This window comes from Peromyscus leucopus, chromosome 20 (genome assembly GCF_004664715.2).
Source record: "Peromyscus leucopus breed LL Stock chromosome 20, UCI_PerLeu_2.1, whole genome shotgun sequence".
Lineage (NCBI taxonomy): Eukaryota > Metazoa > Chordata > Mammalia > Rodentia > Cricetidae > Peromyscus > Peromyscus leucopus.
In genome coordinates, this window is record NC_051080.1 from 61,191,049 (window position 1) to 61,335,227 (window position 144,179).

The window sequence follows — 144,179 nt, forward strand, 5'->3', positions numbered from 1 at the left end:
AAAAAAGGTAAGGAGTACAAACTACAACAAATTTACTTTACATACGTTAATTACAAGCTAAAAAGAAAAAGATATAACCTATGAGACAATTCTGAAAAGTAATAAAAGATCAGCTCTAGCATATCAAGACCTATCACAGTAGACACATCCATAAAGTAGACGAGATTTATAAAGAAATTCAGTATGCAATATTTGAAATCCAGAGAACTTTAGTGTTGAATACACTGTGTTGAGTATCATTTGGGAAGCAAAGAGAAACTGGATTGCTATGTATCTTTCACTAGTAAGTTCAAGGTGAATTCTCTCTGGATGAAAGAAAAGTCAAAAACATTTAAAAAAATATTCTAAACAACAAAATGAGAATTCTTCTAGAATCAGAATTATAAACCTTTTTACTATGACATCATTTTGAAACCATAAAATAAATATAAAAATAACCAACTTCTGCAAGAGTGTATCATCTGCTGTCATGAGTTTAAAGAGCTACTCTATGTATACATGTAGGTAAATGTATATGATGAGCCCCAAATAACAAAATACTGTTAAAAACTGCCTCTGGGGAAGGAGACTGAGACACACTCATGTTTATGTTGACCAGGTATGATCAGCAATTCTCAAATCCAGAGACAATTTTTTTATTGTCTACTATGAACCAGCAGCATAAGTAACTTGGAGTCACCATAAAATGTTCTTTCGGGGAAGTTTCTGTTCTGAGTATCTGGCGTATAATTACACAGATGAATCCAAGCCCCTGTCCTGTGCCTTATGTATACAGCGGCTGGCTAATATTACTTTCTTCAGCCCAGGACACAAAAAATTCTTTTGAAATGTCAAAGTTCCAAGTTCTGTCTGCCATGTTATTGCACACCATAATATAAAAATTTCCATTTTTCAAACTAATTGGAATTGACCAACATGTAATTAATCTGAATCAGTAAGGATCATTTAGGCCCTTCAACACCTAACTGTTGAAGGCCTAACTGTGATGGCACATGCCTTTAATCCCAGCTGTTGGAAGGCACAGATGGATCTCTGTAAGTTCAAGCCTAGTCTGCTCTCCAGTGAGTTCCACAGAGCCAGAACTGCAGAGAGAGATCTCAACTCACGCAAACACACACCACTTGGCCACACTTCCTGTGTGCTCACAGTCCAGGTCAAGTTCACTGCTTTCTAGTTCCTGCACACATCCTTGCAGTATCTTAAATACTGTTTCTTCTGCTGAGACCTTACCCTCATCTCAGTCCACAGAAATTACCCTGCTACTGTGGACAGTTCAAATCCCACTCAGTTCAGAGCTCTTCCCAAATGTGCACTGGCACATTATTCACATACACTCAGGAAGGTCACAAAAATGATAGTGATACAAAAGCAGAATATTCAACTTAAAAAGTTATCTATTATTTAAAAGTCAGCATTATTGGATCCCTTTTGAAATATTTATTCTGAGAATAAGATTTTAGTCCAATATTTTAATAACAAGGGAAATGACAAAAATTGGATATGAAAAAAAATTTAACAGAGAACCTGGTAAATCCCAAAAAAACAAAATAACAAAGACAAAACATACAACCATACAAACTGTTAAAAATATAAAACCCAAACACTGCACACGTATTTTTGAACTGTTGTTGTTATACTCCAAGGTGGGCCGAATTATGTCCAAGCCAATAAATAACAAATAAACACACCATCTTAAATTATCCTATTTTGTTATCAATAGTAACTTTTGTTACTTTGCTTTCTTGATACAGATTCTCATGTATCTCAGGCTGGTCTTGAACGATCCTACCTTGACCTCTCAAATACTGAGATTACAGGGATGCAGCACCATGCCTGGCTTATATACACAGTAATTTTAGAAAGAATACGAATCATGTGTGTAAACTGTCCACATTAAGCAACACATATTTTACATATAAACACATCACTTGTACTTAATGGAAGACAAAACAAAATGTAATTTAAACATCTTGATTTGAGAATAATAGTGGATCTGACTGTTTTGATAAATTGCAAGCTCAAAATCACCAAATGTACTATCAAAAGATAGTTACATCAAATGTTTTTAAAAATAATTTCTTTCCAAACCTTTTGTACTTTAGGGTAAAAGGAAATACAAGATTCTTTGCTCATAAATGATGGTACTATTTTCTATGGCTAACACAGAAAGCAGCCAAGAAGGATGAGTCCTACAGAAAAGTCCGTCTTTCCAGCAATTCCAAGTGGTGTTATTCAGCACTTCACGGAAACACTGGGTATCCCAGATCTGGCAGTTACTTCTGCTGAAATGTCCTTCTGCCCATGACACCCATCCAAGGCTTTCAAGCACACCTGACCTTGGCAGTCCACAGGAGATCACTATGTGAATGGATCTGCGGTGGATATGAGGGCTCTTGTTAAAAAGAAGTCACTCTGTGTTTCCAGGAAGAAACAAGGGGTGGGACAGTTCACCCAGAACCAGAAAACCAGTTCCTACTTAGATCCCAGTTATACAGAGAACAGAAACCGAATGCCCAGACCTCAAGCACACTCTGGGTTTCTCTATATCCACAGAGGACCGGGCGTTAGAAGCGCCTTCTGGGCTGGACTCTGGAAGGGCTCCGCTCGGCTTCAGTCCGAGAGGGACGGGGAGCGCACAGACCGGCCGCTGGCGGGGCTGGAGAAGGCAAAGGGCTCCTTGTCCTTGTCCTTGCTGTCGTGCTTGTGCTTATGCTTGTGCTTGTGCTTGTGCTTCTTCTTCTTCTTCTTGTGCTCGTGGTGATGGTGGTGATGGTGCTCGCTGTGCCGAGAGGACGTCGACTCCTTAGCAAACACTGAGAGTGGAGCTGCTACCATGGAGTGCACACCCATCTCCAAAGGCTGCTCTTTACCTTCAAGAGGAAAACACCAATGAATGTCTGTTGATAGTACGGAGGACGGCTATCCTAGGAGGAAGCCGGCGACAGTCTCCTGAAGTACTGAAACACAATTTTAACCAGTTCAACAGAACTGCCACTTGGCCAGAAGTCAACTAACTCAGGTCCATCCAGCCTATAAAAAATTATAACAGATGCTAGTGTATTAGCAAATCATCCTTTGAAGGTTAGTATTTTCTAAGTACTATGATTAAACAATAATGACTACCTGAGTGCTATATACTAAAATCTATACTGGCCAATGAAAATATAACTCCTTCAAATATTGCTCTGCCCTAAACTATTATGGGGGAGGGCAGTACTTTATTGAGTCACTTAGACTTAGAAAATTATTAAAACACAAATACACTATCTTAGTTACTGATAACGGTATCTTGGTGAAAATGAAATACTCCTTTAGTTGCTTAGGTGATTTCTGGGAATATATAGATAAAGGGAAACTCTTCTGAAGATCCAGTACACATGGTAGAGACCCAGGAGAGTGGAGGCTGTGAAGGGAAATGTTCCTAAAGACTAGACTCATGTCAGTAAAAAGACAGGAACTGAAAACGAGAAGACCGTGTTCTAGATGAGTCTGTCTGCTTAGCCTTAGGATGTACTGAATCTCATTGAAAAAGCAACTCAATGTCCTCAAACACCCCCTTCAGTTCTAGTAATCTGCTGACTGAGGAAACTCTAACAGTCATGAAACTGTGCTATCATATGATCTTCATTTCAATCTTAAATGAATTAAGTATGCTCCTCAGGCTACACGTACAGAAAACAGACTCCTGTCTCACAAAGCAGAGCCAGGCAGCAGGGCAAGGGAGCAGTGTTCGAGGCCCACACACAGCTGAGCTCCCTGCTGACTGTTTGCCATTTCCATCAACCACGCGCGGTGACTGCCTAAGCTGACTGTCTGCGCTTCTCGGAGCCTCAGGGCCTGTGCTGCACAGGTTTCATCATCTCCTACACACTGGCCAACCTGCTGGGAATTCAGAGAAGCCAGCGGTTATCCTCGAAGTTGTGCTGCCCAGCAGAGGCAAAGGCCACATGGATGTCTGTGGTTTACTCTGTTCTAGGGAATACCTACAACCACTTCAAAGGTGACTTCATCTTTACCTGCAGGCCTCATAGCTCACATTAAGCTATCTGGACTACAAAGCTTGAACTGTGCTTGACTTCAAGAATCTGGGTGACAGGATCAACGGTTCCTGTGACAAAGCACCGGTTCCAGTCTGAATCAGAATATTTATAAGATGAGCCTGAGGCCCCAGATATAACAGCAAGAAACTTAAAGTTCTGCCCAACTGACTCAGAGTCAACCTCAAAAGCTGTCTAAAGATATATCAAGTTCAATACTAATCCTGGATAATAAGTATTATGAACTGAAAGAGATCAACATTAAAGGATGCTGGTCAATGCACTCACTGTTTTAAAAACTATTGAATGTACAGAGAAAATTAGACGTTTATCTAGACTTTCCCATATGGCTCCTACCACTGAGTAATAATGATGAGGAATTTAGCTTTATAGAAATAAGTCATCCTATAAATAAAAATGGAAAGATTAATTAGAATAACATTACTTTGTAATCCTTAATGAGTTAATACATTTAGATCCTAAATGTACACAATAGTTAACCTCATATAAGAGTCAACCAGATATTGGGTATTTCCAAATGGAAATACACACTACTGACAAACCTAAATCCAATTACATGTCTAGATAGGACTGTAATTACAGAAATTACAAAGAACTCCATTGTGCTAACTTTACCACAAATAAACAGAAAAATTATACACCTGAAAACTATAGACAAAAATATGATTTCTTTAACAAATACATTGCATGGTGGAGAGAGAAAGATATGGACTAGAATATAAATTTAAAAAGATAAATGATAAAAGGATTGCAATGTGGACTTTCTGTGGGCACTGATTTAAACAAATACACTCTAAAAATAAAAAAGAGCCATAGGGATGGTTCAGCATGGCTCAGTAGGATTCACTTTTAAGCTGGCAAAGCCCCCTCAGTGATGTGAAACGCCTTTTCTATTTTAGATAGCGGATATAGCAGTGGAAGAGATAACTATAATTCAAACTACTGTAATTTGTCCATTTTGTGATACAAAAGATATCTGTCAAATGTAAAAGTTTCCCTAAGACCAAATTTGAACAAACAAACAAACAAGCTGTAGGCAACTTAACATATGTAAAACAAACAAAAGTACTTAATAAAAGCCCAACGTGCAAGCTTTGCAGTCCATCTGATAAGAATGCTTAAGAAACAGTGGACAATCTACTATTTTTATTGACTTCTTTTACATTGGGGAGGTATATGTTCATATTTAAGACAAAGCCTGTAGTAGTTTCTATTAGGAAAGATAAGAAGTCTATTCTTTGATTCTTTAGATCAAATTAAAAAAAAATAAGATGTTGAAACACATCATTGTAATTTAAAGTTTGAAAAAAAAAAAAAGTCTGTTTTTCATGTTGAGTTCCAAAAGAAAGATCTCTAGGGAAAGCGTCCAAGCCTTTTAAAACAAATTATTTTAATTTCAAAGTAAGATTTCAAGTGCTAGAATTGTGCTTTCTGAATTATGCAAGAAGGCATTACATAATGCAGCAGTCTGAGGAGGCAGCTGCAGGACTCTCCTCTTCACACAGAAAGCACTAGGGAACTCCTGCTGCTCCACGTCCCCCCTTCCCTCTGCTCTCCATGCCTGCCATCACTCAATGAACCTGGGAGACAGTCCTGTGGGCCCCAACCTCGAAGCGAACACAGAGAGCTCAGTGTTGGGAGGGAGAGGTTCCACGTGACCAATCTGTCAGTCACAGAACCACACAGCCTTTCCTGCCTGTTCTCCTTCCCTCCGGAAAAAGGGGACGGGGTCAGTTTATGAAGGGAAACACTCTTACACCTCTCCTCTGTTATCCCCCAGTTTGACCCATTGCCTCCACAAAATCATACTCTGAAATATCTTCTTTACCCTCATACACAGGGGAGGGAGGAGGGAGGGAGGGAGGGAGGGAGGGAGGGAGGGAGGGAGGAAGGGAGAGAGGGAGGGGGAGAGGGAGGGGGAGAGAGAGGGGGGTAGTGGTGGTAAAAGCACATCATCACTGTCCTCTACCAACAAAATATGCATGTCTTCTCCATCTTACTTAAAGCATCGTGTTTTGTTTTGTTTCTACCCTCCTAGATGAGGTCTGTAACACATTTCCGTTGGTGAATATCATCCTGCTCCTTGGCTCTAAGTCCTTGAGACATGACAAGTCACCTCACCTTGTGAATAAAGGAAGCAAGGGACCCCCACTCAACAGCTCTGAAACCGAGGGGACAACATAAACGAGGAAAGGCACACTGCTCAAAGGAGCGTTCCTTAAATAGTTCATGACAGACAAGTGTAGCTCGGCCAGATTTGTATATGCTGTCTCTCCATGTTTAGGCAACCAGGGCAAAACTTTCTGTGAGTTTTAGCTACCACGAATAAAAGAGAGCTCAGCTAGACCTGGCCCACAAAGCCCACACGTGCTCTTTAATCCAGTCTGGAGACTGAAGGGAGGCTAGACCTTCTCTTACCACTGTGCTCTTTCAGGAACCTAACTCAGCCACAGACTAATCTTGCTCCCACATATTCCCAGCTCCAATAGGAGGCAGGAAGAGAGGAACTGCCCTTTAGGACCAACTTACTTGGTATTTCTTAGTTTAGACTAACACTGAATCTCTGACATCCCAAAAGACGGATCTGTAAATATTGATCCCACAGAAAGATGGTTATACCAGCCAGGCAGGCCCCTTCTAGTCTTCCAGGAGAGCGGAATGGCTCAGCAGCTAAAGATATTTACCACCAAGCCTGACAACCCGAGTTTGATCCCGGACCCCAAGTGGCAGAAGGAGAGAACAGACTCCTGCAAACTCCTCTACAGGCGTACTGTAACAAAAGTGCATCCACACTCACACAAATAAATGTACAAATGAGAAAGGAAGTAGGTTGATACTCCTATTGCTTATTTGTTGTGTTTAGAAAAGCTACTTTATCCAGTGTAATGATGTGCTAGCAAAAAGCTGTATTTGAAATTCAAAATACACACATGCATACACACACACACACACACACACACACACACCTTTAGAATACTACCCTTTGTAAACAAAATCTTCTAAGTAATATTGCCAGTGAATTTTTACCATGTGCTATCAACAGCCTTCAGGAGCTAGCAGCACCAATATACTTAAGGAACACTAAGAACATTATAAACCACAGCTTAAGGACCAGAAAGATGGCTCAGTGGGTCAGGTGCCTCATGCCTAACAACCGGAGTTCCATCCCTGGAACCCATCGCCTCCAAGATGTCCCCAAGCCTCCACACCTAGTCCTACATTTAGCTTTCTCTGATCTTCCAAAATGATGAGACTGGACAATACCACAAAGAAACTAGAAAATAAAAGTGAAAATGTATTCTTAGAAGTAGTACTAGAACAATGATACAAACCATACACGTTAAGTGTTAAAGATCTGCTTTTTACACAGCTCATGTGCCACATCACATCACTAAGAAAAGTTAAACAAATGTATTCAAACTCTTTTTGGAACAGGAACCGACTTGACTCTAGGAAATGCAGAGCTGACTTTGACACAGCTGAGGAGAAGGTCAAAGAGTCATTTCCAAACTAATGTCAATAAGTCTGAAACTCCATAAGCCAAAACTTTAGATGAGCAGAAAACTCCCCGTGTGTAGTAAACATGTAATAGGTATGATGAATTAGCAAAATTGTACCAAACAAAAGCCAAGAGCACAGAAGTTAGGGATGTAGTTTAGAACATGTAGAAGGTTCTGTGTTCAATCTCCAGCGACACACACACACACAAGTTTAGAATGAACACACAGTTTAGAATGAATATACACACACACAGTTTAGAATGAACACACACAGTTTAAAATGAACACACACACAGAGTTTAGAATGAACACACACACACACACACACACAAAGTTTAGAATGAACACACACAGTTTAAAATGAACACACACACAGAGTTTAGAATGAACACACACACACACACACACACACACACACACACACACACACACACATAACACACCTGAGAAGGAGAGAGAAGGAAAAGAACAAGAAAAGAGGCAAGAGGAGTGAGGAAGGAGGAATGAGGGGAGGAGCCAAGGGAAGAATCTTCCAATCCCTTCATTCCTGGAAACACAAGCCAAAGTCCCAGCTAGATTCCTTCTGAAACATAGTGTGTGACTGACTCTATTACCTAAATGTACACACCTCACAAAGGCTCTGGGTCTATGTATGGTCTTAACACTAAAGCATTTTGAGCTGTTGCTTTTGGCTGAAGTCTACTATTAATCACAGTTGGCCCCCAAGTTCCTTTCTCAAATCAATAAACATTACTCTTCTGTTCATATCATACAAAACCATATATAAAACAAGCAAAATCCACCCACTGAAACATAAGCAGAAATCCATAGGTGTTTAAGGTTTCCTAATAACTTTTGGAGAACCACTCGTCAGAAGTGACTTTGCTTAATGGGGTGTTTTTTTCTATTCCTTTTCCTTCAACACTCGAAAATTAATCTTTGTGTCCTGGTAGTTGATAGCATCCGACAGTTGCTATTCATTTGGATTATATTCTTCACTTAAGAAGCAACAAAGAACACAGTAAGCAGAAGACCATGTAAATGAGTGAATACATAGTAAGTATGACTGAGCTGATCAACCTTTCTTAGGAAAGCCTAAATAATTTAAGTGTGTGTGTGTGTGTGTGTGTGTGTGTGTGTGTGTGTGTGTGTAGCTCAGAGAACAACTTCATTTCTCTCCTTCCATCAAACTCAGGTCGTCAGGCTTGGCAGAACCCACCTTTACCATGGAGCCATCTTGCCAGCCCTGAATGGAATACTTTAAATAAAAGTTGTGTATGTCTAGCACTAAGTTTTCATGACTGAAATAGCAATCCTGAGCAATGGGTGAGAAGTAAGTGGTTAATTCGTGGATTATATAAAGGTACAATGATACCGATTCTGAGGTTTGTATAGAAGTTAACATCTGACTGTAAGGCAAAAGCAAGCAGTTATAGTTATTACAATGGGTATGCAACAGCATAATGAAGGGTGATTTTTTTCTCATCTATTTTTCTTCTTGTTATTTATAAATTTTCTATGACAGAAACACAAATTTTTGAAACAGATAAACACTAACCTGAAACACTCTTTAGACTTACAAAATATAAAACTAATATATTACAAGAAAACTAAGTTCTCTATCTTTACAGTATTTTTAATTGATAAATTAACACTGAAAAAAAAAGAAAAAAGTTTAAAAAAAAAAAAAAAAAGAAAAAGAAAAACAAAGCTGGGCAGTGGTAGCACATGGTTTTAATCCCAACACTAGGGAGGCGGAGCCCAGCGGATCTCTGTGAGTTCGAGGCCAGCCTGGTCTACAGAGCGAGTTCTGAAGGACAGACTCCAAAGCTACACAGAGAAATCCTGTCTTGAAAAATAAAAACAAAAACAAAAAAATAACAAAAAAATTAACTCTGAATTTAGATTTGCTTGAGATAAAACAACACAAAACAAAAAACCAGGAAACTGCACCTGTTCCCTTTCGGGACAGTTCCATACTCCACTGGGGTTTTGTGGTTGGTATGATGTCACAGCCTAATGAATGCTGGGGCATCAAGGAAGATCTGGAGCTTGATGGTCGATATTTAGAAAGCCCTAAAAGATCAAACGAAAGGGAAAATATGATATATTTAGCAGAAAAAAAGCTTGACGGGTTTCACATGTAAGCTTTAAAACCAGAAATAGTTTAATCCTAGTAAAACTCTAATCATAAATGAATACGAGAAATATTAAGGCTACTACTAAAGATCACAAGTAATTTAATCCTTTGTTAAATTGCCTCAATCTGAGGAAATTCATATTGGAGTAGCAATAAACTTGAAAGACTTGCTGAATACACAAATTAGACCTTATATTCTGCTGCAGAAGCCATTCACATATTTTATTATTTATTTGGCATTTGCATATAGTTTGTAAAAATTTCTAAAAACATTTCAACTATCAAATTTACTGAACACATCAAAATAATGTAGGGATTACAAATGCATTTAAAGTAAGAATTAGTTTAGTGGTATAACATGAAACAGGATTATAACAGAATCCAGGTCAAATTCTGGTCCCAAACTTATTAAAAAACCAGAATGTGTTCTACAAGGGACCCTGGGACTCTTACATAAGATGAAAACTAAAAACATGCCTAGGCATGACCTGAGAAAGGAAAGTCATAATAATAAAAAATGGGTTCTAAGACAGGAGTGGTGATACATGCCTTTAACCCCAGCACTTGGGAGGCAGAGACAAGCAGATCTCTGTGAGTTCAAAGCCAGCCTGGTCTACAAAGTGAGTTCCAGGACAGTCAGGGAACACAGAGAAACTGTGTGTTTTTTAATTGCTAAATTAACTCTGGGGAAAAAATAAATTAAGTACAAACTACACTGAAGCCACTAAGAATAGACTCAACTAAGCAGGAGACTGAGTATCAGGATGAAGACTAGGCTGGTGGAGGAAAAGGTCCTACTGCAGAGCCTACAAACCTGACTCTAGTTCCCGAGACCCATGTGATAGAAAGAACTGACTTCTACACATTTTTCTATAACTTCCACATGTGTACAGTGGAATGAACACACACACACACACACACACACACACACACACACACACACACACACACACCAAAAGAAAAGAAATACTGAATTCAAATACCAATAAATAAGGAAGAGAAAAACAACATAACCACAATGTCTAAGTACTCTGCATATGATTAAGAGATGAAACCTAAGAAGAACATCTATCCACAGGCTAAAAGGAAGAACTGAGATTAAACACTAAAGACAGAAACAATTCAATGAAAATACAACAGAAAATACCTCAAATCTAGAGAAATAGACATTCAAACACAAGAGGTATTTAGAACCCCAACTAGACATGGGCGGAGAAGAAATCTCTCCATGGTATGTAACAGTGAAAATTTGAAAGAACATTGAAAGTTGCAAAAAGACTGGAGATGTAGGTCAGCTGGCAGCATGCTAGTTTAATATGTATAAAGACCTCAATTCAGTTCCCACCTAGTATAAAACCAGATGTAAAAGCTGGGCATGGTGGCGGTGCTTGGCGGTGGCGCATGCCTTTTAATCCCAGCACTCGGGAGGCAGAGGCAAGTGGATCTCTGTGAATTTGAGGCCAGCCTGGTCTACAGAGTGAATTTCAGAACAGGCGGGGCTGTTACACAGAGAAACCCTGTCTTGAAGAACAACAAAAAAACCAGACACAGGTACTCAACATCTACAATCCCAGTGCTTAGGAGGTAGATGTTGTTGGTTGTTTTTGTTCTTTTGGGCCCACCACCCAGGTCAGAAATAAATCATACAAACAGAAGCTTACTCTTAATTGTAAATGTCCAGCATTAGCTTGGCTCGTTTCTTGCCAGCTTTCCTTAACTTAAATTATCCCATCTACCTTTTGACTCTGGCTTTTCTTTTTCTTACTTGTGTATATCTTACTTTCACTCTTACTCAATGGCTGGCTGGGTGGCTGGCCCCTAGCATCCTCCTCTCCTTGTTCTCTGGTCTTTCTTCTTCTTCCTCCCAGATTTCTCCTTCTACTTATTCTCTCTGCCTGCCAGCCCCACCTATCATTTCTCCTGCCTTGCTATTGGCCTTTCAGCTCTTTATTAGACCATCTGGTGTTTCAGACAGGCAAATAACACAGCTTCATAGAGTGAAACAAATGCAACATATTTTTGCATTATTAAACAAATGTTCCAGAGCATAAACAAATGTAACACACCTTAAAACAATATTCTACAACAGGTAGAAGCAGAAGGATAAGAAATTCACCACTGGTTACACAGCAAGTTCAAGGCTAGCCTGTGATATGTAAGATCTAGCATTAAAAAATTAGTATTTCTAGATCTTAACATATACTACTATATATTAAATTACAACTTTTATATATATTAAAAGTTACAAGGGAAATATAGCCACACATTTACAAAGACAAACACATCAGAATAACAACTGACCTCTCATCAGCAACCCTAAGAGCCAGAAAAACATGGAAAGATACACTAAAGCCCTGAAAGTAAACAGCTGCTAACCACAACTGCTAAAGTCAACACAGATAGTTTTTAATTGGTAAGAGAAATAGACATTTCACAACATGGCAAACTAAGACAACTCATGATGACCAAACAACCACTGCAAAAGATACTTAGAGGACTACCATATACAGATGAGTTTCATGGATAAGTAATGCTCTCCTACACGTCATGGGCTTAAACAAGAACCCCAATGCCAGGTGCAGTATACCTCCCCAGGAGTTGTTTGCCAAGAGGTTGCAGATATCCCCCAAAAGTAAAGGCTATGGGAATGCAGGATGGCCCAGCAGTTAAAAGCATTTGCTGTGCTTCTGAGGGACATGAGTTCAGGTCCAAGCATCCGTGTCAAGAGACTGACAACTTCTGTAAATCCAACTCAAGGGAATCTGACATGCTCTTCTGGCTTCAGAAGGTACTTTTAAACACACACACACACACACACACACACACACACACACACACACACAAATAAAAATAAACCTGAAAAAATATTCAGGCTATTGTCATTGTTCTAGGTTGCCTACCAGAATCAGATGTTAAAAGCCTTTTTACTGAAGATATCATATACTTTGGTTTCAGGAGACAAAGAAATGAGGAAAGGACTGAATTGGAAACTCCCTCCCTGCTTACTAATGTTTATAGTGTAGGAAGGTGCAACGTAGGCTGCTGGGAAGGAAACTCATCCTTAGTCTCACCCAGCTGTAGACCACGTGTGCTACAAAACTGACCTGCCAGGGAATTACGTCTACTGGGCAACAGTGGCATGGCTATCTGTGGGGTACCCAACTGTTCTGTGGTGACAGACACCTGATACTATAAACCTGGTCATGACGAGGAGAACGTGGGCCCACGTGGGGAACACAGCACCACTGCTGAACATGTCAAACTGTCTTCAAAACATTTATGTTTAGTCAAAGACTACTGTGGCCCTCAGTCAGCGCAAAGAAGCTCTTTTTGGAGAGGATGATGGTAAATGTAGATTTATACCTGGCCAAAGTGCTAAGAATAAATGTTCAGTTTAAAATAGAGTATCTCTATCCCTTCATTCCCGAGACCCAGGGCATATCATAGCAAAGAGGGAAGAAAGGACTTAAGATCAAGAGTGTTATGAATCACTGCCGTTGTTAACCATGAACACACAGCAGTTACACACATCTGCACATTTCCTATCATGGACAGAGGTATCGGTAAAGCCCCATTTCTTCCTGTGTTAATTACTGCTAATGACTGCTCGAGGAGGGCTATCATTAGGTAGCGGTACAGCCACTGGAAAACTAGGTAGGAAAAATAAAAGATTCAGAGGGCAAGGAGAGGGGATGCCAAAAGGCAAAGGGGTGAACACAATCACAATACATGAGAAAATGTCAAATCATTTGAAAGAGGGGAAGACTAGAGGACCAGACTAGAAAAGTCAGAGCCAACAACTGTCTCCAGGAAAGACAGCTCACGGCCGGACACTCACAGACCAAGAGTCACAGTGTGGACGTCAACCTATCAAGCCAACAGGCTGTAAACAAGCTGCTATAGCTCTGGGACATCTGATGACGCAGGCTCCCACTAAATGCACTGAGACACAGGGGCCAGGCTCACATGCTAGTAAAGGGAACACAAAGACCATTTAAAAGTACAGACCAGGGTTACGACTTTTTTTTTATTGTTGTGTGTTTGTTGTTCTCAAGACAGGGTTTCGCTGTGCAGCCTTGGAACTCACTGTGTAGACCAGGCTGGTGTTGAACTCATGCATACATCTGTCTCCTGAGTGCTGGGATTAAAGGCTTCTGCCGCTACCAACTGGCATAGGATTTTCAAATAATCAGAAAAAAAATAGAGCAAAAATACTCAAAGGGGTGGGGTGGGATAGGAAGAAAAATCACTCATAATAAGAAAAGAAATGTTAAAAAATAAATCTAAGCTGAGGAGATGACTCAATCAGTAAGATAGTAGCTTCAGAGGCATGAGGACCTGAGTTTGGATCACCAAAACCCACGTTTAAAAAGAAAAAGTGGGCCCACTGGTACATTCTTTTATTCTAGCAATGACTAGATGGGAGGTGAAGGCAGGGAGATCCCTGGAAGCTCACTGCATCAACAAAAGGCAGATAGATGGTGACTGCAGCATGCCACCCAGAGTTGTGATCTCATACACGTGTGTACCCACACGTGAACACACACAGGATGAAACAGACCTAAAGTTGTCATTTTGTAGCTATTACAAAGATAGCATAAGCAACAAAAATATGGTATTTGAAAAATACACCCAAGTCTATGGTATCAAATTATATGGAATGGGCAGACAAAAAAAAAAAAAAAAGGAGCATTATGAAACACACTGCCTGCCTTTAGTAAAAAATAAATAAATAAAAATATTGTAAAGGTAACTATAGTCATATTATAACAAGATACTTTGTTATGATGACTACTACACAAATCCAGAAGTATACCAAATCTTCTAGGGGGAGGGGGAGACAAAGCCTCACCATGTAGCTCTGACTGGTCTGGAGCTCATGAGGTAGAGGACTGATATAATACAACAAACTAAAAGAAACAGCACTTGTTAATTGTATTATTGTGTGTGCATATGTGTGCACATGCGTTCACACATGTAAGCACAAATGCATGCCATAATACACAGATGGAATTCAGAAAACTTTATGAGGTCAGGTCTCGCCTTCAACCTTCACAGGGCCCCCCTAGGGATTTGAACTCAGGGCACCAGGCTTGCACAGCAAGAGCCTTTACCCACTGTGCCATCTGGCCAGACCTCCAAAACGTGCTCTCTACAATTTACTGTTTGTGAGTGTAAATTACACTGATACAGCCTAAGAGTTTTATATTGTCTTCTCAATTTTACACTTATTTAAATAACAACAGACCTTAGAACGGATCTATATCAACAGTCTCCACCTCCCCTGAGACCGTGGTACACTGTCCTTACCTGGAGTAGACGGCCTTTCGAGCATGTTCAGATGATGGGAAATGAAGGCCTGACTATCATGAACAGTGTCCATATCCACCTCCTCCTCGTCTTGAGAACTTGAAAACTAGAGCACACACAACAAAAGAAGAAAGAGCCACGGTATCACTTCATGTTCCGATATTATCTTTCAGCACAATCGGAGGAAAAAGGCCAAAGAATAGACCCATTGTGATTTTAAAAAGAAAAACAAGTCTCTTTTCTTCAAAAAAGGCACTTAAACAAAAACTGGGTGAATCAGTCCCCGAAGCAGCCGATAGGAAATTACTGTGAATGGCAACTAAACCCATGGCTGTCATGTGGGAGAACTAGTGAGCTATGGTGGGATGCACTTTCCCAAACGTTAAGAAATATGCAGTCGGTTAGAAAACTGGATGGAATGTTGTAGGAGACTCGGGTTCTTTTGTGATTCGCTATTTCCGACGTGTTCCTGCTAAGGAAACCCTAAGACCAGTCCTACACAGCTAACACAGTAACCTCTTACGTAGATGATGAGTTTGAGCTCACTGCTAGCCTCCCTCCTCTTCTCCAGTATCTGACCAGGCTCTAGTGGGGCCCCCAGGGGTCCAGCCTTCTCTTTACTCCTGCTCACAATCTTGTACACTTATCACACTATGATCCTATGGCAATACTTAAGACCAAAATTAGATTTCTGGATACAAGCAGCTGGTAGTAGAGCCAAAAACTAAACAGCTGTAACAACCACACAGATTAGAGCATGCCCAGTGACCAAAGTTAACAGGAGTCAATGTAAAATGTGCAGCCCTTTCCTGTCTTTTATGGGGGCAGAAGTGTTGGTCAACTTTTGGAGATTTCTCTCACCCATAAGGACCTTATGGGTTTTTTAATTTTATTTATTTATTTTTATTTCATGTGCACTCGCGTTTTGCCTGCATATATGTCTATGAAAGTGTCGGATCCCCTGAAACTGGAGTTACAGACAATTATGAGTTGCCATGTGCATGCTGGGAATTGAACATGGGTCCTATGGAAGAGCAGCCGGCCAGTGCTCCCAACCACAGCCATCTCTCCAGCCCCTTTATGTGTTTTTGTTTAAGATTTACTTTTATCATTTTAAATTACAATTATGTGTATGTGTCTGTGTGTTTAGGGGAAAGAGTCACAAGTGTGCAGTGACAGGAGGCCAGAAGAGGGTACCGGATCCTGGGGAGCTGGAGTTAGAGGCAGTTGTGAGCAACTGGAAAGGGAACTCAGGACATCTGGAAGAGCAGTAAACAAATGAATGCTCTTGATGGCTTAGCCATGGGTCCAGCCCTAAAGGGCCGCATCTCCTGATGTCGCTTTCTCTGTTACCTGAAGTGCGTATGTGGGAACATCAGTGTGGGGGGTGGGGTGGGAGGAGGACACTGGTTCCCCCCCAAGAGAGCTCTTTACAAGGGACTGCCTTCTTCCATGTACACATTATGATGTGTATTCTCCCCAACCCAAACCTTAGGACACACTTCACATTTACAAGAAACGTGATTATATTCCAGATAACTTAGTCAAGTGTCAAGACACCAGCAGGGAATGGCCACGAGAACAGTCTGGCCTGAGTCCTGCTGAAAACGGAAGGCTGGAGTATGGCAGACACTGTGTCATCAGTATGAAAATCATTTCTGGAAAAAGCCTTTTAGGGTGAAATGATTCACACACATTCTTTTTATAGAGCCTGACAATTTACAATGCAGAGTTGGGGTTTTCTAAAGGCAAAAAACACAAATTTTAAAAATTATCAAATGTAACCTACCCTCTCCTCCCAAGTCATCATATTATCCGTTCATTCATTATTTTCTTTTCAAAACCATTTGCCAGGTGCTCACTCTGTTTAGAACTGCCCAACAATTCTAACTGTGCAGCAATCAACGACTTACAGGCAGGTCTCTAGTTCAACAGTCTGGTACAAGACAGGCTGATGTGGAACAGGCTCTCGGAACTGAGTCTGTCTGCAGTTTTGTCCTGCACTGTGTGTGCAGAGAAGAAATCCGAGGGTCCCAAAGAATCTTACATCACCACACAAGCAGACTGGAGCACATTTGTTCAGTTTAGTCATGTGATGACTGTGATATTTTATGAATTGTAAAATGCTAAGCAAACACAAGCTGGGGGGTTAAAAAGGCAGTGACCTGAGGCTAGAGAGCTGACCGGTTCAAAGAAGACATTGTCCTCCCCAGGTGGTGCTACATAGTGAGACTCTGTCTCCTGTGCTAACGAGACACTCACAGGGTTCTGAAATCCAGCTAGCTGTGCATGACAGCCTGGGTTACTCAAAGATTCCTGGTTGCTTGCTCCAGCTTCTGGAATTATGGTAGGATTCAAGACAGCTTTTTTCTCCTTTAGATTAAGAACAAGCCCGAGCTCTGGCAAGGGTAAACAGGAAGGTCTACTGAGGCCAAACAGGGTGAAGTACAGGTCCACAGCACCACACCGTAACCTCCAGTCATGTGCAGTCCCTAAGAGGCAGACACAGAAAACTTTATTACCACATCATTAATCTTACGAAACCGATTTCAGAAATCAAATACAAATCAACTGGTTAACTGAGTGAGAGCGTGTGTTGAGCATGCATGTGCAGAGGTGCTGTGGTGACGTGTGGAAGTCGGTACAATCTGCAGGAGTCAGTTCTTTCTTTCCACCACACGGACTCCAGGCCAGACTCACACCGCCAGGCTTGGTGGCAAGTGCCCTCCCCTGCCAGGCCATCTTGCCAGCACAAGTGAAAACCTGCTGTGTAAACAACAAATTGTTCCGGCTTTAAATATTTCTTTCCATCCTTCCGCTTCGCAATCACTCCACACGCACTCATTCTCTGCCCACTTGTTAGGACAACAGGAGTCAATTACTAATACAGATACTACTGGAAATGTCCTAATTTGAGGTTTTAAATTCGCTAAGAAAATGAGCTGGGAAGGTAGTTAAGCAGGTAAAGGCACTACCACCAAGCCTGACCACTGGAGGTTGATCTGTGGGACCCACAGAGTGGAAGAGGAGAAACCGACTCCCACAAGTAGGCCTATGACTTCCACACCTGCACATATGTGCACACCACACACATATACAAAATCACAAATTAAATGTAGTACAAAAACTTAAGCACAATATGAAAATGTACAACTTCTTGATATAATTCTAAATGCAGTTTATTATAGAGGAAGAAAATACTTTGCTAAACATCTTCACATTGTTAATTAAAGTTTCTGAAATCATTTAAGCAAATCTTCCTATAGTTATCGCTTATGTATTTTTTCCTCAATGGCTATAATGTTCTCTTCTATATACTTTAAATGAAACCAGTTTTTAAAGTCTCCACTTTCAAACCATTGCCAGCTGGTTTTTTATTTGTTTTTGGTTTTTCAAGACAAGGTTTCTCTGTGTAACAGCCCTAGATGACCTGGCACTCACTTTGTAGACCAGACTGGCCTTGAACTCAGAGATCCCGAGTACTGGAATTACAGGCATGTGTCACCACACCTGGCTGCCAACTGGTATGTTTTGACAGAGCCTCATGCTGCCCAGGCTGGTCTGAGCTCACTAAGCAGTGAGGGATTATCTTGATTTTGATACAGCTCCTGAGTCCTAGGATTAGAAAGGTACCAGGTTTATATGGTGTCAGGGATTAAAAACTAGGGCTGTGTGTATACTGGGCAAGCACTCTATCAACTGAGTCACATTTCTAATCCAGTGTCTTTGTTCTTGATATAAATTTATATGTTGCTCACCAGATAACCCAAGAGACTCAACAAGGCACACAGGATCCAGCAAGACTTAGTGACTTAAAAAATGATTTAACTTCTTTGCTTATAATATACCCGCATTCTTAAAAGAACAACTATTAAGGTGATGGTACATACAGTAGGAAAACCCCTGATGTTGCTTTAAAATGTTTGAGCCTAGGATATAGCTATTATACAGTTTTACATATCACCGGCAAGGTCCTAGGTTTGATCCCCAACACATCACACAGACACAGACACAGACACAGACACAGACACAGACACAGACACAGACACACACACACACACACACACACACACACACACACATTTTTTTCTCCAAAGGCCAAATACACTCAAATCTATATTGATATAATACAATTATGTATTACTTTTCCTAACATGATTATGTAATCATGATCATGAAAAATCTTTGAAAATTAAATATGAAAATGACTTCTTATAAAAGATTCATTCTATCTAGAAGTTTAAATCATCTTCAGTCCAGCTTCGCAATCAAATGTTCAGTGTTTCCCCAAAATCACTTTGTAAATACAAACTTCTCCTGTCACTTCCCTTGTTCACACTGCTTCCAGTCACTTGCAAATTTTAAAGTTGACCAGGAACTTGTTAAGGACCACGGCCTCACTGATCTCCCTGTTCAGTGTAAATTTGTGGCGACATAGAATTTCTAAATAAAGCAGCAACTATACTTTACATTAGATATTATCACAAACATAAGATATCAGTTGGACACTGAATTTGTCTAACTGTAACTTTGTGATGAGATCAAATGTTCAGAGACTGTCCCATTAATCTTAAATACCATTCCTTTTGTCCAAAAATTCTTCTCAAGGGATAATAAAACAATTCTTTATAACTGATTATGCCTCCCTCAATATTTTGAGCTACTATGGTCAGTCACATATTAATAGTTGACATGGCACATTTTGTACCAAAGATTTACTGCTAAATAATTAGTTAAAAGTTTCTGAGGTTCGTGCTCATCCCCTGGATCAAAGTAACAAGTAAAGTATTAAACTCTGTGCACACCTAACAATCTTCCGTGAGGAGGGAAAGCTAACCAAAACCAACTAACAGCATCTTAGTTCAGACTAGATTACACGCTATTTTCTGGTATTTGTTTTCTTTTTTAAAAACAAAGTCCATCCACTTTCATTTTACCAGATTTCTTCAAACTAGCTTTACTGGTATATTTCCCATGGCTACTGCACTGTACGAGGGGATAAATGTTATACAGCTCTTAGTATTTCAGTACTAGTAAACTAAATTAAAGAACTGAAATATTAGAATTCAGTATTTGATTCAGCAAGTTACCAATGGGCTAGCATGGTAAGCAATTTTACATATTCTAGAGAGGAGAAAAAGTATCATACTCAAAAATTTTAAGTATTAGAAAATAAATAATTAAGTATTAGAATAAATACCCACAGGTATCTTTCTACTTGCAAAAACCATTTAAACAAAATAATTTCAGCCTAGTTCTTGACTAAACCTTTCAATCAAAAGCAGTATTACAATTTCAATCTATTAAGAGATATACCAAAAACTGTCGTTAAATATATGACATTTATAAAGTCACAGATTTAATAACCTAATTAAATAAAAGTGACTTACAAATATTCTTGACTACCCAGGCTACTGAAAATATAGCCAACTAATCAAGATCCTGAATTTGATTCCCCAACAGAGAAGGATAGAAACACAAAGCTCAAATACAAGAGAAGTATAACACTGAGTGTTTAATGTGAGGTAGACATTGTGCTTTACAAACGCCAAGTTGTCCATGTCTCAGTTTGCAGAAACCAGTTTTACTATCTGTATTTTTAAACTAGTTATGTGAAGAGTAACAACTGAGATGAGATTTAACCTCAGCAAACCCATCCCAGGGCTAGTGCTCCTATGCACTATGTCCTTCCATTCCCTGATCTCACTCAAAAGGATGGAAACTCACACTACAGTAAGATGCATGCTCTCTGAGATGTAGAACAGTAGCATGCAGTCTTTAAAACTACAGGTTGTCTCTTATTCTACATTCACTCACTGTCCTGGAAAAATAAGAACGAAATTAGTTATCTCTGAATGAGGCAACTGGGAAGCTATAGAAAAGAGGTGGAGCTGGGCAGTGGTGGCGTACTCCTTTAATCCCAGCACTCAGGAGGCAGAGGCAGGTGGATCTCAGTGAGTTTGAGGTCAGCCTGGGCTACAAAGTAAATTGCAGGACAGCCAGGACTGTTACATAGAGAAATCCTGTCTCGAAAAACCAAAAGAGGTAGAAAGACTAAGGTTTATAGCCCTTTAACTACTTAAAAACTTGTAAAATTCACATTTTTTCATTTCTGCAACCACAGTATGAAACAAAGTGAACATATCCTAACACATGTTATAATTTAATGTAAAAATGTGGTATCCTATTTGAAATGGGTGATGAGAGGAGGAGATAGAGAGTGGGTCACACAGTAAAGTACACGCAACTTAAGCACGAGGACTTGGGTTTGATCCTCAGCACCCATGTAAGTCAGGCATGGTGACATGCCCCTGTAAGTCCTGTACTAGCGAGGTGGGAACAAAAGCCTGGCCCATCAGCTAAAGGTTACACACACACACACACACACACACACACACACACACACACACAAACTCTCTCTCTCTCTCTCTCTCTCTCTCTCTCTCTCTCTCTCTCTCTCTCTCTCTCTCTCGTCCTTGAAAATCTGATGTAAAATGAAAACAAGGGACTTTCAAAGTTACTGCTCTCTTACCAGAATTCATCAGTTTCCAGAGCTGATCTACTAGGGCTTCATTGCATAAGGGAGACTCCATGTTCTTTGTAAATGGTGGATTCTTTGTCAACATGTTTAGAATCTTATGCCTGCAAGAATGAAAAATAAATAAATGAATGTCTAAATGACCATTTGGGGACTGGTGCTATGAATAAGAAACACTATAGAAGATAGGAAAACTATTTTTCTCCTTTCCCATTAGGTTTAATTATGTATTTGGTTCCATTTCTATATGCTTTATGTCAAATCCTAAATATTTATCACATGTTTTCTCACTAAACTATCTTGTGGGTTTGCTTTATGATTATCTGAACTGTGTAAACAACGTCTTCTACAATCTGACTTACATAATCTTAACAATCTCATTCTTTTTAGGAGTATTGAAAACAAAAGCAAGCAAACCAACCAACAACCTGGTGGTTAAGTATGAAAATCCTTAAAATAGGACAACAGGACAAAACACTTCCAAGATGGGCCAAAAGTTCAAATTAATAGTAACATAAACTTCCTATCTTAGCACCTTTAGAAAACATGGAAATGTGTAGATCAATTTTAAAGATGGAACACAGAAAAAAAGGGGAAAGTATCTTCAAAATAAGCTGCAATTGAGTAAATCATGGTGGCACATACAGTCCTACCAGGCTGGAAGCTGAGGCAGAAGTACAGTGGCAAGTTCAAGGCCAGGCTATGTTATATAGCAAGACACTACCATGAACAAGCAAACACAAAACCTGTATGGAAAGAGGCAAGTAAGAAAAGTGTTTTCAGGAGTAACTGTAAACTCCATGGCTGAAGTTTTTAATCTAGTTTTTACTGGAGATAAGGCACAACAAAGAAAACAAAGTCTTAATTGGACTCTTGGATATAAACGAGGAGGAAAAGAAATGGGGTGGAACTCACGGAAGACAGCCAAATTTTTGTTTGTTGGTTGGTTGGTTTGTTTTTTGTATGGTTTTGTTTTTGAGACAGGGTTTTTCTGTGTAGTTTTGGTGCCTGTCCTGGATCTTGCTCTGTAGCCCAGGCTGGCCTTGAACTCAGAGAGATCCGCTGGCTCTGCCTCCCGAGTGCAGGGAATAAAGGTGTGCGGCACCACCGTCCGGCTCCAAACTTTGTTTTTACACTTCACTACTAGAGGTAAGAAATCCAGCTGGATTTTCAACGGGAGGAAGTGAAAGGAAAGCTGATGGGCTGGGTGTAGGTTAAGATACTAGACTCTCGGCCCTGCCATTTCCTGTATGTGAAAGTGGAAGGTGTGAACTTTATTGGCACCCTTTTAGATGTGAGATTAAAGACCACACAAAACAAAGACTACAAAAGAAAGGGGGCAATATGTAGCTTTAGATACAACTGAAAATAGATATACAAAAAGTGATATATTCATATACCCACTTTCACATTTATGAATAAACACAATCCTTGTCTTTCAAAATCTTCCTCTATGAGTAGATCAGGATTATGGGTAAATGTCATCTTTAAAAATATGGATGAGTTTCTTTGAGTTTTGAGGAGGTCTCACTGTGTTGCCCAAGCAAGTCTTAAACTCCTAAACTTAAGTGATCCTCCTGCCTCAGCCTCCTGAATGTTAGGAATTTTGTTCTTTAGAGCATATTAATGTTGTCAAGCTTTTAATCTGCAGTAAGTTGAAAAGTAAAGTTTCTGTCCAGCTACTTCTACATATCCAAAATAAAACGTAGAGACCAACCATTAAGGCTTTTGGTATTACAACACTACAAACACATTCTAACATGTCTATGATCTGTTGTTGTTGTTGTTTTTGGTTTTTTCGAGACAGGGTTTCTCTGTGTAGCTTTGTGCCTTTCCTGGAACTCGCTTTGGAGACCAGGCTAGCCTCGAACTCAGAGATTCACCTGCCTCTGCCTCCCGAGTGCTGGGATTAAAGGCGTGCGCCACCACCTCCCGGCACATGTCTATGATCTGTAAAGGACACTCTGAGGACATCTTTGAAATTACCACTAAAATAGCAATGATGATTAATGAATACATATATAACTTGTAGCAAATTTAAATGTTTCTTTAACATTTTTTTGGCATTTAAAATTCACATGTTAGGAACTGGAGACCATGGTTCGATGAATAAGAGGGCTTGTTCTTACAGAAGATGGGAGTCTGGCTCCCAGAACCCATCAGTCAGCTGGCTCACAACTGCCTGTGACTCCAGTTCCAGAGGATCGGTTGCCCTCTTCTGTCTGACCTCCTCTGGTGCCTCAATGCTCATGGTGCACACAACAGATAACATGAACACCAATATACACTTAAGAAGCAAAAAACTCAACTCCAAGGATAAAAACAACAAAACACACATGCACACACCCAAGCACACACCTAATTAAAATAATAATAATAATAATAATAATAATAATAATAAAGTTTACTTGCTAGAAATGTTTTTTAAACAGGAAAATATAAGTGACTAAATACACAAAATGTTCAAAGGAAATAAGAGAAGACAAGTATTCCACGCTTAATTTATCAAAGATTAAATATCAAAGTGTTACAAGTGTATACTTCAGACATCTGAAACAGACTTAAAGCCAATCTCAAAGTCACAAGTTCATGGAACCACAACAGCAAAAGCATCACTCTATTTGCCTGCCATAATTTTCTTCATGAGGCAGTCTACTCCTAAAACCCTATCACTATTTAAAAAAAAAAAAAAAAGCAATAAGCCAAAACTACCACAGACCAAACCAAAAAACAGCAAACCAACCAACCAGTAAAACAAATAAAAACTGAAAATCTGTCAAGACAAAAAGCAGTGACCATAAATGCATCACCTCAAAGAAGAGGTATAGTCGGGTCATGATCATTTTACTTCCAAAACAGGAGTGCTTCCTGCTACCTTTATATTAAGCTTATATAATCTAAACCAAACATAACGATACACATACATAAAACAACTATGAATCAACAAATCAAAATAGCTAAGGACTATCATTTCTGGTTACACTAACTATAAGTACAGTGCATATTTTTCTCTTGGTGGGGTTTTGTTATTTTCCAAAATTTGTATGACTATTTTATTTTATTGCAACAAGGTTGCATTATGTAGCCCAGGCTGGCCTTGAACCTGCAATTCTCCTATTTCAGCTTTCTAACACTAGGATTATAAGCATGTACCAGCCTGGCAATTGTATGAGTAGTTTAGCCACCCACACCCTTTTTTTGAAACTGAATTTTACTATGTAGCCTTGGACAGACTAGGACTTACTACATAGACCAGACTATCCTTGAACTCACATAGATCCACTAGCCTCTGTCTCCTGAGTTAGAGAATTAAAGGCACGTGTGACTACTCCTGGCAAAGGTCATTTTTACTGAAAGGAAACTTCAATTTTGAAAATTTAATTTTAGTATTAAAACAACACATATAAATTAAAATATTTAATTTGGCCTATGCAAATAATTCTTTTTTATTCTAACAGACGCATAAAATTGACAGCAAACTTTAGAGCAAAAAAGATCTCAGTATGTCAAGAGATACATAAGTTACTCAAAATGAATTTGCTTAGTTTTAGTTCATAAACTATCTTAATGAAGAACAGACTTCGGCCTGAAAATGCTCTACCGAGAGAAGACAACACAAGAAAAAGGAAGTCCCTATCAAGACACAAGACATTGAGCTCAGAAGACTCAAAGCTTCCCAAACATTTCAATTACATCTTGGAAGACTTTCTCTACCTACAGTTGTTACAGGAGAAATAAAATCTCTTTAATCCATGAATTACATTAAATATCTACACATACATATGACGGAGGAAAAGGGAAACATACACTCAGCCATTTGTCTAACCTGCATTTAGCTAACTTTATCTTATGTGCCAAGATATGGCAAAGATAGGATCCCGGACTATTCAGAACTACTCAGCAGGAGAGGGAACAAAAATGACCATGTCATCAAACTAGGACAATGAAGTTTACATATGTAACTATTTATGTACTTAAGCACAATAGGACTGTGGGATTTTACGGGAGAATATGACTTGAGGGAAGTGCACCAGTCCAGGGAATCACGGAGTATCTCTGACACCACATTTAATTCTAAAGTGGAAGAGGAACTGCAATTCATGGGAGTTTCCCCTGCTTCTGACTTCTGGGCAACCTCACACCTTTACACAAGCGAATTCTGAAGTATCCTGTGACGAAAACAGGAATGGAAAATCTATACACTTCAAAAGTTTTCATTCTCATCGAGGGCCATTTTAACACAAGTTTTAAAACCCACAAAGCCCATAAGAACAGAATGCTTCCGTTTGGAACAGGACAGGAAAATGCCAATGACATAAACAGAGTTAGACACCTGAGTATCTAGGTCTTACCACTAGTTCTACGGTGCAGGCAGTCACATGATGTTTACTCAAGTAAGTTTTCACAAGTGTGACAGCAATGAGAATGAAAGAGAAGACATACTATAAAAACAAACAAAAACAAACTACAAACAAAATGCTAAGAAACGAAAAGCAATACTTGCAGGGCATCATGGTACACACCTGCAGTCCCAGCACTCATGAGGCAGAGACAGAGGCCAGTCCGGACTACATAGTAAGACTGCCTCAAGCAAAGTAAAACAAAATAAAAATAAATGAATGAAGTTCATTAAAAACACAAAGCATGGTAGTGTATTCGGAAGGTCGAGCCAGGTAGATCTGTGAGTTCAAGGCCAGTCTGGTCTACATGGTAAAATCTGGGACAGCCAAGGTTATATTAAGACCCTATCTAAAACAAAATAGAAAACACCACTGAGAGAGCCATCACTGTGTGGAAACACTTTTATCCTGTGACCATTCATTGCCATAATGACTTTCTAAAAACGAGACTTGAAAAATAAGAACCTTTGCTATCTTTTTGTGTGGTAGTGAGGGTGTGTGTGCGCCATGGCACGTGTGCAGACATCAGCAGACAACTGGCAGGAGTCAGTTCTCGTCTCTAGCACAGCGGAGTCATTTCGCCTGCCCTTAACTGCAAACTCGTGCAACTGTGTGTGATTTAATATAATCTATATGGAGGGTGACGTTAAAGGAGAAGTTTCTCTAATGGGGCATAAGTATGTAAAGTAAGAAGAAAACATGCTAAACATAACTATGAAGCACACCTCTAAATGGATTTTCAGTCCGGACTGCAAATAGTGCTCTTGACATTTGAATGAACCAAAGCAACTCAAAACTACAGTTCAAAAGCACTCAGTGCAGATACAATGTGTAATACAGTAACTTCAGATATCACAAACCCATGACAATCTGCCCGAAGTGCTCTCTGAAACAGTTCTTAAATATTTAGTCTTTAAAACAAGTTCTCAGAAACACAGATGTAAATTTTTTAAGTATGCAAATTGAAAACAAATGGATTCATGGTAAGCTTTGTCTATACTGCATTTATAGCATCTGTTTCCTGTTGCTATCATAGACTTAAGTACATGCACCATTTTAGATAAAGGAATGAGGCTGTACTCTGTGCTCTATACTTCAAAATGGGAAGCTATTAAACTTTTTTTCTCTGCATTTCAACTTTGTATCACTCACAAGAACAGATTATTCAAAATATAGATCACAAATCAAGAACATTAAAATCTTAACAAAATTTCATATGAAATTTTGTGTAAAATGCATTACTTAAAACACTGAAATATACCATTACTAACCAAGAAGTCACTGCTATAAAATGCCCAGGCTCTTGAGCAGACTACTCACACCCAGAGGCATTTCAGATATGAAAAAGCAGAGTTTATGTCATTCTAAAAGAACACTGTGAGCCACGTGATGCAGAAAGTTGAACAAACCATTTAAGGTCTCCCAAAGTCTTTTGTCTCTAGCTCGAATAGCTGTGAGTTGTTCTTCAGCTCTAAAATTCTGTTCTATGAAGTCATAACATGAAATCAAATAAAACCTGTGTCTAGTATGTGCAAAAAAGGAAGACAGAAATGGTTAAATTGAATTCTTACATAAAAACCCCATTGTGTAAAAGAAAACAGCAGGAATAAACGCAGCTACTAGAGGTAAGCACAAATACAAGGGCAGTGCCACATCAAGTCTGCAGTTCTTTTAGTTTCTTAAGATTTTAAAAAATGTCAACTGGAATAAAAATGAAGGCTTTGAATGAAATGAAACAAAGATATAGGAGGCGGTGATGCAGCTCCAGGAGTAAAGACTTGCCCTCTGACCTCCACATGCTGCTGTGATACACATGCATGCACATGGACAAAATAAATAAATGTAATAAAAAAAAATGTTAAATGAGCAAAAATCAGGATGCCTTGAAATAAGCTCCCAAAATGACATAAATAGTGAAATCAATTATAAGTTGGGACACACAAGGCATCATCCCCTATGCATTACAAACTATTAACAATGTATTTTGAAAATGTTTTTCTAAAATCAAATAAGAAAAAGGCTTTAAACTTGATATGCCATGCTTTATTGATAGGTTTGGGAGGCCTGCCCCTTTCTGAACAGAAACAGAGGAAGAGTGGATTGAGGGGAGGGGAGGTAGGCAGAGGGAATGGAAGAAAAGGATTTGGGGAAAACTGTGGAAGAGATGTAAAATAAATAAATAAATTTAGTTAAAGGGGGGGGGGCAGGCGGTGGTGGTGCTTGCCTTTAATCCCAGCACTTGGGAGGCAGAGGCAGTCAGATCTCTGAGTCTACAGCCTGGTCTACAGGGAAACCCTCTCTTTAAAAAGAAAAAGGCTTTAAAAATACAGAACCCTGCTGTGGATATCGCTACAGAACCCATTTCCATATTTTTAAAAATCATAAACATAAATATCTTTCCAGGTACAATCTTTAGAAATGATTCAACCCACTTCAGGATTCATAACCAAGATATTACAATACATAAACTAACCTTACATAAGGTACAGGATCAGTCTGAATCATATTGAGTAGCCACTGAAGTTCTTCATAACTCCGGTCCACTGAAAGTAAAAATGAGTAAATATATGTAGGGTTAATTATAACAAATCAAAGAGCAAGTGATAGTAAGCAGGGACATTAAATAACGAGGCTTCTTAGCTGGACTGTCATGCAGCTGAAGGGTCCAAGGAAGCAATTAGCACTCCTTTTCTTATTTTTAACTGTATGCACTAGGCCAGTAACTTTCATGAGCACCATGCCATGTGTAACCAAGAACAAAAATAGTACCTAGTATGTATTCAGCCAAAGACCAATACAAAATAGTACCCAAAAAAGTGCCCAGTATGCAGTTCATAATAAAATTCAACCAAACACCAACACAAATTTTAACTCACTAAAAGCCATCAACTAGACACAATTAGCTGGACAAAATATGCCTAACTTTTTAGATGCTTAAGTCCCTGAGAGCTTGACATACAATAGCATCATAAATATAACGTTTCTGATCACATGGTTCCTTCCACTAAGACCCAAGCCAGTCAGAAAGGCAATTACAATTATGTGTTATTGTGGTGATATTGTGTTCCCCAAAATATTGTGTACCCTAATAAACTTATCTGGGGTCAGAGAACAGAACAGCCACTAGATATAGAGGCCAGAAAATGGTGGCGCACACGCCTTTAATCCTATCACTTGGGAGGCAAAGATCCATCCGGATCTCTGTGAGTTTAAAACCACACTGGAAACAGCCAGGCATGGTGACTCATGCCTTTAATGCCAAGAAGTGAGCCTTTAATCCCAGGAAGTGAGGGCAGAAAGCAGAAAGGTATATAAGGCATGAAAACCAGCAACTAGGCTGGTTAAGTTTTTAGGCTTTTGAGCAGCACAGTTCAGCTGAGAGGCATCCAGTCTGAGAAAACAGGATCAGCTGAGGAATCGGCAAGTGAGGTAGCTGTGACTTGTTCTGCTTTTCTGATTTTCCAGCATTCACCCCAATACCTGGCTTTGGGTTTGACTTTATTAAGACTCTTTAAGATTCATGCTACATATTATGACTGTAACTGACATAAAATGACATACTACTATTGCCAATCACCTTTTCAACAAATTTTTAAGACTGAAAAGCTCTATTTATAAATTTGTAGGCATAATAGTTTTCCTTCTTTCATCTTCTAATATTTTAAGCTGTAGAATTCATGGTTCATACCTAAGTACCATTCAAATTTTTAAATTATACTTATTAGTTTTGTACTCTTTTGGAGACATTAGTATCCTATTTCATTTTTGGTAGTATTAACTCATGAATTCTTTATATTTCTGAGACATATATCCTTCATCTATTTTAAGAAAGAAGGTTAGGCTACAAATTACATGATTTCAACAAGTCTAGATTTTAAGCTGGCAGAATATCATAACATATATAGAGACACAGAATTATATATGTTTATTGCTTGTCAAATAACTCACTTAACAACAACAGCCAATCATACTTATATCATCTCTTAACGAACGGGTATTCAATGACAGCTCTTTCTGAATCAAGGCAAACATATAAACACAATATAGTTACCACTCTCTCTGCTCTCTGTCTTTAGGCATTTCTGTTGAAATTTATAAAACTGAAAGAATTAATCATACATGTTTCTAGTTCACAAACTCCCTTTGGAACTTCCTGTTTCCTTTTATTCTAATCAGAGCTCAGTACACTTCAGCTTCTTTATTCTCCCAATATTTCCGTTACAAGCTTGACTTTTAGATGGAGATCATATATACATCTGAATACGTCTTCTGGCCCTAGTGGGAATGTGTGTGTGTGTGTGTGTGTACACCACACAGACAGACAGACACACACACACATACATAAACCAAAAACCAAACACCAAAACCAAAAGAATGAAACTTCTTTTTTTTTTTTGAGATAGGACCTCACTATATAACCCTAGTTGGCCTGGAACTTGCTATGCAGACCAGGCTGGTCTCTAACTCCCAGAGATCCTCCAATCTCTACCTCCCAAGCATGAGGACTAAAAGCATGTGCAACTATTCCTGGCCCAAAATAAAATCTTGGGGAAAAAAAAAAAAAGTGACACATGAACTGTATGTATATTCAATTCCCCAATGTAAATGACAATTTGGCAACATATAGTAGAGAATCTAAAACTCACACAGCTGTGTGGTTTACTGTCTTCTGACTCCCTAATCTGAAGCTGGAGACTAGACTATGTTTTTGCAGACTGAATCACGAAGAAAGTAGAATTAGGAAGAGATTTCAGCATAGGAGAAAATCAGAAACAGGTGTAGGCTTCAATAGAGTCCCATATGCGACCTCTATACTCTATACAATACCTTGCTTCTGATTATGTCTAGGAACTTACAATTAAAACTGCAGTAGAGGGGACTGGACCTGCCTGGACTGAGTCTAGCAGGTTGATCGCAGTCCTCGGGGGAGGCTTTGCCCTGGAGGAGGTGGGAATGGGGCATGGGCTTGGGGAAGGGGTGGGAGGGGGGAGAACAGGGGAACCCGTGGCTGATATGTAGAACTGAATGGTATTGTAAAATAAAATAAAAGGAAAAAAAAAATGCAGTAGAGGCTAGCTTATGTCACTTTAATTTTCACTTCTCAGAGAATTCCATTGTTTCCTGCATTATTTTTTCCAGCCTCTATTTTTGTGAAATATTTCTACTATTTTTTTAATCATCCCATTTTCTGAAAATGTTTTAAATATGTACTGTTGCTTTGACTGTCACACTCTTTATTTCTCTCAACTTGAGACCTAACCTAATTTTCCTGCCAAAGTTACTTACTCTCTTGCTTTGTTTGCATAGTTACAAATTTTTACACACTTGTACACTATTTCATTGAATCCTTAGATATTTTCCCCAAATCTCTTATTTTAAAAATATAAATTGAATTTATATAATATGCTGGCTTCTCCCATTGAAGATATCTGTATTTTATTTTTTCCTATCATCACCAAACTAAGTCAGTTAGCCAAGAATTTAACAATAATGGATATGTGTGAAAATATCACAGTGCAATCCACTATGTACACTAAGTCAAAAGTCACAACAACAATGAAAAGTCTGCACTGCATGTGCTATGAGTTTGCAACAGTTTCTCTCTAAGCTGGAACAATACAAAGGATGGTATTACCTTTTGTGTAATCAACAACAGCTTCCAGAGCCGCGATCCTGATGTCCACAAAATGGCCGTACTCCGCATAGGATTTGAAAAGAGATGAATCACTTGGCACATGTCCATTCTTCTGAAGCACCCTTATGGCTCTTAAGCAACTAGTGAGAAAAAAGTAAATTACTTCCTGTGAAGTATCATGAACTAAATTTATTACTTAAGTATTAGAGATTCATTTGTCAGTTAATTAAAATCCTTATTTATGGGGGGCTGGACACATGGCTCAGCAGTTAGGAGCACTGGCTGCTCTTCCAGAGGACTCAGATTGGATTCCCAGCCAGTATCCACATGGCAGTTCATACCTGTCTCTAGGAGATCTGATGCCCACAGATGTTCGTGCAGGCAAAACACTCACACACGTAAAATCAAACAGAAACAATTTTTAAAAAGACTCATGATTTGCTGGGCAGTGGTTGTTGAAAATATACTGAGCTGGGCAGTGGTGATGCACACCTTTAATCCTGGCACTCAGAAGGCAAAGGCAGGCAGATATCTGAGTTTGAGTCTAGCCTCATCTCAAAGTTCCAGGACAGCCAGGGCTATTTAAAAAACAAACAAACAAAAAACAAAACAAAACAAAAAACCTGTCTCAAAAACGAAACAAATAAACAAAAAAATCTTATGATTTGAATGCACATTCAATTCTGTAATGTTCAATTTGTATGATAAAATTTCAATAATATCTAAATAGCATAAAAACAAATTTCAATTATGTTTAGAATCTTAGAGCCATATACATGTCAACAAAACTACACTCCAGAATAAAGTACTTAGCAATAAAAATATAATTTAGATAATTTCTTCAGAAATCTTATTCATTCACCATAAAAATGGAAGGTTAGCTGGGTGTGGTGATGCACGCTTTAATCCCAGCACTTGTACAAGTGGGGGCTGGGGGTGGAATCAGTTGGAGGGGCAGAGACAGGCAGAACTCTGAGTTCGAGGCCAGCCTGGTAGACAGGACAGCAAGAAAGGCATAGTGAGATCCTGTCTCAAAAAAAGAAAAAAATAAATAATAATGAATGGAATAAGGGAGCTAATTTCTTTTTTAATTAGTAATCAACTTTTAGCAAACTCAGACAGAAGCTGACAGAGAAGTGCAGTTCTGAAAAGAAGGCTAACAAGCTAGGTGTGGTACATGTCAGCACTTAGAAGGGAAGGCAAGAGGATCAGGAGTTAGTTACCAAGGTTATCATGGCTACAGCGGCTGGGCTACATGAGACCTGTCTCAAAGACAAATGGGGTTCTTCACACACTAATGATGGTATAAAAAATGATCGTGACAAAATATTTTCTTATGAAGAATTTCTAGGCTGGTGAGACAGCCCAGCAGGTGAAGGCACTTGACAGTGTAAGCTTGGGAACCTGAGTTCCATCGTGAGTCCACACAAAGGTGGAAAGAGAGAATCAAATCCACAAAGTTGTTCTCTGACCAGCACAGATGCCTCACAAACCATGTGCTTGTATGTGTGTATGTGCACATGCATGAAAGGACAAAACAATATATATTTTTAGAAAATTAGAGGATACAGACGATGGAAACTGTTTATAAAACTATACATATAGTATTATAAATTTAAAATTCCATTACAAAGTGAAAAACTTTAAAGAATATTTTCCAAATAGTATCCATTTATCTGGAGAGGATAGTATCAGAAAGTTCAAATTTCTCATTTTTACTTTAATTTTCCCCAAGTTAATCTAATGGACTAATAAGGGCACAGTCATGGAAATAAAATACATCTAAAGAAGCAGCAAAGGGCCGAGCAGCACCTGACAGTGATAGTGTGTCTGTAACTTGGGAGAAGTTTCTCCATATTCAAAAACCGGGTTATTTCTTCAAGAATTAGTCGAACATCAGGATTCAAGTTATCCAAAGTTCTGACTTCATTATTCACACTGACAGCAGGTGTAACAGAATTAGCAAGGGCATCGATCATTTCTGCACGATAATAGTTATCTGAAAACTAAGCCAAAGAACAATTAAGAACAGATACAATTAAGCCTTTTCATGAGACATTAATACAACACATACAACTTTAAGTCATTTCAATTTAGACGTAGAGCACATCTCTAGTATGCACAAAGCCCTGAGTTCATCACTAGCAACACACACACACACACACACACACAGTGAAAACTTGTATTTACCAGCAAGTTTTCTAGTAAGTATCAACTTCTACAGACTTGTGATTTGGAAAAATGTGAAAATGCTGCAAACATCAGTGATCTATTAGTATATTAAGCACTCACTATGTGTAAGATGACCCCTACAGTCTCCTAACCAGATACCAGATCATCTACAGATTACAGTCAAAAAAAAAAAAAAAAAAAGAATGAAAGAAAGAAATTAACTCAGCTTAAAGAAAAGCAACTTGGAAGAACCATGTATTTCAAAGAACAGAAAATCCCAGAAGAGAATCAAAACACAAAAATTCAAAGCTATCAGTAACACCATATTCCTTAAAACAACACTATTTTAAAAAGAAACATTACAGTACAGTCTACATGCACAGAATAATGACAGTTGCTATACATTTACTATACATTCTTTCTCTTCTGTTCTTCAAACTGTAGCTGCCTCAATATTCTAACCTCCTTCAGAAGCTTTTTGAAACACACACACACACACACACACACACAGAGAGAGAGAGAGAGAGAGAGAGAGAGAGAGAGAGAGAGAGGCAGGTACCCACTGGTTATTCCAATAAATCATGTCCTGTTCCTCTAACTCTAGAAAGGTATTGGAGGCTCACAAATGACTCTACAAATAAGTATTTCTTCCTTTCTTTTACTGCAGTTCTGGAGACTGAGGCCCCCATAAATTATCCTAAAACAAGTATCATTGGGTACTTTGTAATATTCATTGAGAAAAACGCTGTACCTTATTTTTCCTGTTGTCATTATACTTGATTAAATCTAAAATAAATGTCAAAACTTCTTTGGGACAAAGATTATGTACATCTCTTAACAAAGCCATGGCAACCGGCATAGTCTACAAAAAAAAAAAAAGAGTTTTAAGCATATATTCCAACTTAATCATTATTATACCAATTTGGGCTATAAAGAGAATTACACTGGGATTAACACAGATATCCAGATGGAGCCTAATACCCCATCTCCCAACACTACAGACACATCTAAAAGCATCACTGCTGAAATGGGTAAGAAATCCAGGGACTATTTTCATGACTGGACATATTCTACAGGCTATGTGCCTTAGCCCTCCCTTGCTGGAAGGAAGTATATATAATGTAAATTGTATCAATCCATTTCTCAGTGATACACTGGAACCAGTATACAATTTCAGCACTGGTTCACATATAACATAAATTGTACCAACCCATTTCTAAATGATACAGTGGAACCAGTATACAATTTCAGCACTGGTTCATTCTGACTCCCACCTTCACTATCCACTACTCTGCATATCTCTGGCTAGTTGCTGCCCCAGAGTCATTTTTAGGGCTTAATGATATACCGGTGAAAGGCATTAAACAAACTACAGCTAACTAGCCCGTGGACCAAGGACAGATAATAATAAGAAATTCAGGGTACCTTTCTTCTTTCTTAAATTTCATAAGCAACTTTCTGCTAACGGCAATCTGACAGACACACAACAGTAAATTCTGGTAGTGAAATAAAGCTAATTAAGCCCTAGACAGAAGAGTAGCTGCACAGAAACTTGGTCCAACTTAGGACATGGAAGAGATCAAGATTTCCCTTGTAAACTAGACAATTAAAAAAAAAAAAAGGCTCGCCGGGCGGTGGTGGCGCACGCCTTTAATCCCAGCACTCTGGAGGCAGAGCCAGGTGGATCTCTGTGAGTTCGAGGCCAGCCTGGGCTACCAAGTGAGCTCCAGGAAAGGCGCAAAGCTACACAGAGAAACCCTGTCTCGAAAAAACCAAAAAAAAAAAAAAAAAAAAGGCTCATTTTCTTGCTTAAAAGAGCAGAAGCAGTGAGAATGGTGGTACATTCTTGCTAATCCCAGCACCCTGGAGGCAGAGGAAGGAAGATGAGGAATTCCAGGCCAGCCTGAGCTACACAGCAAGAAAACCTGTCTCAAGTAAAAAGGGGCACTAATCAGAGGCAATAAATAGAATCAACGGTAGTGTGACAGTGAATCTTCATTGCCAGCGTGACTAGATCTGGAGTCACCTAGGAGACAGACTTCTGGGCATGTCTCTGAGGGCATTTTCGGAGCTTTAGCTGGAGGGTGGGAAGATCCAGCCTATGGGTGGCACTATCCCACAGACTGGGGAACAAGTGAGCTGAGAGCCAGCATTCACATTCAATGCTTCCTGACTGTAGACGCAATGTGACCAAGCACACTGCCCCATGCTTCTCTCTGGATGGACTACATCCTCTCCAGCTGTGAGCCGAACCAAAGCCTGCCTTCCTTTCGCTGCCTCGGGCACAGCAATGAGAACAGGAACTGATGCCGTCAGTGTTGGTTCTGAAAGAGAAACTCAGGGGAAGCTCCTTTCCCCACAGGAATGTATCTGTTCTCTGCCCATTCTGCACCTTGGCGTGGGAAATTTAAGTGTTTGACACAGACATTAAGTTTTCTCTTCTGCCAACTACAAGTGTTATGTAAAAGTCAACTGGACTAAAAGCATTATCTCTCCAAGTTCTTTTACTTCAACCCACAGTAAGAAATGAACTTTAACCGGCAACCTAATATGCACACAAACACATTTTGGAAGCAATACATACAAACAACAAAATAAAACAAACAAACAAAAAAGGCCTTATAATTATCTTTATGACACACATATGTTCTCATCCTGTCCAGTCTATTTCCTTTTACTAGAAAAAAAAGAAAAAAGAAAAAAAGCCCAGCCAGTGGTGATGGTGGCGCACGCCTTCAATCCCAGCACTAGAGAAGCAGAGGCAGGCGATCTCTGTGAGTTTAAGGTCAGCCTGGGCTACAGAGCTAGTTCAAGGACACCTATGGCTACACAGGGAAACCCGTCTCTCAAAAACAAAAACAAACAAACAAAAAATCAAGCAAAATCTCTCCCGTTCATATTACCTTCCTTTGTGCCCTATAACCAAGCCCCACTACCAGCTCCTGCTAATCCTCTTCCTCTCTCCAATCAGGACCCTCCACTGTCATGTCTTCTCTCTTTCTTTACTGTTTCATTTTTGGGTGACCCATTGAGTTGCATTATGGTTGTGTATGGGAACAAGGGCCTCTTACCCATTGCTAGACCACTGAAGAAAGCAACTCTCCCACTCAGTCATTAACGGCCTTTATACCCGAAGGGAGGGCGGGGCCTAGGGAGTGCCCCGCCTCCCGACAGAACACTGAAGGCTATCTTGAGTAGGTCTTGCGCTGATAATCACTCTGCTAAGGGGTCCAAAGTGTAACCAACAGCCATGCCCTGCCCTAAAGAAGGTGTCGCACCACATTCTCTGCGCTCTATTATTGCTTCGGGCCCTCTTCCACAATCTTCGGAGCTACAGAAGGAGTTTCACTTTAAAGAAAATTTCCTTTCTACATGTTTGAGAAAAACAGTGTTCATACCTTTTCTTCCACTTGCCTCTCTTGTCTTTCTGTTCAAAGGCTGACCTGCGTTTTATATTAACTTTCTCCTCTGGCTTCCCTTTCTATCAAACAGGCCTGGAGGCTCCTAATCTTCCACATGGAAGAAAACAAACCGCAGTGATTCTTCTCTCTACTGTGCCTTGTTCTCACAGCTGACCTCTTCTTCAACTAAGATCAAGGCATCCCTTTCATCTCTTTTCTCTTCTAACTCCACACATATCACTAGTTCATCCAGTTCATCTAATCTTGGCCTTCATTCTTTTGACTGCAAATGATTTCCAAACCACTCAACAATTAGTCACCTTCCCATACTTCCATGTAGCCACACTTCCAGTCTCCCTCTAACTTATTTACAGAAAGCTTCCTGTAAGTTTAGCATTAAACACACTCTACAGACTTCGTCTAATTTCTTCTTTCTGAAAATGTGAATGTGGCATCTAGCAGAACAGTGACAGGCACTGCCCTCCCTGTGCAGCACCTTGCAGGCAGCCGAGGCTACATGACATCTGTCTCCAAACAAGCAAGCAAAGCCTTGGCACTCTGAGCTGGGCTGCTTCTGAGTCAGAATGTACTGTCTCCATTCTAAGAGGCCTGCTATCAGAAAGGCGTGCACAGATTCCAAACCTCGGTTCCCTTTTACCAATCAAAGGCCACTCATTTTTTTTTTTCACATTACAAGTAATGTAGATATGATCTGTATAAAATGATAAACCTGAGTAACCACTTAAAACTTTAGAAAAACTTCAGAGCAGAGGCAGATTTGTAAGAAATACACACCCATCAGATGGACAGTTTCCAAGTTAAACAGATACTCAAGAGTTTGTGGATAAAAAAAATCCTACTAGGTGAGCATCAGTAAAGTTTGGTTAGTATAAAGACGTCATTAAGAACAAAGAGAAGTAAGGAGTACCTTCTGTAGAAAATAGCTCTGAAAGCTCATGAAGTTGTTTGTTTTCACGATGTTTGGACATGTTTTACAGCAGAACATTCTAGTGAAGAGAGACTTCATAGCTGGTGGTCCTGTCCATGTGCTCACCATTGAGTTTGCAATCTGTGAACAATCAGAAGATAAAGCACTGTGCATCGCCATGATAAATACACTTTGAAGACGGAATTCTAAAAGCCAGCACTAGGGACGGCTCGTGGAAATTAATGCAACTTGGTCATTTATGACCCATTTCCAAGAAAGTATACAAACTCACTCACCAAAAAATCCAACCAAACAAACAAACGAACAAACCCAAGATAAACCAAAAGCCCACTGCTATGTGACTTACAGTCATTCTGCACAAGTTAATTTCTAATGCCAGCATCCTCTTGTGTTTAAGGAAAATGTGCTTGCAAAGACCTCTGACTGGGTTTGTCCCTGTCCCCTCAGTAGATGTAATTTTAAGCTTTTAAGACTAAAAACATTACTGTGAGTTTTAAATGTTTTTCAGTCTACTCAAGTGAAAATGAAGCCAAATGTGATATATTATTTATTTGGAGAAGAATAGTGAGGCAAGGTTAAGACATGATGAATGTAAGTTCCAGGCCAGCCTAGGGTACACAACAGACTCTATTTCTTTGCCCCTAGCCCAGGTCATGTACAAGGCCTTTAAGAGCTCCCATGCTGGTATCTGTCCCCTACTCAAGAGCAGAAGCCAATGCTGAGTGAATGGCTGTTCTCTCTTATGCAAGTCATGTGCCCTACTCTTGCTGGTAAAAAAAAAAATCACTGACACTCTGCTGGTGACTGCTAACTCCGAGCAAGCTAGTGCAGAGGCTAGAGTCTGCAGGGTCTCTCACTCCAAGGCTGACGAGGCTGCAGGCGTACTGCAAGCCCACCACGCTGAAGCGGCTGCCCGAAAGCAGTGCCACTGGGGTTCCAGCCACTTAAAATTGATCTGGCACATGAAAAGAAACTCATGCTTCACAGATAAGGAATACCTAAATACCTCAAATTTAAGCACAATAAAAAAAATTATAAAATTTTTTTTTTTAATTTAAAGTAAAAGAGACACTGAACTTTATGTACCAAGCAAATGCTATTTAAGTAAGCAAGGCTAGTCCTGGATTACTTGATGCAAAACAACAAATTCATAAATTAATACGCTATAAAAACAAATTAATGTATAAGAGACCCCAGGAAAAGGACTTTCAGCAAAGCTCAAAGTTCAAAGTTCAAAACTTTAAAGCATTTCCTTTCTTTAACTATTTAATTCTTTCCAGGCAGTGGTAGCTAACACTTTTAATTCCAGCACTGGGGAGGCAGAGGCAGGCAGATCTCAGTGAGTTCAAGGAAAAAAAAATTCTTAGTATTGAAATTTTTAGAGCCTATAAAAAGTATCTGAAATAAAGGAAATTATGATTAAATATTTTATCTTGTAGTTTTATGGCTCTGCTATAATTTTAACAAAAATCACAAGACTTCAAAGTGCCAATGAAATGCATCCCTAGCAAATAATGCTATTCTCTGTACTATCTGAGCCCACAAAGCCAGACAAAACAACTACAGAGCATCAGAACCCACTGAAACGAGAGCAAGTCTGCCATGCAGATGCTTTAAGTGCTCGGTACACAGCACGTTTGTTCAGCTTTCTGTCTGCATCCTTCTGTTCAGACTTTTCTTTAATCTAAAGACTGTTTATTGATAAAGTAACTTTTTTTAGAATGTTAAATCATAGAGATAATTACTGTAGATTATTTACCACTAATTTTAATTCCTAAACCAAAATAAAATAACTACCACAATGGAACAATTAAAATGTGTTAATTTTATGTATTCTCACATAAAAACATAAATTACTACAATAATAGAATTTCTTTTCTATTTTTTAAAGATTGATTTATTTATGATCATGAATGTTCTGTCTGCATGCACACCTGCATGCTGGAAGAGGGCACCAGATCCCATTACTGATAGCTGTAAGACACCATGTGGGTGCTGGAAACTGAACTGAGGTCCTCTGGAAGAGCAGCTAGTTCTCTTAACTGCTGAGCCACACTCCAGTCCCCAGTCACACAATTTCTAACCAAAATTATTCTTACCCTTAAAAATATGGTTGGTAGCTGGGTAGTGGTGGTGCCCATTTTTAATCCCAGCACTCGGGAGGCAGAGGCAGGAGGATCTCTGTGGGTTTGAGGCCAGCATGGGCTACCAAGTGAGTTCTAGGATAGCCAAGGCTGTAGTTACACAGAGAAACCCTGTCTCAAAAAAACAAAACAACAACAACAACATATATATATGGTTGGCAATTTAAAAATGGATTTTGTTTTGTTTTGCTTCTTTTTTTCTTTTTTTTCTTTTTTGGTTTTTCGAGACAGGGTTTCTCTGTGTAGCTTTGCGCCTTTCCTGGAACTCACTTGGTAGCCCAGGCTGGCCTCGAACTCACAAAGATCCGCCTGCCTCTGCCTCCTGAGTGCTGGGATTAAAGGCGTGTGCCACCACCCGGCTTTGTTTTGTTTCGAGACAAGGTTTCTCCGTGTAGTTTTGGTGCCTGTCCTGGATCTTGCTCTGTAGACCAGGCTGGCCTTGAACTCACATAGATCCGCTTGGCTCTGCCTCCCGAGTGCTGGGATTAAAGGCATGTGCCACCACAGCCCGGCATATATGCCTATTTTTATATCAAAGTTGTTTTTTTTTTTTTAAATCAGTGCTGTCAGAAGCATCTGGTACAAGCTTTCCAAGGTCCAGTGACCAAGGAAAACTTACAGACTCTGGTGAGTCTGAATTCACTCCCAGAGCGTTTGTGTAAAGTGCACAGCAGCCGTCGGGCAATCTCCTTTCTCCTGTGTCACCTCACCTTTGCAAGACAGAAGCACGCCGACATTCGAACTCGGTAGAAACACTGCTCCTGCTCGAGAATATCAGTGAGTGCAAGACGAGATGCTGGCGTGGGGAATTTTTCCAAGGCCAGGATGGATTCCTGCTGAGCAACAACATCTCTCTCGTAGCGGAGTTCATACTGCCACATGAAATCAGCCTGCTCAAATTCCACCTTCCTCAGGACTGACATGTCTGGGTCTATCCTTATCCACAGCAAAGGGGAATCAGCGCTAAGAGAAAATAAAATTTTAGAACTTTAAACTTACCTATGGAAAACAAAAACAAAGCAGTCACTACTCAGTCTCTCCTCTAGGCACAGGCTTTGCCTGCTGTTGAGTTTTATCATAGTCATACTTTAAAACTTCAACCAGCTTTTCACTGTGTTATGCTAACTTTCTCACAATCTTACTAAAGATCTTTAAAGGTATGAAGAGTTGCCACATAATGAAGAGTTACCACACAGAATACCAAATTCCAAATTTTCCACTGAAAATATTACTCTGGGAAGTTTTACTGCAATTATGAGATATCAAAATGTAAATGATAGGGGCTGGAGAGATGACTCAGAGGTTAAGAACACTGGTTGTTCTTCCAGAGGTCCTGAGTTCAATTCCCAGCACCCACATGGTGGCTCACAATCATCTGTAATGAGATCTGGTGCCCTCTTCTGGCCTGCAGGGATACATGCAAATAGAACACTGTATACATAACAAATAAATCTTTAAAAAAAAATGTAAATGATAAAACTTTCTTTAACTTCCTATAACTGATGATAGCTATAAACATTACCCCTTATTAGAAATATAAAAAAAAAAAAGGAAAGCGTTTGTTTTACTGAATTAATTCTAGTTAACATACAGTATCTTTTAAAATGCTAGACTCACTGGGTGGTAGTGGCACATGCCTTTGATCCTAGCACTCAGGAGGCAGAGGCAAGTGGATCTCTGAGTCTGAAGCCAGCCTGGTTTACAAAACGAGTTCCAGGACAGCCAGAGCTGTTACAAAGAGAAACCCTGCTTCAAAACAAAAAAGAGATCATGACTACATTTCTCAAAAAAGTTCAAATCATATTTTGAAGGCCCATCAATTTATTCTCATGTATTTCTCAAGTAACACACAAAGTGAAAATTAAGTCTGTGTCAATATTTGATCAGAAGAATACCACTTTGCAATACCAGTTCAGTTCAATCCTGGGTGCTTGCGACATACTCAGTATAAAAATATACTTAAGAGAGCCGGGCGGTGGTGGCGCACGCCTTTAATCCCAGCACTCGGGAGGCAGAGGCAGGCGGATCTCTGTGAGTTCGAGGCCAGCCTGGGCTACCAAGTGAGCTCCAGGAAAGGCGCAAAGCTACACAAGAGAAACCCTGTCTCGAAAAACCAAAAAAATATATATATATAATTAAGAAATATCAAACAGTATCACAATCAGCTGTAGAAGCAGGAGCATCAAGAATTCAAGTCCAGAGGCTGGAGAGATGGCTCAGCGGTTAAGAGGACCCAGGTTCAATTAATTCCCAGCACGCACACGGCAACTCACAACTGTCTGCAACTCCAGTGCCAGCAGATCTGGTGCGTTCTCTTTTGACCTCCACAGGCACCAGGCATGCATGTCAAACACAGACTTACATGCAAGCACAACACATTCATGCATGTAAAATAAAGTTAAAACAAAAGCAAAAGGCCAGGCTTAACAAAAACCACCTGGGCTACAAGAGACCTTGTCTCAAGGAACCAAAACTAAACAGGAAAACTTAGAAGCGTGGTATTCAAACAGCACAACCACTGAAGTTGTCTCACCGTGCTCCGGAGCACTGTCCCAAACACAATGACTGTCACCCTGGATTCACTTGAAATCGAAACTTCAGGCCCACAAGTAACACAATGAATCAGAAATGGCATTTTAAGGTTTCTCAAGTGAGTCCCATGCATATCAGTTTGAGAACTACTACTCAAGGAACCACCAAGAGAACAAGAAGGCTGTGTAGCTGAGGCTGGGCCCGGGCCTACACTACTGCATTTCTTCTTTTCAGCCAGTCTGAATATGTCTTGTCCTCAATGAGTCAATTGTTTCCTAACAGTTTTGCTTGACTTTAACTGGTTTTAAAAACATGCATTTCAAAGATAATTACATACTTTTAAGTAACTTACTCCATTGCAGAAAGATCCATGTCAACTTCTTCCCCATTCATCAGTGGGATTTTTTTCTTCTTATTCCTATATTTAAAGAAAAGTAAAATTGAAAACTGTGGGATTTCCAAATTAGAATGGAGCTACTAAGAAGTCAAAGTTCAAATACAGGGTTTCATGAAACATTAAAAGATATGCCAAAGAAGAGTGACTATACAATGAAATGGAATTTAAGAACAACAAAATCTAGCTTGAAGCTAGAGAAAGTGAGTATTGAAAGCAAATCAGCCTGGAATACATGAGACCTGCCCCCCCTCAAAAAAAAAAAAAAAAAAAAGCAAATAAAAAATTTATTTAAAGCCAGACATGATAGCAGAAGCCTATAATCCCTATAATCCCAGCACTTGGGCAGCAGAGGCACACAGATTGCATTTAGTATAGTATAAATAGTGAATTCTAAGCCAGCCTGGACTATAGAGTGATAATATGTCCTAATTAATTTAAATAAATATAAAAAAAAATAATTCCAAAGACAGAGGTGTTTCAACAACAGAAAGCAAGAGCTGGGTGTGTAGGGATGCATGCCTGTGATTCTAATATTCAGGAGGTGGAAATAAGATCAAGGCTAGTAGGGCTACATGAGTTCCTGTCTCAAAAACGTTAACGACATCAGATGCAAAGTATGTGTGGTAATGCTAACACGATGTACAATAGGAGAAAAAGCCAGCAGGTAAGATGCTCTTCCTGCACACATTGGCTGTACAACTGGAGTTTAAGTTAGCCCTTTTTCCAGGTCAGATTTGTAGTTTCAGCTCCGGTTTAGAGTTAGGACTCATTGCCTACCTTCTGCTTTTGGAGTGGCAGGGTATATCATGTTTAAGGCTGTTTTCTTCAATTTGCAAGGTATGGTTGAAGGATCCGTCTAACTCTTGCACTGTCACTTTAAGTGGTCCCTTAAAAGAAAGAACAGCAACAACATACCATTCAGACTTCTAGAAAATGGCCAATGCATAGCCTTACATTTAAAGGCAGGTAAGTCACAATATCAAAGTATACACAGTGACAGGGTGAGACCGCAGCTGGTGCCAAGCACAGGGGAGCAAAAGGATGCATGCTCTGAAATCTCTCTCTGTAGCCTCTTCCCTTCAAGAACTCGCTGCAAAGTCATCAGTCACCCCAGCCTGAAAGCCCTTCCTCTACTGGAACGGGCGTGACAGAGCAACACACTCTTCTAGAAAAACACTTACCACATACTTCTGAGTTCCCGGAGATGTGTAATCTTGTTTTATTTCTAGTTCTAAAACGTTTCGTTTTCTATTAAACGCAAAACTTCCGTAAAATTTTACTACTCCACTCTGGTCTCTGAAGAATTGTAAAGGAAATTTTATATACTAAAATGAAAATGTGCTTTTTAAAAAAGTTTATTATATTAACAATTTTCAAATGTATTCCCACTAGATCAAAGTACACTTCATTATATCCCAGGTGGCAAAATAGTCAAAATTCTTGTGAAAAATGTTACCCAGATTAAACAAAATTTCTGAAACATTGAGAAGCTCATGTTTTTAAAGTAACACCACTCCACTGGATTATTAATAGTACTTTCAAATGAAAAATGCAAAAATTGCCAAGTTCCAAGATACCATTCAAGTCGTGCCAAGCTCCGAGCACATTTAAAAGTCACCAGACCATTTCATCTTACAAGTAATACTATAAGCCTGTCTGCTAGAGTACTTACCTTATCTCCATGGAACCTACCTTCCTGTTCATATGAAACAGCACAAACTATGTCAAATTTTATAAATATAAACATCATGTTTACATATGATTCCAACTCAGTTTTTGGAAGGAGCTTTAGAAGACACAAGTCACAGGTCAGTTATTTCTAATTTTAAAGAAATATCAATGGATCGCCTCCCTCTTTCCCATATTTCCCATAGCTTATTCTCTTCCTGACTTTGCTGAGCTGCTACTGAAAAGGATACACCCACTGCTTTATTAAGGGCTGGATGTCTTTGCCGGAGACGTTGGAAATGGATTTCAAAAACCCATAGGTGGAAACCAGCATCTGGCTCCACATGTGTGACTGGAACTTCTGAGACGAGGCGGTGCTAGCCAGACTTAGTAGTTTATTGAAGACCTGCAAGGACAGAAGCCCACATAACACCGTTTCCAATGGGACACTGCACCTCGGTTGCACTGGATCTTTATGTGAACATTTACAGAAGACAGCAATTATATAACATATAGATTTTTTGAGTTAACTACTAAAAACAAGAAAAACAAATATTTAAACAGAATATAAGAACATTGGCCGGGCGTTGGTGGCGCACGCCTTTAATCCCAGCACTCGGGAGGCAGAGCCAGGCGGATCTCTGTGAGTTCGAGGCCAGCCTGGGCTACCAAGTGAGCTCCAGGAAAGGCGCAAAGCTACACAGAGAAACCCTGTCTCGAAAAACCAAAAAAAAAAAAAAAAAAAAAAAAAAAAGAACATTGTTCATAGAAACATCACTGAATGCTAACGATGCACACACAAAATATCATTTATTAAGGATTAGAAGCACAATATATAATACCTACCAAATTTTACACAGGAATTCAAAACTAGGAATATTTATTAGGAGCCTAATACTCTCATGTTAAGCATGCCATAAATTTCATGTGTTTTTTACTTTTAAAAAAGGAAATATGAAAGGAATGGAGCTGTGGTTAGTGAGATGGTATTTACCTAGCACATGTGAGGGTATCACAGCGACCTAGCATTACAAAAGAAAATTCATATATGAGAATACTAATTAAAATCCAGGGGGCTGGAGAGGTGGCTCAGAGGTTAAGAGCACTGGCTGTTCTTCCAGAGGTCATGAGTTCAACTCCCAGCAACCACATGGTGGCTCACAACCATCTGTAATGAGGTCTGGTGCCCTCTTCTGGTGTTCAGGTACATGCAAGCAAGCAGAACACTGTGTATAGATAATAAATAAATATTAAAAAAAAAATTTTTTTTTTAAATCCATTCCATTCTGAAAAGTATAAATGCCCTTTTTTATGGCACACTTTTCTTATTTAATATTTCTGTTTTTCGATCTTTAGAAAAAATTGTATGTTTTCATTTTTATAACACCAGGAATTAAACCCAGGGCCCCAGTCACATTAAGCAAGCACTCCACTACACTACATCCTCAGCAAAAATGATTTTTTACAAGTTTTTCTTTCAAACTGCCTTTAAGAATGTTATCAATGGGGAAAATTTAGCTGTTATTCTTTAACGCATCTATCTGTTTGAGAACAGCATTTGCCTAATAAGTATAAGACCATATATTTGATCCCCAGCATTTCAAGGAGAAAAAGAGCAATAAAGAAAAAGACAAAAGAAGAATAGAATGGAATGGGGAAGGAGAGAGAGCGGGTCAAAAAAAAGCATATATATTTATACAAGCAATCCATCTACCTTGTTTCTACTATTTCATCTCCTATATTGCAACTACTTGTACTAAAACTTTAGACTATGGCAAAATTTAATGATAGCAACAAAGTAACTGCTGTGGAATCTTCCTCTGGTGTTAAGGAGAGCAGCTGAGGCCAGATGTGTGGCAGATAAGTCCCTGTATGGAGGCCTTCAGAGGCCACTTGGTGAAACCTTAGCTGTGTTGGAGACCCCAAGAGGTTGGGGGTGCTAGAGCCATGGACATCTGTCAAGGAGAGCTACACACAGGGAGGGGAATGAGCTCAGGAGACACAAGTGTGCTGCAGGCAGGAAAGCAGGAAGGGCAGAGCCATCTAAACCCTTTAACACTGGATAGAGAGCTAAGGAAATCAGAGTCTGTCCCACTGTGTTTCAGTCTTGCTTTGGTCCAGCTTTTCTTCACTCTGCCTCAATTCCTCCCTTTCGGAATGGTAATATATTTATACACCATTCTCTGTTAGAATTATGCATTTTTTTTCTTTTTTGTTCTAGACTGTGTTTCTCTGTGTAGCTGTGGCTATCCTGGAATTTGCTCTGTAGACCAGGTTGGCCTCAAACTCAGAGATCCCCCTGCCTCTGCCTCTCCAATGCTGAGATCAAAGGTGTGCACCACCACTGCCCGGTGTAATTTGTTTTTCCTTTTACAGATAATTATAATTAAAGGATTGCCTGGATTCTCAGAAGAAATTTTGGACTTTGAAACAGTGTTTTAACTGTAAAGACTGTGGGGACTTTTGAAGCTGGACTAGATGTATTTTGCATGATGATATGGCCATAAGACTATGAGAGACAGGGAGGAGAATGTGCTGACTTAAATGAACTGTGCCCCATGAGTCTCGGGCATTTGAATACTTGGTCACCAGTTGGCAGCTGTTTGAGAACTAGGAAGGGTGGCCTTTCTAGAGGAGGTGTGTCACAGGGGCAGGCTTTAGGGTTTCAAAGTCTCCATTCTCAATGTGTTCTGACTCCTGTTTGTGGACCAAAATATGCGTCTTCCCTGCTGTCTCAGCTGCCCATCACCCTGCCTTTGCTCCACACCACAGACTCTAGCCCCGGAACTTTAAGCTCAAATAAACACTTTAATAAGCTGCCTTAAGCCGGGTGGTGGTGGTGGTGGTGGTGGTGGTGGTGGTGGTGGTGGTGCACGCCTTTAATCCCAGCACTCAGGAGGCAGAGGCAGGCGGATCTCTGTGATTTCAAGGCCAGCCTGGTCTACAAAGTAAGTTCCAGGAAAGGCGCAAAGCTACACAGAGAAACCCTGTCTCGAAAAGCCAAAAAAAAAAAAAAAAAAAGATTTGGGTTGGGGATTTAGATCAGTGGTAGAGCGCTTGCCTAGGGTTCGGTCCTCAGCTAAAATAAATAAATAAATAAATAAATAAATAAATAAATAAATAAATAAATAAATAAATAAATAAGAAATAAGCTGCCTTAGTCGCCAGGTGGTGGTGACACACACCTTTAATTCCAGTACTTGGAAGGCAAAGGCAGGTGGAGCTCTGAGTTCAAGGCCAGCCTGGTCTACAGAGTTGAGTTCCAGGACAGTCAAGGCTACAAAGAGAAACTCTATCTCAAAAAATAAATAACAAATAAATAATAAGTTGCTTTGGTCATGGTGTTTTATCTCAGCAATAAAAAAGTAACTAACACATACAGACATACAGTTATTTCTTTAATGTTGCTAAGTTCTTTTTTTTTTTTTTTTTTTTTTTTTTTTTTGGTTTTTCGAGACAGGGTTTCTCTGTGTAGCTTTGAGCCTTTCCTGGAGCTCACTTGGTAGCCCAGGCTGGCCTCGAACTCACAGAGATCCGCCTGGCTCTGCCTCCCGGTTGCTAAGTTCTTAATGCTAGTACTTACCTGTAGCATAAACTCCATGCTGATTCTGTTCTCAATCAGTCTCATCACAAGGTGAGCCTTACACTGAAACATAGTGTAGTATTCCCAGGACAGTGTGTGTGGATGCTTTATTGAAAAGTGAAGATGAGATGCAGGGCTGGAAAAAAACAAATTCACTCAATAAAACAAATATGACTATTAAAGAAAAAAATAAGTAGAAGATGGACTTTACATTTAATGTAAACAATTTAAGCTTTTCATAATTTTCCACTCTTCCAAAATGCTACAGTAAATTTTACACAAATACTTTTGCACAGCAAATACCTAAAAGCAGAATTTTTTTATGATCCTATACATATAGCAGAAACGCTGTTACCGTAACACAAGCATCCTAAAACTGATTGGTTCTAACTAATTACCTTTCAAAAGTGTATCAAATTATACTCTCACAATCAATGCCTGTGTGGTGTTCCCTCCAAATTCAGCTTTACCCATATACATAAAATAGAAACAATATAACTGTAAAAACAAGAAAAATCCAAGGACAAGGCTGCAGTGCAGCTCCGCTGCTAATGCATTTGAGAATCCCTGGGACTGACACTGAGTACCAACGATGTATTTGAAAAGTTTGCTGATTTATGACTTTGTTCTGTTAACACAAAACTGCTGCCACACAGGAATATGGGGTTTGGGGAAACCTGCACCTACCTGTGTCCATGGGCCATGGTCACCCTTACCTAGCTCTGGAATAAACTATCTCTTATACTCCCCTTTGAGGTCAGCCTTGTGTTTTTGTGCCAACACTCTCATGATACAATGGCTGAGTAAACATTCTTATTCCTAAGCAGAGGAGAACAGAAGGATAGGTCCAATGCAAACCAAAGCACAGCAGAGTAAAACTTAAGACACCACAGTTCCTTGTCCAGCATCCAGGACTTACTGTAGGAGCCAGGTGTGGGTCCCAAGTTCTTCTGCAGCCTGGCACTTGCTGCTTCGCTTTGATAGTACACACAGTCTGTCTTGGGCTGCACTGGCTGCCTGAAGCTTTTCCTTGCAGGTTTCTCACCACTCTGACTTCCTGGGGTCTGACTCCATCTCTGGCTTCATTCTCATACCCTTATGCACTCAGAGGCTACCCAAGGGGTCCCGACCTCGCCACACACTGCTTAGCCTCCCAGGTCTTCCACTGAAATCTGGGTTCAGGCCTCTATGACCTCGTAACTTGCACACCACATACCTGCAAAGCCATCACACAGCTGATACCAAGGTCAGCTACCTGCTCAATCAGTAGCCAGACCTTCTCGGACTTCAGCTGCATGGCCTGTAGTATCCATATGGCTGAACTCAGGAAAACCTGTCCCTGGAGATCCAGGCACAATCAGGGAGCTCTAGAGCTTTCTTCTCATCTTTTCCCTTATACCCATGACAGGTGAGGTTCAGGCAGTTCCTGAGATGGCCTCAAGGAGCCTTTCCTATTGTCCCAGTGCAAATTCCTTTGCTTCTTTTAATGCTCTTAATCTCTTCGGCTGTCAGCTCCCATGGCCCTGACTTTATTTCTTTTCTGGGCAAACTTAAAAGTTTTCTGCTCACAATTTTCACTGTAAACCTGTCTCAAAGCAGCCAACAAAATTTACACAAAAGCTACCTTGAAATCTCAGGGTAGAAAAGTGGAGACCTGTTCTTTGCTATAATTTGACATGCATGGCCTCTAGCCCAACTCCTGGTAGAGTTCTCAGTTGTATCATAAACTTCCTGAGTCGGTCTTTACTGTCCACATTTCTCTTGGCATTTGGTCTCCTGAGCTCTAAACAGAACTGCCCACTAAACATACTGTTGTACATACTCTTAGAGATACCAAAGCCCACATCTCCAAACTGTTCCAAATTCCTTTCAAAACTCAGCTCCAAAGGATTAAGAACCATAGTTAACTTTAGAGACAGTGCACATTTTCTGTGCTAAACTTTTTGTCTGTATCAAAACCTGATCAAAATGACTGAAAAATGGAAGGATGTACTACAGCTCACTTTTTGTTTTTTTGTTTTGTTTTGTTTTAAACATAGTACTGGCCTGGAACTGATCTAGGATCTTTTATTTCATTTATTTATTTTTGAGACAGGGTCTTTCTGTGTCCTGGCTGTCCTGGAACTCACTATGTAGACCAGGCTGGCTGCCTCTGCCTTCTGAATGCTGGGATTAATGACATGCACCACTGTGCCCAGCTCCAGGATGGTCTTGAGGTTTTGTTATAGTCATATCATCATTCCTCTTGCCTCAGCCAAGTGCTGGAATTATAGAATATATTATATATAATGTTTTGTGATAGGATCACGCTGCTATGTAGATTTGGCTGATTTGAGACTTTGCCTCCTGAGTGCTGGGATTATAGGTGTGTGTCACCATGTCCTATTCAATTATAGCTCAGTTTTAATCTACTTGGTGGGAAGGACATGGCAGAGCACAGATACTGTCTCCTGGAAGCCAGGAAGCAGGGAGAAAATGCTTGTGGGGTTCTTCCTTGACCTCTTTCATTTCAACTAGCCTCATGCCTCCTAAGGCTAGTGCACAGGATAGTGTACCCCCATAAAGCAGCCCTGTGCCTCCTAAGGCTAGTGCACAGGGTAGTGCACCCCCAGTAAAGTAGCTTCTTGTCTGCTCAATCCTCCCTGGAAACATCTTCACACACACTTAGAAGTGTGCTTTACTAATCTTCTGGGCATTTCTCAATTGAATCAGGTTGACAATTAAGATTAACCATCACAACAAGCAAAATCACTACTTCCAAAGATTTTAAGCTTTAACAACAGTATGAGGAAGTTGGGTTAGAAAACTTAGCACTAAGTTTCATTCACCGGCAGGCACCGAGTGACCCAACAGCAGTGAGGGGCACTGACAAACTGTCAGTCTGGGGCGTCACACTACCATTATGGTTCTCAAGAAACACACAAGCGATCCTCTAAGAGGTCGTCTATTAAACGAGGTTCATAACATCATCTCAGAACGATAACATACTTATCCTTTTCTTTTCCACCACCAAATATGGGATGTAATAAAACTCCCCCGGTTTTCAATTCATACGCCACTATTTTATCTAGCTCCTAAAAAAGATACAAAAGTAAGAGTCAGTGAAAACTTCTTCATACAGCAGTCTTTAATACTAGAGCACAAATTTTCTTTGGTGGAATCAGATGTAAATATAAGATAGCAAACTATATCTGGAGAATAGTTCCTATTTTTTAAACAGAGCAAGCTACACAAGCTGACTCAAGGGCAAAATCCAAAAATGTCTCTGTGTTTGTGACTGCAGGGCTCGATAGCAGGTCAGCAACTTTTCCTTATGGCTCTTCTCTGCCTCTCAGAATTGTCTTCTAAACTGACTTAGTCCTCAGTATTTTACATCTGAGGACTAAGGCAGTTAAGAAGAAGGGAGATTGAATTATGTAATAATCTATCAATTTAAAACTCCTCTGTTCTTCTCTAACATATAGTAGCCAGTTTTTAAAAAAGAAAAGTTTAAAAAAGACAACATCAGGACTTGAGAGATGGCTCAGAAATTAAGAACATGGCTGCTCTTCCAGACATCCTGAGTTCAAATCCCAGCAACTACATGGTGGCTCACAACCATCTATGAGATCTAGTGCCCTCTCCTGGCATGCAGATGTATGTGCATAACTAATAAATAAATCTTTAAAAAAAAAAAAGAAGAGGAAAATACAGTCAAGTAATAAATGTTTTTAAAAAAAAGACAACATCATAACTATGCTGGAATTCATGAACGGGTTAATAATATAGACAGCAGAGAAAAGCGGTAAACAGCATCGTAAGATGGTTAAAAGCCAACTGGATCCTGGCAATACAGTTGATTAGCCTATACTTTACTAAACAATTTAAACTCTATGTGTAACATGAAATCTAAATGGTCTTATAGTAAAAAACCTAGAACCAGATACTGGAGTAAATGCTGAAAGATCACAGAGACAAAAGAACAAGCCACAGCTACTTCTCACTTCACCGACTCCACGAATCCTCAGCCGAAAGGGATCCAGCCGAAAAAGGCCTAGTTTCCTGTCTCCTCACGCCTTCTGTATCTTTCTCTGCCCAGACATGTCACTTCCTTCCTAGTCCTGGGATTAAAGGTGTGTGCCACCACTGCCTGGCATCTATGTTTACTCTAGTAGCTTATTCTGTTCTCTGATCTTCAGGCAAACTTTATTAGGCTACACAATACATCACCACATCTATGTGCCTTAGTTTCTTCATATGTAAAGCAGGGAGAGTAAAAGAATTGATAGTACTCTTTTTATTACAAGTACTATTTTTATTACAATACTATTTCATTACACACTGTTAAACGGTCAGTTATTTCCTTCTTCTAAAAGCAAGAATGGGCTCTACCAGTGCTAAGTGTATGACCCCTCTAACAATTCTTTGGATAGAATGTTAATTTAATAATGATATTAAGGTGGGGATTTTTCTACTTGAAAACAATAAATTTAAGGATCTAATCAAATCTAAAGAAATCAATAAAGTATCTATGTGCATAAGAAATAGATATCCAAAATACTCTTTTTATTTTTTGCCTTCATCTTTAAATAACAGAGAAAGACGTGGCAATGACAGAGAACAGGTAGGTAGGTATTGAAGGCTCGCTGATACACAGGTGGCGGCTGTGTGCTTTGCACCATTCCCACTGTACGAGTAAGGTGTCACTCTCCCTCCGAGTGAAGTGGACACCGCCACTCTGCCATCCTTACCCAGCTAAGACTGGGAAACAAACGTAGGAAGCAGAGTTAAATCTTTTCTTGTGATGTAATTTTCACTGTATTTGAAAAGAGCTGTTTCACAATCACTAGAGGACAAGAGGGCTAGCAAGATGGCTCAATGGTTAAAGACTTGGCCAAAAAGCCTGAGAAACTGAGCCTGACTCCAGGACTCACAGTCAGTGCAAGAGAAACAGTTGCAGTAAACTGTCTTCTGTCCACATACACACCCTAGCTGTGCACTGCCCCCAACACACAAAATAAACAAACAGAAAGTGAAGGACAGGGGACCTGGAAATCAGGAAAACACTAGCATACATTACTGACGTACAAGTGGGAGACAAAGCTAGCTCTTGTATACCTCTTTAATCCAATGGCGGTACTCATTAACGCCAAAAGTTTTTTTCATCCAGAGTCCGTAAATATAGCCGGAAATTCCCTTCAGCACCCATTCATCAGACCTAAGGAAAAGTCAATAAAGCTTTTAATCATTAAAACCTGTCCAAGCAGGGTCAAACAGTGTAACAGAGTAAGTGTCCACCCACCCTTCTCCACATCTGACTGGATCTTTAATCTTAAAACCGCTTAAAATCAAATGCTCATTACAAGGCCTGACACACTGTAAGTGGGCAGATGTCTTCTTTGGAAATCAGGAATGGGCTCCACTAGTGCTAAGGGTATGAATCCTGTAACAGAAATTTTTTTGTACAGACTTTGTGTCTGTCTGTATAGGCTGGAATAGTGTAGCTCAGTAGTAGTGGTTTCCCAGCATTCTTGCAGTTCTGGGTTTGATCTATGGTACAGAAAAAGTCAGAAGTCCACAATGCTTTACTGTCTCCTCGGAAGTTGAATTTAGCAATGTATTCACTCTGATAGCGCTACTTTCTCTCAACGCCACTGTTCAGACTGTCTGCCACGAAAGAAGTACTTGCCCGTAATCAGGACTGCTTAATTCAAAAGTTCACATTTGCAAGGTGTGCTGGCATTCTCCACACTTGGAGGATGAGGCAAAATGGTCAAGAGTTCAAGGTTACCCTCAGCTACATAGTTGAATTCAAGGACATCTTAAGCTAGGTAAGATGCTATCTCAAAAGATCAAAACAAAATCCACATTCTTGGACTGAGAATATATCTCAGTGACAGAATGCTTGCCTAGCATGTACAACACCCTGAGTTTAAATCCTCATACAGGAAACTCCAATCCCACATTCTTTACTGTAACATATAGACACAACTTTCACAACCTAGGTTTTACAATATCCTTAAGCAAAACTGTTTAATATTTGTACTTTCTCTAGAGAAAAGGCAACTGGCACCAACCACTTATCTACTCACATATATCCATCTTACACACACAACAACATTAAATCTGTAAAAAGTAAGATAAAAGAGTCCTAGCCGGGCGGTGGTGGCACACGCCTTTAATCCCAGCACTCGGGAGGCAAAGCCAGGCAGATCTCTGAGAGTTCAAGGCCAGCCTGAGCTACCAAGTGAGTCCCAGGAAAGGCGCAAAGCTACACAGAAAAACCCTGTCTCGAAAAACAAAACAAAACAAAACAAAAAAAAGATAAAAGTGAGTCCTACATTATTAAAATATAAAAGAAATTATAATCTCAAGGAATTTTTGTACAGTGCTTTAAATTAACTATAAGTAGCCAAGTGTGGTGACTTCCATCTGTAATCCTAGCACTCACTCAGTAGACAGAGTTTGAGGCCAACCTGGTCTATACTGTAAGCCAGCCAGAGCCACGGTGTTAAGACCCCCTTCTCCCAAAACAGACTAAAATCAATACAAAATTCACCTCAAGTTAAAGAAAATAAAGACTATCTCTGTTTTCAGAGTTGGGGCTCAAACCGAGGGGCTAGCACCTACAGGAAAGCACTGTACCTCTGAGCCGCACTCCAGCCCCAAATACGCTTCTCCTTCCCTTCTCTCAAGAAAACTAGCAAAAATTTAAAAACTAAAAGGCAAATTCTCTCCCATTATCACTACTGTTGAAGATAACTACTTTGCTTTAAGAATCATCTCAAAAATTTTTCCACCTGATTTGAACACTGACATTCGAATTTTAATTAGTTTTCTATATATTAAAATCTCCATTCTATACAGCTAAGATATTATTTTTCAGAGCTCTTATTTTATGGTAAATTATATAAGTAACTCTACTTTTTTTGTTTGTTTTTTTGAAACAGGGTCTCACCATACAGTGGGTGCTTCTCTGAACTTTCTACGTAGATCACACTGGCCTCAAACACACAAAGATGCACCTGCCTCTCTGCTTTTTGAGTGCTGAAGTTAAAGGTGTGTGCCACCATGCCCCACTAATTATAAAGAGGAGAAAGAGCCAGAGAAGGCGGAGGACTCCAGGGGGCAGCCACCCAGCTACACAGCAAGCCACGGAGTAAGATTTACAGAAGTTAGAGAATGGGAAAAGCCCAGAGGCAAAAGGTTGATGGGGTAAGTTAAGGAAAGCTGGCAGGAAAGAAGCCGGGCTAAGGCCAGGCATTCATAAGTACAAATAAGCCTCCATGTGTGATTTATTAGGGAGCTGGGGGGTGGGCCCCCCCGAAAAGAGTAAAATACCACCACCAACAATAAAGTGATTTATAAAGTTGATACAAAAATAATTCAGATAAAATTTTACTAATTGGCTAATTTATTAATTGTCTTTTTTGAGGCAATCTCTCAAAATAACCCCAACATTTATGAATTATGGGCAATAGTCAGCATATAACACAGGAGGGAGAGGCAGGAGCATCAAGTGTCATAGTAAGTTTGGGGACAACATGGACCACAAGACACTGTCAGAGAACAAGAGAAGAGGGGTGGGGGAGACTCAGTCTGCAGCTCTGACGTCACTCACCACGACATTCTGGATATGAAGCATCCGAAGAACTGCTGTGCTAAGGCCTGCGCTAAGCACCGTCTGGTCAGCGGCGTCTCATCTATAATCATGGCACTGTGCAGGAGGTTTGTGCTGAAAGCCAAAGACACGGTAGCCACTTAGGACCAAGGGATGAGCAGTTGGTCAGTCAAAATACAGTAGCTGCACTCCTCAAGCAATTCAGTGTTAGGTTCAAGTTCAATGCAGAAGGAAAAAGTCACGAATAGTCTACCTGAGAGTTTTCCAATCTTTCCAAAATTTATCTGAAATTCACAATCTTTCTAAAGCAAGGAACACAATGAAAATGTTTTCTATTGATTTTACAAAAAAAAAAATAAATCACTATTTTGGGGAGTGAGGAAGAAACTAGTGTGTTAATCAGAAATGAATCCCAATACCATGGAGTTACTTAATTTCACAAATCTTTACCAAGGCTGGATGTAGAGGCACGTTCCAGTAAACCAGTGTTCAGCCTGGTGCACAGACACCCTGAAATACATAGTATGGAGACACTTCTCCCCAAATCAGAAACCCAATTACAAAATTACAACCATTTTTCGAGTGTCCAGTACATTCTGGCACTGTTATTTACTTCCAAATACACTGCTCCATTCAGTTTTTCTAACCATGTTCTGGAGAATGCACAGTATTAGAATCTCATGTGACACATGAGTTAGGGAAGGCCCTGACACCTAAAACTTATAAATTTAGAATACCCACACACAAACCACAACGACAAAAAAGTGCAGAAAAGGAGGACTAAAATAAAGAAAAAGAATCTGCTTTTTTTTTTAACAACAAATGGAGGATACCAGTACTTTTTTTTTTTTTTTTTTTTTTTGGTTTTTCGAGACAGGGTTTCTCTGTGTAGCTGTGCGCCTTTCCTACCAGTACATTTTTATAGTGCTACAAAAAGACATACTAATGACCCATAAATGTGGAAATTAAACATTTACAAACATTAAACACTAAGAATGAAACCAGAAATGGAAATGTGAAGGATAATTCTGGAAAAAGACACTAGGATGTGTTACTTCCTTATGCACGAAGCTACATTCTAACATTCTTTTTTTTTTTTTTTTTTTTAAGAGCTGAGGACCAAACCCAGGGCCTTACACTTGCTAGGCAAGCGCTCAACCACTGAGCTAAATCCTCAACCCCAACATTCTAACATTCTTAAACACACCAGGTTAACTATAAACTCGATCACCTGAAGTTCAAAACCAATCTTAAAACTGATCATACAGTCAGTAGCTTTTCCTTTTATCATTACCCTAATTAGGCATTCCCCATTTGAAGAGACACTAACCTAAAAATACTCATAGAAGCGTAAGCAGCCACTTCAACGTACGCCTCATCAATGAAGACAGTCTTAAAACAGGAGTAAGGATATCGACAAGTCAAAATTTCTTCATAAAATTCAAAAACTTCGTGAAGGTATGATGTGGTATGTTTAAGTAATGGAAGAAGTTGGGGTAAACAAAAATGTGTAACCTGCAAAGTAAAAGGACAATCATCTCAAAGAAAGGACAGATTTAGCTTTTAATACATTTCTTAATGTTGAAAATAGCTGTTGTAAAATTAGTGGGCTTTTCAGATTAGTTTTACAAAATGCTCATTGTACTAAAAATTAAATTTTAAATGGATTATATAAGTTTATTAAAAGCTTACACATAATGAAAATAAAACTGGTTCCAAATTGAATTTTTTCTCTTTTTCATAAACAAGAAAGAATTAAAATTAAAGGCTTAGCATAATCTCTTACTCATGTGTCTAAACCTAGCAAATATTGCATATTTTATAGTAATATTTTAGTAATTTTTGCTAGTAATGTTGAAGATTGAATCTAATGCTTTTCACATGCCAGGCAAGTACCACTAAATCTCAGTCCCTGAATCTGGGAATGAAGAGTTTCTGTTGCCCTGGGTGGTGGCTCAGAAGAGCAAATCTAACTTGGGAGGCTAAAGCCAGCCCGGGCTCCATAGTGAGACCTCAGCATAGAGTTAATGCTGACCAGAACAAGCTGCACCCCTAGAACAATCACCCTCGTCACCCTCTACTGTGTCAGCTACACACAGAAAACTGGGGAGACACACTGGTAGCAAGGAGGTTAAAGAGACCCACGGGAGAAATAGTAGTCATGGTTCTCACACTAAGCTAGATTCAAAACATGTATCATAGACTGTCTCCTGAAACAATTCTATCCGAATGAATGAGGAAGCCAGGAACGGTGGCACAAATCTGAAATCTCAGCTCTTGACACTGTCTGTACACATTCCGAGAATGGAGTTGTGTGAGGAGAATTCTGAGTGCTTGTGAGAAAACGCCAAGAAGCCCACACAAGAGTCATGTGATCTCAGTGTCTTCAAAAACTTGAAACTGTTCTTGGAATGTGCTTTCAAGGCCCTCCCAAGTACAGCGGACAGGAGTGAGTTTACTTCAGATTATTCATTACAACTGGCTATTGTTTATATGTTTTTGCCACGTGTGGCCACAAATGGCTTGTCAGCCACCTGCACCTTGTCCTTGTGAATGTACCCGTTACACCTGTGACTCGACTCTACCATCGGAGTACAGACTGTCTGATGCTCTCAATCAACTTGGCTACTGCATGAGAGAGGCTTTAGTCAGAACCACTTATCAGCTCCATCCTCCCAGGTCCATCATCTCCAGCGCAGTAAACAGAGGATCACAAGTTTAAAGCCAGCCAGAGCTACAGAGTGAGACTGCCTCAAAACAAACAGAAACCTACGGAGGTTTCATCTAGAAGACGGTGTTGTCGACAATCATTGCATGGGAGGCAAAACTTTGACAGATAAAAGCCAGATGCAGTGGTGCATGCCTCAGTACTCAGGAAGTTGAGGCAGGGACACTGTCATGAGTTTGAGGAAAGACTTGGTTATGAAGGAAGACTGTCTCAGAAAAAAACAAAAACAAAATCAAAACAAAACAAAATAAACCTAAAAGTCTGAAAGGTCAAGATTAAAAAAGTAGATACCTCAAAAGGAGTCAAAGCTAACAGGAAATATGTTATGATTAGAGAAATACAAGTATTATAAGTAAACTATTTTAAATATATGAAAACTTTGATCTGTTTTCTAACTCAGTGCTTACCATTATAAAAAAAAAAATGAAGTATACGCTGGCTAGCATGTTAAGTTGGTTGCTAAAATTAACTGTCATTACTAATATCCTTTTTGTCACAGCCCCATGAAGCTGAAAAACTGCAATTTAGAGTTAATTTAGAAAAACTGCAGTACAGAGTACAATGGCCTACATGACTTCAAGGTCAGTCTATGCTGCAGAGAAAGACCTTTCAAAAAAAAAAAAAGTAGTAAGATTTATCTCACGTCGGCATACTGAGGAAGGGTTAGAATCCTGGTAAACAAACTCAAGAAAATGGTTTTCTTTCCAAATAAATGTGATGTGAAACTTTTTCTTTTTAGTGACAATCCTGACAGTTAAAGCTAACACTATTTTATTAGTGCCTCCTTTTCCTAAGGAGAAAAAGTGCAGAGAAGAACAAGATAGGTGAAATGACTTACCTCATGCATATACGGATCTACAAGTATTTCAAAAGGCCCAATGGCCAAGGAGATATTGGATGCTGCTGTCGGAATAGTAAGCATATAATGGAAGGTCTTCTTCCTCATATCATGGGTATATACTGTCTCCACCAAATCTCCATTGGACACGGCTACCATTGCAGCATCTACTGTAAATTCTAATTTCCATGTACACAACTCAGAGTATGAATCAACACATGGGAACCAAAATCTACAAACAGATTAACAGTACAGAAAATGCTTTACACTTAAAATCTCGGGTCAGGTCTTACTATATGACAGAATTAGTACAAGGCACCAAAATATAAATAATTCTAAAATATAATCTTTGACTTAAAAGAATTAATAATCTGAGGAAAGTACTCACATTATAAAATATTTCAAAAACATGCAGTCAACTACAGAACACGAGAATGAACGGATTACAATTTCACATAAAGATGTAGGTAAACCTATCAACATTAAACAACAAAAAGCTAGCTACAAAGAGCACAATGCATGAATGAGTGCGTTTTACTTAAAATTCAAAACCAAGCACAATGGATGGTATTTCAGAAACAGAGGAACTAGACAGAATGCCAAGTGGGAATGCTGAATGGAGGCAGAGAGACCCTGCCAAATGGTGATGCTACTTGTGCTGATCTCTGTGTGAGCTCAGTCAATGGGTTTGTTCATTTGTGGAAAGTTACTATGTTTCTGCATTTCAATGTGGACAGTTTTCTGTATGCATGCTGAACTTCACCATCAAGTTACAGAACCAAGCTGATGGATTATTTCTGGATTGGTCCGTAAAGGAAAAGATGAAGAAAGAAATGATGAGACTGAAAAGGAATAAGCAGTACAACATGATTCAGAAGCAGCTTAGAGAAAAATAAAAAATCAAGCTTACACTTGTCATTCTAAATAAATAAATACAGTGCATATTCAATACATAAAAATGCAATCACAAAAATGAAGTTAATCGAAATATATGAATTTATAATCTACCTTGTAGAATTCTGATACCCACAAGAGAAGACATGAGCACCTCTCTCTGCCATACTCCCCTCTACACTGGGTACCACAAAATGAAGACCTCCTTTCGGCTGATCCAAAGAAAAATTAATATGTATCTTCAGAACTTTCAACTCTGCAACAAATAAATACATCCATTCACTGACACACAAATAAGCAACAGTAACCTATATACTGAAGATACACCAATGAGAACCATAGCCTGAGCATTAGATTAAGAAACCACAGAGCTGCTTGGGATGTGGCTCCAGGGGTAGGGTACTTGCCTAGATGCTAGAGGCCTGGGATCAAATCCCACTACATAAAAACAAAGACACCTCTGGGCGGTGGTGGCGGCGCACGCCTTTAATCCCAGCACTCAGGAGGCAGAGCCAGGCGAATCTCTGTAAATTCGAGGCCAGCCTGGGCTACCAAGTGAGTTCCAGGAAAGGCACAAAGCTACACAGAGACACCCTATCTCGAGAAAAAAAAAAAAAAAAAACGAAAACACAAACACGCCATACCACTTGCTACAATGTAGGCTTTTAGTGTTTCCACTTACACTAGCTGATGGCCCGCCTCCAATCAATCTAAGTGCTGCTTCCGGTTTCTCACAAGCATAGTACCAGGAGCATCACATTCTCTTCTCAATGTTTTTGACATGTGATGTTTTCAGAAAAAATTCCACAACCCCTAATGTGGATGCTTTAAGGCCTTTCAAAGCCAATTGCAATTCTACGTTTCAAGTTTTTTCTCCTTTTGTATTTTCTCCCAAACTGTTACCTCTATTTGACTTTGGAGCATACAGGACAGAAGGTAGGATGGGGAGGATTACTCATGAAATTGCATCATCTATCATGCTTCTAAATGACATTTTATATCTAGATAGGAAAAGCCTTGTTAAATGTAGTTATTTTAATTCTCCCCTGTGAATATGCAATAAGCATCTACCTGAGCCTAAACTGAATAATCCCACTATTTTCTCACCTGCTCCCAAACACAATGAAAACAAAGTGCTTTCTTTCTTCTTTCCTTGACTTTTGTGAGACTAAATAAAGGTAGGAAGGAGTTTTTAAACAATAATTGTAATGGCTACGTTTTTAAAGAAAGGGAAATGAGGCTTTAGAGAGGACGAACACCAAGTGTACAGGCCATGTGGCAGGAGCCCAGGTTCTAGCTTCTGCTCTAACACAGATGAGCTCAGTGAACTGAGATTGTGGGACATGAGGATGCTCTTCTGCAACAAGGAGAAACTGAACTAGAGGGTTTTTAGGACCATTAGTGCTGCAAAAATGATACAATTCCAAAGGGCTCTGACACTACCTGACACAGGCTCTATCCCTATGACTTTTAAAGTCTGTTTCATTGAAAAAGAAAACAAGAAACAATGAAAGGAGCTGGTGGACAGCCTTGTAACAGAGAAGGCCAGCATCTACAAAGCCCTGGTTTCCTAGCATCTCAGAAAACAGAGAAACCAGTTACTTTGTAACAGCTGTAACAGCTAATGTACTCCTATCAATCGGTGACCCTAACAATCACTTTCCAACCGTGGTTAGTGTACAGTTCAGGCATCACTAACTTTCTGGCCTCTCCATCTAATAGGATTTATTTTACTGTGTAGTAATACATTCCTGGTGCTTTACCATCAACATGCTTCCAGAGCTCTGATGGGACCTTAATGCAGAGTTCTCCATTCCCGGCATCAGGATCCACAGCACTAACAGCAGCTGCATATGCATTGGAAAAATAATTGAGATTTCTCCTGGGGAGATAAAAAGCCAACTTGTAATAATAAGAAGCCACACATTTCACCAAGATCTTTCTAATATCAATGGACATCAATTACTTCTAAGGATTATGCCTTCTTACACAATCTGTTAAGAATTCTTTTTAGCCAAGTTAACTACTCCTGATGCTGTTCCCCATGATAAGAACTAATAACGTGACGGACATGGTGGAGCACACCTTTGATCCCAGCACTCTGGAGGCAGAGACAGGAAGATCTCTGTGAGTTCAAGGACAGCCTGTGCCTAAAACAAAAAGAAAGTGACGGAAGGAGGGACAGAGGGAAAGGAAAGAAAAGAAAAGAAAAAAACAAAAACCCAACAGCTAAAAAGAACTATTAAAGTGATCATTGTGTTCACATCCTTCATTAACTCTGGAATGCCAAAATCACTACTTTCTTAATACCAGCTTTCTAATATAAATGTAAAGACTGCACAGGGTATGCACCTGCATACATGTGTATACATATATTCGCAAACATCAAAGACCAATTTTTAAAAATACTGATGTATTTCAAGTATATTTATACTTTATTAAAGTATTTTATAAACTAAAGAAGTATGTTTCATACAAATCAAATAGTTTCTTTTTAATAACAGGTTTCTGGGTGTGTTCTGAGTCGACAAACTACAGTGTTGCCAGGCACACAGGAGTATTAACTAGGGCACAGCTGTAACTCCAGCACTAGGTAGGTAAGAGGGTCAGAAGTTCAAAGTCACCCTCAGCTACAAAGTGAGTCTGAAGCCATCCTGGGCTACATAAGATCCTTCTCAACACCACAATATATAAACGAACACTTCCCTCTTTGTTATGACAACCAGAAACATCAGGAGCAAGTCCTCTTAAGAACTGGGTAGTGATTAAGTAACAATGTATAAACTGCATTTCTTTACCCTTTTCACTAACTGTTCAGTTACTTTTTAGAGCCTTTGTTCTCTAAAGCCCATTGCAGTCCCATATTGAACAAGTCAGAGAAAAAAAGACAAGGAAAAGCAACAACAAATACTGGCCAGCTGTGGTGGCTCAGAGCTATTATTCTAGTACTTGAGAGGTTGAGATAGGGGAATTACCTCAAGTTCAAGGCCAGCCTGGTCAACATAGTGAGTTCCAGAACAGCCTGGGGTACATAATGAGACCATGATTCAAAACAAACCAATATGCAAACAAATACCCCTTCTCTTAAAGAGCAGCTAAGTTTCTACAGCCAGCAAGAAAACTAGATAAACGCTTACTGAATGACCTATCTACTAAGATCGGTTACTAACCAGAAGGAAATTATAAAGTATATTCTGGATCCACCAAAGGCCTAACCTTTGAAAAGATTTTCCTTTATAACTTCTTTCTTCACACAATGAAAGTGATGATTCATCATCCACTTCACTGGAAAAAACATTTAGGAGTTATCTTAGCCCTAGCTTAGCCTGTGCATACACTAAAAGATGAGGTTTCTCTTCAAATACAGAGTGAAGCAAAGCTAACTTCCTCAACAGACTAGGATGCCTGCTGTTTCTTAGGTACACTATCCCAGATCCCAGGCCATTCTCTTTGAGTGCTGGCTACTCCCAACAAATCACTGGTGAGAACAGATGCACACTGTAGTTTGTGATTAGCCTCTTACTCTATCATGAATGCAGGGTTCAAGGCGAATACGGTAGGTATTCTATCCTCTAGCACAACAATGGGATTTTATAGGCCTGTCTTCCACTCATTAGCAGTAATACCGTTTACTACTCTGTAGTAGATTTTATTCTCTTCAGCAGAACAGGATATGCACATAGTTTCATAACAAGTTTTTTTTTATGTCAGTTCTACTAGTGTAGTAAGAACACTGGGGTTTTAGCAACTCACCTTCATGAAAAGGGAACTTTCAGGAATAATTCAGAGGGTCCCTGGACTTTTCCAATACCATTTTCCTATATCCTTCCTGAGCTTGAAAGATTCTAAACCAATGATTATTGGCATCATAATTATGCCTAAGGCTAAGACCTGGGTCCCCAAGTCTTCTAATCCCTGGCTACAGTGTTCTCAAGCTTCAGACTCTATCAGAATCATCTAGAAGGCTTGCAAAGCACAACTTGAGAGACTCCATGCTCTCTGATTCAGTAGGTTTGGGCTAATACTTGAGATTTGACAGATCTAAAAAGTTCCTAAGTGATGGTGATATTGCTTGTCTGGGAATACACTTTGAGAACTCTGCTTTAAGGCAATATGACACACTATCCTAGGCCAGTTAAAATACCATCTTGACTGAAAAGAGTTTAAAGCTGAGTTTGACATCCCACTGTAACCTACCGAGAAACACAGAAATAGTAAGACCCAGTGCTATGAAGACTTTTTAAGAATGCCAGCAAATACAGCTGACAGCAGATGCAGTACTACCTAAGATACTCAATAAAGCGCAAACATTTAAAAGACTATTTTTTTTTTTTTTCTGGAGCTGAAGACCGAATCCAGGGCCTTGCGCTTGCTAGGCAAGCACTCTACCACTGAGCTAAATTCCCAACTCCTAAAAGACTACTTTAAAGTGTCTCTGGTCTAAAGATGATGGCGACCATCCAATTCATTCAAACTAGTTTCTGGTATTTATGAAGTGAACACTTACATAACATTAAAACAGAAAACTGGGTAAGACAATTTACCAAAAATATGTACTGAAACTTGCCAGATAATACTTCTTTAAAGCTGTAGTATGAGGAAGGGAAATTTAATAACTTACTACATTGGACAAAAGTGGGAAAATCCTTGAGTCAAATTTTCAATGCAGTAAAAGTAACAGAAATTATACAACATAATAATAGTGGAAAACTTGTTGAAAAACATTAACATGACAATCATTAGAAACAACGGACGGAATGACGCATAAACATAAGCTTCTTAAGGTGTATAACTTACTGTTTTGATTCACTGTGACAAACTTCTAAGGTTGGATCATTATAAATAAAAGCAGCCTCCAGGTCATTGATCCTGACTCGGTATATTCTACACTGTTTACTGTTTAATTTGATTCTATTCAAGTTTGCAACTGTAGGAAATATAGTCAGCTCCACGAATCCCTGTAAAGATAAAGAACAGCTATTAAAAAACATTGGAATGAAGCTGGGCAGTGGTAGCCCATGCCTTTAATCCCAGCACTTGGGAGGCAGAGGCAGGCAGACCTCTGTGAGTTCGAGGCCAGCCTGGTCTACAGAGTGAGTTCCAGGACAGGCTCCAAAGCTACAGAGAAGCCCTGTCTTGAAAAACCAAAAGAAAAAAAAACAAAAAACAAAAACAAAAAATGCTGGAATGTTTTAGAGCATATTTCTTTAATTGCTACTTATATATGCTACCTCCAAAGATAAAATTCCAAATAGCTACACACACGAGTGCTTTCCAAGAATCTTAATTTCAATCATTAATTGTACCAGTGGCTGAACGAGTACAATTTATCTAGATTTCACCAGTCTGGTGCTTCCTTCAACTGTGTAATTTGTGATAAGTCATTGACTAGAAAAGTGAAACACACACTAGTTTCAAATACAAGAATTTCTAGGCAGACTACAACCACAATAGGCTGGAGGAACAGAAAATAATATGGGGGGTGGGGGGGAGGGAGTCACAACCAGGAGGTTGATATAAAAGAATCTGATAGCACAAAGACCATGGGCTTAAAAAAACTACACTACTAAAACTAACAAGTGTGAGTCTCCTTATGAGAGTTAAATGAGGAAATATGGATCAGCAAGTACTGCCAGAGAAAGCAAAAGCAGGCAGGAGCAGCAGTACTTCCAAATGCTGACCAATTAATTTACTGCCAAGCAGTCCTACGTGATACACACCTCTGCCATGTTACCTGAGGGGTGTGCAGTCCATCTAAAAAACTCTCTATGATACAACCGACTGCTGAACACTCTTACCAACATACTACACTGACTCAATGGGAAAGATGGGTGAAATATGGAATGCATGTGCAGTGATTTTCATGTTCCTGATTGGCATCAAATGTTTCAGATGTAGTGAGTACCAAGATTTTAGAGGTTCCAACAGAAGTATCTAGGAGCAATCAAACCATCGGCACAGAGGACTGGACATAATGGCTAGTTCTACACATCTGTGCCACATTACCTTCTGAGGTCCTCTCTAATCCTGATACCAACTCTGAGGACAAGAATGCTACTGGAAACATTTACACAGACACCCTAAGAGATATGTACTATTGGAAAGTATTTTAACTGTTAACTTTTAGATATAAATCAAAAAAGCTAAGAAAATGCTAGCTAGATCTAGACCTATCTGTTCCTGCTATTCTATAATCTTCTGGGCACAAGGAATTTAAATAAAGTTCGTGAATATTTTCTGTATAACTTTTAGACCAACTCTTCAAAAACTCTACAGTCACTATGCTCCCAATTCCCAAGTAAGAATCACACACTCTTAAATCAGACCATCAGCATGGATCCATGGTTGACATCAGAACAAGCAAAGGCAAAAATATTGTGAAGAAAAGCAGTGTATTTAAAAGTACACACTGAGCTGGTGGTAACACATGCTTGTAACATTTGGACTTGAGAAGTGGAGACAGGAGGATGGCCACAAGTTTGAAGCTAGCCTGACCTATACAGCAAGATCCTGTGCTAGAAAAAGAAAAGGTATAAACCATGAGCCAGTGTAGCAGAAATCCCAAAATACATAGACCCGCCCCACCCCTTCCCTCCATGTAGTCTTAGCTGGGCTGGAACTCTCCATGAAGATTCAGTTGACCTCAAACTCAGAGATCTGTCTGCCTCTGCCTCTAGTGTTAGGACTTAAGCTGTGTGACACCATGCCTAGCCCAAAATTGTCTTAAATCACCCTGTCAATCACTCAATGACCACTCTAAATAAATGAGTTTAGATTAAGTGAAAACCAGCAAGCATAACCAAATGAATCAATGTGTGTACATTTTAATTTGTTCACGAGATAAATCTCACTACAGGCTTATCTTGTCTTATGCATGATGTGAAAGTGCTTGACTATAAAGACTGTCTATTCCACAACATATTTAATGTATTAAACATTTTAATCAGGAAAAGATAGAGGTAGGGAAAACAGAAGCAACATATATAGCAAAAGTATACGACAATCAAACAGACTGAATTCTAATTTCTTATTCTTGAGGCACCATCCATCATCTGGAAGATTACAGAATCTCTAAGAACTGTGAAAGGCGCCGGGCGGTGGTGGCGCACGCCTTTAATCCCAGCACTCGGGAGGCAGAGCCAGGCGGATCTCTGTGAGTTCGAGGCCAGCCTGGGCTACCAAGTGAGCTCCAGGAAAGGCGCAAAGCTACACAGAGAAACCCTGTCTCGAAAAACAAAAAAAAAAAAAAAAAAAAGAACTGTGAAAGGCAACTTATACTGTTTATGGTGACTGGGAATGATCTTACCACAACAGATTTTCTCTGGAAGTTTATGTTGTTGATACAGACGACCTGATGGGTTGTATATTAAAAAAAGAAAAGAAAACAACTATTATTAAATAAAAGCATAGCTGTACCCAAGTACAAATAAGAACTATGTTCTAAGAAGCTCAAAAACCGCACCAGCAAAATTGCTAAGTTTATATCTTCCAAGTGTACTAAATGAGTAATCTGCCTATTTTAAATCTAGCGAGAGCCCATGCAAAGGTTTATCTTGACAAAACTATAGCAGTACTTTTAAAAAGGGTTTATGAGCCTGCGGGAGGCGGGAGGCGGGAGGCGGGAGGCGCCTAAATCTGCTGAACAATGCTGTCATTCAAAACGTTTCCACTCTGCAAACATCGGGTCCACTGGCGTGGACTCTTAATTCCCCATCCGTTCCCCAGACCCATCAAGTCATTCATGCAAACAAAGAAAAGAAAAATCAGAGACGGGTGAAAACCAGGGAGATGGGGGTAGGCGGGGTACTTATAATTTGTACGGCCGTGGGCTTTCGAAGCCCTTGTCTCCTTTCTTCCTGTTCATCCTGGAGGGCTCTATGCCGGTGGGCGGCATGAAGAGCTCCGGCGGGGCTCGCCTTGCCGGCTGCTCGGGGGGCTGTGGCGCATTCCCGGCAGCGGCCCGTGCACCCTGGGCGCCCGGCCACCCGGCCTCGGCCTCGCCTCCCCTCCTCGGCCACTCTCAGCCGCCTCCGCCCGGCCCCTGTCACTCAGATGAGCCGCGCTACAGCCGCTCAGTGCCGCTGACGGCCGACATCTTGCCGGTCACCCCTGACCCGCTGCGTCAGAGGAAGTGGGACCCGGCGGAGGCAGAACCCGGAAGTCTGGTCCGGGCGTCAGTGGGCGGGGCTTGAGGGCCGAAGCGAGATGTACAGGTTTGGCTCCTGGTTTCCCCGTTTGTCTCTGAACATTTAGAACAGAGGAACGATTTTACTGGGTGAGACGAGAAGAGCGGGAAGGAAGGGAGGGGGCGTTAAGTGTGGAGGACGAGGCGCCAGGTATAACCGAGGTGAGGGGCCAGGAGGTGGAAACGGTCCCCAAACCGAGACGTTGCGCTGTGTCCGTAGCCAACGCGACCCATTTGCACCCTGTGGTTTAAACTGCAAATGTGTAACTAGACCGCAGGGGACTCTCAAGCCCCGCTGTCCCAAGGCCTCGGCATCTCTTATGCATCTACAGATATAAATCGAATCACGTCCATAAATACAGAAAAATTTTAAAGATATTTTGGCGCCGATGTATTATGCATTTCCTGTTCCTGCGGGGTCAAAGTGGCAAACCAGTATCTGTTAACTCCCTGTTAATTGTGGATTGTCCATTAACACTTTTGCCACCTTCGTAGATTTAACTTTCCTTACCATTTCTAAGGGTCCTGTTGACAAGTTCATTAGCTGATTTTAAATTATTTGAACGCTGGTCTAAACCGAAACCAATTAGGAAAATAAAGTCATAACTTTATCAAACGCTCCAAAACTAGGAAATATTTGTTCCCAATGAACATTAATTTATTAAACCCATACAGTGTAAAGGTAGAGCTCATAAATGCCTGACAACCGCTCTCATGCGGGACCACTTCCTTATTCTTTGTTTGCTGGGAGCATCCTCAGACTTCCATCATTTTCTACAGTTATATAAGTATAAGACCCAGAAGGGCAGTGGTAGGCTTGTTCCAAGTTAGTCTCCTCAGAAAGTGAAGGGGAGTGCAGTGATAATGGAAACTTTTATTATGTTTTATAATGATACACTGAGGTGAACTCACTTCTTTCCATACCTCTGCTGAAAATCTTAAATCAGAAAGCTATCGGGAAAGTCATATAACCATCTGTGGGCTCACTGGCTTCTTTTGGAAAGCTGGAGGCAACATCTCAATGTTAGTACAGGAAACAAAAGTCCATGTAGTTAACATAAGGTGTGTGGTCTGGTCAAGGTCAGTGGCTGAATCAATGTTGGTGTCAACCTCTAGACTTTCCTTAATGCTGTGACCCTTTAATACAGCTCCTCATGTTGTGGTGACCCCAACCATAAAATTATTTTTGTTGCTACTTCGTAACTGTAATTTTTCTATTGTTATGAATCATAATATAAATACTTGATATACAACCTCCAAAGGGGTCATGACCCACAGGGTCAAGAGTCACTGGTCTAGACCAATAGTTAATACTACCTCAATTGCTTCTGATTAGTCAGTCACTGGTTGAGTTTAGTAGGTCAGTAGTTGAATCTAGTAGGCCTTCACTTACTGGATATAGTAAGTGTATTAGTCAGGGCTCTCGAGAATCACAGAACTTACAGAATGACTCTTTCTCTCCATATATATATATATATATATATATATATATATATATATATATATATACATACATACATACATACACATATATATATGTATGTATATATGGGAATTTATTAGAATGACTTACAGGCTGCAGTCCAACAATGGCTGGTTGTGAATGGAAAGTCCAAGAATCTAGTAGCTGCTCAGTCCCACGAGGCTGGGTGCCTCAGCTGGTCTTCTGTATATGATGGAATCCCGAAGAAGTAGACACCAATGCCAGTGAAGGAATGGATGTGCTGACAAGGTGAGGGCAAGCAGGTGAAGAACAAACCAACCCTTCCTTCTTCCATTGTTCTTATATTGGCTTCCAGCAGAAGGTGTGGCCCATATTAAAAGTGTGCCTTCTAGCCTCAAAGTCTGGATTAAAGGCAGGTTTGTTCCAGCCTCCAGACCTGGGTCACAAGTGTGCCCTCCATTTCTGGATTATACTTCATTCCAGATATAGTCAAGTTGACACCAAAGAATAGCCATCACAGTAGCTCATAGTTGAATCTGGTAGGTCTTTACTGGGTCTAGTGGGTCATCATTGATTGCTTCTATGTACAGACTGGGGAAAACCAGAGCCAGAGCACACAGAGAGTGCCAGGACTTTGCAGAGCATGGTGCCTCGATGAGAGTCAGGCAACCAGTGAGCAAAAGGAAGGGATTACCAAAACTAGAAGTGATTTATAGTTCTCTAGTGAGTTTACCTGTGTGGGGGATTGTACTGCTGCTCCCTAGCGTTCTTCATAAAGGATGCAGGATTATGCACACTTTACCCACAGTAACCCGAGGCCAGGGTTAAGCCAACTTCAGCAATGTAATCAACTAATATAAAGGCTCCTACTGTGATGGCTATTCTTGGTTGTCAACTTGACTACATCTGGAATTAATTAAAATCTAAGTATACCCATAAGAGACTTTTCTTAATTAAATGTTTAAAGTCAGAAGACTCAACTTTGATCTGGATCTTTTGAGGTGGGAAGATATACCTTTAGTCTGGGCCACACCTGGTAGCAGCCATTATAAAGGGCATGGAAGAAAGAAGCTTTCGTTCTTTGCCTGCTTGCTCTCACTCTCGCTGGCAAGTTCATTCCTTCATTGGCATTAGAGCCTACTTCTTCCAGATTCTGGAGGATAAAGAGCAGCTGCAACATCCAGCCTCGTGGTCTGATAACTACTGGAATCTTAAACTTCATTGGTAGACAGTCGTCATTGGACTAACTGAACTATAACCTGTGAGCCAGTCTAATATATATATTATACATTGTAATTATATAGCTACATATTATAAATATCATATGTTATATGAATATTATATGTTATCTAAATGTTACATTATATATTATAATATATGATGCTATATGTATATAATACAAAATATGACATAATATATCATAAATATATATAAATACACATAAATTATATAGCATGTAATTTATATACATATTATGTATATGATATGTACTTATATGTAACTATATATTTATGATATATAAATACATATAATTATATATGAATATGTATAATTATAATATACATTTTTATGTATTATGTATAATTATGATATAAAATTAGTACTTATATATTATATAAAACATATAAGATTATATTATAATATATATATTCTAGAGCATCCTGACTAATGTATAATATACCCCTTAATTTAGAAACACCTTTTAACAGAATAAATCTTTGTATGAGACTATTACTAATAGTTTAGAAAACTTTCTAAGTATATTAATTAGGACACCAAATCTTAAGTAAAGATACAGAGTTTATATGTGAAAATCAGAACTTTCTGCACATAGAATCTTACAGACTTCAAGATATAATAAGTACAGTTTTGTTTTGTTTTTTCTGAGACAGGGTTTCTCAGTGTAGCCCTGGCTGTCCTGGACTTCCTCTGTAGACCAGGCTAGCCTCGAACTCAGATTCACCTGCCTCTGCCTCCTGAGTGCTGGGATTAAAGGTGTGTGCCACCACCATCCAGCTTTTATATTTTGTCCTTGTATTTAGTGAGCATTGTGCAAATGTAATCTGAAGGATATGGAAATATCTCATTGCACTAGAGAAATAAGAAATGGTAACAATTACAAAATGCTGAAGAGGAGAAAAAGTATTCAAAGAGTTGGTTTTAGAAACCAAGAATAGGGCCAGCAAGCTGGCTCAGCAGGTAAAGGTGCTTGCTGAGCAAACCTGGCAATCTGAGTTTGATCCCTGAACTTGAAGGTGGGAGAAGAAAAAAAGGACTACAGGGAAGTCCTCTGATCTCTACATGCATGCCGTGGCATATGTATCCATGCATGCACATCATGTACATATACAATAGTCATAAGTAAAATTTAATCTTTAAAAAAGTCAGGGATAAAAATATGCAAGAGAATCTTCTTATATTACATCCAGGAACTTTATAAAGCTATGTAGTCTCCCCAAAAAGGTTGCCATTCTTTTATGAGATGAGTCTTCTTGAGTTATAAACTTTCACACCATTTTGCATCGAAGAACGAGAATATTTAGTAAGTAACGCACCTATAGTTTGCTTCTCTCCGCACAAATCTCTGTGGGAATAAAAATAAACAAATGCCATGAATATTTTAGGGAACATAACGTGATACAGTACTGCTTACTTATCTCTACCTCCTAAAGCCATCTTTCTTTTTTGTTTGTTTGTTTGTTTGTTTGTTTCTCTGTGTAGCCCTGGCTATCCTGGAACTCCCTCTGTAGACCAGGCTGGCCTTGAACTCAGAGATTCACCTGCCTCTGCCTCCCAAGTGCCAGGACTAGACATGTGCAACAACACCTGGCTTACAGCCATCTTTCTAATAGTCATTCGAAAAGAACAGTGAAAACTCTGCTGTGGGATATTTGTAAACTGTGTGAAAATGTATTTGCTGTGACTGGTGTACTAAAAAGCTGAACAGCCAATAGCTAGGCAGGAGGTATAGGCGGGACTTCTGGGCAGAGAGAGAGGAAGGAGGAGGTGAATCTAGGCACAGTATCAGACGGCAGTGAGACATGGGAGGGAGTCAGACATAGAATGGAAGAAAGGTGAAAAGCCACAATGCAGAACATAGATTATATAAATGGGTTAAGTTATAAGAGCTAGCGGGACAAGCCTAAGCTAAGGCTGAGCTTTCACAATTAATAAAAAGTCTCCATGTTGTTATCTGTGAGCTGGTGGCTGACAACAAAGCCTGCCACACTACTGCTTCTAAGTCTTAATTGAACTGGGTAGATTAGATGTATCATTTCACTTAACCCTCACAAGAATAGGAGTAAGGAGTTCTTCAACCCTATATTAGACATGAGGAAACAAACTCAGGTCTTAAAAAGGGTCAAATTTTGCCAACGTGTGTGTATGACTTCAAAGTCCTGTGTTATTTCCATTATATCATTTAATCTTTAAATTAGAAATAGAGGGCTAGAGAGATGGCTCAGCGGTTAGGAGCACCGGCTGTGCTTCCAGAGGTCCTGAGTTCAATTCCCAGCAACCACATGGTGGCTCACAACCATCGGTAATGAGATCTGGCACCCTCTTCTGGCCACAGGTATACATGCAGGCAGAACACTGTATACATAATAAATAAAATAAATCTTAAAAAAAAATAATCAGAAATAGAAGCAATGTGATAAGTCAAAGAACCTGTATCCTAGGCTTGTCAGGTATGGGCTTGTCTAGATTGCCTGCACGTCTGGGACTTTAGTTTACCTCAAAAAGAAGACTGCCTGAAGCAGAGGCGATGACATGAGGGAAAGAGAGCTAGATCACAGAGGGCCATAAAGTTCACAGAAAGGGCTTGCTAAATATACTGTAAATGATTGTAAATAAAATGCAGAGGCCACTAGTAGTATGTTAAACAATAGAAAAAGCATACTATGCTCTAAGGTTTAAAGGATGGAGGAAATGAGTTGATTATGGAATTTTGGCAGTGAGAACATGGAAGACTCACTATATTGGTACTTTTCAATGTTTGCCAGTTGGTAGGTCATGGTAAACATCAACTTTGAGAAGAGAAAAAGGAAGTCACTGTATTTATTCAGGCCTGGATGAGGGCACCCAGGGAACCACGAACAAAAGAGAGAATGTAGCTGGGCCTAGTAATACAGGTTTGTAACCCTGTAATCTTAGGCTCTTGGGATTAGAACAATCACAGACTGAGGGCCTACCTGAAATAGGAGTGGGTTCCAGGCCTACTCACACAACCTAGTAAGAACCTATCTCCAAAAAAAAAAAAAGAAAGAAAGAAAGAAAACTTAAGAAGGACGAGGGCCAATGAGATGGTTCAGCACATAAAGGCATTTGCAACCTGACGGCCTGAGTTCAATCTCGGGACTGAACATCACAGAAAGAAGGAACCCACTCTTAAAAGCTGTCATCTGATTTCCACATATGAGCCATGACACACACTCCCCCGCTCTCCCTCAAACAAATAAACAGGGCTGGAGATAAAGCTGAGTGGCAGAGCACTTGCCTAGTTCAATCAGGCATTTTCCTATGAAGGAAAGAAAAGGACATGGGGTCAGCAGGTCGCTTGGCAGTCTGGGTGACACTATAGACCATGTGTGGTGGGGATGACCCAGTATGGGAGAAAAGAGATAACTCAAGAAGCCAGGTCTCAGAAAGGGCCAGAGGAGATGGCTGTAGTGCAGAGGGAGGACTGGCCTCAAGAGGAGGAAGAGTGGGGCTGGAGAGATGGCTCAGTGGTTAGGGGCACTTGCTCCACAATCATGAGGACTGGATTTTAGATCCCTGCACTCATGCTACCACACTGGTTGTTATGTGTGGGGTGGGGCACCAGCATCACCACCCCCACACATACACACACATACACAGGCATGCGCACACTCCCACATACACAAAGACTAAATAGATAAATAAATAAAACTAAAAAGAAGAAAAGAACAACACCATAAGCAATGCCTCAGGCAGCAGGAAAGCTAGGAGGCGGCAATCAATGAGAGGTATCTACCTTTGGGACATGGGTACATTTACTCTCCTCAGAAGAACTGTGACTTTTGTAGGAAGTACAGCAGAGAAATGATTATAGAAGGAATGTTAAGGCGAAAAGATAATACACACTCCACCCTCAGGATGAATAACCAGACAATGATAGAGCAGGCCATCTGAGAAAGTTTCAAGGGACACTGTATGCTCGGGGACTACACGGCACTGTCGTGTTCGGGTCATAAATCTGAAACCCTGTGCCACATCTTACAGAACAACCATCGTAACCCATTCTGGCTGAATCACTTACTGGATATATGGAGCGATGTCTTCTTCCGTCCACTTTTCTCTTAGAGAGAAGAGACTATTAAAACGCTCCTGTGTTCCCTCCGGCAAATCATCGACTTTGAGCAAAAAGATGATTTCTGGTCTTGAATTCCTATCCACCAGTGCTAAACCCTACCACAGACAAGAAGGGGAAAGGGCAGCTGAAGTAATGAAGTAATAAATATGACTCGTTTCTTTGGCCATTAGGTTTAGCCCAAGGAATTTAAAACACCAGAGACATGAAACTTTACAGAAAGTCTAGCCAGAGACTTACAGGGCGCCATTTTCATAAAAGAGTTCCTTCAAGCTGTGATTTCTTTGCCCTCTCTAACCTGGCTGCCACTGCCATCATTTTACCCGGATAGCTTCAGTGGCAGCTGTCACCGGTGGCCAGTCACTGCCAAGTGCAGAAAGCCCTTTCCTTGGCTTCCTGGCTCATCTTACCAGCCCCATTTTCTTTCTTTCTTTTTTGTTGTTGTTATTTTGTCTTTTTTTTTTTTTTTTTTTTTTTCCCAGAGCTGGGACTGAACCCAGGGCCTTGCGCTTGCTAGGCAAGCGTTCTACCACTGAGCTAAATCCCCAACCCCTCATTTTCTTATTCATGTCCACACACACACACACCCCTTTCCTTTTCATCTCTTTCCACCTCAGACGCCACTGCCTTCTCTTCTGTCTTAATGTGTAGTTTCCCAGACCTCCACCTCAGCCCACTACCTACTTCTCCACCCGTCCCGGGGTGACCTCACCCTACCCCACAGCCTCCAGGGCCCTGGCTCATGACTGGAACATTTGCACCTTCTCCTCAGATACCTCTTCTGAGCCCCAGAGCCACATGTCCAGATTACAGAGGACACCTGCTCCGTTCCCACTGCTTGGCGAAACAGGAAATCTAGATAACCTAAGTTCTGGTATTCAAATCCCATACCTGAGTGGTTGGGAGTCGCCGTAAGATTTCGCTATCCATCACCCAGATTCTATTTCTGTTTATTTGTTTTTTTTACACTTTTTAGTGTGTGTGTGTGTGTGTGTGTGTGTGTGTGTGTGTGTGTGTAGTATAGTGTAGGGCAGAGGGAATATGTGCACTTGACAGCACACATGTAGAAATCAAAAGACAAATTAAGAGTCATTTCTCTCTGTCCATCACGTGGGTCCTAAAGATGAAACCCGGGGTGTGAGGTTTGGTGGCAAGCACTTTTACCTACTGAGTGCCATTTCTTGCCTCGAGGTGTTATCTAATTCTCTGGCCAGTATTCTTTGAGTGGGGGGAGGGGAGGGAGAGTAGTTTGTTTGTTTGTCCCCTCCCCCCTTTTTTGAAGCAAGGTCTTCTCTAGCCCAGACTGACATAACCTCATTGTGTAGCCGAGGATGATCTTGAACTCCTGATCCTCTGGCCTCTACCCTAAATGCTGGGGGTTGAACTGAGGGCTTTGTGGGTGCTAGGCAAGTGTTCTACCAACTATGCCACATCTGTGGCCCCAGCAACTGTGCATAAGTACTGGGGGAAGTTAAAGGACTCTGTGATGGGGCAAATGAAGGCTGTACCCTGTACCCCTAACGGGGGTCTAGGAGAATAATAGCTCCCAGTTGAGCTCCAGGGCAAGAATCACCTCGTCCAGTCAGATGTCACCCGGAGAGCCTCAGGCACAGCCCCCCACCAGCCTTACCTTGAGCTGATCAAGCCGAGTGGTCATTCCCTCGGGGACACTCTGCTGCCACACCTCCTGGAACTCGGCGAGGTTAAATTTCACAGCGTTCTGCAGCAGCATCTCTGCGGTCACTCGGCATATTTTGTCCTCATTCAGTTCAAAATAAACTTCATCTAAGGAAACGGCGTCAGACGGGTGCATGCGTCTCTTTTTTAAAATGGCATTGGTCTATTTATTGATTTGTGTGTACATGCATGGACCCATATGGGCTCTCATATGCCACTGCATGAACATGGAGGTCAGATGACCACTTTGAAGAGTCTGTTCTCACCTTGTACTAGGGATAAAGCTCAGGTCATCAGACTTGGCTCAGCCACCTCACTGACACTGTATTATCTAATTATTCAGTACAACATCAGTACTTCCTTTACCTCAGCAGAATGTCTTGAAAGGAATCCTGTATCTCTGTCCACCTCCCACAGTCCCATGGTTCTTATTAACACCAATAGACTTGTTTATCACACGATTTAAAATCCCTATTAGAATACTTTCCAATCTTTACCTTCATCCATGTATTTTTTTCCATAGCATTTAAGACAGTGTTCAATCATTTCTCTGAAAATTTAAAACATACAAGAAAACTTATCAGCATCTTATAAACATTTTAAACCCAGTTGCTAACTATACACTCATATAAATTAGGGATTTGAAATATTAAATTTACTTGGATGATAAATAATACTTAAAAGAACTAATTTAAATATTCTAGGAAATGTCACATACTAGGCCTGTGCTACACATTTTGCATGAATTATAGTCATACATTCATTGCTATACAGTAGCTCAAACACAGCCATTAATTTTGTGTGTGTGTGTGACCAAAACAAAAAGCAGAAAAGATGATGCAGATTTATTCACCCCAGTGACCCAAAGTCTCAAATCCTTTCTGGTTGTATATTTTTAATTTTCTCACCACCCCTGGGCTACAGAGCAGCTCAGAGGTTAAGAGCACTTGCTGTTCTTACAGAGGACCCAGGTTCAGTCCCAAGCACCCACCTGGTGGCTCAGAACCACCGGTTAACTCCAGTTCCAGGGATCTGAGGCCCTCATCTGCCCTCTACAAGCAGCAGGCATGTACATGATGCACATACATGCATGCAGGCAAAAAACCTCATACACATAAAATAAAAAATAAATATTTAAAAAAAAATTTTTTGTATATCAGAATATAAATTCTATGCCCCCAGTTTACTTCTTGTCTGAAAAAGAATTTCATTATCTTAAAGAAATCTGCAGAGACAAATAATGGAAACACTCACTCTGGCTCCAGAGGTCCAAGTTCCTGCAGGCATACATTCAAGGGAACTCTACTAAAAGACCATGATTCGGAGTCCACGAGCTGAGTTATGTGATTCAGAAGTTTGATCTCATAATCAAATTCAAGAATCCTCCAATAACCTACAAATGCCAAATATCAAACGTACCAAAGAACATTGTAAGTGAAGTGACTAGATAATCAATAAATAAAGCAACAACACCCTCTTACCCATAAGGCATTGTGGTGGCTACTGTTAACTGTCAACTAGACACAATCTCGAGTGCCCTGGAAAGAGACTCTCAGTGAGGGATAGCCTGAGGTAACCTGTGCTGCATGATGCTGCTGAAAGTGACTCTCTGATCACAGCTATCTGAAAACGCGTTCTCACAGCACAAAGAAGCCCAGCTCACTAGAGAGATGACAGATTCTGCTGCGGTGTGGACACGAACAATAACCACTGGGGGGTCAAGATATCTTTCCCTAGTTCTAAAGAAACTGGCTACAAACGTACACAATGGAATTTTCTTCAGCAGTAAAGAATGAAATGATGACATTCGAAGGAAAATGGATGGAAGTGGAGAACACTATGTTAAGAGAGATGAACAAGACTGAGAAAGACAAATACCATGTTTTCTTGAATACATAGAATCCAGATTTAAATTTGTGTGTGCGTGCGCTCGTGTGTGTGTGTGTGTGTGTGTGTGTGTGTGTAGGTGTGTATGAAGACACATTTATATGTACGATGTGAAGGCAGAAATAAGATTATAAGGAAGAGGTCTAATGGGGTGGGGAAGGAATAAAAATTAAAGGAATATACATGTCATTAAACCAAAAGGAAGCCTATTTGCAGGGCAGAAGGTCATCTCCAAGAGAAGGCAGACAGATGATGGAGGGGACAAACAGGTGATGGAGGGGGCAGACAGGTGATGGAGGGGGCAGACAGGTGATGGAGGGGCAGACAGGTGATAGAGGGGGCAGACAGTTGATAGAGGGGGCAGACAGGTGATGGAGGGGGCAGACAGATGATGGAGGGGACAAACAGGTGATGGAGGGGGCAGACAGGTGATAGAGGGGGCAGACAGGTGATGGAGGGGGCAGACAGGTGATAGAGGGGGCAGACAGGTGATGGAGGGGGCAGACCGGTGATGGAGGGGGCAGACAGGTGATGGAGGGGGCAGACAGGTGATGGAGGGGGTAGACAGGTGATGGAGGGGGCAGACAGGTGATGGAGGGGGTAGACAGGTGATGGAGGGGGCAGACCGGTGATGGAGGGGGCAGACAGGTGATGGAGGGGGCAGACAGTTGATGGAGGGGGCAGTAGGAGGGTGGCCTATATAGAACAAAGTATAATGACATATACATGAAAATGTCACAGTGAGCCAGGTGCACTGTGGTGCACACCTTTAATCCCAGCACTCAGGAAGCAGAGGCAAACGGATATCTGAGTTTGAGGCTAGCCTGGTCTACAGAGTGAGTTCCAGGACATCCAGGGCTACACAGAGAAACCCTGTCTTGAAGAAAACAAACAACAACAGATGTCACTGTGGACTATGTCTCTTGGTATGCTAACCATAAAATTAATTTGAAAGACACCTGTCCCTATTTCTGTGAAGGAATCTGAAATGCCATTGGATATGGTAGTGTATACCTATGACCCTAGCATTCTGGAAGTTGAGGCAGAAGAATCTCAAATGTTCAATGCCAGTTGGCTACATAGCAAGTTCAAGTTCTAGGCCAGCCAGGGCTACAGAGCAATGGCCTACAGGAATTTAAAATGTCAATTTAAAACCAATGGCCCAGATACCACTTTCAAAAATAAACTCAAATTCTTATCTATCATTTTGCCAGGAAAATTTCTGTATATTCTGGAAAAAATCAAAAGTGTCATTAAGAGCCGAGTGGTATTTAATCTCAGCACTTGGAAGGCAGAGGCAGGTGAATCTGAGTTCGAGGCTAGCCTGGTCTGCAGAGAGAGTTCCAGGATGGCCAGGGCCACAGAGAGAAACCCTATCTCAAAAAAAGGGGGCGTGGGGGGGGGGACACACCACACACATGCAGAATTTTCCATATTTAAGGGCAAGGCACACAAAAGCTAATCTTGTTTGTAAGATTATGAGCAAAATGAATAGCATATCCACAAACCATACTGATTTTCTTCTTCTTAACTAATAGGTGAAGAATCAAGATGTTTCTCTAGGCAAGCTAAGAGTGGGTTCATAGTGGCATAGTGGCACATACCTTTAGCACCAGTACTTGGGAAGCAGAGGCAGGGGGATTTTCATGAGTTCCAAACTAGCCTGATCTATTTAGTGCGGTGATTCTCAACCTTCCTACTTCCTTTAACATAGTTCCTCATGTTGTGGTGACCTCCAACCATAAAATCATTTTCGTTGCCAATTCATAATCATAATTTTGCTACTGTTATCTGATATGCAGGATACACGATATGTGACCCTTGTGACAGTCATTTGACTCCCAAAGGGGTTGAGACTCTTAAGCTGAGAACTGCTGATTCAGTGAATTCCAGGCCAGCCAGGGCTATGGAGTGAGACCCTGCCTCAAGCAGATAGCTAGATGGATAGATGGATGGGTGGATGGACAGACGGACAGACGGATGGATAGCTCATAGATGCTTACAAACATGGACTCAGTGATGACTACAGATCCAGATGCTGACAAAAATGCTATACTCCAGAGCAGAGGTCAATCAAACTCTTAAAGGAGGCACCACAGAACTCTTCTTCATCAACCTCTGAGCTCAACCTACCTGGATCTTCCACATGTGCTGAAATTATAAATAATGCATGTTCATCAGCACACTGGCATTAGCATCTGAAGAAGCACAGCACACTTCCCAAGCTATTTGAAAATTTAAGGAAGTTGTTGACCTGATTCCAATCCAAAGATCTAGCACTGATGCCATGTCTGTCATTAACACAATCCCAGGCCCTTGCTAGGACTCAATTTTTTACCGATTTAAAAATTGATTTAAGCCAGGTGTGGTGGTGCATGCCTTCGGGAGGCAGAGACAGGTGGATCTCTGAGTTTGAGGCCAACCTTGTCTATATAGTAAGTTCTAGGACAGCCAGGGCTATAAAGAGAAACCCTGTTTCGAAAAACCAAAATAAATAAATAAATAAAATAAAAGTCAATGTAAATGAAAAGACCAGACTACTTGATATTTAAAGACTTTTAAAGGGAAAGGTCTGTAGTGAGTGGTTCAAATGTCACTGTTCACAGACTGACAGAATGACCTCATGTAACGATCATCTTATAGGCTAGTGCAAGACACACATCATCACTGTGTGTGTGTGTTTGTGTTTGTGTGTTTGTGTTAGGATTCACACACATACTCAACAAGTACTCTTCCACTCCTAATATTATCACCTTTTGAAGCTAAAAGGAAATTAAACAAGCATGCAACCTGGCTAAGGTATCCCAAAGCTTCTCACTCACTTAGGATACAGTCCCGTCATTATGAATGGTAATAGTTACGCTACCTCCAATCTCACAGGCATTCAGGACTTGTAACTGGGCCATTATTTCTTCCTCGCTTGCCTGAATTTGATCAAGCAAATCTTCAGTTGTATACTGAAACAAACAAAATAGATACGTATCTTCATGATTTGAGAAACATTACCTTCTTAGTTTTCTAATTGAGTTTTGGAGAAGTAGTAAACAGAGATGGTGACAGTATGAATAGTTTCTTCTGTTAATGCATAATGATCATAACACAAAATCAAAATCTGTCTTAAAACGGGGCAAATCTTGATGCCCTTGCACTTGGCAATGGATTATTGACTAGGACACTAAGAACACAAATGACAGAAGAAAGAACATATGCCAGGTGTGATGGCACACACCTGTAATCCTAGCCCTTGGCCAGCGGAAGGAAGAACTTGAGTTAGCCTGGGCTACACAGTTTGATCCTATCTATAAAACAAAAACAAAGAAAGAACAAGAAAAGGAGGAGGAAGAAGAGGAGGGCAGGGAGGAAGAGGAGGGTCATCAACGAGACTTGGTAAAAAGGATCAAGTTTTGTACTTCAGAACGCTGTTTGCTGGTCACGGTGTTGCACACCTGTGAGGGAAGTGCTCTGGAGGTGGAGGCAGGGGGATCAAGGTCCGGTCCAAGAGGTGGTAAGATGGCTCAGCAGCAAAAGGTTTTTGATGGGTAAAGACGCTTGCCATTGCAAGCCTGATACCCAGAGTCTGATTCCTGGAACCCATGTAAAGGTGGAAGGAGAGAACCTGACTCCACAAAGCTGTCCGTCCTCTGACCTCCACACTCAGGTCATAGGATGGATACCCACCCACCTCCTCATATGCATATCCAGCACACACCAGTCTCAAAAATGAAACAGAGAGGGCTGGTGAGATGGCTCTGTAGGTAAAGGTGGTTGCCACCAAGTCTGATGACTTAAGTTCAATGCCCAGAATCCACAAGGTGAGAGAGAGAACCTGAGCCTGCAAACTGACCTCTGACCTCCATACTCAGGTTATGGCACATGAGCACCACTACTACCCACCACACATACCAAATAAATAAATAAATGTAAAAACAAAACACCTACCTATACAAAAGGACAAATAAATATATGTTTGCACTTATATAGTATATTAATAGTGAAATTCATAGAGACAAGAAGTAGTGAGTGGTTGCCATTTCCTGGGAGTAGGAGGTTATCATTTAATTAGTAGGGAGTTTGTGAAGATAAAATGTTCTAGAGATAGATGGTGTTGGTGATGGCACATCACCATGAACGCACTAAATGCTACTGAACTTATTAAAATGGTAAGTGCTGTGTCATGTGTACTTTTATCACAATAAAAAGAAATCAAGTTGCCAGGTGGTGGTGGTGCATGACTTTAATCCCAGCACTTGGGAGGCAGAGACAGGCGGATCTCTGTGAGTTCAAGGCCAGCCTGGTCTACAAAGTGAGTTCCAGGACAGCCAGGGCTGTTACAGAGAGTATATAAAGTGATACCCTCAAAGAAAAAATAATAACACTAATCATTGTCATCATCAAGTCAGGCCGAATATGGTGCACACGCCTTTAATAGCAGCACTCGAAGCAGAGGCAGGCAGATCTCTGTGAGGCCAGCCTGGACTACATAGTGAGTTCCAGAACTACATAGAGATCTTGTCTCAAAAAACAAAAACAAAACTCAAAGTCAGGCATGGCACACATTTATAATTCCAGCATTCATGAGGCACAAACAGGAAGATTGCTCCAAGTTCAAAGCCAGCCTGGTGTACAGGCCAGTACACACAGTAAGACATTCTCTCAAAAAGGGGGGGGGGAGAAATTAAGAAAGTAAAGAGATAAAAGTGAATATATTTGCATTGTATGTACCTATTAAGGAACTATATTTCACTTTTTTTTATAAGAAAGATAAATAAGTAACACAATTTAAAATGAGGGAAAAGAATTGAACAAACATTTCTCTAAAGATATATAAATTGCCAATAAAGCTGAGTATGTTGGCATACACTTGGAATTCCAGTATTAAGGAGCAAAGTTGAGGCAGAAGACCAACTTGGGGAGCTTGGGGCTACATAGGAAGGACCAGTCTCAAAAACAAAACAAACAAACAAAAAACCTGGGGCTGGAGAGATGGTTCAGTAATTAACCACTGGCTGCTCCTCCACAGCACCCAGGGTTCAATTCCCAAAGCCCACATGATGGGTCGCAGCTGTCTTCAGTTTCTGAGAACTCAGTGGGTCCGTAGGTCTGGCTTCCATGGACACTTCACACACACAGTGCACAGACACACAAGCAGGCAAAGCACATGAAATAAAGTCTCCAAAAAAAACAAAATAAAACTCAAACAAACAAGCAAAAAAGACAATCAGGGTCTAGGGATACAGCCCAGGTAGAGTGCTTCCGAAGCATGCGGGAAGCTCTGGGTCCCATCTCCAGTGCTAAAGATACCCTCCATTGTAGTGCAGGCCTGTAATACCAGCATTTAGGAAGTACAGACAGGAATATCAGGACTCCAAGGTCATCTTCAACTACATAGTAAGTTTGAGGCCAACCAGTAATCAATGAGATCCTGTCTCAAAAGAAGACAATCAATCAGAACAAGAAAGATGATCAGCATCATTAGTTATGAGGAAATGGCCACTGAAACTGTAACAGGGTATCACTTCATATACTTACCTAAAGCCTGAAGCACACACTAGCCCCAGGTCATCTCCCATCCAATTCCTAACTCAGCCCAATCCTGCTTTGTTTCTTGTTTTGATTCAGCAAGTCCTAATCCAATCAAGACAATATTGTAAGACTGGGGTTACCAGGGCCCATACCACCAGGCCAGGCTCCTGCTTAGCTTCTGAGGTCACATGACATCAAGCATATTTAAATGGCAGTCCTTAACAACATGCCACTCTATATCGCCCCAGACAGCTTTATGTTTATGTCCAAAGGTTATGTTCAAACTTTTATAGCACAAATTTTAAAAAATAAGACTATCAGCCGGGCGGTGGAGGCACACGCCTTTAATGCCAGCACTTGGGAGGCAGAGCCAGGCGGATCTCTGTGAATTCGAGGCCAGCCTGGTCTACAAAGCGAGTTTCAGGAAAGGTGCAAAGCTACACAGAGAAACCCTGTCTCGAAAAACCAAAAAATAAAAAAATAAGACTATCACCAATAATGGATGATGGCACACACCCATAATCCCAGTACAAGAGGAAGCAGAGGCAGGAAGATGGCTTCAAGTTCCAGGCCAGTCAAGTCTACATAGCAAGATTCTATCTCCAAACAAATAAATAGATAGATAAATAAATTTGCATTTTAAAATTTCAAATAAAACCCGGAGATAATATTCTTACTTTTGAGCGGCTTGGATCCTCCTCCTTATGACTGTCGGGGCCTTCGTAGGTATTTTCCATCAGGAGCTTCTTCAGCTTTTTTAATTTAGGTCTGCATCTTCTTAATTCCCAATAATTATTAGAGAAACCAAAGATCTAGAAATCACAATGCAGCGTAAGCCTCTGTGGGCTTTCTCAAACATAAAACATTCTCACAAAGTCATCTTTGCTCTGTGGCACCTTTCCAGCCATCTCCACTACTTTGAAAAGCCCGTCAAGAAATACACCGCCACCAGGTGATGGTGGTGCACACCTTTAACCCCAGCACTCGGGAGGCAGAGCCAGGCGGATCTCTGTGAGCTGGAGGCCAGCCTGGGCTAGCTACCAAGTGAGTTCCAGGAAAGGTGCAAAGCTACACATAGAAACCCTGTCTCGGAAAAACAAAAAACAAAAAAGAATTACATTAAACCTCCAAAAACAAAAAACACAGGGTCTGGCATGGCAGCACATGCTTTTAATTACAGCATTCTGGAGACAGAGGGAAATGGATCTCTATGAGGTCCAGGCCAGCCTGGTCTAAGCACTATACACAAGTTCCAGACCAGCCAGGGGTACACAGTGAGACCTTGTCTCAAATAAATAAATAAATAAATAAATAAATAAATAAATAAATAAGCAAACAAAAATATGCCCATGACCTGGGATATAACTCAAAGGCAGACGAGGCAAGAGGATGAAGAGTTCAAGCCCAGCCTGGGCTACACTGAAAGACTGTCTCAGAAATCAACCACAAAACAAGAGGCTGGGAAGGGACCTCCCCTGGTAGAGTGCTTGCCCAGCCTGCAAGAAAGCCCCCATTTTCTCTGAGCACGTCTGCAGAAACCAGGGATGGTAGTGTATGCCTGGAGTCTCAGCACTTGGGAGCTGGAAGCAGCAAGATCAAGATCAGAAGTTCAGGGTCATCCTCAGCTATATAGCAAGTTCAGGACCAGCCTGGGCTACATCACACACACACACACACACACACACACACACACACACACATCGATAGCTCCCCTCTCCTAATACTGTATGAATCATTACAACTCCCAGCACGTTCCCTTGTTTCTTCAATTCTCTTTTTAAGGAAACAGCTACTCTGAGTCATTCTGAAAGAATCACGGGCTTTGCTTCAATTGTCACATGGTGACAACCAAGAAAAGTTGGAGACTTCTGTTTGGTAACTACCATTGGCATTCTCCAAAATAAATGTTTTACTGGGATCCATATTAACAAACTAACCTAACTTCAAAACTAAGACACACACTCCCTTCCAACCTCAAATTTTTTTCCTTTCTCTACCTCATAAATTCTACCAAATGTACTAGTTGTGGTATGAGGGATTCATTTTTCAAAACATATCTGTGGCATAATTTACTAAAAATAGTTAAAACTTTAAGAATGAGTCAGTCAGGGTTGGAGAGATGACTCAGTGACTTTAAGAACTGGTTGGCTGCTCTTCCAGAGGACCCGGTTCGATTCCCAGCACCCACATGGCAGCTCATAACCATCTGTAACTCCAGTTCCAGAAGTATCTGATGCCATCTTCTGGCCTCAAGGGGCACTGCATGCACATGGTTCACAGACGTAGCAGGCAGGCAAGACACCCACACAAAATATTTTTATAAAATAAAATAAAAATTTTAAAACAGAACAAGCTACCTAATAGCAAACAGACCACATTAAGAGAAAGACTGGATGTGTCTGAGACCAAAAAAAAAAAAAAAAAAAAAAAAGCCAAAGTGGGGTGGGGGGGGGAGAGAATTCACAAATTAAAAAAGAACTAAAATAATACTGAGACACTTCAAACTTTCAGTAAAGAAATTTTTAGACTTCTTATGATGACACATATCTTTTACCAAAAGTTTTTAACCAAAGGGAAGTTTGGAACCCAGAATGCCATTCTCAGACAAGGGTATAGGACAAAACAGTACCTCCGTGTGAACAATGTTACTCTGTGTTTCCTCCTTCTTCAGCTGGTCTGGAGTTTTGCAGCCAGGGATGAAGAGCAGCATGTTGGACGTGTCTGCTATCTTCAGGTCATAGGTCTTGTCTCTACTGCACAACACGGCTTGCTCGTCTTTGTCCCCTCGAATCACAAAACTACGGGAAAATGGGGGTGGGGGGGTGGAAGACACGGCTTATTGAGACACTAGTGGATACCTCATTTCAAATACTTCCCAGTTCCTCTGGCTTCTAGATTTAAAATTCAGCCTTGGGGCTGTACCTGTGGCACTTTGAAAGACACACACACACACACACACACACACACACACACACCCCTACCGCACCCCCAGGCTCAAGCATTTGAACACTTGAGCTCCAGTGGGTGGCACGACTGGGGGAGATTTTAGGAGGTGCGGCCTTGCAGGAAGAAGTGTGTCACTGAGGGTGAGCTTTGAGAGTGTAGAGCCTGGCCTTCTTCCAGCTCACTCTCTCAACTCTGTGCTTGCCACCAAAGATGTGAAGATGTGTCTCTCAGCTTCCTACTCCCACTGCACACCTACAGCTGACCGCCAGGTTCTCTCACAATGATGGACTCTTTTTTTTTAAGATTTATTTATTATGTATACAGTGTTCCGCCTGCATGTGTCCCTGCAGGCCAGAAGAGGGCACCGGATCTCATTATAGATGATTTTGAGCCACCATGTGGTTGCTGGGAATTGAACTCAGGACCTTTGGAAGAGCAGTCAGTGCTCTTAACCTCTGAGCCATCTTCCCAGGCCCACAATGATGGACTCTTAACATCCGGAATCATAAACACAAATGAAATTTTCCTTCTATAAGCTGCCTTGGTCAAAGTGGGATTTTTGTTTGTTTTGATTTTTTTTTAATGGCAAAACAGCCAAAAAAACTGATACAGGCCCCTGTGGCACAATAATGGAGTCCACAGAAAAAAACACCAGGACTTAGAGCTAGCTAGCTATCTGGTACCTAGCCAAGGAAAATTAATTAAATACAGGCAAGAAAGACTCCAAGAGACCAGAAGGCCAAATGTCACCACAGACAGGCTAAGAAAACCAGAAGACACTGCATCCAGATGCTTTAGTCATGATGCTGTGGTATGCAGCTGGCTGAAGGGCCAATGGTGACACTCACTCATGATTCTAGCCAGGAGGTGGAGGCAAGGGGATCAGAAGTTCAAGGCCATCCTCAGCTACATAGTAAGATGGTACACAGTGGGTCTGAGGTCAGCCTCATCTACTTGAGATCCTTTCTAAAAAGAAAACAACAAAACCAAAACCCCAAACAAACCAAAAAAGCAAAGGGAAAGAAAATGCCACAGCAGTCTTCTAAAACAGGCTAAAGCGGCACTTTACTTCTCAAACACACACAGAGACATCTTGGAGAAGACAGGCAGACTGGGATACAGTAGGTCTGGGATGAGACCTGGGGTTCCGCATCTCTCACAAGTTCCCAGAGGATAAGGATGCAGATGGTACGCACTCAAGTCCTCCTTGTTTAATTCTGCACAGTCAAAGGTTCACAGCATGGCCTAATCATTTGCTACATGGCAGAGAGACCTTGGGAAAAGAAGGCTGCATGAGAACCCTATTTACAAACCAGACTAAAGACTAGAGTTCACCACAACTGAAGAAGAGTAAAGGTGAAGGTGAGGGAGCTGGAGAGATGGCTCAGTGGTTAAGAATACTGGCTGTTCTTCCAAAGGACCTGGGTTCAATTCCCAGCACCCACATGGCAATTCCCAACTGTCTCTAACTCCAGTTCTAGGGAATCTGACACCTTCATACAGACATACATGCAGGAAAAACCCAAATGTACAATAAACAAATAAATAAATAAGGTGAAGGTGAGGAGGAGGGAGGAGGGCGAAAATGACCGAGATTCTGAGGTGCTGGTTCTGTTTTCGGCACCTATGAAGCATTTTATACTTTTGTGCACAACCAACTTCCCTCAAATAAACAATAAATAACCTAAAAGAGGAGACTGGACTTTTCCAAAACTAAACCTTTAGTTCGTGTAAGGAATAAGAGGGGTGTTGTTTGTTTGCTTGTTTGTTGACTCTTGGAGCCAATAATGTTTAATGCAGTGGTTCTCAACCTGTGGGTCGATACCCTTTGGGGGCTGAATATCAGATAGCCTGTATATCAAATATTTACATTATGATTCATAACATAGCAAAATTACAGTTATGAAGTAGCAGTGAAACAGTTTTATGGATGGGGTCAGCACAGCATGAGGTACTACTGTATTAAAGGGTCGCAGCATCAGGAAGGTTGAGAAGCTCTGATTTAATGGGTCTAAGCACCTACTCTTTAACAGTCATTTCTACATCCTATTACTACTCCCACTTCAAAACATTTTGTGCCGGGCGGTGGTGGCGCACGCCTTTAGTCCCAGCACTTGGGAGGCAGAGGCAGGCGGATCTCTGTGAGTTCGAGGCCAGCCTGGTCTACCAAGTGAATTCCAGGAAAGGCACAAAACTGCACAGAGAAACCCTGTCGGGGGGGGGGGGGGGGGGGGGGGGGGGGGGGGGGGGGGGGGGGGGGGGGGGGGGGGGGGGGGGGGGGGGGGGGGGGACATTTTGTTAGGAGTAGAAAGGTAAGATCAGGAGTTTAAGGTCACCCTTGGCTACAAGACCAGCGGAGGCCAGTCTAGGATACATGAGGCCCTGCCTCATAAAAACCAAAACCAAAAGTGAGGGGTACATTTTGTTCCAATTCTTGTTCAAGAATAAATAAATAAATAAAACGGGAGGCCGAGGTGCCAGTTCACCAGGTAAAAACCTACATGAAAAGCCAGATGGACTCATGGGCATCTGGAACCCAGCACTCCTGTGGGCAGATGGGGGTAGAGATACGAGAACTGGCCGGGGTACACGGTGAAGCTGTAGAAACAAGGGGCATTCTACCTCCCTCGAATACGGAGGAGAGAACCAACTCCCGGGAGTTGGCCTCTGGCTTCAAATCACACAAAGGTGTGTGCGCTCGCGCTCGCGCGCGCTCTCTCTCTCTCTCTCTCTCTCTCTCTCTCTCTGACACACATACACACACACACACACACACACACACACAAGGCTGGGGGGATGTATCTCACTCCATTGGTAGAGTGCTTGCCTAGCCTGCACAAAGCCCTGAGTTCACTCTCCAGCACAGCACAAGGCCAGTAGTAGTAGTGCACACCTAGAATCCCAGCACTGCAGAGTCGGAGGCAAGAGGATAAGACGTTCAAGGTCATCCTTGCCTGCAGAGTGAGTTTACTGCCAGCCTGGCTAGAGACTCTGTCTTGGAGGGGGGAGAGAGGGTGTCAAAAGGCACGTTTTAATATCTTGCTTTTGCCAACTAAATTAAATAATTACTGTAAATTAACTGAACAAAGAAAAGATCCTTCACACCTGAAGTCCTTCTTAATCTCCAATTCAGCTGGATGGAAATATGAAGTTTGGGGGCAATTCTCTTAAGGGCACTTTGTGACCAGCTGGTGAACTAGAACACAATGTGACGGGTCAAATATACAAACTCAAAGAGAGCCTAGATGGTCCGACTAAAATGAACCTGGGGAGGAAGCAACGCCTAAGGAAACACAAGAAGCAATCAATTGGCAGGAGTCACGTCTGCACAAAATAAACGGGTCCAAAACTAGTTGAGGGCAGTGGCAGGATGGCTCATTTGGTAAAGGTGCTTGCCTCTGGAAGAGCCACAAATATTCTTAACTATGACCCATGTCTTCAGCCAGCCCCTATTTTCCATCTTTTTCCCCCTACAGGACCTGGGATCCAAACTATAGCCTGAAGCCTATAATACAAGCGCTTTATCACTAAGCCCAAACCAGTTCCATCCAGGGCCCCTTGGTTTTAAAATCCAAGGTCTTGGCAGCAAACTTGTGGTTGACCTGGAATCAGAAACACCTCCAGTTCTTCAGTCAGTGACCGTAACCCCCCAACCAAGTCTACATCAGGCTTTAAACTTTTGCCTCATGTGTCCCACCTACTGTCCGAGTAAAAGAAACCCAAGTGGAAGGCAGGAACTCTCTATGTAGATACCGCCGCTATATTCTGAGATAGGACAACTATGTTCTGTAGAGTCCTTGGTATCACGGCTAAGGCCTTCAGAACTCCGTGGCGGCCTCTGTTCCTGACATTCTCCCGCTGGCATCTGTCTCTAAGTTCAGCTGAATCCTGCTAACATGTCAGTCTAGCAGAGAGAGGCATGGATTCCTCCTGGCAGATGACAGCAAACCGGGGATCCTCCCACCAGCCGCTCTTGGCCCAATCAAAGCAACTCTCTGGACCAGTTCCTCATTCGGAGACCCCACACTACAAAACTCAGCAGGTAGGTGGCCTTGCACGAGGCTGGGGATCGGCGTGCCCGGGGTACCCCCACCCACCCATCCTGGCTCACCTATGCCCGGCCTCCAGCTGCTGGCACAGTGCGGGGTCCAGCTCCAGCAGGCAGAAGTCGCCGGTGGCCGCGCCGCTGGTGCCGGGACCGAAGCTCAGGCAGTGCACCGTGGGCAGCAGCTCGGCAGCGTTCAGCTTGGCGACCTGCAACGTCGCGTCCACCTCCTCGCGGGTCCTCCGCGAAGCGGGCGGCCCAGGCATGCCGCGGCACCGAGAGGGGCGTGCCGCCGACCGTGGAGATCCGAACGCCCCGGGACTCCAAAAGCGCGCCAAGTCGGCGGGAGCGGGCTTCCGGGGAGGAGTGGGGCGTGTCAAACGGGGGAAGTCGGAAAGCGTCCGGGCGCTCTCGTCACAGAGCAGTTCGCTCACCGCGTGCGTGCAAATCCAGGATTGCTGAGGGCCAGCGTGGGTTTCCCCTGAGGACTCCAGGAAAGTCGCATTAGCTGTTCTGCCTCCCGACGGGGCCAAGCACAGAACTTGCACCCACCCCTTCCGCCGCACTGTGCCCGCCCCCTTCTTTCCCGCCAAAGCTGCCTTTTCTCTCCGGCTGTGGTGGGTCCTGGTAATGAGCTATCTTGTGTGCATAATTTCTTTAACCCGTGACCATGACCCAGTAAGGCAGGAATCCTGGTGATTGATCCCGTCATGCAAATGGAAGCAGGATGCTTGCCAGGGATGGCAGAGCCTGGAGATGGCAAAGTCTGAATCCAGGCTAATCTATATGGTGGCTCCAAAATTGCCCTGTCCAGTTTTATATAGACAGTCCAGGACCAGGACTAGCAGAATCAGATGCGGCATCTCACTTGTTTGGGCTTGGAGACGATCTAAGATGGGAGATAACACCTCCTGTTCGTTAAATACTTCATTTGTGTTAAGTGGTACATGAGACTTCTATCCGCTAAAAGCCGTATGCCTGGTTCTGGGAAGGCCCTGCAGGCTCCAGGGAAGAGTCCAGCTAATTCAGCACTGCAGGGTGTGATGTCTTCTTGACCAAAGTTTGCAATGACCTCAACTGTTTTAAGATGAAAACTCATACTTAGACTCACATCCATGAACTTTTAACTGCTTGGTTGGGAGCTCTCCAAGGGATGCCAGCAAACTCCCACAGACCTGGCTGCCCATGAAAGTTGAAACAGCCTAAAAGGAATAATTCTTCTTAGAGGGGGTGGCCTCCTACTCATTCCTGTAAATTAGACTTTAGTTGAAGTAGAAGAATGTATTGGTTGGGAATATTGAAGGGCTGAATTCCAAGGAAATGAACAAGTTTGTTTGCTATTTATTTTCCTCCCAAACCTTTTGATGAATCAATAGGAAAGCAATGGATCAGAGCATCCTCAGGATCTGCCAGAAGTTCTAGTTGGAGGAACAGTCAATCTATTACTTCATTAATCTTCTCTTTTAAAACATCTGAACCGCCTGGCATGGTGGTGCACACTTTTAATCCCAGCACTCAGTAGACAGAGACAGGCAAAGATCTCTGTGAGTTCGAGGCCAGCCTGGTCTTAAGTGAGATCCAGGACAGGCACCAAGACTACACAGAGAAACCCTGTCTCAAAACAACAACAACCAAAAAAAAAAAAAAAAAAAAAACATCTGAACCACCTGTCATGGTGGTGCATGCCTTTAGTCCCAGCACTCAGTAGACAGAGACAGGTGGATTGCTATGAGTCTGAGGCCAGCCTGGTCTACATAGTGAGCTCCAAGCCAGCCAAAAAGCTACATAGAGAGAGGCCATCTCAAAAAGCAAAACTCTGAATCTGTAAGGAAAATGATGGAGCAATGTACTGAACATGAAAGTGTTGAGAACTCATTAGTGGGTATCAGTGAGATGGCTCAAGGTTGTAAGTGTTTGCCATGCAAGCCTAATGATCTGACTTCAATCCCCAGAACACAGTGGAAGAAGAGACCCAACTCCCAAAAGTTGTTCTCTGACATGTACACATTCGCCATGGCACATACCCACCCATACTTTCACATGCACTTATAACCACACACAATAATAATAAAATTTTTTAAATATTTGGAAGATAACCAACCGTTGAAAGTGAACTATTAAAATGGAAGCAGGGCTGGAGAGATGGCTCAGTGGTTAAGAGCACCAACTGCTCTCCCAGAGGTCCTGAGTTCAATTCCCAGCAACCACATGGTGGCTCACAACCACCTGTAATGAGATCTGGTGCCCTCTTCTAGCCTGCAGGGACATATGCAGACAGAACACTGTATACATGATAAATAAATAAATCTTAAAAAAAAAAAAAAAAAAAAAAAAAAAAAAATGGAAGCATTCAAAGGTGCTTGCTGCCAAGGCTGATGACCTGAGTTCAATCCCAAGAATCCACAGTAGAAGGAGAGAAGCAACTTCTGAAAGTTGTCCTCTGACCTCCATGAGCCATGACAAGTGTGTACCACCCACACACACGATAATAAAATAAAAAAAAAATTGCCTGGCGATGGTGGCGCACGCCTTTAATCCCAGCACTCAGGAGGCAGAGCCAGGCAGATCTCTGTGAGTTCAAGGCCAGTTTGATCTACAGAGCAAGTGAGATCCAGGACAGGCACTAAAACTACACAGAGAAACCCTATTTTAAAAAATAAATAAATAAATAAAAATAAAATAAAATAATTTAGCTAGGTGGTGGTGGTGGCGGCGGCGGCGGCGGCGGCGGCGGCGGCGGCGGCGGCGGCGGCGCACGCCTTTAATACCAGCACTTGGGAGGCAGAGGCAGGTGGATCTCTGAGTTCAAGGCCAATATGGTCTACAGACTTAGTTCCAGGGCAGCCAGGGCTACACAAGAGAAACCCTGTCTCCCAAAACTAAAACCAAACAAACAAAAAACAACAACAAAAAAGGGTTGGGAGCATTCCCTACAACCAGAAGTAGTGTAGGATAGAGAGAAGAGGGACATTTTCAATAGACAGATCTGGCTTGGAATCCTACTTGTCTTCCGAGTGACATCTAGCAAACTACTTATTTTTTTCTAGCTTCAACCCCTTATATTTATCATTAATAATTGAATAATTTCACCTCTTTTTTTTTTTTTTTTTGGTTTGGTTTTTGGTTTTTCAAGACAAGGTTTCTCTGTGTGTAGCCGTGGCTGTCCTGGAATCAGCTCTGTAGACTAGGCTGGCCTCAAACTCATAGAGATCTGCCTGCCTCTGCTTCCCGAGTGCTGGAATTAAAACCATGTGCCACCACTGCCCAGTGAATAAGTTCATTTCTATTTAATGAGGCCAAGTTAAGTTTCTGGTCACTGCAACAAAATACCCCCCAACAAAAGCAACTTCAGCAAGAGTTTATTTTGGCTTGAAATCCAAAGGCGATACAGTCCATCTCCTCAGGGAAAAGGCATGGCGGCAGGAGCAGGCAGTGTCTGGTCACATTGCACCTGCAGTCAGGAGGCAGAGAGAAAGGAATGCTTGTGCTCACCCTGCTCTCAATACAGGACACGGTCCCAGCCCATGAGATGGAACTGCCCACACTTAGGGTGGATCTTCTCTCTTGAGTTAACCTCATCTACAAAATCCCTCACTGACATGCCCAGAGGTAGGTTTCTTTCCAGGGTGAGTCTAAATTCCGTCCAGTTGACAACCCAAAGTAGCCATCTTATTTCACTTCCTGCAAGCTGGACTTGGGTTTCTCTAAGAAAAATTAACGATTGTTTGTGCCAAGGAGTACTAACCCAGGCTGCTGGGGAAAGAGAGTTGTCATCAACAGCCATGGACCCTGGGTGCCCCACTCTACCAACCAACCAGACAAGATGTGTGCTGCAGTGCTACAGTGGCAAGTCTGTTTGTTTGTTTGTTTGTTTGTTTAAGATTTATTTATTTATTATGTATACAGCATGTATGGCTGCAGGCCAGAACAGGGCGCCAGATCTCATTATAGATGGTTGTGAGCACCATGTGGTTGCTGGGAATTCAACTCAGGACCTCTGGAAAAACAACCAGTGCTCTTAACCTCTGAGCCATCTCTCCAGCCCCATGAAGTCTGTTATGAGGTAACCAACCTCCTTCTGATTGGAACTGAAGCTTGTTCCACATAAAGGAATTCATGTTTGGTACTGTAAACCTGGTCAAAAGCCCATGCTTAGAAGATCTTAGGATCTCCTGGGCAAATTACTGCTGTTGTTTTATTAAGTGGACATGGTGTGTCTATCAAACTGCCCTTCAAATGACTATGTTAACTGTTGTAGATTAGTGCTGCTATCAGCTTCTATCAGAGAGGCTTCTTGTTGTGGCCAGAGGTGCCTGCAGAGGTTCATAACTGGTCACAGTGCTGAGACTAGTGACTCTTGATGTTTGGCCATAAGTAGGACATCCGCGTTATCCCATTCAAGGCTCAGGGAACATCATGCAAGGAAAAGGAGGTAGGAAGAATGTAAGAGCCAGAGGATAAGGTGGAGTGTAGGGCCCTGGCCCCCCATTTTGAGTAGCTGTTGCCTTGCTTGCCGACCTTGACCCTATGCTGATTCCCTGCCTGTTTCCTTCTTCCTGAACGCTCTCGGGAGGTTCTTTGTTTGTGTATCCTGCGTTTGATGTAAACAGCTTAGATGCAAGACTGTAGAACATTGGTAGCGAACTTCTGCCCTCCGGGGTTCTCCCATTGTGCTGTAAGCCTGTATTTAAAGTTTCCTCCTTCTTTCAATAAACGGCATTTGGCATTCTGCTGAGGCTAATGACCCGATGTCTCTTGTCTCTTTTTTAATCCACAGCCCCTCGCTCAGACATGGTGAATGGGTAGTGGTATCGCGTGCGCTACTGCAACAGTGGAGTGTTGTGGAATGTTATCTTCTGGGCATGGCATGGCTATGGCACTCTTGAACTCACAGCAACTGTGATTCCCTGCAATAACTACACAAGATTGGGCTCATCAACATCTTGTCATAGAGGAAGAGGACTCATGAGGTCCCTACCCTATAAATCTCTGAGGATTTATAGGTAGCTAATGGTTGCTCAGGGAAAAAGAGACATTTTCTTTAGTAGTGTAGCCACTGGTAAATTGCTCGTGCTGGTATAAGTAACCTCTTGTCCATGCTCCTGTAAACAACCCTGTTGTTGGTTGGTTTTGCTTTCTTGGCTGTTTGCTCTTTGGGGGGCCTGCCACCCAGTTCCCAAATAAATCACACAGAGAGGCTTATTCTTTTTTTTTTTTTTTTTTGGTTTTTTCGAGACAGGGTTTCTCTGTGTAGCTTTGTGCCTTTCCTGGAACTCACTTGGTAGACCAGGCTGGCCTTGAACTCACAGAGATCCGCCTGGCTCTGCCTCCCGAGTGCTGGGATTAAAGGTGTGTGCCACCACCGCCTGGCTAGCCAACTTTTCTTAAATTATCCCTGTCTACCTTTTGCCTCTGGGCTTTTACCTTTCTCATACTTCTATATATCTTACTTTTACTCTTACTCCATGGCTGGCCAAGTGGCTGTGTGGCTGGCCCCTGGCATCTTCCTCTCTTTGTTCTCTTTCTCCTTTTTCTCCCAGATTTCTCCTTCTATTCATTCTCTCTACCTGCCAGCCCCGCCTATCCTATCTCCTGCCTGGCTGTTGGCCATTCAACTCCTTATTAGACCATCAGGTGTTTTAGACAGGCAAAATAACACAGCTTCACAGAGTTAAACAAATGTAACATAAAAGAATGCAACACATCTTTGCCTTATTAAAACAAATGTTCCACAGCATAAACAAAAGCAAAAACATGAAATAATATGCTACAACACAACCCTAGTGAAATTCAGTGGGTCTTGGTGGCAGGGGATAGAAGTGAGGCTAGTTAGGAGGGAGGAGATCAGTAAGAGTGGGCAAGGAACAAGAGTGTGTATTCATTACTTTTCTGTTCCATGACAAAACAGGATGATCAAGGCAACGTATAGAAGAAATAGTTTATTTGGGCTCAGAACTCCAGAAGGCAATAGTCCATGGTGGCAGGGATGGCAGTGAGGCAAGGCACCTGGGACAGGAAACTCAGCTAACATCTTGAAGCAGAGTGATCTTTTTTTCCTCTCAACACTCTCCTCCAGTGACATACATGTTTCCTCTAGCTAGGCTGCACCTCCTGGACCTCCCCAAACAGTGCCACGAACTGTGCAAATGCTCGAGACTATGGGAAACATTTCTCATTCAAACCACCACAGAAGGTAAGGAAAGGGTTAAATATGATCAAACTACATTATGTTCATGTGTGAAAATGTCGTCATGAAACCCATCATTGCATTGAAAAATGGTCACATTGTTAAAGCAGCAGTTGGAGGAAGAGGAAGAACATTTTTCAGGAGCTCAAATGGATGAAAATTTATTGAATGCCAATTCTGAGGAAGAAATGAAAGATTTACCAAAGCAAAAGCTTTCTAAAAAACAGAAGAAAAAGAAACAGAAATCAGCCCAGAATTATGACAACAATTTCAATGAAAATGGAACTGAAGGAGTAAAGGATGATTTAGAAGATACTAACTTAAATGAAGACAATGCCAAAGAGTTAGAAAATAGGGCCCAAGAAAATGTCTGCATCACAGAGACCACAGAAGTGTGTGAGGATCCAAAGAGTGAAGCTAAAAGTGTTCCTAAATCCAAAGGAAAGAATACCAAAGCTGGGGCAAAAAAAAAAAATCTGTCAAAGCACCTGCCGAACCACAAACAGTGAGCGAGAGCCTCATCAGCTGTGCCACTGCCCTAGTGAATTTCCATCCCGGAATAAACTGTTTGATCATCTAAAGGCTACTGGTCATGCAAGAGCAGCTTCAGTAGCAGCATCTTTAAACAGTATAACAAGTGGTCCAAACAAGAAAGAGAAGCACAAAACCAGATAGGAATTCTGCCAACTCTTTCTTTCTCTTTTCCTTTTAACTGTCTCTAGATTTTGAAACCAAAAACTGAACTGAAATAATCTAGAGTTAAAATTTCATTGATCTGCAATTTATTGCATTGTGGAAGATTGTTTTTATCTTATAAAGACATTTTTGTTTAATATAGATTTTTTAAAAACATTTCACTAGTGATTGGATTCTTAAAAAAAGAAACCCATTATTATCTGTAATTAATATATGCTAATAAAATACAATTTTCTAAAAAAAGAAATGATGTATGATAGGGTTGGGGGCGTAGCTCCATGATGGACAGATTGGATTGCCTAGCATGGAAAGGCTCTGGCTGGAATTCCCAGCACAGAGAAAAAAAATGTCAATGGCAAGGATTACAGGCATTGCTAAAAATAGAATCAAGTAGTGTCTTGGTGTCTCAGAATCTGCTCCACCTTGTACTAACTTTGAATAACTTCAGATGAGGTAGAGTTCCAATTTGCAACAAGATTAATTCATTTATGGGGAATACAATAGCTTAAACCATATCTTCTGAAAAAATGCAGACAAAAATTTCACTTATTGAATACAGAGGAGGAGTTTTGGGGGGCAGAGGGGAGTGAGGGAGGAAAGGAGGGAGGGAAAGCTGTGGTTGGGATATAAAATTAATTAATTAATTAATTAAAATAATAATAATTAGAAAAAAGCTTATAGGATGACGTAAATTTCATATTATTAAAATGTGTTTGTGTATACAAATTTCACTTGTGTTGAAAAATAAAAATAAAACATAAAAAATGAGTTTTGCTTGTAAAACAATTAGATGTCCCCACTAGATGGTGGTATTGCTTCATGTTTGACAGACAAATCTGCTTCTCTTGTTCTCTATCATCTTAAAAAAAGGACAAGGTCAATGCTGAGAATAAGGGACTGTTACTAAAGAAGACATCTATATCACTCCCTCCAAAACACAAAGAGTCACAGAAGATGGAGTGGAAAGACTATAAGAGCTGGTGATGGACAGGAGTATTATGGGATGCTGCTTCTGAATATGACATGACCATCACAAAATCATGAATATAGAGCAGCTACCTGCAAAAGCCTGAACCAACCCCTCCCTGCCCAAAAGAAACAAACGGGGGTAAGAGGACTACTTGGGAAGAAGAAGGGAGGATAATTGGAGGGGGGTGAATATCATCACAGTACATTCCGTCCATGTATACAATTGTCAAAATTTTTAAGTGATACAATTCCTCGAGACTTTGTCAAACACCACTAATGTTATTTGTCTCTCTTCCCTTCCTCTCCCTATGTATTGATCTCCTTCGACCTACCCCCAACTAAATCCCCTGCCCTGAATTTTCTCATGTCTCCCTTCATCTTGCCTGCATCATTCTCTTCCAATGGTCCCTCCCTCCCTCAGTCCGGTTTACTTTCCTGTTTTCTGCAGTTACTCTGGGTTATATACTCATATCTGAAGATTAGAGCCAAGAGCCTCAGACGACAAAGAACATGTGATATTTATCTTTCTGCGTCTAGGTTACCTCACTCAATATGATCTTTTGTAGTTCTATCCATTTACCTGCAAATTACACGTCTTTACAAACTCCATCATGAGTTTGTCCTACATTTCTATTATTCATTCATCCGTTGAAGGACATTGAGGTTGTTTCCATTTCCTACGTATTGTGAATTGAGTGGCAATGAACATTATTAAGCAAGGAATCATATTTTTATATTTATCTAAAATTATGCACAGTGTGTGTGTGTATATGTGTGAGACAGAGACACACATAGAGAGAGAGAGAAGAGATGAAGTTATGCCATTGGGCTGACAATGCACGCCCCCCTGCCCCAGGAGCCATAGACTATCTAACAAAAACCCCAATACCAAGCATGGGAAACCTCTATCTGAGTTGCTTGTCAGAGTAATCCAAGTGATTCCCAAAACAATATAGCTATTGCTGTTGCCCTTGGCTATCTCTCAAAAGTTGAAAGTAAGTTCCTACTGCTGAACAGACCACTTATTTCAGACACAGGACACAGAAGATTCAAGCTATATCTAATCTGAAAGCCTCCTTCCTGTGGTCTAGCTTTCATTATACCAGAATATACTATATAAGCTGACAAGGGAGGAAGCAATCAATTTCTACCCAACCGTGATGCCCATGAATGATAACAAATGACCAGCATGGCAAGATATTCTTAAATGTACAATAGTGGCACTCATATCTTGCTGGTAACCAATAACTGTCTAATTAGACTAAAGGCCTATTCAGTAGGATGGAGGACATGCCTGGTACTAGACACCTAGTCAACTACCTGGGGCTGGTGGGGACAGAGATCTTAAAAGAAAACCTACTAGACCAATATGATTCCTAACTGCATTCTAAACTTAGCCTTATACCCACAGATCAGTGTAGCTCTCACCCTTCATCGAAGAAGTTTCTCTTTGCAGCAGAGACCAGTACAGAAAAACACAACAGATGCAGAGGGCAATGGATTGTGGGGAGCCCAGCCCCAATACATGCATCTACAAATGACTCCTGCACCTAAGGTTCAGGGAACATGGAAAGAAGGAGTGGAAAGATTGTAAGAGCCGGTGGTCTATGAAGTCTGCTGTGAGACTGTGTTTCTTAGAAATGACAGGGAAGCTACACCCATGATACCTCTACAATATAACTGCCTTAACAAGATCGGAACAATGACAATATTAGTAGACATGATAATATAGAAGGAGGATCTCACAGGGCCCAAACTCTGGACAAAGAATTACAGGTGACTGATGACTGCTGAAAGAGGAAAAATTAGTCTCTCCCAATTTTGAATACGCTAATTGGTTATCCAATACAAAGTGGTTAGTCTTGAAATCATATATACCCAAGCCACACTAACAGTCAGTATTTAGTATTTGCATGGCCTCTGAACCTGCAAACCCTCAGCTAAAGGTTTTCTTTTATACGAGTTGTCTTGGTCATGGTGTCTTTTCACAGCAATAAAACAATGACTAAGATAGTAATTAAAAATAATAAATAAACAAAATCCCTACTGAGGCCTCTAATATTATAGACCTCTATTTCTCCCACCACTGGTATCTTTCAAACCTCTAAACTCACTATTATATCACAAAAGTACCCTGCTGTGGAATAATGCTCTTATACACTGTAAAGATTTGTCACTTGAATTGGTTTAATGAAGCACGTATTGGCCAATAGCCAGGCAGGAAGTATAATCAGGGTGACCAGACTAGGAGAATTCTGGGAAGAGGAAGGGCAGAGTCAGAGGAGTCCATAGCCAGATGCAGAGGAAGCAAGATGAGAATGCTGTACTGAGAAAAAGTACCAAGCCATGTGGCTAAACATAGGTAAGAATTATGGGTTAATTTAAGTGTAAGAGCTAGTTAGTAATAAGCCTGAGTTACCAACCAAGCATTTGTAAGTAATATTAAGCCTCCAAGTCAACTTTTTTTTTTTTCGAGACAGGGTTTCTCTGTGTAGTTTTGCGCCTTTCCTGGAACTCACTCTGTAGCCCAGGCTGGCCTTGAACTCACAGAGATCCGCCTGGCTCTGCCTCCCTAGTGCTGGGATTAAAGGCGTGTGCCACCACTTGGCTCCAAGTCAACTATTTAAGAAGTGGTTGCTGGGTATTTGAAAACAGGCAGGCAGGCCAGAAACTTCTGATTATAGTACCCCTCCCAACACACACACACACACACACACACACACACACACACACACACATACTCACATGCCATGAAACAACTTAGAACATGGTAATAGCAAGAAATTCCTAAATCCTCAGGCCAGAAAGTGGTTGTACTCCTGGTCTCAAGGGACTGTGGTCTTCCAGCAACTACAATGGACCCATTTGCAAGGAACTAAAACCTCAAGCTGAAAGTGTAAATGGGAAATACCCTTTCTGTCTCCCTCCTTCTCTTTCTCACTTACAGAAAGGTCTCATTTTATATAGCCCAGACTCCTCTGGAACTAGATATCCTCCTGCCTCAGCTTCCTGAGTATTGGCTTACAGACTTGTCTCATCGTGCCTAATTCTGACTTCTTTATGACTTTTGACTTAGTTATATTTCTATTGTTGTGAAGAGACAACATGACCAAGTGGATAGAAGAATGTATTGAGGGGCTTGCTTAGAGTTTCAGAGGGTGAGTTCACGACCATCATGGCTGGCAGATGAGCACAGCCCTGGAGCAACAGCTGAGAGCTCATGTCTTGAGATAACAACCACCAGGCAGAGAGAGACAGAGACAGAGAGCTAACTCCTCAGGAATGATGTGGGTTTTTGAAATCTCAAACCCCACCCCGAGTGCAAGGCCATAACTCCTAGTCCTTCCCAAACAGTTCCACCAATTATTCAAACATAATAGTCAACGGGAACCACTCTCATTTAAAACACCATACTTCTAGTCTCTCTCACTGAATGAAAAATGGGAGCAGTGGCCGGGCAGTGATGGTGCACAACTTTAATTCCAGCACTTGGGAGGCAGAGCCAGGTGGATCTCTGTGAGTTTGAGGTCAGCCTGGTCTACAGAGTGAAAGCCAGGACAGATACTAAAGCTACACAGAGAAACTCTGTTTTGAAAAACCAAAAAAAAAAAAAAAAAAAAAAAAAAAGAAAAGAAAAGCAAAGAGAGAGGGAGAGAGAAAGAATGAAAAGAAAGAAAAAAATGGGAGCAGTAAAGAAGCCAAAATATCTGCTCCATAAGTGAAAAGGGAAAATTCCAAACCACCAAGTCTGTCTCTCAAGAAAGCAGGGAGGAGCGTCAGGGGGAAATTTTTCAGTGTTCTATGGGAACAGGAGAAAGGGAGTTTGTGAGCTGGAGTGGGGCTTGGGAGCAGCAGACTGAGGGAGCCTCGAGGCTAGCATTGACCTTTAGATGTTAGTAGCACCATAGTCACATGTTAACTGAACAACCACACATTCCTCTTGCCAGAGATAAGGAGAATGGCTCCGTCTTTAGCAAATAGAAACTTTCTTCAAGCCCCCAAGGGAAGGCAGGCTTTTGTCTAAATGTCTGACCTTGGGAAAAGGAATTTCTTGGGGGACCAGACACTCATGAAGGCCCTTGTGGTGGTTTTAATGAGTTGCCACCCACAGCTGGTGACGCTGGTTGGAGAGGCTTAGATAGTACGACTTTGTTAGAGGAAGTGTGCCACTGTGGATGATCTTTAAGAATTTAAAAAATTTACTTTGTACCTTCTCAGCTTCCCACTTGAAGTCCAATATGTGAGGGGTCAGCGTCTGTTCCTGCCTCCATACCTGCCACTTACTGCCATCATGGACTCTTACAACCCTCTGGAACTGTAAGCCCCAAATAAACCCTTCTTTTTATAACCTTGGCCATAGTGTTTAAGCATAGAAATGGAAAATTAACTAATACAGTCTCTTATTTGCTAGCTCTAGCTGGAAGTGTGAGACCCCAAGTTACATTCTAAGTTTTAATTACTATGCCTTAGAGATCCATGAAACAAAAATGCCTCTGGTCTGCAAGCCCCTTGTACAAGGACAGATAGTTCCTGAAATGCTGGAGGCTATTGTTTATGGGAGATAACAAGCCACATGTTTTCACCCCCCCCCCAAACAAGTTTGTTTGACCCATCTGCACTGATGTGCTTGATCACATGTGGGCGGGAGGTTCACAGGCAGAAAATACATCAGGATGTATGTTTGCCCCTGAATAGACCTGATGGGAAATACTTAAGCCTCTGCAAAACATGATTCAGGGCCATTTTCCCATGAACCTGGATATAAACCTGGCCAAAGCCCATCTACCTAGCCAGTATTTAATTAAAGCTTGATTAACGTTTGGCTTTAAACTGGGGGTATTGGTCTTATTCTCAGCCAGTGGGGTTAACAGAAGCTGCTACATGACATAGGAATTTGAGAAATACAACCTTCAATCTCAAATCACTTATAATATAGAGCAGAGTTAAGAAAGAATCTGGGAATTAGAGAGTAAACAGATGCTAAAAGATGAGTCCATTGTCTTGCAGAGGGGTAAAGACTGAGACCTCTCCTCACCATTAGAAGGGCCAAAGCTCAAAATCTTATAATAAAAAATAGGTCAACAAATGAAAACAATGTACTTGCTTAATAAGCATTTTACATGACATGGGAGTCTGTTGTTAATGCAAAAATACAGCCCTCACTCATCTCAAAGGGAATAAAAGATAGTTTATTCTAGAGATAAATATAAGTGACCATGGCCCAGAACACAGATTTAGGCTACCCCAAGTTCCATGTCGCAATATGGAAGCAGTTTGATGAAGTTTGTATAATAATAGAACAAAGAAAGTCATAAATCAAGACTTTTAAAATACATTGGTAGAAACCCAGAAGAACAAACATGTTATGTACTCATTCATAAGTGGATTCTAGATATAGAGCAAGGAACAATCAGACTGCAACCCACAGAACCAGGAGGCTATATAGCAGGGGAGACCCTAGGATGACTGTGACTTATAATAAGTTTTGGTTTTTCTCACCTACTGGGCAAGTCTCAATCAAACATTTCACTATTAGGATAAGAAGTTATACTGTACCAAGTTGATAATAGAAAAATTAATTAATTAATTAATTAATTAAAAAATTGGTAGAAACATTAAGTAGGTGGATACAGCAAAACATGGCCTCAATGTGGTTATAGGCCTCAGATGTTATCTAATGACTCTTAGCCTTTTGGTTGGAAAAATAGGGTTTTGTTAATAAATGCCCACAGATCTTTATCTGCAGTCAGGATGTAAGGTCCCATACTGTAGTGCTGTGGAATAATTCTTCTGTACATTGTGAATATGTATTACTCTCATTGGTTAATAAAGAAGCTGATTGGCCTAGCAAGGCAGGATAAAGTTAGGTGGGCCAATCAAACTAAGGATATTGGATTAAGAAGGGCAGAATCAGGGAGGACACCAGCCAGCTGCTGAGGAAGCAGGGCATATAAAAAAATGAGGTAACAATTTATGAGCCACAAGGTGAAGCATAGAAAAGAAATATGGGTTAATTTAAGTGTAAGAGTTAGCTAGTAACAAGCCTGAGCTACTGGCCAAGGATTTATAAGCAATATTAAGCCTTTGTGTCAGTTATTTGAGAGCAGGCATTAGGACAGGAAAACTCCACCTACACCAAAGGACACAGGGAATGGCTCTTGAGTGGGCTAAAGATAGCTCAAGATAAACTGTAATAGGCTCTGGAACTGCAACATTGCAAATCTCCAAGGTCACTGAAATTCTAATCAGTCCATCTGCATTTGTAGACAAAGCTTCTTTCCAGGAATTCTCATTTACACTGTGAATAGAAGACCCAAAGAACAATGTGAACAACCTATTTTTATGCTTAGGTTTAATGAAGTATGTGCAGTCATTTAGCAATATAAGTTGTTAATAAGTTATAATAATCAACCAATGTTGGGTGTGGCGGGGGAGGTGGGGCATGGCCCAGAACAGCCTATCTCCATCACTTTGTTTTTGGCCTCTTGATGAAGTCTTCCTTCCTCCCAGATATAGGATACTGTTCCTAGAATGATGTGCCCTCTCTCCCTCTCTCTCCTTCGTGTGTCTCTGTGTTGCTATCCGTGTGTCTCTGTATGTGCTTGTATGCATAGACTAGAGATTAATTAATGTTGGGTATCTTCCCAATTGCTTTCCGCTTTATTTTTTTTTGACAGGGTCTCTCACTGAACCTGGATGTTGGGGCCCAAACTTAGTTCCTCACACTTGAACAGCAAACACTTTACAAATGAAGTCAACTCCAAGCCCCCTCAATGATGGCCTTGCAGTGAATGTTGAACTCAAAATTTCACACATGCTAGCAGCTACTCTATCACTCAGATATATCCCCAGCCCTCATAAGACTGTGTTAATGAAATAATTTGACCAATTAATTATAAAGCAGATGTAGTAGGATTTCACAAGGACTGGCTGAAATAAAGGCAGTATTACTTTCAGCTGTTGCATCCATGATACTGGTTTTGTGCTTGTTTTAAATATTGGGACAGGGTCTCAAGGAGCCCAGGCTGGGTCATACTTTTTATGTAGCCAAGGATGATGATGAACTACTGATTCTCCTCCTTTCGCCTCCCAAGTGCTAGGACTACAGGCATGGGTACCATGACACTATGATAGGGATCAAAGTATCAATCCAGGGCTTCGTGCATTCTAGGCAAATGCTAACAACTGAGTTACCTTGCCACCCCTTAAATATGATTACTTTTTCTACTGTCAACAACCTGTAAAGCTCTGAGCATCTGTGTGCTCAGCATATCTACTGAGAGAACTCTTCTGCATACAGCAGAACCTTGTAGTGCACACGTGCTTATATCAAAATGCAAGAAGTTCCCAGGCCATCTCTTGTGATCAATGAAAGTAGAGCTACTTAATGACTTTTTAATCTGTGCTCTTTTCCACATGGAAATCAAATTTTAATATGCCTTGAACAACCATTCAAGTACATCTTCTGTGCCTTGAACTTGGGTGAAGAAACTCTGCAGTGGAGAAGGATGAGGATGCTAGCTAGGCTCACTTACAGCGTAGATGGACTAAGAAGAAACAGATAGGAAAAACTGATTTCATGCTGTAATATGCTGTGGGATGTTCTGTATGTCCTGTGGGAGCCCTTCTTGGGTTCTTTGTGGCGTTACCCTGTTGATGTAACCAACCGTCTTATTAAATAAGAAACACAGAAACAATGTAAAAGAGAAAGCCGAGAGGTCAGAGCTCAGAGCTAAAATCTCACCCTTCCTCCTGCTGTCCCAGATTCGCGAAAGAGACCTACTTCCTGTCTGTTCATTTTTTTTATAGTATGTTGTTCTGCCTTCTCATTGGTTGTAAACCCAAACACATGACTGCCTCGTCACTGTCTGAATGTACAGCCCCCTAGGTCTTAAAGGCATATGTCTCCAATGCTGGCTATATCCCTGAACACACAGATATCTATGGGATTAAAGGCGTGTGCCACCACCGCCACACTCTTGCTAAGGCTCTAATAGCTCTGACCCCCGGACAACTTTATTTATTAACATACAATCAAAATAATATTTCAGTACAATTAGATTACCACCACATTTCCCCTTTTCTATTTTAATAAAAAGAAAAAAAAGCAAAAGGTTATAACTAACAAAAGAAAAACTATATACAAAAGTACAATAACTATATACAATATATACAAGTAATAAATACCTAAACAGGTATTTGACAAATCAGAGAAAATAATTCCATTATCTATCCTATTTTGGTAATTCCAAGATGTATCTAATGTACTTTCTATCCTAATTAATTTTCAACTATAACTAACTAATCTTCAACCATAACTAACTAATCTTCAACTCCCTCAGAGACCCAAGAAGGGAATAATATTAGCTAACAAAAATAAAAACAGGAAGTGCATGCAAGCAACTTCCAAAAAATTTTGTGAGTTGACAGAAACAGCCAGCTGCCTGGGCAGTCACCTGAGGTTTCTCCGCAGTGTTGGGGCATCATCTTCAGCCTATAGGCTTAGTGTATCTGACAGACTCATTTGTGAAGTAGGATGTACACAAGGTCAACAGTTCAACCTCACATTGGGTGAGAGCAGTCCACGTACCAGAAACACCTGAATTCCACTAGTGTCCTGTCATGATTCAGGATTTTAAATTCTGGAAATTGTTGACAGTTTTTAAATTCAGCTGTCCATTCTTCTTGGCTGTGTATATATGGCTTCATCTCAGCATCCCCTTCTTCTCCACATCCCTCTATTAAATGCCAGTCTACTTTTGAGAGGCATGAGCTTTCAGCTGCTGTTCCATTGTACAACAGAATCCATCGGCCCTCTGCCTGTTAAGCTGCCTTCGAAGAAAAGGGCACTGTACCTTTTCCGGATGCGAAGGCCACTTCAGGGATGGGGCCATATTGTCCTGGCCTCAGAAGATGCCTTTTGATAAAGCCATAACCATACTTGTTTTGGCAAGAATCAGTAGTCCCTTGTTTCGTGATCTGTCTGTCCATTTTGTCCTGTTGATTCGAGGATACTTTGTTGTCCAGTGGCTAACTTTTACCAGAATGAAAGTTGACTCCATATGCAGTTTCTTCAATGCCCATATTTTCTCTAAAGTAGATTGGTACTGCCAGGAGCCGACATGTCTCAAAAAAGAAAAATTTTCTAAGTTATTAAAACATTTTAAATGCCATATTCTGTAGATCTCTGAAGGGTTTGAAGATGACCTGTCTAAAACATCTCTGCTCAATTTTTAAAACATATCTAATATGGGCGCCAGATGTTGATGTAACCAACCGTCTTATTAAATAAGAAACACAGAAACAATGTAAAAGAGAAAGCCGAGAGGTCAGAGCTCAGAGCTAAAATCTCACCCTTCCTCCTGCTGTCCCAGATTCGCGAAAGAGACCTACTTCCTGTCTGTTCATTTTTTTTTTTATAGTATGTTGTTCTGCCTTCTCATTGGTTGTAAACCCAAACACATGACTGCCTCGTCACTGTCTGAATGTACAGCCCCCTAGGTCTTAAAGGCATATGTCTCCAATGCTGGCTATATCCCTGAACACACAGATATCTATGGGATTAAAGGTGTGAGCCACCACCGCCACACTCTTGCTATGGCTCTAATAGCTCTGACCCCCGGACAACTTTATTTATTAACATACAATCAAAATAATATTTCAGTACAATTAGATTACCACCACATTACCCAGCAGGTCCACATAGAGGATGATTAGGACCATGGGCCTGAGTGCAGGTGTCTGAGATGGTCTGTACTTGGCTGTGCTGGGGGATGGTCTGTATGTCAAGTTGTTCTGATTGATCAATAAATAAAACCTGATCGGCTGTGGCTAGGCAGGAAGGATAGGTGGGACTAACAGAGAGTTAGTATGCTCTGCTTTTGTCTCTACAGAAAGACAGAGGCTATGGATTTGTTCCAGATTAAGATACATCAGGTTTGACCAGCCAAGACCACCTGAAAGTCTCCAAGGTCTCCGATGACACCATGGCCCAGATGATCCAACATCCAGAATCGTTTCAAGGCAACTGGCTCAGACGATACAGTCTCACAGACTACTCCATGAACCTAAAATTTTCTTTGTGTCCCCATAAGATGCTGCGCCCCCCTCCAGCAGGAAGTAGTAAGAGAAGCTACGCCCAAATTCCCAAATATACCAAGCTGGCTTTAAAGATGTGTAAAAGTTAAAACCTTCCTTTTTAAAAAAAGAAAAGGGGAAGTGCTGTGGGATGTTCTGTATGTCCTGTGGGAGCCCTTCTTGGGTTCTTTGTGGCGTTACCCAGCAGGTCCACATAGAGGATGATTAGGACCATGGGCCTGAGTGCAGGTGTCTGAGATGGTCTGCACTTGGCTGTGCTGGGGGATGGTCTGTATGTCAAGTTGTTCTGATTGATCAATAAATAAAACCTGACCGGCTGTGGCTAGGCAGGAAGGATAGGCGGGACTAACAGAGAGGAGAAATAAAAGAACAGGAAGGCAGAAGGACTGACGGCCAGATGCCGCCAGCACAAGAAGCATGTGAAGATGCTGGTAAGCCACGAGCCACGTGGCAAGGTATAGATTTCTAGAAATGGGTTACTTTAAGATATAAGAAAAGTTAGAAAAAAAAAAGAAAAGTTAGCAAGAAGCCTGCCACGGCCATACAGTTTGTATGCAATATAAGTCTCTGTGTTTACTTGGTTGGGTCTGAGCGGCTGTGGGACTGGCGGGTGACAAAGATTTGTCCTGACTGTGGGCAAGGCAGGAAAACTCTAGCTACAGTAATATGCTGGGCCATGACAGGACCTTAATTAGCTGGATAGAGTAGCTCACATCCTAGCACTCAGAGGCTCAGGCTGGAAGAGCAATGCAAATTTGAGTAGCATGATTTACAAAATGACTTAGAGACCAGCCTGGACAGAGTAAAGCCCTGTCCCCAAATAAACACACACACAAAGAGGATCATAACCGTGGAAGAGGGCAACACGGAAGGAGTAGGTGCAGGGAAATCTCGGAGGACCAGCACATCTACCGCCTTCCTGGTTTTGTGTGTGTGTTATTGGGGATTGAACCTAGGGTGTTTCATACCCTCAGAAGGTACTTTACCATTGAGCTAGTTTGAACTCACCAAGTACAGGAAATCCTGGACCTTCTGATATTCATGCCTTGAAGGTACCCCTTTTTGTCTCATGATAAGAAAGCAATGGTTGAGAGTCTAAGTGTGTAATAGGATATCATTTGTGGTGCTTACATAGCTCCATTCCATTATGACAGGTAGCCATCGCATCTTGAACCTAAGGTGGACAGCTCTCAGCAGGTACAGCCTGGAAGTGATAGCATCTGCATTAAGGGCTTAGATGAAGAATCCAGGAATACACAGCAAGCAACAGGATTGGCCTATGAAAGCATCTGGAGCCTCCTGGTGGTGGTGCATGCCTTTAATCCCAGCACTCGGGAGGCAGAGCCAGGCGGATCTCTGAGTTCAAGGCCAGCCTGGTCTACAGAGCGAGATTCAGGACAGGCACCAAAACTACACAGAGAAACTCTGTCTCAAAAAAGAAAAGAAAAAGAAAAAGAAAGAAAGCATCTGGACAAGGGGCCTGCCTTGTGGAGAGGCAGTGTAGCTAAGAAACTACCAGAGTGGTCTCTGCAGTCTGCAATCATAACTGTTTCAACTCCCTACCTACCTTTACTACACATCATCCCCTCCACGCCTCAGCTTCCGCTGGAAGAAAAATAGTGGCTGCTTCATGGGCCTGCTTTGAGAAATAACTAACACATGTCATGCTTTTTCCACATGACCAGACAGAGCAGTGGTTCAGTAAGTACAACTAGTCCACTTAAAAATGTCCCAACCCTCCCTAATTTAATGTTTCACTTCAAAATAAAAGTAATATACGGGGCATGATGGTTCGTGCCTGTAACCACAGCACTGAGGAGGAAGAGACAGACTGGGCCACAAAGTGAGATCCTGCCCTAGATAACTATGTTAATTAATTAGTTAGTTAATTTGCAGATATTAGCCAGATCTAGTGGTGCAGGACTCTAATCGCAGTATTAAGGGTCTGAGAAAACTGGTAAAGTGTTTGCCTAGCACATACAAGGCCCTGGGTTTGATCTCCAGGCATGTACATGAATGAATGAAGGGATGAAATAGCAAGCCAAGCATAATGAATAGTTCAGGCCTGTAATCCCATCACTTGGGAGGCCAAGGCTGGAGGATTGCCATGATTTTGAGGTATGCATGGGCTACATAGTGAGACTGTCTCAAAAATAAACAAATAAAATCAATAAAGGGCTGGAGAGATGACTGAGAACCTAAAAGCAATGGCCACCAAGCCTGTTGGCCTGAAATCTATCCCACAAATCCACAGTTTGGTACAGGAGTTGTCTCCCTCAAGTTACCCTCTGTCCTTCACAGGTGCATTGTATGTGTGTGCATGCACACACAACTTCAAGGCTAGCCTAGGCTATAAACTAAAAACCTGTTTCAAATAAAATAAACAAGCAAAGACATATAAAGTGTCTTAGTTAGGGTTTCTATTGCTATGAAGAGACACCATGACCACAGCAACTCTTAGGAAGGAAAACATTTAATTGAGTGGCTTACAGTTTCAGAAGGTTAGTCCATTATCATCATGGTGGGACATGGCAGTGCACAGGTAGACATTGTGCTGGAGAAGGAGCTGAGAGTCTTACATCTTGGTCTGCAGGCAGCAGGAAGCAAACTGAACTGGGCTCAGCTTGGACATTGGAGACCTTAAAGCCCACCCCCACAGTGACACACTTCCTTCAACAAGGTCACACCTACTTCAGCAAGGCCACATCTCCTAATAGTGCCACTCCCGATGAGCTTATGGGGACCAATAACATTGAAACTACCACATAAAGTAATTCTCATTTTCTTTTTCTGTATTAAATTTGCATACACAATAAACTTGCTTTGTTGTACAAACAAATCACACACACACACATACACACCACACACACACACACACACCACACACACACACACACACACACACACACACACGCACGCACGCACGCACGCACGCACGCACGCACGCACGCACGCACGCGGTGCTTTTACCAGCAAATATGTAAGGAAGGTGAAACAGAAGTGTGCATTGAAATAACAGATATTTCAAAATTCAAGCGTATATAGAAAGCTTAGCGAGGAAGCTGTAGTCAGATATTTACAACCACTTTTTGACCATCTGGAACCTCCAGCTCACTCCTGCTTGATTCGGAAAGCCCCATTCCTCTCTCCAAATCAGTTCTGCATTCTTGGTGTCTGTGGCAGCTCCTCCCCTGAAGTCACCAGCAGCCCAAGTCCCCGCCTAAATGGATCAGCTTTTGGCCATACCTGGGCACAATCCCAGCTTGTAGAGGACACGTCATCACCCCTCACCTACAGGGTATATACACTCCCTGCTTTAGTTTGGGCACGTGACTTCTCTGGCCTGATCTCTGGGATTGGAGGGTTCACCCTAGAGTTGCTTTGCTCAAATAAACCTGTTTGTTTTGCTTTTTCAATTTGGCTTGATCTGGCTTACTGCATCGGTGGAAAAACCTATTATCACGTTACAGAAAACCTATTACTTTTACTGAATAATTTTAGATTAAGAGAATGAAAAATCACATTTTTTTCCAACGTAATATTTTTATTGATTATTTGGGAATTTCACATCATGTACCCTGATCACACTCACATCTGAGTCCTCCAAGGTCTACCCTGCCCCCCACCAAAGAAGAAGGAGAAGGAGGAAGAGGAGAAGAAGAGGAGGAGGAGGAGGAAGAAGAAGAAGACAACTACAAGTCCAATCTGTGTTGCCCATATACTCACTGGAGTGTGGTCAAACTCCCAGTAGCCAGCTCCCTTATTGAAAACAGTCCTTTCCTACTCACACCCCTGCCAGAACCTCTCAGTTGTGGAGAGCTATACTTCAGCATCTCTATCAGCATTTTTAAGAGTTCTCTTTGATATTTTCCTATCTAGGCTGTTACTTTTTAGGGGGGTAAGGGTTGTCAGAAGCCTTCTATTTCTCAACTGTGAGTCCAGTCATCTCACACTCCAAAAGTAGCTTCCTTGCACTTTACAGCCAGCAGGAGCACAGATTATGGAGTTCCACATGGTTTCTGGTGACAGCACAGGCCACAGACACCCACATGGTATCCAGTGTTAACCACAAACCTCAACATGGGCTCCCGTGGCAGTACAGACCATGGGCATACCGTGGCCGGGCCACAGACACCATCAGAGCCCTCTGTGGCAACACAGGCCAAGGACATCAACATGACCTCTGGCAGCAACCTGAACCATGGACACTAATATGGCCTTCTGTGGTAGCACAGACTGTGGAACTTCACCTGGCCTCCAGCAGTAGCTAGGATCTTAGACATTCACATGGTCTTTAGTTGTAGACCAGACCCTGGACATCCACATGAACCCCGGGGCTTCAACACAGTCTAGGCAGTGGACCACAGATAACAATATGGCCTCAGGGATAGCACAGGCCATGGAGGTTTTTCGAGGAGGTCAAATCCTGAAAATGAACCGTTCTTCACATTGGACATCCTGTTGCTGTTCTTCGGAACTATGGCGATCATGTGGCTGGGCAGCTTGTTCGGGATCTGTGCAAGCTCCAGGCTACTGCACCACACTGTCGGCCCGACTCAGCACCAACATATTCGCCGGCCTTCTCTCACACTTGCACTTGTACACCATGCACTCACAGCTCTATTCCTCCATTTCCCCACCCCACATTTGCTCATTGTAATGGCATTGACAACTGCAGTGTGTCACAGAGTGTGTGTGTATATATATATATATTTTTGCCCAAACAGCTTTACATGCAAATATTCATTGAAACAAGTAGTTGGACTGGGTCAAGATTCCTAATTTCTGAAGCACTATAAATGCTAGTCCATCGCAGAGACTCATCTCAGATATCCTGCGGTTGCCCAGAGTCAGAATGATGCTGTGGCTAGGCAGGGTATGTGCGTGTGGGGAGGGACAGATGCCATGGGAGTTCCTGGCTGCCACAGATGCCCCCACCCTCCATGTCTGCCACCCTGAGGCTCACCAGGATAGACCTTTGTGCTTATAGCAACTCCCCTGCCTCGTGCTCTCTCAAGCTCCCAGCAGGGCAAGCTGCACGGGATGCAGCCACAGAGGCTCCGTGTCGCCGCCACAGAAACTGCACGCTGGGGTATGGCTGGTGGGTCTAGGATTGGCCCTGTTCAATAACGTCACGTTTCTGAGGGAGCTCCAGGCACGACTGTTATACTTTTTTTTTCCCCAGAGCTGAGGACCGACCGAACCCAGAGCCTTGCGCTTGCTAGGCAAGCGCTCTACCACTGAGCTAAATCCCCAACCCCTATTATTTTTAAGATTTATTATTTATTATGTATACAGTGTTCTGCCTGCATGTATGCTTTCAGGCCAGAAGAGGGCGCCAGATCTCATTACGGATGGTTGTGAGCCACCCTGTGGTTGCTGGGAATTGAACTCAGGACCTCTGGAAGAGCAGCCAATGCTCTTGGCCGCTGAGCCATCTCTCCAGCCCACGACTGTTATACTTTGCCCCACGCTTTTCATCTCCCCCCCCCCCCCAGAGGAAGCAGCACAGGCTGCAGCCTTGGTCGCTCCATGCTGGGAGCTAGCCTTTGGACCTAGGGCTGGCCCTAATCAATACTGAGGCGTTTCTGAGGTGAGCTCCAGGCCGCCACACATCTCCCTGCCATCTGTGCCAGCAGCAAAGGGTTTAGATTCATCATTCTCTGCCATCTTTACACTTTTTAAAAGCATCTTCCCATAAGACTTGTCTTTCTTTTTTCATTTTCAAAGGTTGTTCCAGAGCTACTTTGGATTCCCTTTTCTGTGTCTGCATCACCCTTCAGAGCCTCCATGGGTCCCTCAGATGCTCCCGAGCTCTGGCAGCCGGTGTCAGAGGTCCCTGCCGTGTTTGTTTTCTCCCCCCAACCACATTTTGCTGGATGCCGCCATTCTTTCTTTTTATTTGGCATTCTAAAATTTGGCTAAATAACCTCCTCTGAGCCAGCATGGTGGGTACATACCTACCACCCCAGCACTCAGGAAGCAGAGGCACAGCAGTCATTGCAAGTTTGATGCCAGCCTGGTTTATGCCTCAAGTTCCAGGCCAGCTAGGAGTATACCACGAGACCCTGCCTCAACTCAAGATACCTAGAAATACAAATCTATAGAAGAAATCTTTTAAAAATTATTTATTTATTTAGTGTTTGTGTTTGTGTGTCGGTCCACATGTGGCATGGCACATTTGTAGCTGGCAGGGGACAAATCAGTTCTCTCTCCTTCTGACGCGTAGGTTCTGAGGTCGTCATAGAACCCAGGTCATCAGGCTTGGTGGTAAGTGCCTTTGCCAACAGAGTATTTCCAGACCAATGTATTTATCCAATGTATTTAATCCATTAAATTAAAAAAATTCTGTGTATGTTTGTGTGTCTTTGTGTGGAAATGTGCATGTGTGTGCAGGTGCTCACAGAAGCCAAAAGATAGAAATGGAGCCCCTGGAACTAGAGTGATGGGTGGTTGGGAGCTGCCCAAGGTGGCTGCTGGGAATCAGACACAGGTCCTCTGCAAGAGCAATGCTTTCTCTTAACCACTGAGCCATTCTCTAGCCCCTGTTTGTATATGCTTTAGCATACATGTAATCTTGCTGCACACTATGGCTACCATTTGCAAACTGAAGTGTTTTTTGCTATGTGTGTGAAATAGAGTCACTTTACCCAAAGGCGAACCTTTTCCCTTTAAGAGTGGAACAGCACAAGGTACAATTCGTCAATACATACAATAATCACATTCCTGACCATTCTATGTTATGTTAAAATCATGCAAAACCTACCTCCAAAGAAAGACAGTTGAGATTTTGGACAATCTAATTCTTTGGGAGTTATGGCCCTAAGGAAGTGTGGTATGTATCATATCTAGTACCTGATCACTGAAAGCCATTACCACCCGGATAAATGTGATAGACGGTAAACTTCCCAACAGAACCTCTGGGAGGTAGCCAGAGCTCCATAGGCAATTTACAGTCTTTTAGTGTCATTGCAAAAGTAATCAGTAGGTGGCAGCACTTACCAAAACAGTACACACTCTGGGGCGGTAAGGAGGGCTGAATCGGAAAAAACAGCTTCTTCTGTTTCCTTACACAAAGATGAATCAACACAATAAAATATTAAAGTGGGTATGAATTATGAAGACATGCATGTCTTCCTTTTCACTATCTTTACCATTAGTGTTTATTTCCTGTCATTTGTCTTTTGTTTGTTGTTAAATCCAGGTTCTCAGGTCTCACCTGAGAGCTTATTTGTTTGTTTCTGACATGTCCTTGGTCATGCTCGGCAAGTGCTCCTTCACTAGGATACGTTCCCAGTTCTTACAATCATTTTGTTAAAGACTAGCCCCCCTCTCGACAGATCTAGCAAGAAAAATATTTAGACAGGATAACACTCTGTCCTAAGTGGGATGTATTCATCAATCCATCAAATCCCTCCCTACAGAGCTCAGAGAGCCCTAAGAAGGAGGAGTGTCAGAGCCAGAGGGGATGGGGGGGGCGCACCAAGAAAACAAGACCCCTCCAAATCAATCTGAGCAAAGCTCAGAAGAGCTCACAGAGACTGAGGCAACATGTACCAGGCCCTCTGCGCATATATTGGAGAGGAAATTCTAAACCATCCATTTCTTCTATTCACAAAATCAGACACAAGTATGGTGGTGAAAGAATCAGGACTTCCGTTCATGTTTGAGAACACTCTAACCCTTTTATAAGAAGATGTAAATTCAGAGGGTAAGGAGACGGCTTAGATGGTAAAAGCATTGGATGCCAAGCCTGAGAACCTGAGTTTAGTTCCCGGGTCTGACATGGTAGAAGGAAAGAACTAACTCCAGCAAGCTGTCATCTCCTCTCCACGTGCGTGCATGCGTGTGCGCACACCCACCCACCCACCCACACCTACACACACACCTACACACACACACACACACACACACACACACACACACACACACCTACTAAAATAGAATTAAACAGGTTTTTAAGAAAACGTAAATTCATAGGTAAGTATAACTTGTGAAGTAGAGCCCAGAGAGACGGCAGACAGAAGGCATCTCATTAGTGAGAAGGCCAGGCAAGTACCATGACAGGCTTCTAATAACTCAATTAAGAACTAGGCCTCAGTTCTTGCCTCTTGAAACAAGGGGAACTGCACCATTGCCTGGGCCAAACCTCTCCCTCTGCTCCCACAGGTAATAGCCAAATAAGGGCATAGCCTGGGACTTGTCTAGACTTGCCCAAGAACGGAAAAGCTATAGCCTTAGCCCACCCCTGCTAGCCCTAACCAATTAGAAATGTACTAATATGATTGCCACTTGCGTAAGCCAATCCTAGGTAGAATGATCATACTGCTGTTAAAATTCCTTTAGTTGTGTATAGAAGAGCCTGCAAGCTTTTCTTGGGGTTGCCGTTTTTGCCTTTGTGTTTGATGCTCGGCCCCAGCATGCTGGTACCTTTACTCTCAAGATAGTAAGCACTATGGTTGGATGCACCATGTCTGGTGTTCTTTCACAGGACTTCTCACAGACTCTAACAATTGGCATCAAGCAGAAGTGAGACAGACAGACTCTTAGAAGCAACAGCCATAGTTTTTGTTAGTTTGTTTTTGAGGCAGGATGTCGTGTATTCCAGGCTAATCTTGAACTTGCTATGTATCTAAGGTTGACCTTGAACTGCTGACCTTCCTTCTGTCTTCCAAATGCCGGGATTCCAGTGTGCACCACCAAGCCTAGATAACATCTAACCTATCATTCAGCTTGAGGGCTGACACTACACTTGCATTTTTAGTAATTCAAGTTCATCTCTTCACTTTGTGACTCGCCTTTGGGAAGAGTTCATAACACCAGCACTGCTCAAAATATGGTTGACCAGGGAGTGGCCACTATCCTCAGTGAAAAATGGAGACATACTGTTTGTTATTGAGAGAAATCACTCAGAAACGTTCATAGCAATCTTATAAAGTATTTATCCCCATAAGGTTTGGGCATGTGTTAAGTATGCCTTTTTACTTAATTTATCTATCTTATATTTCACCAAAATATTACACTTTGATTGCTTAGATGGACGGACACACACACACACACACACACACACACACACACACACACACCCCAGGACCTTCCCTATCCAGACTTTGATATTGATCTCAAAGCACCAAAACGCCCAGAAGGCATCAAAAGGGCTGAGTGGGGAGAGCTGGAAAACATGGCGCACACTTAATAGTTCCCACCTGTAATACTTAACTAAATTTCATTTAATGCCCTCGATAACCAATGGGGCTGGTGGTGTATAACCTTTCCCTTTGAGAATAGAAATTCTGAGAAGACAAGCAGCTTGCAAGTGGAGTCAGGAACCAATCCAAAGTCTGTGAGGATTCTCAGCTCTTCCAAAACTTTGGTGTGGGATGAATTGCCACAGCAATGCCCTTCTGTCTTCTGTCATTAGTCACAGGCATTGTTGCTCCAGGACTCACAGTGACAGCCATTGGGACCTATTTGTCCCCGGGAGTCAGTTCACTATTAGAAGAGTGTCTTCAGCGGTGGAGTAAGATGTGTTCCATGTCTCAAGTGAAAGCCTAAACCTTAATACATAACAGCAAACCAACTCTCATTATCTACAGATATCTTCACAGGCACACAAACCACCACCACTGAACACGTACACACACCACGGAACACACATACATACACATCACCAGCACCCACCACACACACATACAACACACACGCACACACACAAAAAAAAAAAAAAAAAAAAAATGGGAGGGGATTTCAAGAAAAATACGCAGGCCCAGCAGCACTTGGGAAGTGGAAGCAGGAAAATCAGGAGTTCAAGGCCAGCCTTGGCTACATGAGATTCTGTCTCAAAAAGTTAAATCTAAGCCGGGCGGTGGTGGCGCACGCCTTTAATCCCAGCACTCGGGAGGCAGAGCCAGGCGGATCTCTGTAAGTTCGAGGCCAACCTGGGCTACCAAGTGAGCTCCAGGAAAGGCGCAAAGCTACACAGAGAAACCCTGTCTCGAAAAACCAAAAAAAAAAAAAGAAAAAAAAAAAAAGTTGAATCTAAAGATAAAATTAAAAGTTACTCTCCCTTTCAGGTCAGGTATTTTTCTGACCTGAAAATTTTTAGCCTTAAATTATGGTGATTTTTTAAAATCATAAATGTACAAAATTTTGTTTCTAAAATGGATCTTCAAATTTTTATTTAATGAAACTATTATTTGATGAATGTTAAAGACCATCCCTAGAAAGTAATAAAAATTATTCTTCTTGTTTTATCAATAGGAAATTGAGAAGAGATTTAGTGATTAGTATAAGATTATAAAGTTAGACAATAATAGTATGAGCATCAAGATTGCACAGTTGAGTGAAAAGCCCATGACCACCCCCCCCAAAAAAAAAACCTTCTCAATTCTCTGTAGTAAGTATAAGATTTAAAACATGAGAAACAACAGCTGGGCGTGGTGCTGCACACCTTTGATCCTGGCACTCAGGAGGCAAAGACAGGCAGACCTCTGAGTTCCAGGACAGCCGGGCTACACAGAGAAACCTTATCTTGAAAAACCAAACACAAACAAAAAACTTGAGAAACAGACAGCTGTTACTCTCACTAAGTTTAGGCCACCTACCTCCATTACTCGATGTCCACACTATCAAAACGGGACTTAGAATCATATTTCACTAAAAGCTGTCTCTTTTGGTCCATCTTTCAAAATACTGTCTGTTTATAAAAGTTAATAAGTGTAAATAATTTCTTTTGGCAGAAGGGTTGCCTAAGATATTCTAGTAAAGGGAGTTATTTCCTTTCTGGAATGTGGCTGATCATAGTCTTGAAAAATCTAAGACTAAGCATGGAAGGGCTGCCTCACTTCCTAGTTGTGAAACTTAGACAAACTAAGACCTAGCAGGGTTTTGTGAGGATAAATTAAACACTACAAAAAAGGTTTATGGAGTCAGGTAAAGCACAAACATAAATAAAGGCTCAACAAACCTTTGCAATACTCCAGCAAACCGTGAGGACTGGTCTTCTCAGAGCACTAGAAAAGACGAATGTGAGTTCTCCTTTGGGAAAAAAAAAATAGAGCAGAGCATGATGTTCAGTGCTTACAATGCCAGAACGTGGGAGACCGAGGCAGGGGGATCATGAGTTTGCTGTCAACCTGGGCTACACAGAAAGAGTCTATCTCAAATAACCTATTGTAATCAGTCTCTTAAAATGGGACGATAGTGGTTTTGTTTACCAATGACTGGGCTGTGCAAAGTGCTAAATGTTCTATTTTTGTGCCCAGTAAGTAGTCTTCAGGAAGGTCAAGTAACATTCATGGTAGCATGTGTTGTGGTATGCATCGGCAGTTTGTCACGGCTACTGTTGTCACAGTACTTGTGACAAGGTACACAGACACACGCGCCTGGATCTTACAGAAGGGAAATTCAAAGACACTTCAAAATATTTATTCGACCATGAAAGACACAATCCGAATTGCAGCTATGCGGAAGTTTACAAACCAAAAATGAAAAGGGATGATGCCAACCCATTTTTTTATGAACATTTTAGACCAGTTTTGCCATTCAAACGTCTTTAACTCCACTCTTCTAAAAGCTTACTGTATTGCTCTATTTTGTTAGGTGAACCGCGTTTGTTTGCTTTAGTTTGTTTTATGAGACAAGGTGTCTTTATATCTGGTTCACTCACAATCCACCTGCCTCATCTTCTGGAGTTCTGGGAACATCGGTGTGTCCCCACGCCTGGAAAGATGCAGTTGTTTTAAAACAAAGGCTAAGAATCTAGAATGGCCTTGCCTGCTTGCGCGAGACAAGTTACCTCACTCCTTCGAGTCGCCTTCTGCATGTTAAAGGAAGGCAATGCTCAGATTATGATCTTCTGGAAATTAAGCAAGGCAACAACCTACGTGAAACATCTTTAACGCACCAGGTGTCGACAGGTGCTAGCAACAATTATTGCAAGAAGGGATTAAGAGCATTTAGGTAGGAGATCACAGCAATGAGGCCAGATTCTTAGTCTTTTTGAACCGCAGGCCAAGATGCTTTATTGACTCCACTCTAAGGTTGTCCACAGGGAAGGTGGTCAGGAAGAGCGGAATGCCCTTCAGCGACATCCTCGATTGTTCTCGTTTTTAGTCTCTGCAACACGGCTACGGAAAGTACAATAAAAATGCAAAATTCCCCAGCACGAGTTTGGAAGTGAAAAAAAAAAAAAAGGAATATAAAAGGAAACACTCAACCTCCTCAAGAAACGCACAGCTCACTGCCCCGCCTTGGTGTTTATATTTTTCTCCTTGGCCCCGCCCCCGGGCCACGAGAGCGGCCAGGCCACGCCCCCACGCCGAAGTTCCAGGGCCGGACTCGCCGAAATCTTCAGCCTGCCTGCAGGGATTCCCTCACCAGCCAATCGCGTCTGAGCCACGGGGCCGCCAGGAACAAAGATGGCCGGGGCGGCTTCGGCGAGGGCAGCCTGATCCGAACGCCAGGCACCCGGCGGGACGGCAAAGGCAGAGTGGCAGCCGCGCGGTCGGGAGCATGGAGGAGGGCAGCAGCGGCGGCGGCAGCAGCGGTGGCAGCGACAGCAACACCAGCGGGAGTGGCGGGGCGCACCAGAGAGAGCTGGAACGCATGGCTGAAGTCCTGGTGACCGGGGAGCAGCTCCGGTAAGGAGAGGCGCTCGGTCGGTGGGCTCCCTGTTGGTTGCACTGCTAGCGGTGCCCGCCGCGGACCGGAGAGCAGGAGCGATCTGGCTCGTGGCAGGCTCGGTGGCTCGCGGGGCGCCGGGACCGTGGCGGGCGCGTGGGATGGTTGGTTCGAGCCGCGCGAGTGCCGGGCGGCTGCAGCCCCGGGACGAGCAGCTCCAGGAAGGCTGCAGGGACCGATGCCGGGGAACCGGGAACGCATGGTGCAGGCTGCGCCCTAGCTTGGGCTTCTGCAGCCCTGCGTCCCGCGGACTGGCCACCACTCAGTGCGCGCCGACCCCGTGCCAGGTTTCCCTGATGACAGCCTGGAGCCTGCTCGGTTCGAAAAGAAGAGTCGGATCGGACCCCAGCCCCTGAACGTCCAGATAAAAGGCACTAGCTTCACGATGGCCTTCAGTTCAGCTTTCCTTTTTGGGAGCAAGGCATGCTTCCCTTCCTTGAGCCTCAGTTTACTTATATGTGAAACCGGGCGGATCTCTGCGAGTCCCTTGAGGGGTTGCGCTGAAGGCTCGTCTTGGGAGAACGTGTCTGAGCCCTTTACCTCTCCCTTAATTGGCACGTCGTCAGTTGTCACTTGGGTCCACAAGGGGGCGTGAAAGTACCTTGTTCGGGGCCCACGTTTGGGACCCTGGAGTTGGCCGATCGCCCCGCACTTTTTCCTAGAATTATCACTTGCCCAATCTTACAAATCCAGGAACAAGCACTGACCTCCAGGGCTCCCTCGCTATTCCCATCGCTTCCTGTTCCTTTTTTTCTCGGGCATATGCTTGAGAGTTGTGCTTCCGCAGCTGCAGATATTGTGGTCATAAATCAGATGGCCAGTTAGAATGAATCCGGCTCTGCGGCGTTTTTGCCAAAACGAACCAGAAAGAGGTGCGCTAGTTCCCCCTGGTTCTTGTCTTGATTTTTTTTTTCTTTTTCTTTCCTGGCTTATTTCGGTTTCTAAATGTCTATTTCAAGACTTGAGGGAGAATTTTTTGCGAAGGTCCCTGGAGGTCTGGTAAACCACTACTGGGCTTTGCAGGGCTCAGTTTGAGGAAGTAGCTGTTCAGAGTCGGGATGATCGGCTAGTGTGACAGAAGGAAAATTACGCATTTTGGTTCCCTGTTGAATTTCAAGTGTGTGGCCGAAATGACAGGGAATTAAAAACCTGTTTTCCTTCATCAAGAGTATGTTTTAATGAAGAAGATGATGTAAAGCTTATCTGATTTAATCTGATTTTCTTAATAGTTTAATGCCTTGCTCATTTACTGCATTGCTGTTTGGAAAAGCTTCCCTGGGATGGGGATTCCTTACTTTTTATTTCTTTTACTAACATGATTGTGTCCCCAAAGCACGCCCTCCTTCAAGATGCTGCTCCTTAAATGTACCTTCCCCAGAGAAAGCACTTTGCAGGCTTTCCAGCCACAGTTCTGCAGACCTAAGGGGAAATAGGTTCTGACCACGGGTTAGATCTGGGTTGGAATTTCTGTTCCTCCTCCATGTAGCCTAGTGTTACCATGACTTTGTTTTGAGGAGGACTTTGAGCCAGACTGAATCCTGGCCTTGCCCTTTGCTTAGTTAGAATAGGGCCTTGGACAAGCTCTTTAGGTGAGAAGGATGAGTTAACAGTGGAATTTACCTTGCAGTGTTAATTCCGTGGATTACGTGGAGTTAGTCCCTACATAGGTGTTGATACACACCATGTGGTCATTCGCCAGTGTAGCCGAGCTTGGAAAAAATGAATGTTCTCGTCTGAGCTACTTCCTCATCTGTAAAGTAGCCATGAAGATGAAAATATTTCTTGGGGTGCTTTTGAGAATCTGACTCGGGCTTCCTGCATTAGTGAGCAATCTGCAGGGGCCTGCTGGAATGAATTGGTGTTACAGGTCTCTGCGCAATCATACTTGACTTCCAGGCTGGTAAAATGTAGAAGGTCTGGGTGGTTGATAAGAGCACAGGATGTCAGACCAGACTGCTGTGGGTTTTCTCCCTATGCCTCTACCATGTGATACTTCTGTGACTTTGGGACAACTGACTTCCTCTCTTGCCTCAGTATCCTCTTTAGAGAAGGGGGATTTAAAAGACACTGTTTCAGTTTGGGGAAGGGCTGAGATGTCACATCCATATTTGAGTATGATGGTATGCACCTGCAATCCCAGCTCTTGGGGGATGGGGATGGGGATGGGGACTAGTTTGAAGTTAGCCTAGCCTATATAATAAGTATTAGGCCAGCAAGGCCCTATTTTTAAAAAACAAAACAAAACAAAACAAAACAAAACAAAACAAAACAAAACAAAAAAACTGAGCAAATATTAACCATTTAAAATTGATTTGAAGAATTCAATTTCACTTTTATTTCAACTATTTTAAAGCAATTAAATAATTTTTTTTTGATTTGGCTTTTCAAGACAGTGTTTCTCTGTGTAGCTTTGCGCCTTTCCTGGAACTCACTTGGTAGCCCAGGCTGGCCTCAAACTCACAGAGATCCACCTGGCTCTGCCTCCTGAGTGCTGGGATTAAAGGCATACTCCACCACTGCCCAACATAAATAATTCTTATGTGTGGGGGTTATGTGTACAGCAGTGCCAATGTAGAGGTCGAAGGACAAATTTCAGGAGCTGTTTCTTCCGTGTTTACATAAGTTCCAGGATCAAATTCAGGTTGCCAGGAGTTCACAGCAAGCACCTTTTTCTACTGAGCCATCTCTTAGGCTCGCCATAGTGGCTCATGTCTATAATTCCAGCACTTCTGGAGTTAGAGGCAGAAAGGGTTCAAAACCCTTGGGTACACAGTGAGGTTTGAGGCCAGCCTGGGTGGCAAAGTTACATAATATTTAGACTTTAGTGACTGAAGTGGCCATATGCCTGGTGTCCTAATTAATGGAGGGCCAGGTGTCTGGCCATCCTGACTGTCACTGCCAGAATGGATTCTTCTGTTCCAACTGTCCTCATCTTGTAGGATTCCTGACATTTAGTGGGGACCACGTTTTCGGCCTCTGATTGCTTCACACCCACTGCAGGTTACCCAGTCTTTGTCTTTCTACTGTTCCATTACTTCTGGGTCTTCACAGCAAGGGGCAGGTGATGAAAAGGGAGGAAATCACCCGGGGCAGTGGTGGCACACGCCTTTAATCCCAGCATTCCAGCTTGATTTCTGTTCAACTTCTTTTCCACTCTTTGGAGATAGGGCTGTACTCTATACATTCATAGCCCAGTCTGGCCTAGAACTTATGACAGACATCCTTCTGCCTCAGCCTCCCAAGTTCTGGGATTATCGGTGGGGAGCAACCATGCTTACCTCCTTTTCTTTTCTATTTTTGTAGTGTGTTCTCTTGGGGGCAAGCCGGTGAACCCCAGCAGCCCTTGCTTAGCACCTTTCCCGGTAGACTGGGGATAAGATCCTCCACCATCAGATTGTGTTGTTGGATAAAGTGGGGTCCAACATGGAAAGAGCTGTGTACAAAAAAAGCAATGAGTCGGGAAGACTGTTGCGATCTGGGAGTTCCCGCTGCAGAGCTGGGGGCTGGCTGCATGGTGCCGACACTTTTTTGCAGTTGGTTGCATAAGGACAACAGAAGTTACCACATACACACTCTGCTTTCTTTTTCAGTAGGACCTTCTCCTAATTCCCTTCACGCTCTTCCTTCATCTTAAAAGAATTCCCTTCCTTGCCCAGATCTTTTTTATTTTGATTGTTTGAGGATTTTATACATGCCCATAATATGTTTGGATCAAATCCACCCCCTCTTCTCCTCTTCAACTCTCCCATAGATTCCCCCATTTTTTTTTTCCTTCCCAATTTCAAGTATTCTTTTTTAAGCCGAGTCCACTTAATTCTGCCAGAAATTGGCATGGGTAATCCCCCTGGGGCTGCATCACTGAAGAAAACTGAGTCTCCCTCCCCAAGCAGCCATAAACTGACAATAGTTCCTCAGCTGGGGTGTTGGAGGAGGATTTCGTGAGCCCCTCCCCCATCCTCGGTGGGATTTTTTAGGTAGCTTGAGCTTGTGTGGGTCTTGCACAGTCACGGCTACTGTGAGTTGCTCATGAGTGCAGTGGGCTGCCACATCTTCAGAAGTCTCTGGTGTAGCCTCTCTCTCTCCCTCTGGCTCTTCCTCCATGATACCTGAACCGTGAGCGTAGGTGGCGTGACAGAGATATCGAATCTGGGGCTGAGCACTGACCAGGGTGAGTCCGTGTATTGATCACCATCTACTGTAAGAAGCATCAATGGGGGTTAAGGGCTGCATTGATATGTGGGTATTAAGATGAGTCCTTAGAGAGGATTTTAATCTTATGTCCTTTTAGCAGGATAATAATAGTAGTTTCTTCCCTAGGACTTAGAATCTACCCACCCTGTTCTCAGCCCAAGCACCAGGCTTGAGTTCCGCTTGATGGATCATCTTGCCCAGTTCTTTTCCACGTTTTTTTTTGCATCTTAAAGATGCATTTGGAGCCAGGCATGGTGGCGCATGCCTGCAATTGCAGTGCTTGAGAGGCGGAGACAGGAAGTGACAATATGGCCATGGAGTAGTACATCATAGAAGGAGAGGGAAAGCATGCTCAGAATGGAGGTGGAGAAAAGAAAAGGAAATATGATGCCTTTCTGAGAAATTGAATACTCGGACAATTATAAAAGCTGTATGGCTATACTCTGTGAGAGACTAACACTTAAAAAAAAAAGATGTGTTTTATTTTTAAGTTTGTGTGTGTGCATGCATGTGGGTGCAGGTGACTGAGGAGGCCAGAAGTGTTGACTCCTCCTGGAATGGGACTTGTAAGTGGCTGTGATCTGCCTAAAGTTTGTGCTGGGAACCAAACTTGGGTCCTCTGTAAGAGCTTCAAGCACTCTTAAACCCTGAGACATCTCCTTGCCCCTGCTTAAAGCTTTTGAATTGGCCAAAAGAATACAATAAAACTTATCACTAATTTGGAAATGTGACATTGTTGACATGCTAGATGGTGTTGACAGTTCACACACACTCCAATGTCTTATTGATGTCAGAACAGAGAAAGATGTCTCAGGAAAAGCTCAGAATGTTTCTGATTTGAAGATTATCAGCCACATACCAATCACTTACATCAGTCATATTTTATTCTATGATTTTCCAGATCCTTAGTTATTTTATTTTATTATGTTTTATTTTATGTGAATTCATTGTCTCAACTCTGACACCAATAATAACATCTAAATTCCACCTCATGTTTCTTTAAAAGGCTGGTCCCAGAAATACTTATAAAGAAAGGTTTGCATTTCTGTGTATTGTCAAAGAAGTTCCACAGTACTATCTCTTGGTAGTTATGGTAGGAAATACAATAAAAACAACACTACCAGCCTATAATTCTAGCGCTAGAAAGAAGGCAAGAGATCCCAGGGTTCAAGAACTGTCTGGGCTACATAGTAAGTTAGAGGTCAGCCTGGGTCCTATCTTAAGAAAGTAATAAATATAATAATGATGATGATGTTTATATGACATTATTTTTACTTGTGAAGGACTCTTCTAAGTGCTTTGAATATTAATGCTTTTATTTGTTTTTTTTGTTGTTTGAGACATGTAGCCCAAAATGATCTTGAACTTGACCTTGAACAATCTTATAGCAATCTTCCCAAGTGATAAGATTCAGGTGTGAGTCACCAGGCCTGACATATTAGTGTCATTAATGTCCCTAACATGTCCTATCACCCTTACTTTACAGAGGAGAACACTGTACATTTAAACTAACTGACTAGAGGTTATTCACACAGGAAGCGGTGGAGTTGAGAATCTGTGCCCTTATGTGGGGTTTAATTGCTCTTCCTGAGTAGTGATGACAGAGGGTCAGGAATGATGGTTCTAGGGCTAAAGAAGTCCCTCAGTGGTAAGAAGAATATTTGCTGCCCAAGCACCAGGACCCGAGTTCAGCTCTCTGGTATCCATGTTAAAAAACTGGCTGTGTTTGCATGCAAACCTATAACTCCAGCTCTGTTGGGATGGAGACAGGAGGATCATTATCTCAAAGAAAAAAAAAAACTAAGAGCAGGACACCCAATATATTCCTCTGGCCTCTGCATGTACAGGGACCACACACACACATATACATCACACAAAAAGTTATATATATTATGCTAAAACATTTTCAAAACTCATGTATCTGAGACTCTCACATTCTAGTATGACAACTTTTGCAAATTGTCTGTGGAAATCTGATCTACTCCTGGAAGTATTTGTGTTTTGATGAAACAGATTTTTTTTCCTTTTGTCCACTGAAATTAAAGTGAGTCTTCCATGCCACATGATTTTGACTGACTTGGACTGTGTGAATGCTAAATCCGTAGTCATTTAAATGCAAAGATAAACAGAGTGGGTTCCACTGCCCATGAGCTTGGAATGGGTAGAGAGGGTAATTTAATTAAGACTATATTGAGAAATTTTGACTTTGGTACTTGGGGTTATGAAAACAGTAGAATGCTTTAAGCACTGCTTAATGGGCCATACTAGTAGGAGCATGGAAGACAGGGGTACTAAGAATTATTTAAACTATCAGGGGCTCATTCAGGAGGTTTCAGAGGAGAATTTTAGTATGTTGCCTAGGGATCATTCTTGTGATATTTTGGTGAAGAAAGTGGCTGCCTTTTGCCCTTGTCCGAAAAGTCTGCTTGAGGCTAAAGTGAAGAGTTTTGGATTATTCCATTGGCAGAAAAAAAATCTCAAAACAGCCTAATATGTACTCTGTCGTGTGGTTATAAGTGGTAACTCTAGTGAAGATTTATAATGAAAAGGAGCAAGCTGAGAAAGGTAAATTACAAAAAGTAGATTTTGAGGAGAAAAAGATCTCCAAGAAGTGGAATGTAGCTAAATCCTGTGTTCAAAGAGATAAATGGATTAAGAAATGGAATAAAGGGAGTGGTGACCTCAGGGCAAGACCTTATCCAGCTAAGTTTCCAACTTGTGAAAAGGAATTAAAGAAAAGCTTAGGGCTGGGTGTGGTGGGGCACACATTTAATTCCAGCACTCGGAAGGCAGAGGCTGGCAGATCTCTTGAGATTGAGGCCAGCCTGGTCTATAGAGCAAGAGTTTTAGGACAGCCAAGCTTAGGCAGTGAAAGTCAGAAAGTTGGTGAAGATGTAACTGAACAAGGAGGCCCTTGTTCCAGCCCCAGCAAGCAGCAGAACTTGGCAGCTTTGGCCACATGGTTCTTGCTTTAGAGTTAGGGAGAGAAGAAAGGAGATTTGGAAAAAAGCCACTGAGGCCAGGCATGTGTCAGGGGTGTCCCTGAATGGCAGCCTAGTAGAGAGGCCATGGCATGAAGCTCTGCAGTTGAACCCTGGATTGTCTTGGAGAATCTAAGATGTTAGAGATGCCAGCGTGGTGGAATACCCTGCTAAGGAGAGTGGTTAACAGGGAGTAAAACCAGCCCAAGGGAAAGAAATGTGTTGCAGTCAACAAAGATAAACAGAATGGAAGATCTGAAGAGCATTTTGACATGAGACATGGAGATGCACAATTTGGAGTTTACCCAGCTGCTTTTTGACCTTGCTTTGGTCTAGTATTTCCTCATATGCTCCTTTCCCTGAATTTTGGAATGGTAATGTATATCCTGTGCTATTATATGTATGTGATCTGCTTTTTGATTTTGACTTTCACAGGTGATCACAATTAAAAGATTTCATGAATCTCAGAATAGACTTTGAACTTTGGACTTTACAACATTGTTGAGACTGTTCTAGACTATGGGGACTTTTGAAGTTGGACTAAATGAATTTTGCATTATGATATTGTTACAAGCTTAAGGGAGTGGAATGTGGTCGTTTAAATGTAATTGGCCCCCATAAGCTCATAGGGAGTGGCACTATTAGGAGGTGTGGCTTTGTTGGAGTGGGTATGGCCTTATTGGAGGAAGTGTGTCACTGTGGGGGTGGGCTTTGAGGTTTCCTATGCTCAGGATACTGCCCAGTGTCAGTCAACTTCCTGTTGCCTGCAAAATGTAGGACTCTTAGCTACCAGCACCGCACCTGCCTGCACGCCGCCAAGCTTCCTGTCCTGATAATAATGGACCAAACCTCGGAAACCGTAAGGGAGTCATCCAGTTAAACATTTTATTTATAAGAGTTTCTGTGGTCATGGTGTGTTTTCACAGCAATAACAACCTAAACTAAGACAGTGTTGCAAACTTTTCAGTTATTGTCTTTTATCTGGAGCAAGCATGGGCAGTCAGTCCCTAATGGCTGCTTCTACAAAGGGATTCACCACACAGTGAGTTTTAGCTAAGTTGTAGGCAATTGTAGTTCTTTTAAACTGTGGGATGTACTTGCTTTTTTTCTGTAACAGACTGCTTTCTCAAACTCTTACCCTCTTGCTGTTGCCTTCACACACACACACACACACACACACACACACACACACACACAGAGAGAGAGAGAGAGAGAGAGAGAGAGAGAGAGAGAGAGAGAGAAAGAGAGACTGATCACTAAATACTGAATGGTTCTCCTAAGGTTGCTTTCCTTTATTCATTCCTCTGTTTGAGGCAGGCTCTCACCATGTAGTCCTTAAATTCCATAATCTTCTCCCCGTAACCTCCAGAATCCTGGGATGCCTGGCTGGCTGCGTGCAGAATAGAGCCAAAGAGGATGCTCAGATAGCTCCGATAAGAGAAGTAGGAATTAGAGCACACAGTCTAGGAAAAAGAGAAAGAAGGGCGGTGGTGGCGCATGCCTTTAATCCCAGCACTCGGGAGGCAGAGGTAGGAGGATCTCTGTGAGTTCGAGGCCAGCCTGGTCTACAGAGTGAGATCCAGGAAAGGCTCAAAGCTACACAGAGAAACCCTGTCTCGGTGTGTGTGTGTGGGGGGGAGAATTGTGACCTAGGGTTATCATATCAGCCATGATCCTATTCACTGTACACCAGGAACTAGCCGTGATCGCACTTAGATCCCCTAGTAGCCCTTCCTTCCTTCCTTCCTTCCTTCCTTCCTTCCTTCCTTCCTTCCTTCCTTCCTTCCTTCCTTCCTTTCTTTCTGCCTCTTTTTTTAATTGTTGTTGTTTTTTGATGTTGCTGTGTATGTGTGTATCCTAAATATATAAATACAGCTTGCTCATTTTCTATAATGTTACTCCTTCTATGACAGAAACAAAGTAGTAGAACTTTCAAATGTAACTTCAGAACCTACCGAAAACACATATATGGGTATTGCAAAGACATTCAAACTGGTTCCTGAGAATCCCACAGGCATGTTCTAAGGGTCTTCGAAATCTGTTGAATTTGAACCCAAGGAACTTGCCCCTTCCTTAAGGACCTTCAGAAGGTCCCAGAGGAACCCTTAGAGGTGACCATAAGTCTTAACACTTAGGTCTACTGGGCAGAGTAGCAGAAAGGAAGCCAGTAGGCTGTAGCAAAGACAAAACTGGGGTCTGTGGCACACACTTTTAATCCTAATATTTGGGAGACAGAGGCAGGTGGATCTCTGTGAGTTCCAGACCAGCCTGGTCTACAGAGTAGAACCTTGATTCAAAAAAATTAAATAGATAATACATCAACGGCAATGATGTCCTGCTGCCTATAACAGACTGATGAGTTCTTTCAGAGACTTCTACCAAATAAAGTTGGATTCTTCACTTTGCCACAGAAATGAACTTCAGGACGAGTTGGCGTGAAACAGAATTAGAGTTTATTTTTAAGAGATTTTGACATTGGTTTAAGCATGGGCATTAATAGAAGGAGAGGCCCTTAGGAAGCCTAGTACACACCCAAGAGCACAGCTGTGGGAATCTCAGGCAGCAGCTTGAGTGTCTTAGCAATGACCGTGTGTGACTTCGGTGGGTTCTGAAGTTACATCGGAAAGTGTTGCTAAGGAGAGTGAATGATCTGGGGCTGGTTCCTGGTGTGCACTGGATAGGTTTACAGCTGCTAAGGTAAACCTAGGGCACAGGGGTTGCAAAGGAAGCTAAGATAGTTTTACTATAAACAAAAGTCTTCTTTATAGTCTGTTTATAGTTTGTGAGGTTCCCAGAAAATTGTAGGTTTACATCTGGGAAAGGAGTCAGACCAGCCCTAAGGTTATAAACTAGCTTAGGACTTCAGCACACCCCTTGCGATTTTAGCATTCTTTTTTTTTTTTTTTTTTTTTTTTTTTCCTGAGACAGGGTTTTTCTGTGTAGCTTTGGAGCTTGTCTTGGAACTCGCTCTGTAGCCCAGGCTGGACTTGAACTCACAGAGATCCACCTGGTTCTGCCTCCCGAGTGCTGGGATTAAAGGCGTGCACCACCACTAGCCCGGCTTATTTTAGCTTTTTTTTTTTTTGGTTTTTCGAGACAGGGTTTCTCTGTGTAGCTTTGCACCTTTCTTGGAATTCGCTGTGTAGACCAGGCTGGCCTCGAACTCACAGAGATCCGCCTGGCTCTGCCTCCCGAGTGCTGGGATTAAAGGCATGCGTCACCACCGCCGGGCTATTTTAGCATTCTTGTTGGAAATCTCTCTACAAAAAAGTAAGTCTCTTAAGTCGGCAATCTTTACGGCAGTTTTTGTCAACTGTCCTTGAATTCTTGACTCATCTGATGAGATTTAGGGAGACCCTCAGGGAAGGGGCTCCTTGCTCTGCCTTTGTCCCCTCAGTTTTTCCTGTCTGGACTCTACAGGTGCCAAGAGTAGAGTAATTGTCGTCAGGTGAGAGGCTTTTCCAACATGCCTACAGACACTTCTGCGTCTCATCTCCTCATAATTAGCTATGAGAGCCAGGGGCACAATGCCGGGACAGTAGAAGGGCCCTCAGTATAGGGAGGGAGAGCATGCCGAAGAACTTTGTCACATGTAAGACCACCAGAAAAGGGAAGTTACCTAGTAAGCACTCAGTGAACATTCACGAAGTTGTTCTCCTATGTAGCTGTTGTTTTAAACTTTTACTTTATTCCTGTGTGTGTGTGTGTGTGTGTGTGTGTGTGTGTGTGTGTGTGTGTGTGTGTGTAGGGGGTATATGTGTTTGAGTGAGAGCATGTTGGTGCCATTGAGTGCATGTAGAAGTTAGAGAACAACTTTTGGGCATCAGGTATGGCTTCCAGCAATGCATGGCAAATACTTTTACCTGCTGAGCCATCTTCCGGGTCCTGCAGTTGTTTTTGTGTGTACTTTAAAAAAATTTTTTTTAAAAATGGGGGTTAAGCTGGGCAGTGGAGGCACACGCCTTTAATCCCAGCACTGGGGGATGGGGGGAAGGCCAGATGGATCTCTGTGAGTTCAAGGTCAGCCTGGTCTACAGAGTGAGATCCAGGACAGGCACCAAAACTACACGGAGAAACCCTGTCCCAAAAAACATAAATAGACAAACAAACAAATAAATAAAATAAAATAAATGACTTCATAGGATACGAGGATGGTTCAATCAGTCAAGTGCTTGTCATATAAGCCTGAGGACCAGAGATCGGATCCCCAGGTAAAATACCATGCCTTTGTGTAATCCCAGCTCAGAGAGGAGATCCCTGGGCATGGTTGACCAGCCAGTCAAATTAGTGAGCTCCAAATTCAGAGACCTCTTGTCTTGAAAAATAAGGTTGAAGAGGCCTTAAACCAGACCAATGACTCATTGCAATGAACGTTTGCAAGTAAGGCTGACTGGACAAAAGGGTACTTTGTGACACAGCCAGACTCCCAAGGCCACTAAGACGAATGAAGAGGTGTGGAGAGGTGGGAAAGATGGAGGAGCGAAAAGGTTTTTGTTTATTTATTTGTTTGGTTTGGTTATAATTTTTTAAAATTTTCTTTTGGGGGAACACTTCAAGGGTGAGGGGAGGATATGGGGGGACTGGTCGATGAGCAGAATTGGGGTGCATGATGTGAAATTCCCAAAGAATCAATAAATAAATTATGTTTAAAAAAGAAAAAGAAGGTTGAGAGTAATTGAGGAAGAATACTCAACATTGATTTCTGGCCTATATAAAGATGCACATACATGTGCATGTGCACTTACAGACACATCACACACACACACACACACACACACACAGAGGAATCAAGTGGGCTAAATATGTAGTTTACTGGAGGAGTACTTTTCTAGTCTACATGAGACTCTGGGTTCAACTGATAGCTTGGATGAAAAAAAAAGGCTTGAATGTTCATTGTTTATGAATGATATATTTGTGATTACTTTTCTTACAGGCCAGTTTTGATATTTAATGGGCTACTATGAGTTTTAGAATCAATAAACATGAAAACTTCAAAAGACGAAGGGAGACAGTTTGCCATTATTTCTGGTATTCATTTGGGTTAGAAGTGTTTTGCTTTTAGTTTTTTTGCTTCCTATTCGGTCATAGATGCTGAATTTCCATGAGTTTAGTGACTCAGAAAAATAGGAAGTGGCAAAAGAACTTCCCTCCATCGTGGGCACATTTTCCTGGTTTCCTCATTTTTTCTCTCAGATTTGAGATCCTTAATCACGCGTGGAAGTCCGCGTCGGTGACTCTTTCTGTTGGTTATCTAACAGTTGGGGGACACAGGAGAGACAGAGTCAGGGTGAAGGCTCAGTGGACGGCAACATGGCGGCAAGCAGCTGTTCGCCTTTCGGGTGCCAGGAGGAACAACTTGAGCTGTTCTCACTGGGGCTGTCGCGTCCTTTGTCGCGTCCAGAGACCCCTAAGTTACTCAGGTCTGCACAGAGCCGTTTTTGTTTGTTTGTGTCTTTAAATAACGTCTTTTAGGATGCGGAGGAAAGGTGAGCTGCAGCCTAAATGACTCACGGGAGTGAGGAACAAGATAATGTGTATATTCTCAGGTTTGGGATGCCAGCCTGGCTTCCAGACTGGGGAAGCCCATGGCAGCTACAGAGATGGTTGGTAGCGGTTGGAAAAGGCTTTGATCTGTTCCCCATCGCCCTGGACCCTCAGACTGGTACTCTTGGTTCTGGAATTTGTTAGGATCTCCTTACTATCCTTGTTTCTACAGACTTCTGATGCTGGTATTTACCTAGAAATCTCTTTATTGAGAAATGGTAAATTCACAGAGGGATGTAGTCTTCAGAAAATTGGGGTTTATGAGACTGGGCAATGGTAAATATCATTTAACATATGGATGGATACGCAGTAAATATTGATCATTCAATGTGCATAATGGTATGTACCTATAATCCCAACAATTGGGATGTACATTATTGCTATTGTTATTATTATTATTCTGGGACTGGAGAAATAGTTCAGCAGTTAAGAGCACATACTACATTTGCAAAGAGCCTAGATTTGGTTTCCAGTACCCATGTTAGGCAGCTCAGAACCACCTAAAACTCCAATTCCAGATGATTTGACACCTCCTTCCAAGAACACCTACCTTCATGTGCACATACCTACACACAGACACATATGCATTCACATTGTTTTTTTAAGAAAATTATTATTATTATTATTATTTTGGTTTTTCAAGACAGGGTTTCTCTGTGTAGCTTTGTGCCTTTCCTGGATCTCGCTCTCTAGACCAGGCTGGCCTCGAACTCACAAAGATCTGCCTGCCACTGCCTCCTGAGTGCTGGGATTAATGCATGTGCCACCACCGCCCCGACCAGAAAATTATTTTTATTAAGATAAATCTTAAAAATAATAATTCAGCATAACTCAATGAATAGGAAAGCTGAGGAATACTGATACTAAGTTATTCAGAATCTGAGCACTAGAAGTATAGAAGACGCCAGCTATTGTTGGAGGGGAAAAAACAACTATTTTTGCTCATTTGGCTCTTTGGTCTTTTGGGGGGCCCCAACACCTAGACTTCTTCCTTTTCTCCCAAATTTCTCCTTCTATTTATTCTCTCTGCCTGCCAGCCCCACCTATCCTTTCTCTGCTTTGCTATTGGCCATTCAGTTCTTTATTAGACCATCAGGTGTTTTAGACAGGCACAGTAACACAGCTTCACAGAGTTAAACAAATACAACATAAACAAAAGCAACACATCTTTGCATCATTAAACAAATGTTCCATAGCACAAACAAATGTAACACATCTTAAAATAATATCCTACTACAGCCAACAGTCATTTTTGTTGTTTTGGGTTGTTTGTTTGTTTGTTTTTGAGACAGAGTCTCCATAGCCTGTTGGCCTAGAACTTCTTATCCTTCTGGCTCCACCTCCTGGGATTATAAGTGTGTATCATCATATCCGCTGGATGTTTGTGGTAAGGAAGGACATAGATAACTGCTAAGGAGACTCTTCCAGGGCCAAGGGGGTCAGGAGAAATTCAGTTCACAACCTACAAGCCTTGGATCCACACTGTGGGAAAGCAGGCCTGTGAGGACCTTCTGGTTCTGGGCTATCCTGATACTGAAGTCATGACCTTACAAGCTTGTGGCAATACTGTGGCACAGTGTAAATACCTTCACGGAACTTTGAGACGAATTTGGGACAAAATGAGATGGTAATCAATGTAGAGGAGGGGAGCAGATGCGGAGTTTTCTTTTTAAAACTTTTTGTTTGTTTTGAGACAAAGTTTCTCTGTGTAGTAGCTTTGGTGCCTGCCCTGGAACTCACTCTGTAGACCAGGCTGGCCTCAAACTCACAGAGATCCACCTGGCTCTGCCTCCCAAGTACTGGGATTAAAGGCGTGCACCACCACCACCACCACCACCACCGCCCATCTTAAAACTTTTTTCATGCTATCCCGCTTGTGTGTTGTTCTCCCCACGTGTGTGCGTGTGTGTGTGTGTGTGTGTGTGTGTGTGTGTGCTTGTGTGTGTGTGTACATATTTACAAGTGTGTGGTGCATGTGCACAGGTGTGTGGATGTGTGTGTGGAGGTCTAAAGCGTTGACATCAGCATCTTTCTCAGTCAGTCTTTACTTTCTATACTGAGGTAGCATCTCTCACTGAACCCAGGATCTTGTTTTAGCTAGTCTAACTAGCCAGCTTCCTTCAGGGATTCTCTGTTACTGCTCTTCAAGAGGGCTCTGTGCTACCTGGCTTTTATGTAGGTTTCAGAGATCTGAATTTTATTGCCTTGGAGACACTTTATCCACTGATCTGTGACTACAGAGACGTGCCACCTCCCCCAGCCCGGGTGTATGTTTTTCGTGATGGTTTGTGAAGAAGTGGGTATTGGAACACGGAACAATGCAGCCACTTACTGAATAAGAATGACAGTGTCAGGTCCTAGTCTATGCATTATGTGTATATTGTTACATTATATCCTTGATTCTTTATAATAATTCAGTTATCTCTGATCTAAACCAGAAAGATCCAGGGCATGAACAGTTTTCCCACATTTATGTAGATTATACACTTGAGAATTTGGTTTCTTGGATTTAAATGCAAGGCTCTCCCTCTTTCCATTCTCTGGCATATAACTGTGCATGTTACATTTGTAAACTGAATTTCCCTGAAACTGCCACATTGTTTTTGAGTATTCTGCATGCCAACTGATTGACTAGGACTTTGATTCTCCAGAGTTGGAAATGACCCAGAACCACAATGATCTCAGACTGCTTGCCTCTTTCCTAGCCATTTATCACTAACTTCTTTGTCTGCCCTAACATCCTTATATATCAGGTGAAACCTTTGGAATGTTTTAACGTAACAGACTTAGCGTCTACCAACCAAAAAGCTAAGAATGTCGGAGATAGCATCTGAGACCTATAGCACAGATTTCCCCACTTTGCTGTAACTCGACGCCTACCTGATATTCTCACCATCACGTCCGCAAAGGCATTGGTTCATGACTTTTGTTCATTGACTACAAAAGCTCATCTGACCTCTTCCATAGTCATTCAGGATAACCTGAATCCACCTTCCCAGGCCATGGTACTCATATTTGGCTCTTGATAAATGATACCTTCCCCACCTTTGAGCAAGATATATAGTTTGCAGCCATACACATAATTTGTATTTAAGTAATTGGTAAATCATAGGGGTGATATGCAGACTGTTTTCTTGAATGAAGTGATGCTTGGTTAGAATTCCTGTTCTGTTCTTCTTCTGTGCTCTTAATTCTCCTCTTTGAGCATTAGCTTTATCTTCATCAAGACCTCCTGATGTCACACAGGAACCACTGGCATTGATACAGGCTGAAGACAAGGCTGATTGCTATCAGCCACCTACACAAGCATTGAATATTGATTTTTCTCTTTCTTTCTTTCTTTCTTTTTTTTTTTTTTTTTGGTTTTTCGAGACAGGGTTTCTCTGTGTAGCTTTGTGCCTTTCCTGGAACTCACTTGGTAGCCCAGGCTGGCCTCAAACTCACAGAGATCCGCCTGCCTCTGCCTCCCGAGTGCTGGGATTAAAGGCGTGTGCCACCACTGCCCAGCTCTTTTTTTTTCTTTCTTTCTTCCTTTCTTCCTTCCTTCCTTCCTTCCTTCCTTCCTTCCTTCCTTCCTTCCTTCCTTTCTTCCTTCCTTTCTTTCTTTCTTTCTTTCTTTCTTTCTTTCTTTCTTTCTTTCTTTCTTTCTCTTTCTCTCTCTCTCTCTCTCTCTCTCTCTCTCTCTCTCTCTCTCTCTTTCTTTCTTTTTTTTTTTTTGGCCTATCTTAATTCATGGACATCAGTATAGCTGTATCATACTGAGGAAGATGTTGTTCTTCTAACTTAGCTCAATCAAGATCTCTCTTGGGAACAGAGATGGGGGCATCCCCACCCACACAGAATAGCTGCTGTACTCTAGAGCTAGGGCATGGATCATGTCCTCCACAAAAGATCATTTGGTTTCAATGATGACAAAGTGGATGTGCCCCTGCCCTTCCCCCCTGAGTGTATAATGTGGTTAAGGTAAAATTTAGGGAAAAATACCTTCTGGGGGCATCTATCCAAGGAGGAAAGTAGCTCTAGAAAAGGCACAGGTTGGGAGATACTGCCGTGAACTTTGGAACTGTCTGCTTTTAGCATCCTGCTCCCTGTACAGCCCCACAGTGACAGCCTGTCCCGAGACACCCTCACTTTCCGTCACCCCATCCCCTACCAGCCCCTGATTTGGAAAATCTGTCATTCATGTGTGCTCAGTGAGAGCAGTAAGATAAGTCAGACGGAGTGCACACCTGTAATCCCAGTACACCAAAAGCCGTAAAGTCAAGGCCACCCTGGGCAGCCAGGGCTACACAGCAAGACTTCCTCACTTCTCCTTCCCATACCCCAACAGAAGAAAAAAGCACAGTTGTCAGCAAAGGGCAGATGCTGCCAATGGCATTAGTTCAAGCGGCAAGGACCGATTTGTATCCCCTGAGTTCTGATGTCTTTCTAAGAAATACTTCCACCCAGAAAAGGCCCCGTCAAGGCTGCTGGTTCTCTTTGTATGAGCAAAGCTGCTTAAGGAGGAATTAAGGCGCAGGCGGGTGGACTTTCTGGAAAAGTTGACAGTGTGCTTTTCCTTGCAGAATCCAAGGAAAGGTCCTGAGGGTCAGCCGCTTCAACTCATTTTGTCAAGTTCTTCCTTTCCGTCTCTAGAAATTAGAAATTAGAGATAACCTTGGCTACCAAGGAGGCATTTTTCCCCTCCCTCCGGTTAATAGGATTTAAGCTTATGCCTAACCGCAGACTGTCGTGATAATAGGGCAGGAACTTTGCTTCAGACCTTGTACTGCCTCATCGTAAATGTAACTAAGAAATGAGTCCAAGTAAAAGCGGTTTTATTCTCTGATAACTGGGTGTTTAACCTTTTTTTTTTTTTTAATTTTTTTAAATATGAGGCACATATCTGAATTTCCCCTGCCTTTCTACTCCAGTGCTGACAACACAACTCGGATATAAGCAGCATAGATTTTCCTTTGCTATGTTTACTACCAAGAGGAAATGATGGAGAAACATCCATGAAATCTAAGAAGCGGGGCTGGGAGCCAGCACATTTGTTGAACGTTTACCATTTGCTGACTTTGCACCAACAGTGGCGTCCCGCCAGGCAGCACAGCGTCTGCTAACTGAGGACGTGGTCGCTGTAACTTAGCATCGCATCTTTCCCATGGAGACGGACCAGTTAGGGACAGGGATTCAATAGAAGCCACTAGTCTAGGGCCACGGAGAAGGCTCGCCGGTAAAGACGTGCTCATTTCTGACAGCCGGAGTCTCCAGGCCCCAGGCACGTGGTAGAAGGGGAGAACCAACTCCTTCAAAAGTCCGCTGATCTTCACCCGTGCCCCACCCCCCAGAGAAGTTAATTAAGAAAAACAAAACCGCTGTCCTAGTACACGGGGACTTATTGAGTCACTGTTTATCCTGGAACAAAACAGTTGATTAATTTACATGCTTAATGAACCCCAGGGACTCTCCCCGGTTGTCTTCCTGCTAGCTCCATTTGGGGTGCTTCTTTTGTTGCTAGATAACTTACTTTCCTTAAGGGGAACACAGAGGAGTGAGCGGAAGTTGGTTTGGCTCCTTATCAGCACTTCTGAAAGAAATGTTTATCCAGGGAAGACTTGGAAATCTGTGAGGATTTGGAGATCATCTGGCCGTTTTCACTTCTTCCATCCTGTCCTGATGCCTCTGGATCCTCAGGTTTCCTGCTTGAAGCCAGACCTCAGGAGAGTGCTTAGGAAATGGGGTGCGATCTCCTAAAGCATCCCTCTTCCTGGACCACCTAACCCCTCACCCACTGGTGCTTCTGGAACCTTCAGCCTCTGTCAGAGGAAACATCTAATGGCCAGGATCAGTTATCTCCTCTTCTCTTTCTTCTCCTCCATTTCGTCTTCCTTCTCCTCTAGTTCCTCCTTTGACAGAACCTTAGGTAGCTCAGGCTGCTGTCAAACTTGGGGTCTTCTTGCCTCAACTTCCCAAGTGCTAGGCTTACAGGCCTACACCACCATATGCAATGTCTCAGTTTTTTGTTTTTGTTTTGTTTTATTCACGAGCATCTATATATGTGGACTGTGTTGGGAGGGTTCCCATCCCTGTAATAGTCATACTTACAGAATTTGATTATCGTTTAGGCAAATATCACAATTTATCATTATTGGTAACTTAAATGAAAGGAAAGAGTACTACTGGATTTATAATAATGGCAGTTTGTCTGCTTTTGAGATGCAGTCTCACAATGCTCTCTTCAACTCACCGCTGCCCTTCTGCCTCAGCCTACCGAGTCTGTGATTGCAGGTGTGTACTGCTACTCCGGACCAGCTTGGATTTCTTGTTTGTTTGTTTGTTGTTGAGACAGGGTTTCATTATGTAGTCCTAGCTGGCCTGCAACTTAGTATGGAGACCAAGCTGTCTCAAACTCTTAGAGATCTGCCTATCTGACTCTCAGGTACTGGGATTAAAGGCATGTGCCATTATGCCTGGCCAGTGTCTGTTTCCTACAAAAAAAAAACAAAAACAAAAAAAAAAACTTTAAGTGCCAGACATTGAGTAAATAAATCCTTCTATGGATGTCTTCTTTTTTTCCTTGCAAGGAACATAGACTCAATATCTCCTGCTACAAGCGTGAACAAATGCCAATTCTGCTTGGTATGGGGTAGTCCCTCACATGTGTACAAGGTCAAGAGGGTGTGACTATTTTACTTTTACCCACTAGTTATATAGATGATTGCACATGGTTCCCATTTTTTATAACTCTAATGACATCCTCGCTGTTCTAGGGATCCCGCGAAAATACAAATAGATGCTTGTTGGTTAATCCCTAGTGGAAAGTGAAATTGCTTTTCGTTTTCAAGCAGGGAGCCCGGATCCTCTTGTTTCCTCCTTTCGAACTAGAGGACCACTAGGGCTTCTGGCATGGACCGTCTGAGTTTCGCCGCTCATGTCGGGAGGAGGAACTGAGTGCTTTTATAGAGCTGAGCAGCGCCCTTGTTTTCGGTCCTGTATCTCTGCAAGACAAAGACACTTGGCAGTTCTCTCGTGAGCCCCATAACATTTCTCTCTCTCTCTGTATCGCACGCAGTCTGTCGCCTCCGTGTGTTGCTGGAATTGCTAAATATTTAGTACACAGACTCCTCCTTCAGGGTCGCTGATGATGGGAGTGTAGTTAAGACGTTAATGCTCAGCTCTCACGGCTTCGTGCACTTACACACAGCAGCCATTATAATAGACAGCACGGATGCTGTCCAAGAAAACAACGGGACGTGATGCTGCTTGTTAACCATTGGTTAATAACAACGTTGTCTCTGCATCAACTTCCCTTTCCTTCCTCCCAGTCTTCTGGCAAGTGTTTGTGCTGCCCTTAAGAACATAGGCTGACATTCCAACAGCACCTTGTAATTTGGAAAAGATTTTACATGCATTATTCTGTGTGTCCTGAACCTATTGATCCTATTGATCCTTAGTCTAAGTCACTAAGAAAGAGGATTGTGAACAGTCACTCAGATTCCCTACTTGTTCAGCAGTTTTTGGAGACAGTGTCTCATGTGTTACAGGCTGGACTACCGATGTTGGTAAGGGTGACCTTGAACTTCTGATCCCACCGCCGCCGCCGCCGCCACCGGCTGAGGTAATAGCCACCATAGCCAGTTTGCCATGCGGGAGATTAATCCCAGGGCTCCATGCACGCTGGAAAAACATCCTACCCCTGGAGTCACTTCCCCTTCCCAAATTCTGCATTATTTTCTTGTTGACTCTTATGTCTAATTAGTTGAGTAGCAGAGTTCCTATTTTAGGATTTTGAAAGTCCTTTAAAGTGCCTTTACCTGCTGAGCCATCTCTCCAACCCCGTAGGTCACACTTCAGACCCTAAATCCTATGGCAGTGTGTGTCAGCCTCACTATAGCGCCCCCTATCTTGCTGTGTCTGGTATTGCTGGGTACCCTAAAATGCTTGGATTGGGTTGGTTTGCAGTGTCCTGAGCCTAAAGTGAAGAGCTGTTTCCCAGGGTTTTTTTTTTTTAAAGGAAGCCCTTTCTGGGTTTTCTCGGGGCTCTTTGCATGTCTTCTCCTAAGCTGTACTGTGTGTGTTAAGTGGTCAAGTCCCTCATAAAATTCTCCAGGTCTCCAGAGCCCATGCTGATACTCATCAGGGACAGTAATATTTCCATCGCTTGTTGCTTGTGGCGAGGAGCTGATGAAAGGGATACTGTGATGAGCTTGGCCCAGAGAAAAGGCCACTCGAGATGGTGAACAGCCCTTGCATAAGCAAAAAGACAGAATGAGGCGATTCTTCCTCCCACTGTTGCTCTTCTTGGGAGGGATAACAACATCAAAAACGTATTTTTTTTTCTCTTGATCTTTGGCTCTCGGGGTGGCTGATGTAGTGACAGAACTGTTTTTTTCATGTGGCAACCAATAAGACACAGGGTTAGTGACAGCTTTTCGCTGGTCTGTGGATCTGAATAAGCTAGAGAGCAGAGCGCCGGGCGAGCATGTTTTCTTCTTGTAATACATAATTCCATCGCATTGCATTATGGGTTAACTTGAGGCACAGATTTCTCCACTAAATCTTAGGGGAACCTGGAAGTATTCTTTTTCTTATTTTACTGTAAAAATAATTTTCTGATAAATATTTTTATCTTTAATCAGTGTGGTGGTTTGCATAGGTATGCCCCCATAGGCTCATGTGTTTGAATGCTTGGCCATAGGGAATAGCACTATTAGGAGGTGTGGCCTTGTTGGAGGAAGTATGTCACTATGGAGGTGGGCTTTGGGGACTCAGATTCTCAAGCTAGGCCTAGTATGACATTCCCTTACTGTTGCCTATGGATCACGATGTAGAACTCTCAGCTCCTTCTCCAGCACCATGTCTGCCTGCTTTCCACCATGCTTTCCATCATGATGATAATGGACTAAACCTCTGAACTGTAAGGCAGCCCCAATTAAATGTTTCCCTTTGTAAGAGTTGCCATGGTCATAGTGTCTCTTCACAGCAATAAAACCCTAACTAAGACAATCAACTTATAAATACTGAGACCCTGTAATGCCTGCTTTTGATCACAGTGAACAAGATACCAAGATGTAAGCAATATAATGCTTACCTTTAGGGAACACCCCCCCCCCTTGTTTGGCTGTTAAAGATGATTCGTTAAGTAGATAGAAATAACAAGAGCCCACATATTGATGGGAGGCAATTGAGTAAAATGTTCATTTGATAAATAAAATGTGAAGGTTGGGGCTAGAGAGATGGTTCCATAGTTAAGAGCACTGACTGCTCTTCCAGAAAATCTAGGTTAATTTCCAGCACCCACATGACAGCTCAAAACCTTCT

General features: G+C 41.9%; 3 protein-coding genes and 1 pseudogene across 4 annotated transcripts in view; 2 read left to right on the plus strand and 2 right to left on the minus strand.

Annotated features, from left to right (window-relative positions):
- Positions 1-619: 619 nt before the first annotated feature.
- Positions 620-68,614, minus strand: Taf2 (TATA-box binding protein associated factor 2). 2 transcript variants are annotated; one of them, XM_028871915.2, is made up of 26 exons: positions 68,299-68,614; positions 67,794-67,848; positions 65,285-65,445; positions 62,251-62,369; positions 60,602-60,743; positions 59,594-59,825; positions 57,358-57,542; positions 56,028-56,141; positions 53,525-53,624; positions 51,416-51,501; positions 48,428-48,563; positions 45,096-45,250; positions 44,358-44,472; positions 43,954-44,063; positions 43,132-43,197; positions 40,958-41,210; positions 38,083-38,223; positions 34,505-34,615; positions 33,394-33,587; positions 31,582-31,721; positions 28,420-28,489; positions 21,541-21,650; positions 17,271-17,500; positions 15,009-15,114; positions 9,512-9,634; positions 620-2,870 (listed from the first exon to the last, which is right to left on the minus strand). In XM_028871915.2, exons 1-26 carry the CDS (start codon positions 68,379-68,381, stop codon positions 2,611-2,613), a joined length of 3,597 nt encoding a protein of 1,198 aa, XP_028727748.1. In that variant the 5' UTR covers positions 68,382-68,614; the 3' UTR covers positions 620-2,610. The 2 variants fall into 2 exon arrangements, with proteins under 2 accessions (XP_028727748.1, XP_037053688.1); XM_037197793.1 differs by lacking the exon at positions 9,512-9,634.
- Positions 68,615-72,463: 3,849 nt separating this feature from the next.
- Dscc1 (DNA replication and sister chromatid cohesion 1) lies at positions 72,464-92,059 on the minus strand. Its single transcript, XM_028871914.2, has 9 exons — positions 91,593-92,059; positions 87,165-87,333; positions 85,213-85,347; positions 81,879-81,969; positions 78,380-78,518; positions 77,623-77,675; positions 77,079-77,233; positions 75,398-75,546; positions 72,464-72,700 (listed from the first exon to the last, which is right to left on the minus strand). The coding sequence occupies exons 1-9, from the start codon at positions 91,790-91,792 to the stop codon at positions 72,592-72,594; spliced, it is 1,200 nt and encodes a 399-aa protein (XP_028727747.1). The 5' UTR covers positions 91,793-92,059; the 3' UTR covers positions 72,464-72,591.
- Positions 92,060-97,802: 5,743 nt separating this feature from the next.
- On the plus strand, positions 97,803-98,388 carry LOC114694856 (annotated as a pseudogene).
- A 22,555-nt stretch (positions 98,389-120,943) lies between these two features.
- The window catches only part of Deptor (DEP domain containing MTOR interacting protein), a 157,272-nt gene continuing 134,036 nt past the window's right edge, over positions 120,944-144,179 (plus strand). The window contains exon 1 of the mRNA XM_028871913.2: positions 120,944-122,117. Coding sequence (XP_028727746.1) covers positions 121,990-122,117 — 128 coding nt within the window. The 5' untranslated portion in view covers positions 120,944-121,989. The remainder of the gene's footprint in view (positions 122,118-144,179) is intronic.

Coding starts and splice junctions, on each gene's coding strand:
- Dscc1 (XM_028871914.2), bottom strand. CDS start 91,792: ATGCCTGGGCCGCCCGCTTCGCGGAGGACCCGCGAGGAGGTGGACGCG. Junction 81,970..85,212: donor AGGATCCAAGCCGCTCAAAA/GTAAGAATATTA, acceptor TGTTTGTTTCAG/TATACAACTGAAGATTTGCT. Junction 77,234..77,622: donor AAAAAAATACATGGATGAAG/GTAAAGATTGGA, acceptor CCGTTTCCTTAG/ATGAAGTTTATTTTGAACTG.
- Taf2 (XM_028871915.2), bottom strand. CDS start 68,381: ATGCCGCCCACCGGCATAGAGCCCTCCAGGATGAACAGGAAGAAAGGA. Junction 43,198..43,953: donor TGCCACTCCAAAAGCAGAAG/GTAGGCAATGAG, acceptor CTTTAAATATAG/GAATAAGAAGAAAAAAATCC. Junction 38,224..40,957: donor CGTGCTTCTGTCTTGCAAAG/GTGAGGTGACAC, acceptor GATTGTTCACAG/ATTGCAAACTCAATGGTGAG.